General features: G+C 38.5%; 6 protein-coding genes across 9 annotated transcripts; 1 reads left to right on the top strand and 5 right to left on the bottom strand.

The window, feature by feature from the left end:
• Positions 1-1,981: 1,981 nt before the first annotated feature.
• On the bottom strand, positions 1,982-11,173 carry hhipl2 (HHIP-like 2). Of its 2 annotated transcripts, XM_066670030.1 has the most exons (10): positions 11,047-11,173; positions 9,125-9,313; positions 7,619-8,271; positions 7,375-7,518; positions 6,330-6,661; positions 5,638-5,764; positions 5,324-5,469; positions 5,119-5,200; positions 3,914-3,996; positions 1,982-3,290 (listed from the first exon to the last, which is right to left on the bottom strand). In XM_066670030.1, exons 1-10 carry the CDS (start codon positions 11,047-11,049, stop codon positions 2,689-2,691), a joined length of 2,361 nt encoding a protein of 786 aa, XP_066526127.1. In that variant the 5' UTR covers positions 11,050-11,173; the 3' UTR covers positions 1,982-2,688. The 2 variants fall into 2 exon arrangements, with proteins under 2 accessions (XP_066526127.1, XP_066526126.1); XM_066670029.1 differs by lacking the exon at positions 11,047-11,173 and having other exon boundaries at positions 9,125-9,528.
• An 881-nt stretch (positions 11,174-12,054) lies between these two features.
• susd4 (sushi domain containing 4) lies at positions 12,055-26,817 on the bottom strand. Of its 3 annotated transcripts, none has more exons than XM_066670032.1 (9): positions 26,362-26,817; positions 25,472-25,675; positions 22,481-22,654; positions 21,881-22,069; positions 21,184-21,375; positions 20,452-20,596; positions 18,317-18,699; positions 17,953-18,033; positions 12,055-12,261 (listed from the first exon to the last, which is right to left on the bottom strand). In XM_066670032.1, exons 1-8 carry the CDS (start codon positions 26,498-26,500, stop codon positions 17,996-17,998), a joined length of 1,464 nt encoding a protein of 487 aa, XP_066526129.1. In that variant the 5' UTR covers positions 26,501-26,817; the 3' UTR covers positions 12,055-12,261; positions 17,953-17,995. The 3 variants fall into 3 exon arrangements, with proteins under 3 accessions (XP_066526129.1, XP_066526130.1, XP_066526128.1); XM_066670033.1 differs by having other exon boundaries at positions 12,055-12,256; XM_066670031.1 differs by lacking the exon at positions 12,055-12,261 and having other exon boundaries at positions 17,463-18,033.
• A 1,620-nt stretch (positions 26,818-28,437) lies between these two features.
• LOC136709462 (thrombomodulin) lies at positions 28,438-31,823 on the bottom strand. The gene has a single exon (XM_066684718.1). The coding sequence runs from the start codon at positions 31,738-31,740 to the stop codon at positions 30,778-30,780; it is 963 nt and encodes a 320-aa protein (XP_066540815.1). The 5' UTR covers positions 31,741-31,823; the 3' UTR covers positions 28,438-30,777.
• Positions 31,824-33,737: 1,914 nt separating this feature from the next.
• LOC136710598 (complement component C1q receptor) lies at positions 33,738-37,175 on the bottom strand. Its single transcript, XM_066686262.1, has one exon. It carries the CDS (start codon positions 37,077-37,079, stop codon positions 35,586-35,588), a length of 1,494 nt encoding a protein of 497 aa, XP_066542359.1. The 5' UTR covers positions 37,080-37,175; the 3' UTR covers positions 33,738-35,585.
• A 17,236-nt stretch (positions 37,176-54,411) lies between these two features.
• Positions 54,412-70,134, top strand: LOC136695857 (calpain-1 catalytic subunit-like). The gene is made up of 22 exons (XM_066670028.1): positions 54,412-54,519; positions 55,314-55,567; positions 55,849-55,918; positions 56,324-56,442; positions 58,003-58,163; positions 59,573-59,747; positions 59,960-60,031; positions 60,844-60,929; positions 62,344-62,418; positions 62,675-62,835; positions 64,809-64,972; positions 65,069-65,080; positions 65,191-65,399; positions 66,313-66,346; positions 66,687-66,743; positions 66,888-66,945; positions 67,042-67,106; positions 67,268-67,336; positions 67,419-67,497; positions 68,146-68,262; positions 68,576-68,628; positions 70,001-70,134. Exons 2-22 carry the CDS (start codon positions 55,331-55,333, stop codon positions 70,025-70,027), a joined length of 2,100 nt encoding a protein of 699 aa, XP_066526125.1. The 5' UTR covers positions 54,412-54,519; positions 55,314-55,330; the 3' UTR covers positions 70,028-70,134.
• LOC136695841 (connector enhancer of kinase suppressor of ras 3-like) lies at positions 70,037-128,055 on the bottom strand. Its single transcript, XM_066670027.1, has 25 exons — positions 127,790-128,055; positions 112,839-113,002; positions 107,515-107,717; positions 106,247-106,334; positions 102,253-102,294; positions 99,683-99,802; positions 99,371-99,430; positions 97,354-97,422; positions 96,943-97,089; positions 94,199-94,323; positions 92,564-92,748; positions 92,074-92,160; positions 91,441-91,694; positions 87,963-88,000; positions 86,193-86,232; positions 79,540-79,593; positions 78,707-78,746; positions 78,460-78,629; positions 78,179-78,252; positions 77,913-77,984; positions 77,748-77,812; positions 77,519-77,640; positions 75,639-75,963; positions 72,545-72,735; positions 70,037-71,772 (listed from the first exon to the last, which is right to left on the bottom strand). Exons 1-25 carry the CDS (start codon positions 127,839-127,841, stop codon positions 71,575-71,577), a joined length of 2,985 nt encoding a protein of 994 aa, XP_066526124.1. The 5' UTR covers positions 127,842-128,055; the 3' UTR covers positions 70,037-71,574.
• Positions 128,056-128,482: the final 427 nt, after the last annotated feature.

The following is a 128,482-nucleotide window of genomic DNA, read 5'->3' as shown; positions in this document are numbered from 1 at the left end:
CCATATTTTGACATGTTATGGGACATTTCCCAGCCTTTTCAGTTTTGTGGGCGCTCTCTGATCCAAAGTTATTTTCTGTGAAACCTTGTAATGTTAACAGTTTGGAGATGCAAGTTTTTGTTATAACTGCAACCATATGACAAAAAAATACTAATTCAAGTAGTACAATTATTGGCGTATGTTTGGGTGTGTATGTGGGGTGGGGGGTCCCCTTCGAAGCTGGAGTGGTTGAAATATCTTCGCTCTAAAAATTCCTGTTAACAGCATTCGTTTTTGTTTTTTAACAAAGGGATGTGTTTTCTCATGGATGTTAGTCCTATGATTTATTGAACATAAAACACAACTCATATGGTAGACGTTTGTGTTTGTGTGTGTTTATATACACACGCGCGCATACACACACACATATAGCTGGCATATGACTGACATGATCCTTAAATCTGTATTTTACTGGCATTGTCAAACTGATGTTTCCATGTCTAAAGATTTACAGTGTGTATATACTCTATTCCAACTCATTAAATCTATTCAGTAGAGTTAAGTATGAATATAAAATATGTTCATGATGTTTAATTATTGTTATATAATTACAGTAAATCTTGCAGTATAAACCTATGTATAATTTTCACACTGGAGGACACTTGCTCAAATTGCTTACTCTAATCAACAGGAAACCTTGATAATGAGGCTCCTGCAAAGTTGCCAACAGATGAAAGGACTGAAAAAAGCTTCAGCCTGTTATTAGCAGTGGGATTTGGATAGGGTTTTTACACACAGTGCAATTAGGTGTTATGTTCTGAAGCACCTGAAACTGGTCATTACGTCTCAGGGGCAATGTTAGCACATTTATGCATCGGTGAATGCATTTTTTTTGAAGTTTTCAATGCTTTGCATTTTATAACCAAGCAATATATAACCCATTGCAGTGGTAATTCCAAATACCTATAAGGTGAGAAAGATTCACATATAGGATATATGGTCTTGCCTTTTAAAGGCCCATACATGCCACTAAAATTCCCCCCCTCTGGCCCAATCACTCAGCCCCTCACTGATGGCAATGTACTTTTTTCTTTCACACACATCATGTCCCAACGCTGTCGTAAATCCCTGTCATTAGGATCTTCCTACTGGCTGTAATCAGGTTGTAGCATGCTTGGAGAAATGTAAACATTCTTCTTCAGTCTGACTGGCCTAATTTATGAGAAAGGGTGAACAATAAATTTGTATGATAATACATTTTGTTATACCGTTGTAACATTTCCAGTCATTACTATGTTAAATGGAAATGTGATCACTTATAGGAGATACAAATGTGTCTCACACCTATGGTTTAGTCACACTAGGGGTACTTACAGAGCAGGCCAAGGGAGATTTAATCACATTTTGGTAGCTCATGGAGCAGGAATAAGGATAGAATAATTGCTTTAGTTCATTAAATTCAGAACCCAGGTCTCAACATAAGTTTAAGTTTTAGTCTTTATTTTTATTACAAGAGCACGCAACTCCTAATACTAAACTTTGGAATATTTTCTTTGAAGTTTTTCTAAATATCTACTGAAAATATATGTGTTTGTTTGTTGAGGCTTCTTTCTGTTAAAATGTTTATTAGAAACATTAGTTAATGTCTGTCTTGAATGTAAATTAGACCAAATGAAATGTCTCTGATCACGTTTTCAGCTACAGTCTGAATGTCCATAGGGTATAAACAGAGAATTACGTACTTCACAAATTTTAAACCACTTAAACACTCCAGATGTACTGAATGAATGTTTCCTAACAATCTATCCTGACTTTGAAGATATGGTAATGTGTATTCAAATTTAATAACATTTTCCTTAATCCTGTATTTTCACCCAAAAATACTTTCCTTTCACATTTTTTACAACACTGAAATTGGAGACGGTGTGTCTGAGATTTTAGAACTCAACAGAATACATCAACAAGTCTTTTTTTTATTTATTATTAGAAAGCATCAGTGGAAAACATGATTTAAATACAACAGCATAAATTACTTGGACTAACTGAAATACTTGATTAATTGAAAGTTTGACCCTTTTTCTTTTCTTTTTTACGCAAAAAGAGAAAGAAACAATGAGTCAGATACAATTTAAGTTGAAACTTTGAAATGTTTTTTTTCAAAAAGGACCTGAAATAATGTTTAAATAGAGTCTCTAAAACATAAAGTAGCACCTTATCATGTGTTCGGCATGTTGCTTTTTGATTCTCATTTCATTTGCTTTTATTTAAAGACACACCAATTCCACTGTGGTTTTACAAAACTTGAAACTCAAAAATGGCTCATTCTGTGCTGCATAAGTTGGTTGTAAAATTTGTACATTTTACTGCACTGCATATTTTAGTTTCAAAGAATCATGTTTCTCAAAAAAACATTCATAGGCATTCTTGCTTGTCTATATATATATAGTCACTCCGTTTTAGCTTTGTTCGATATGACATAAAACTTGTTGCTCTATACTAATTACGTTACCACATACCAAATTAAGATCAACATTTGAAGGACTCATATGGCATGCAGACGGCAATTATGTGGCAAAGAGTTGCTGTTTCCGCTTCTTACACAACATGTTCAACACAACATGGCAACTTCAGTGTTTGATTAGCCGTGTTACAGGTAAATTCCATTCAATATCTAGTCACGTTGAGTCACCAGCAACATTCAAGATATCTTCAGCTTTTTAGGAGAGAGCTCTCCTTCAGCTTTTTGTTCCTGGTCTGATTCTTGTTCTGACACATTTGATTAAGTTTAAAAGTCATACATTTCTTTTTTCCTTTCTCAGTCTTTTTCACTTTCTGGGACATAGCTGTTACCTTTTTTGGGGCTGTTACCTTTTTGGGGGCTTTTACCTTGGGTTTCAAAGTCACAGATTTCTTTGTTCCTTTATCTGTCTTCTTAGTTTTGTGTGGCCAGACGGCTGATTTGTTCTTTTTTGTTGGTTTTATTTTTTGTTCTTGTTTCGTTGGTTTAGTTTTTTGTTCTTTGATTTTTTCAAAATTGTCCTTCTGGGTTTCTGATGTTGTCTGCTGATGAGGAGTGGCTGTCTTTGATCCCTTTACACTGACATTTTTGCCTTTGGGCTTAATTTTATACAAAGATATCTTCTTTTCCTTGGTTTGTGGTCCTTTTATTGAAAAGGTTTTGTTTAAAGTCTTCTGTGTTGGCACAGCTGTGGTAGCCACCGTGGGTTTACTGGTGGGTGGTGGTTTAGTGGGACGTTTGATGGTTTTAAGTGGCGGTCTTGTAGGTATTTCATTGGTGTCCAGGACGGTCACTAAAAACAAAAACAACATTTTTTTTCTAAAATACAAATTTGACACATGCTCCTCCTCAGTGTCCCACAATCTTTCCCACCTATGTAAGCACTAAAACGGGCCTCAGCCTCAGGCCCTTCTTTAAACCTGAACATTATACTGTGTTCATCCAATACTTTTACAGGCATCTTAGTAAAGGCAGTACCATTTTACACAAAAGATAAATAATTGAACTTTACAAAGATAATGGCTTTTATGAAAACAATGGTTAATGCTTTATGCCCAGAGATGCACAGAGAGAATTAATTTGAAAATATATATATTTTTAATGGCAGTGACAAATATCTTTATAGCTAGTATCTTTCTAGGCCTATTTAAATAACATGAACCAAATTAATAAAAAAATGGACAATGAAAAGTATAAATTATGTATTTTTTACTATAAATAAAATAAAATTACAGATTGAACAAAATAAAAAAAGAAACACCAACAGATTGGTGATGAGTGTTTTGATTGTAAACTTTATGACTCTTTAAGATGGTCAATTCTGATTTGGCATCCATAACCAAAACTCTACTCTCTCATTCAAAATAACACAAAGGAAACTTCTCAGTGAAGAATAGCAAAGGTGCACTGACTTACATTCTCGAGGTACGAAGGGCAACTTCTTCCCTTTCACTTTCACGGGAAGTGACTTGACTTTGCATTTCCCTGGAGCTGCTCTCCTGTAAACAGATGGCAGTTTGTTTAAGCTTCATTTTGTCCACACAATATTTAAATTCCCCTAATATCCATGAAGCAATATATTATTATAGAATTTTAGAAATCTTTTACTCCAGCGTAAAGTGAAGGTATTAGTCAAACTGAGGTTTTTGGAAAAGCAAGTACAGCGAAGTTCATTTGATACTGCATCAAACTCTATAAAACTAACAATACATTTCTGGTGTCCTTAATGGCATCCAGTTCCTGATTTTTCCAACGGTCTGTGAAAGTGTGTGAAGAGAGATGGAGAGTGAGTTACAGCTGAGGTATGGTACAGTGATTACTGTGATTGATTTCAGATGTGCAGATGAGTCTGTGCAGAAATGTCAGTGGGCTGATAAGAGCAAATCAACAAGATGACTCTTTTATTTGATCACTTTACATTTTCATGGGGACAACTTTTTTTTGGTAAATTAGCAAGCAATATTCATATCCAAGTTTTACTTTTTCAATCAATCAATGATTCATTGAGAACCTATACATATATTATTATCTGAAGTGATTCCATAGCACAGTAACTTGTCACTTATATAATATAATAACTATTCTGTAAATGATCCTATGATGGACGGTATATATATGAAGTTAAGATATTTAAATAGTAAGCAGAGCTGTCTGCTGATGTGCGCACTCTAGAGTTGGCTTTCCAGACGATTGGCAATAGGCCAGCCCAAGCTGAAAACTCAAGAATCCTGGGGAAAGAATGTGAAAACACTTCTTCTGTAGTAAATGCTTTCTCTGCCAATGTGATGTCATACCGCAAAGCCAATACGAGCTGAGAGAATATTAATACTCTCATGCTGATTCAGCTTATACCAACAAAAATGTGTGAATAAGACCAGGAATTCACTCTACATTCCTAAAGGTCTGTAGTCAACATTTTAATACAACATTTAAAAACAGTTAATCTATTTTAATGGTAGATACTGAACACACAGGTTTCTAATCAGATAATCTGCATATTTTATCTGTGCTCTGATTGGAAAGGAAATGTTTATTATGCCAATTTCTTTATGTACATAATAACATTTTGCTTTTTCATCTACAGAAATGATCTAGGTGAAATATTCAGCTTATGTACGTACCTTGATGGGTCCATAAATTTGTAGACATTTCCAAAGGGAGACTCTGCGCTTGGGTATGAAGTAGCCAGAAAATAAAGCTCTCCTTCATAAAAGATAATACAAAGAAAATAAGCATAAACCAGTTGTGAATTAATGCCATCTGCAGCATTACAGCTTTAATGTCCAGTACTTCCAGGGGATTTGGAGTACTCTGGCAGGCACCCACCTGCTTCATCTTCTGCAAAGGAGATGATAAACTTGTGGTGGTGATTAATTAAACCAGGAAAGGAGCATGTCTTAGTATCACCCATACACACATTTCTCTCTTTCCAGCTCCCGCTTCCCCTGTCCTCCTCTAGAGCCATTAGGCGTCTGGACAAAGAAGAACAAAAGCACTTTTTTTTGGATCAACTGTAATATCAACCCAAAATTTCCATTGGGATTTGAGCACGTATATTTTCTGCACCTTAAAATGAAAGTCAATGAACATAGAGTAAGTCTTCCTATAAGACAAACACCCATAATGTCTCTGTTTCTTACCCACTCATAAAATCCCCAAAGATATAAAGGCCACTGAGGTTGGGCGACTCGCATCCTCTGTAAACGTAGCCTCCAGTCACTGACTTTCCAATATGGTGGCCGTAGGCATAAATGGGCAGGATGTCATCTGTAAAGATATATGTAAAGATGTTTGTGTATGAGAGAACTCCTCACAGAGGTCAGCCTGCACATTCCTTCAGGGTAAAAAACTTTTTAATATCTTTAGTGCAACGTGGAGATTGTCTTTTAAAGATGGAAACTTGATGTACTTTTTTTGGTGTTCGAGTATTGTGTGATTTCAGTGCTGGTGAACTACACTCTTAGAAATAAAGAGCCTACAGAGTTTACTTTGAGTGATGCCATAGGAGAACCACTTTTGGTTCTGCCAAGAACCTTGTTTGTTAGTGAGATGTGTGTATATGAAGAACCTTTTAAAGGTTTAAATAAACTTTCATTGATGTAAAGATTCTTTGCCAATTAATTTATCTAATATTTTTTTAAATATGTTGAATAAAGGGTATTAAATAACTGCATGCACATTAAAGAAGCTGTGAAATACATATTGCTCATGTCCTGTGCCCAAAGCACATTTAATGACTGCATTAACAACTGCATATATTTACATCTCAGACAAATTACTTTGGACTTTTTAAAGAAGGGACTGTACCATTAGACCCTGTAGCTTTGCTCACCTAATGAAGAGTTCTGACATAACCTAACATCAAAGCATTCAAAGCCCTCCTTTGCCCTCCAGCCATAGTTTCCTCCTTTCACAATAATGTCGATTTCTTCATATCGGTTCTGTCCGACATCACCACAGAAAATCCTCCCTCTGCCATACTGTGTCACTGGATCACCTCGGTCCACTGAGCAGCGCCACATGTTCCGAACGCCATAAGCATAGACCTCAGGCCTGGCATTCGGCTCGCGGGCGAAGGGGTTATCTGCCGGAATCTTGTAGGGCTTTCCATTATTACTGTTCCCATCTACATCAATGCGAAGGACTTTGCCCAGTAAGGCTGATCTGTGATCAGAAAACACATACACCATCAGCCCTAACATTACTACCATCTTATTTCCCCCATCATCGTCCATTTTATTATCTCCACAGACCATAGATTTGCACCTTGTAATTCTACAATTACAGATGGTAGCCCACTTGTTGCTCCATAAACTTTGTTAGCCTCCTTTTAACCTGTGCTTCAGTGACTAGGACCATCAGAGGACCACCAAAGAGCCGGTATGATCTGGGTAGTGGATCGCTGCTGTGATACTGACAGAGATGGTGGTGTGCTAGTGTGTGTTCTGGTGGTTAGACTGGATCAGACAGCACTATGTTGATGTATTGTTAAACCACTTAGGGTCTCTGCTGGACTGAGAGTTGTTCACCAAACAAAAATATCCACTAACCAAATAGCACCTGCTCTATTATGGCCCTGACCATGGAAAAACAGGGGGCAGAGCAACAGATGGACTACAGTCTGTAATTGTAGAACTTCAAATTGCAGGGATACAGTCAGTGGGCTAAGAATGTAGAAACAAAGATGTGGCAGTAATATTATGACTGATATGTGTATACGTAATATGAACATACAATATTTAAAGGCTACGAATTTAAGGGAAAAAGTGCTTTCATAATAAATCTGTCACATATCATGAGCTATCCTGTTCTTACGACAATATACATATATATGCTGATGAGCTTATGTTCTGCTGGAACCTTTTTTAGGAGCTCACTTGTTTTGGGAATTTCCAAACTCTCCAAATGGATCCCCTGCTTTTCCACCATCTCCAGTGAAGATGTAAAGATATCCATCCAGTCCAAACAAAAGCTGTCCGCCGTTATGGTTTGCAGCTGGCTCTTCAATTTCAAGGAGCACTCTGAAATAATGTAGCGACTGACGTGTTATTGAAAATTGATCCTGTAAAGAGACCAATTCTGAAGCAGATAAATGACCCCTTACTCTTTAATCCCATTTACCTCTCTGAGTAGGGGTCTGCCACATTCATGTCATGGGCTGAAACCTTCATCTCGCTGATGCGAATCTTCTCCAGCTTACTGCTGATGAGAATGGAGTAGTAGATGAAGAAGCGCCCATTCTTTCCATACTGTGGGTGGAAAGCCAGACCCAGGAAGCCCCTTTCGTCACCCAGCCAAGGTGTGGTCAACACGTCACCACTCATGTCCAAGAAAGGCTGCTCCAGTCTACTGCCATCCCTCAGGAAAACCCAAACAAAGCCGAGCTGCTCGGCCACAAACATGCGGTGTGTGCGGTCACCACTGTGGACCATCAGCACTGGATTTCTCAGCCCATTTGCTACCTCCTTCAGACACAGCTGCAGGCAGCCTTTAGGGTCCTCTACCACGTTACCCAAGTTACTGTACAGGTTGTTGTTGTGGAGCACGTCGGGGTAGCAGTAGTCCTGGTCAGGCAGGTTGATCAGATTACAGAAGCGGGAACGGTCTTTGTCACAAGATTCCCGCAAGGTTTTACTCTCTGTCAGATATTTGACAACAGAGTGGCAACTCGTATGGAAGTTGGAGCAGTAGCTAAAGCAAAGTCCTGGGAGGTCACGCACTGGAGTGTACGGGTCTTCAGCATCATACAGATGTGCTGCGTAAGGGGAACACTCCTGTAACACATTTATAGCAATAAAGCAAATAATGAGATACGTGAATAACAGTGCGTGATCACCTGCCTTGGCTGATGGAGATTTATTGTACAGATCATTTTGATGCATGTGCTACTGACACTTCAAATGCAGCAAATAATGGTGAATGGCAGGAAGTGATTAGAGTGCATTCATTTTTTTTATTCATACAGAGATCACTCTTCATTTTAATAATTTCCAGTCAAAACTGCCCTTTATTCTATTAGATAATATTTGTCCACCCTTCCATATTTAAGTCTTCCTAGATGGATGCATTTTTTTGCTTCTCGTGGGCCAACCCCCTAACACATTCCATTTAAGGATGGCCAGTGATTTTACAGGAACACCATCAGATTATTTGTTTAATTTTGCTATTTTATTTGTATCGCCTTCATTTTCTCAGTAATGGCTTTTTCACAGTTACACATCCAGTATAACACTCTTAGCATTGAGTTGCCTTCTCACAGTGGAAAGGACAGAGAGATCAATAATTCAGATCAAATTAAAGAGTGGAGCTCATTTTCTTCACCTTTCTCTTACAGATTAAAGCTTTATTGCTTCCTAACATTCAGGCTTCCTCCTATGCACTGCATGGTTGCTATAAGCCCCACTTTTTCTATATCTTTAAAAATATAATTCCAATTTTGCAAAGTCATTTTTTACATTATATACTTCACTTAATTTTTTTTTAATGAAGGTAGATCTTACACCTAATTCTCTCAGAAATATCTCCTGAAATATTAGTGTTTTACAAACACCAGGGCATTAAACACACAAAGAGTACCTCTGACTAAAAAAAGAAAGCTGACCCTATGCTGCAGTGATGTGCGAATACCTGACAGAAGATATCCTTCACGAAATCACCACACTTTTCATATCCTTCATCACCGAGCAGGTCCATCAGGTCCCAGTACCTCTCCGCAATCAGGTTATCCGTCTTTTGGTCACAGCAGCCGAACTTCTCGTAATGGTTGCAGAACTCGAGGTGAAAAGGGGGCTTAAAAGGGGGCTGGAAGTCCAAACACTGAGGATGTGACAGTGATAATCTTAAACACGCGAGGAAAATCGGGATAAATAAAGCGTGCAAATGAGCATGTGCAGTGGTCAGTCTGAGTCTCCACTGCCCTCCGCTCAACAAACACCGAGGACCCCTCTCACGCGGCATTTTTGCCGTATGCTTGAGAGAGTGTCTGACTTTTCACTCCGGTGTGTGTGTGTGCCTGTGTAAATGCATGCGGTGTGTGTGGTCGTGTGTCTACGTGCGTAAAGCACACATGTGTAATCGCGTCTCCACATTGCGCACGCGCTGCGTTCCCGTAGAAGCCTGGTTTACCTCAGAAAAGTGTAAACTATCCAAGTGTAAAAGACCCTAATATCACTTGGCTCATTTAGACTATTGTGGTATATAATGAATACCGAGAGAGAGGTGGCACACGGAGAACACTTAAGAAAATAGCAGTCTTTGAACGGAGTAACGGTCCGTTAAGATCTCGACTGTCATCTTTCCACGAAGAATTTAGACATCTGCAAAAGGTTTTTTTTAACAACGAATCTTCTTTGAAACGCGTGCACGTGATAATTATAATCACATAAATTCTTTCTAAGAGACACTACGAGATTTATTTGAGAACTGGCAAGTCTCCACATGAAATCAGTCAAACTCGACTCGTCTAATTTCTATTTAAAGCTGCATTTTTTTTATTGTGTGAAGTATGAAATCTGAATTCAAAATAATTGCTCCATCTATATTACACATATACATTTATATTTAGGATGGTATTTAAACATAAATAATTATAAATACGATCCTGTGGTTATTAGCTTTTCAGTTTTTTTGTAAGGAGACATTTCTAAGGAGATTTATTTTAAGATCGACTCACATAGGGAAAGAAAGGTCTTAAACTGGACTTATAAAAGATGTAGAGAAAAATGGGACCAATATAAAACTTGCAAGACCAAAACAATAATGTAATTATAGCTTTCCTCTTTGAATCATGAATGAATCGAGACCGAAATAACTAAATCTAAAATAAACTAAACGGAAATGAAATAAAATTAAAAAAAGAAATATAATAAAACCGTTCCATGCTTAGAATCAAACATCTTTTCATCTCAAACCAGTCTCTCTCTCTCTCACACACACACACACACACATATATATTGGTAGTTGCTAGTATAGTTGGTAAAAGAAAATTCTGGGAATGAGTTAACATACTGGACCCCTACTTGTTTAATACTTAAGCTTCAGTACCTTTGATGTACCTCCTGAAACTCTGGCTACTGTTCTGTTGTAGCGGCATGTACCTTCAACAGTGCGATGAGAAGACTGTTTACATGTGAAACCCACACGCGACATCACCTCTGCGATGTAGTGCCCCATTAAAGAAAGAGAACGTTATACACTAGGCTTAAAAAGTGAACTCCTTTATAATGAGTATCGAAATGTGGTTGTTGTCACAAACATTACTTCAGTTACACGTTGTTACTTCAGATGTTTGCTGTATAGGCTTCATGCAACGTTTAATTCTAGGTTGTTGTCGGAGATTCTTAATATTTCCGGTAGATGGCAGCAAAAACATGTTCAACACGAAAGTACAATGTTACATTTTACAAATAAATCGCTTTTGCTACTTGAGCAATTCTTATCATTGGAAGATACGCAAATGTTTTCCAGTTTAATCCACTGTGACCAAAGTGCCTTAAAGAACACCCCTCTTCTAAGAGCTTGAGAAGCAAGATCAACCAATCAATACGCACCATGAAATATGTGTCTATGCCACTTTCACGTTGGCATCCTCCTTGTACTTCACCACGTCCGGATATGACGTCATTTGTATAAATCCTATGGATATCAAAACTGGTTGCTGAATGTAGGATCAATGCCACACAGCTCAAGGGTTTCCGGGTCCTGCGTTCAGTCTTCTTCTGGGATCACTGTCCAAAACCACTCTCCAAACACACATTTTACATATTATGAAAAATAACCCAAGCATACGTCTTTGTGGATTTGTTAAAACAACAAGAGCACTTGTTGGGACATTGTTCTTTCCGGCTTGACATATCCCACCCCTGTCCCTCCCCAAAGTGCTCTTCTCCTATAGACCACTGTGAGCTCAGGACCTGAGAGCTGAACAGCAAACCATCCTCCCTCTGCCCTCCTTTTAGCTTCACAGCCCATAACCTACACAGATAGCAATGAGTGTTTGGCCCCAATGTGGCCCATCTGCAGATCCATTATAGTCCATGTTTATCCATGAATGATGGTGTTGATTCAGGGTGTGTCTGACTGCTTCAACTCAGCCACAGCTGCACATTTTATGTCACATATGCTGTAGACTAAATCTGTGCCAAATCAACATTTGGGCCCAAAACACTTGTCAGTGCTGTAAATGAGACATAAGTGCTAAAGGTAGCACAGATGAGGCCTAAATGAAATGTGTCTGCTATCCGGGTGGTAACACAATATGGACAAAATTTATAACCACCTGGTCCCCCTTAAGATTTCTTCTGAAATCAAGGGTATAAATCAGGAGTGTGAAAGACTATATAATAATACAATATAGTTACAATGTTCAGGGGTACATGGTTTGTACTTGACTTGGAGTATTGCTTTGTGGATCTGTTGGCCTTTTGCTATTAGATTTACATTTACAGCATTTAGCAGAAAAAGTGCTTAGAGTTCAGACAGAATGTGTATCTTGGCTAGTACAAATAAGTTAGAGTCCAAACTCCCTCTGAGCTCAGGCCATTGCCACAAGGGCCAGTGCTGATTCCTAGTATGAACAAAACACAGTAAGCACAATAAAAAAAGAAATTGCTGACACTTAGCTTTGGATAAAGTAACCTTAGGCTCACTGTGTTGTTCCAGTGTGACCCTTTCTGTTGGCTGTACATTCCTAAACACACTGGGTGCTTCAAGAAACTTTTGCTACTTCTCACTTCCTCCTCCCTTCCTACTGCTCCTCTGCTACCCTGGAAGAAGGCAGAGGAATAAATAAGAGGAAAGAAGGAATGAAGAGCCTATCACAATGTTTGCTTTCAGCACACCTCTGTAATACTCCCGAGCCTATCGCAGATGCTGCACAGAGCCTGCACGTACATGGCAGTTCCATCCATTTAATATTGTTGTGAATAACTAAACATCTGCTTATACTTGCTGCATATCTGTGACTATGGATTACATTTGTGTGTGACCTTTCAGTGGATATTTTAAGCACCTTCTTTCATTTCCTTTGGTGTTTGGACAGGAAGCAAGGATGGCAACACAAAACCTGTTTCCAGGTCAGGAAGGAGAGGAGGAGGATTGGTAGGAAAAAGCAGTTTAAAAGCACATTATGCACACTGCACTCAGCTGAACACCTATCAGCACGGAGTGCACCTTAAAATGTAGGAGGTCACTTACTAGAATCTGTCTACAAACATAAAATATGTCAAGTATCAAACATAATGACTCATAGGCCTTAAAAGCCTAATGCATTTTTAAAGTTCTGAATATTGTAGGTCATTCATTTTTAGTGGATTGAGGCATTTTCTTTATACTACTGCAAACCAGACAAAAGGCCAGTCTACTATATATTGGTGCCAAATGTGATTTAAAATCACTGAAATAACATTTAAAAATAAAAAAATAATTTATCTCATTATTTAGTTATTTTACAGATACTCAATATGTATCAAAACTACTCAATTTCCATTTCTCTTACTTTTCAGCTTGTTTCAGTCTAGCATTGATTGCCCTGTAATAACATGTTTCATGGGCTATATTCCCAAAAGCCCCAAGTGCATCTCTTTCTTGTGTATAGGGTTTAAATTGATTCACTGTGTCCTTTACCATCCTCCTAGAAATCTCAATCTCAGCAGTGTACTGTGTGAACTGCTTTAGTTCACGGTCAGCTGTTTGATCAGCACTCTCACTTCACTCTGCATTCCTGAAACACAAATAAACTTACTTTATGTTCCTCTAACTGTTCATATTTATGAGGAAACACATTTTAATCGGCCTGCCTGATATTGTTTAGGTTATCTAAGTTTCATTCACATTTCTGACCAAAGGGTATAACTGTTCCAGAAGCATTTCCATGTGGCCACAGTTCAGAACGAAACACATACAAAAGGCACTCAAACAAATACTTTGGCACAGTTAGCTAACGAATCATTCTGGTGAGTTGGCTCCATGACGTAGGGATTTGCTTATTGGTTCCACATGCACTTGATGTCGACATCACAGCAGTTTTCTTAGGAACTTCTAGATCAGCACAGCAGATGGAATCAGGGCAGTACAAATACATATCAGCATGGGACAGTATGACGCAGCTATGGTAACCGTTCGGTTCTGTAGTGGAGAAGAGGCCTATGTGTTCTTGTTCGCACTGTAACCTTTAACGTTCCTTATAGTACAGTGCTAAAATAACTTTTATCCTAATCCGAGGGACTGGAAACACATCGCTTGAGCTGCATTTCATGGCTCAATCTAATCTGGGAAGGCTTTACCCTAGATAGGCGTTTTAAAGATTGTGTCACTACTTTGAGTTCAGAAAGTAGGTCAGAAGGTTATTTTTAAGTTGAAATATGGATTAAATCTCATAACTGTCTCTTTCGTTATCATACCCGAGCACACCCATGTGCACAAACAGCTGCTGCGAGAGGTTTGGCACTTTATTTTTACATTCTTTCCCCTCTCTGCCTGGCTTCATCCACATGTTTATCTCTTATAAAGCTGTTGAAGCTAGAATAAGTAGATGTTTTGTTATCTGAGCTGTGAACTGCATGCTGCAATTTTCTCAATTAAAACTTGTACCAAGTCTAATTTTGTTTGATGTTAACTCTCTCCTTGAAACTTTAATTAGCAAATTAAGATATTTTAATTTAAATATAAAAACCACTCTCAAATGACACAATAAATAAAAAGAACATTTCCTCTAACAAGATTGTCATGCATAGCACTCTACAAATGTATTAGTTTTATCTGTTTTCCAAAACAAAAATACTGGCATTTTAACTAAATACTCACTGTGACAAATACAATTACATTTTTCAATTTTAATCAATTGACACCACTAATTCAGACACAAGTAAAGTACTGATGTTTTTTTTCTAGTGTTTTGGTCACTGTACCCACATCCCAGTGGTATTGTGTAGGGCTTAATTATTCAAGACAAGTTAGATCCACTGCTCAGAAACTCAAGCACTGTACTGACATTGAGCATGGTGTCCACTTTTTTATTTGATGCTTTCCTATATAGATTTGAAAGTATATTGAAACTTATATTTAAGGACTTTTAATTAATGGGCAGCTTACAAACTTGTTTATGATTGAACTTTTCCTTGATCACTTACTGATTTGTTACTAATACAGGAACATTCTTATTCTTTTATTTTATATTTCCTGTGTACACAAAAGGCCTTTTTCTCTCAAATATTGTCCACAAATTGGTCTACATCTGTTAGTGAGCATTTCTCATTTGCCGAGATAATCCATCCACCTCACAGGTGTAGCATATCAAGGTGTGCCTTAGGATGGACTCTTAAATGTGCTGTTTTATCACACAGCACAATGCCACAGATGTTGCACATTTTGAGGGAGCGTGCACAGACGCTGACGCCCCCAGTACAGTAAAAGTAAACTACACATTTTATTGTGACCAGCCTAAGGCTCACCTGTGCAATAATCATGCCGTCTAATCAGCATCTTGATATGCCACACCTGTTAGGTGGATGGATTATCTCGGCAAAGGAGAAATGCTCACTAACAGATTTAGACAAATTTGTGAACAATATTTGAGAGAAAAAGGCCTTTTGTGCACACAGGAAATTTCTTTGATCTTTGAGGCCAGCTCGTGAAAAATGGGAGCAGAAAGAAAGGACTGCGTTTTTATTTTTGTTCAGTATATATCTGCGCTGTGAACTAACAAGGGCCAAGGAACCCATTTGAGATGAAGCCCCATAAAAGTACCTATAAAGGCATTCTGTTTCAGGGAGATGTTCATTCAGAGTACAAACAGATACAGGTCTATTAGTTTGAGGATTGTGAGCTCTCAAGTCTGATCCAAGCAAGAAAAACAAAATCAGACTTGATTAATGAGGCTTGAAATGTGAATACAGCCTTACTGTAGAAACATTCAAAAGGTTTGAAGGACTGGTTGTTTCGCTGTAGATTCCTCCATTTGGTGCCACAGAGACAGTGGATGTGACAGAGATGGTATACATACCTTAAGATTCTATAAAATCTGCCCCCCTTTCCCACTCTCACTAGTTCCAGCGTGTTTTGTAATGACCATAACAGAGCCAGGATATACTAAATATAGAATGTTTCCTGAATGAAGATGTTCCACTTAATTTTGACATGTCCATAAAAGGACATGGTTTGTGAAGGCTGTTCTTTCCTTTTTCATGTGTGCCCCATATCCTCAGAGCACCGTAATATATTCCAGGTAATTTGAAATTCTGGTGAATTGTATCAGTTTGAAAAGGAAAGTAACAAACCAAAAGGTCATCCTGTTGTAGGCTGCAAACTGCAATATTTTTTTCTTAGAGACTCACTGAAATGTTTGATTTTCATGAATAACAAAAGGATAGTGTCGAGTGTTGAGGATAGTGCCAATGTATAGTTATATTTATGTAATTAATGTTTACTTATTAAAATATAACTAACAAAAGTGTTAATTTTCAAGATGATTAATAAAATCCCTCAGTGGATTTGGTTTGACACCCCTGCTTTAGAGGGATTAAATATTTTTAAGTCTGGTTCTTATGACCAATGCTGACTTTAACTACTCCCCTCTTATGTCATCCATGAAGGAGGATTTTCCATGAAGGTGGAGTAATCTCCCCCTTTCACCTGCCAGCAGAATTCAAAGTGTCAAAATGAACGTTCATTCCAAATTTTTATTTGTGTTTCAATGTCTTCCAGTATTCTTACCTAAATCTTTTTTTAAGACCTGTGATAAAGCCTTTATAAATTTGATCTGGAATGGTAACATCCTCAGGTTGGCAAGTCAACTCTTCAGAGGCCCAAAGACCAGGGTGGCCTTGCTCTCCCAAACATTTTATTTTATTACTTCATAGCCAATATACACAAAATTGGATTCTGCGTTAATGCACCAGAGAGTTAAATGTGTGTTCTAGAATCTCTATCATGCCATTCCTCTTCTCTGAAAGCGTTAATATTCTCCAGACACTCTTCTACCTCTTTAGAATAGCCACGCTCCATGTTTGATACAGTTTCGCTGACTGTTTTGTTTCTTATCTTAAGACTGACAGATAACAATCATTTATTCATTCCCTCTAAACTAGATCACACCTTTGGTACCTGGAACAGACTGGGAATTACTACATTTAGAGATTTGTAGAACGATTATACCTTTTGCAGCTTTACCTAATTGTGTTCCAATTATAAATTCACGCGCACCAATATCTTTCATATGCCCAGACACTTTTTGTTTCCAGGACGACCACCTGATATGCATTGGGAACTTTTTTTACAACTCCTGTCTATTCAAAGAGGTTGATATCACAGTTTAATGATATTCTTATGTCCTTCATGGATTTCCCCTCAACAGTTAGGTCCAAGTGGGAACGAGAGCTCGGGTTTGAGATTGACGAAGATTTCTGGAGCAAAGTATTAAAAAAGATATATTCTTCCTCGTGTCCTCGACTGAATTTCATTCAGTTCAGACTTGTCCATAGGGCATACGTATATAATTCCAGACTGGCCATTCCAGACAGGTAAATCCTTTATGCCTATGATATAGTAAAGAGCCTGCTACCATATTGCAGACATTTTGGACCTGCTCTAAGCTCAGAAACTATTGGAAAGAAGTCTTTAGCTCTTTAACTAAAGCCTTTGGTAGTGATGTCGACCCCTGCCCAATGTTTGTAGTGTTTGTAGTACAGGTGGGGTTCTCCCGCAGGCCTGGTGTGGCAGACGCAATGGCTTTTGCTCTCCTTATAGCTAAGAGAAGAATTCTTCTCGGGTGGAAATCTTCCACACCACCCTCGCACGCTCTGTGGTTAACAGATGTGATGTTCTTTCTTAACTTGGAGAAAATAAAATTTAGTTTAAGAGGTGTGTGGGAGGGAATGTATGCTACTGTAATATTGAAAATGATCAATAAAAAGAGTATTAGAAAAAAAATTAAACCAATTGCAATTTAATTTAAGAAAGGATGTTTTTAATTATGATCATTTCACGATAGCAAGAAACATATTGGTGACGTTTGATGTTTGGATTACACTTGTCAAATATTTTTACATGTGATTTAAAGATGTCTTGATAATCTCAATTATCTCTAACTCAGAATAAATACTGAATTTGATTGTGAATTAAAAGCAGTGAATATCATTGTGTGTTTTGTGTAGCGTTTCATGGCTATAGCCAGACAGTTGATTTCTTTTGATGATTCCTTTTTAATACCTAGAGGCTGTGTATGCTTTCCTTTTCCCTTTGGTAACTGCTGTATATTTGAGAGATGATGTAGGATTCATATTAAAAGTTTGTCAATGAATGCATAGTCTTTTTCCCATGATCAAAGCATGAGAAATTACAAGTATGATTCTTATTGCCTGTATTGCCCTGCTTGTTTGTTGTGTGCTTTATATTTAATAGCCATTATGTAAAAAAATGCCTAAGTTAAATTAAATTGTGAAATCATAGTGGGGAAATACCTAACTATAGCAGTGAGAAAATTCATGGTGGATATCTGCAGTATCAGCAGTCCTCTTCACCACCTTCCACAAGAGGAATTTCTAGAGAAAAGCAATCAGAGAAAGTATACATTAGACAGTATTAAATCACATCATATTTATTTGTATAGCACTCTTTACAACTGATGTTGTCACAAAGCACCTTCACAGAATTCCGCTAAGACAATGTTTTGACATGAAATGTAAAAATGTAAAGAATGTAAAGTGTAAAAATCCCCAGGTGAGCAAGCCAAGGGTGACAGTGGCAAGGAAAAACTCCCTCAGCTGAAGAAGAAAGTAGTATTTTACAATACATTTTTTGTCAAAATAATTGTACTCTGCTTACCATCTGCTATATCTATGCTTGGGCTTGTGGAGGCAGTCTCCTCCATGGAGGTCATGGCATTGGTCCTTTCAGATATGTTCAGTCCTACAGCATGTGAAGAAGAGGGATGTGTGTCCTGAAGACACTCTGATGTGTCTGAGATGCTGTCATATGTCTCTACTTCTCTAGTGTCCAGTGGAGCACCATTCTGAATTTCTGTGTGCCCTGGATATGAAGGGGGGTCTTGCTCCTCTGAAAACTGTGTACTTTCTGGGCCAGCAGGGGGCAGCATATGTGGTAGCTGGTAACTGGTACTACCAACTGCCTCTTTGTACGAAGGAAGATTTACAGCAACGCCATCCACTATTAAAACATTTGGACCTCTGTTGTTCTCTTGCTCATCACTGTAAAGGAAGATATATATTAATTAATTTTCACTATATCTTCCATTTTACCATGCAGAATATCGCCTACTATGTAATTAATACATATTATATTGCCTCTTACAACATTTGTTTGATATTAAGTGTGTAAATTCGAGGGGTAAATTAAAGGGTAGAAATTTTACCCCATCAGTGTAGTAACAGCCTCTTTTAGAAAGCATTTACAAGAGAAGTGGGGTGTGCGATATGATGATATTAAGTCGTTATTAAGTCGAATTTGTCCACGATACACCGTCAAAGGGAGATCATTGGGTCGTGCTCATGCACATACAGTCTGCTGCAGTTCTTATAAGTTGTTTACGTACTGTGTACATATTACACATCAGTGGGCAGACTCTCTGGACAGCGATTATGTAAGTCACTTATCTAGAACATATGACCACTGAATTAAAAACAAAATAATTTGTTATTCCATAACCTTGCAAAAAAAAACAAAAAAAAAACGGTGGCACCACAAAGCCTGAAGAGCCCACAAACACAAATGATACCAGCGCTTACGTAGGTCGTCCCCTTCAAAACAAGACCAAATTTGTGTCTATCCACTCATTGGTAATCCTCATGTTTGTGTAAAGATGACTTGCCAAAAGAAAGAAAACAACAGCTCAAAATAAAATACAATGAATAACAAAAACAGTTTAAATATGTTCCCCATGGATCTCCACTATGGCCGTGTAGCATGGGCTTTCAGCTTTAACGACACGTCCATCAAGTCTGTAGACCAATCAGGGTTGATGCTCAACCAAGGAGGCAGGGTAGCAACCAAACTTCCTAACGTACGTGCACCGTGAGAGATGATGCAGACAGTTTTATATGGCAACAGCAATCAAAATAAACAACAATCAAAACAATAAATAATTTTTCAAAGCTTAGATCCGTTTCACTGTCTGCCCTTTCCCTACTGAGACTATTTAAGCACAGGAAGGGAGTGAGGGAGGCGGCCTCACTCTAGAGCCAATCAGAGTTAGTACCCTCCTTCTAATGCATCTGGCCTTAAAGGGGAAGAGTACTGGATTAGAAACAAGACTAAATATCAAAATAAATCTAGGTGCGTCAGAACTTTTTTACTGTTTGGTGAGGGTAGTTTGTCAAGGAAGTTAAAATGTAAAATGTTGCCATTAAGCGTTGATAATAATGTTTTTTCTGCAGTAAAATTAATAATTTTTCTTATGGGGTCTTTGAAGATTCCAAATTAAATTTAGAAAAGTGCCTAAAATATTTTGTTGTTTTGATCATATTTTGACCACTAAAGGTTCATTTCAATATCTTTAAAAATTCTGAAGGCTTTCAAGTAACATTACTTCATAAAACTGCCTCTAATTTATTCACTGCCTCACTGCTATTTAAGTATGTAATTTCAGGGGGAAAATAAAAAAAATACCTGGAGTGTTAAGAGGTTAAAAACCAGCATGAAACAGAATCGTCATAAAATCAAGATCGTGACCCTGCAAAAAAAAATCGTGATGTATTTTTGCCATGTCGCCCACCCCTAGTCGTGCCCTCATTAGTATTTATTAGTAGAGTCTACAAACATTTGGATATAGAGTACGTAAATTATGGGGACCCTTGCCCTGCTCACTGAAACTGTTCAACATTTAAATCTGATTTAAATAAACACAAAATTAACAATTAACCCTTCCGAAAGGGTGTTTTTCAAATGTGCACTGAAGGGCCAGTCCACGATCAGAATGAGGAAACCTTTGTATTAGTGTGTACCTTGAGTTCTGGTGGATCCTGCATTTGAAATGGAACACCTTTGCCACAATCACTAAAAGCAGCGCTAGCAGCACACTGGATGTAGTGAATGCCACCACTTTCCATGTGGTCATTAATGAATCCTGAAAGCCTGGATAGGTGGTATCTGTAGGAATAAAACAAGGCTCCATTTAATTCTTCATTTAACTCTCACATTACTATCCCGGTTGTCACGAGCAGGATCTGACTTTCTATTTTAAAGTAGAGGCCACCCAAAACAAGATCCTCTCTACTCATGAAGTCACACCGATTCTTATTTTACTACAACCTTTTGTGACAAAAGGTCTTCTTGACAAAGTATTTGTTATACATTTTTACAATACCATGTATAAAAACAGATCTTAAACTTAACAAACAAAAGGCACATGTCAATTTAAAAAAAATTAATTTAGGTAACCAACAATGTTTTTGTACAGTTGGTTAAAAAATATGTTGGATGTTCATTTCTTAGTGAAGTTAAGTGGTTTTCATGCTCTAACGCATCGTATTCAACTCATTAGCTCCTAAAAGTTAATCAGATGTGTTAATACATTATGCCCTCCTTGATAAAAATGTTGCAGATATCAAGTGATTTTTCATGTTTTGCACATTTGAGCTTTTATTTGGTCAATTTATTACTACATTTTAAAGCTGAAGTATATGAATGCTTTAGCATTTATCAAATATTCACACAATGCTTTTTTCAGGACTTACCATTCTGAATGCAGTAGATCTGCATCTGAGGAAACCACTGTCCATATTGACATGTTATATATTTGTAATCATTCGCTAGATGATAGCCAGGGTCACAGTAATACTCCACCACAGTCCCATGGATGTAGCGGTTACAGGGGTGCGGATGGCATATGTAATCTCCATGATCTACCATTGGAGGTAACAGACATACTGGAAAGAGACCAAAGTTAGGGATAAATAAATGAATCTTATACAAAAACTCATTCACTCAAGATCATTTCTCTTTGATTATAAATGAAATGTTACAGATGATCCTAAAAATAAACTCAAGCAGTATATTCAAACACACCACAAAGGACTGTTACATCAATGACCAGTTATATGTCAAATATCCAATCAACAAACATTTTTTGGCCTGCTTCATTTTAGTCTATGTTTGATCTTTTGTTTACTTACAGAAGCATTATCTGTAGTTTGTAGTTAGTTGCAGCTAAATCTACCCTCAAAAGTACTCCAGTGGTCTTAGGGGGCAACGGATTACCAAAGATTGAAGCATGTTTGGTAACTTAAAAATAAAAATAATGGAATACAGTACAAATATGTTTTCTAACTAAAAGCAAGCACAGGGGCCTATGATTGAGCTCACTACCACTTGGTAATTTGGTGCTTCTTTGAATACCGTAGCAGGCTTTGCAGTAAATATATGATAAATCACCTTCAACATCAAGGCACCGGGGTGGTACATCTGACCAGATGAGGCTGTACATGCATTCCAGTAATTCTGCCCCCTCCAACTTGTAACCAGGGTAACACTGGTAGTGGACTACTGTTCCAACTGGCACCGAAAACTCAGTCTCCGAGATGTTCATGTAACTGTGAGGAGGAATCAAAGGTCGCAAACAGCCTAAGAAGAGAAAAAAAGACAAAAATGTTTTAGATAAGAGATTTTAAAAAATTTTCTTATTTGTAAATTATAACAGTAAATGAAAACACATCACATCTTTAATAAACACTGCTGCAACATGTTAAGCTCTGGTCTGCTTCTTGTTCCAGAATTGTTGTGGATGGCTTTTATTATATCATCGCTGTACAAAGAATTCCCTGTCTTCAATTTTCCTGTGCTTTAATTTTACTTGATATAAAGCTATAATTACTTACTTGTACATCCCTTGGTACTGTCTTGTTGAGTCTTGTTAAATCTGACCTTACTTCAGGCTTAACTTATCAACAACTTTTCAGCCTCTTGAACAGATTTTTGTTATATACATTTTATAGGACACATGTAGTGCATTACCACAGCCAAATTACATTATACCTTGACAGATGGGCTGGTTGTCCCAAGTTCCATCCTCTTGGCAAACTGATTCCATGTTTTCCATGTCAGGATATCTGATCTGAAATCCTTCATGACAGCTGATATCAAGGCTATCCCCCGGCCTATATGTCTTATTCCTAACAACAGCATCCTCAATGTAAGGAGGAAGACAATCTATGAAGAAAACAAACAGCTGCTTTATTAAATTAAAGTTGAAATATTTGAAAGGTTAAAGAAGTTTCACTTCAACTTCATTGCACATTGAGAAAAACAAATTCCTTTTAGACGTGACTATTAGGGTCACAAACAATAATAGCTCACGTATGGTTTCCCATTCGAATCTGTCAAGTTGGTAAATATAAAAGGAAAGATTCACTATCTGCAAAGGAAAATGGCAAAAAAAATCTGCAGACAAATTTTATTTAGTCTCAAGGATTCCACTGATGCCTTATTACTGTCAAAAGCCAAGCATTAAATATATATAACAGTCGGGACTGTTAACTTTGTGATTGTCACACAAAGCACAACATTCTTGAGGACCATAGGACTTTTGAAAATAACTATGAATAGTTTAACAGTTAACAGTCCACTGTAAGTGGTTCGGCTTAAAATGTTCTATCAGCTGCATCAAAATCTGCTCCCATAGTTAATTTTCAAACTACTGTCAACAGTTCATTATATATAGCTGTGACTATAAATATGAAGGTATCTAATACACTTTCCTTTAGCCAAGCATAATGACTGCATTCAGTTTGTTGTTTTATCACAGCACATAGAACACATAGTTAGAAAAACTCACGGTGGTGCTACCATATCCTGGTGTACCCTTAAGGGTACATTTCTGCCCCCTCAGTTAGAGAACCTAATGGAACCATATTTTATATTAACTGTAGATTTTAAAATTGTGTTGATGTAATTTACTCGGTTTCATCTCAAGGACGTATACAACCCCAATACCAGTGAAGTTGGGACATTGTGTAAAACATAAATAAAAACAGAATACAAATCTTTTCAATCTATATTAAGTTGAATACACTACAGAGACAAGATATTTAATGTTCAAACGGATAAACTTTTCTTTTTTTTTTTTTTCAAATATTCACTCATTTTGAATTTGAGGCCTGCAACACGTTCCAAAAAAGGAGGGACAGGGGCATGTTTACCACTGTGTTAAATCACCTTTCCTTTTAACACTAAATAAGCGTTGGGAACTGAGGACACTAGTTGTTGAAGCTTTGTAGGTGGAATTCTTTCCCATTTTTGCTTGATGTGCAACTTCAGTTGCTCAACAGTCCGGGGTCTCTGTTGTCGTATTTTGCGCTTCATAATGTGTCACACATTCTCAATGGGAGACAGATCTGGACTTTGTCTTGCTGAAATAAGTAGGGACGTCCCTGAAAAAGACGTCACTTGGATGGCAGCATATGTTGCTCCAAAACCTGTATACACTTTTCAGCATTAATGGTGCCTTCACTTTACCCATGGTATGGGCATTAACACACCCCTATACCATCAGGGATGCTGGCGTTTGAACGTTGCGCTGATAACAATCCGGACAGTCCTTTTTACTCTTTGACCCGGAAGACACAACGTGAATGATTTCCAAAAATGGTCTGAAATGTGGACTCATCAGACCACAGGACCCTTTTCCACTTTGTGTCAGTCCATCTCAGATGAGCGTGGACCCAGAGAAGCTGGCTGTGTTTCTGGGTGTTGTTGATATATGGCTTTCGCTTTGCATGATAGAGATTTAACTTGCACGTGCAGATGGAGTGGCAAACTGTGCTCACTGACGATGGTTTTCTGAAGTGTTCCTGAGCCCATGTGGTAACATCCGTTACAGAAATATAGTTAAATCGTTATGTCGGTTTTAATGCCGCAATGTGAGGGATTGAAGGTCACTGGTATTTAATGTTGGTTTTCGGCCTTGCCACTTACTTGCAGAGATTTCTCCAGATTCTCTGAATCTTTTGATGATATTATGGAATGTACATGATGAAATCCCTAAATTCCTTGCAATTGTATGGTGAGAAACGTTCTTAAACTGTTGAATGATTTTGAGCATTCCTCAACTTTCCCAGTCTTTTGTTGCACCTGTCCCAACTCTTTTGGGATGTGTTGCAGGCCTCAAATTCAAAATGAGTGAATATTTGCAAAAAAAAAAAACACACTAAGGTTTATTCGTTTGAACATTAAATATCTTGTCTTTGTGGTGTATTCAGTTGAATATAGGTTGAAAAAGTCATTCATCATTCATACATCATTGTATTCTGTTTTTATTTATGATCTACCCAACGTCCCAACTTCACTGGAATTGGAGTTATATTAAGTTCTTTTATTTTACACATTTATGTAATGAAATTTTATAAATACTACTTCAAATTCTACCTCGATGTTATTGTTGAGTTGTAACATTACCTCTCAAATAAGTTTCACCTAATATAAGCCCTGTAGAATGTCTTTCTTGCATGCTATATTTTTTTTTCTTCCTCAAATCCAGGAGGATGTAAGGACCGTTAAAAAACGTTATTTGCAGTTATGCAAATATTAGTGTGGAGTAACATGTTTAGTTCATATTAAATAAATATAAATTCATAACTTCTACTGGAAAAACATTTCTGTACATTTTAAAGCACCACTAATATTTATTTACAAAATTTAAGCTATTTGGGAAATATATAAAATATGACCTGTGCCAAAGTTATGTGACATTTTATATAACATTTTAATTGTTATATATTATAAATATTTTGCACTAAAAATTATACACTTATGTAAGGACAGTCATTTATCATTTTAAAATATCAACAATGTAATCTGACCAAGGATTTACAAACATTTACACTATAGATATTTAGTCTCTGTATAAGTAAACACCTAAATATACTGAACACACACACACACACACACACACACACACATATGTATTACACTTTGACTGCTGTATAAACATTCACTACCCTACATCCACTTTCAGATTTAAATACTCACCTTCTGGAAGGCACACTGGTTTAAGGCTTGGTCTCCATTCTACTGATCCATTTTGGAAGCGTATACATGTGATCTTTGCTGCACCCTTTAGTCTGTACCCCTCTATACAAGAAAATCTGGCTACAGAGTTCTCGAAGAATACACCGGTGCTTGGGGTTCTGCGTCCATGCTCTGGAACTCCTGGATCTCTGCAAAACTGCTCGACTGAAATTTGCACAAACACAAATGCTTCAAGGGTGAAACGACTAGTAAATGTTTTATATCTGCTTCATGATTATGAGCCAGTAACTTAGCTTTTAACTCTAGTAATAAATGCCAGGGCAGTAGCTGAAGGGACAGTGGCTGGGGAGATAGCAGAACTATAAAAACTTTAAGGAATGTTATGCTGAGAAAGAATAATATTAACATGAGCCTTCAATTTTAAGCCTTTCTGGAGACACATGGGAAATGCTTGAGATCTCTATTCACATATATGGTCCTGTCTTAATAAAATAATTTGTGGCCACAGACTATGGTGAAGAAGCAAAATTCTTAAAAATGCCATGACCTAGTTAAATTCAGAAGTAAGAAATTAGAGATAATTATGGCCACATATTTAAGATGAGATATTGAGATGTAAGATGTTTTATGTTGTGGCCACACCTTAGTGAGCAGTAGGAACAAGTAACTTAAGTCATTACCAAATCTTACCTAGTTGTACCTACACGTTGCTATAAAGAGGGAATGTCACCAGCAGAACTGACAATGTAATTATTATTATGACTTAGCTAAGAGTCCGACATTTAGTCCGACGATATTTAGCATGAAGGGATGTAAGACATAACATTAGGAGGAGATTTTTAGTGGCGAGTGTTTGCTGTAGGGTGTTTGAAATGTAATAAAGCCGTTACCTATTGTGGGGTCTGGGAAGGCGGAGACCAGCTGCTGAGGGGGGATGGTGGTTGTGGTGAGAAGGATGAGGAACGGGCCGTAGACGGGGACGCGTACAAACCAAGGTGTTTTAGTTTGTCTAGCAGCATGATGATGCATCTTGTCACCGAGTCCAACTCATCGGTCAGTGCTCTGAAACGACGAGGGTGGCAAGGAGAGAGCGTGAGAGGCTTTAATGTTGTCGCCGTGTTGTGGTGCGGCTCAGCGGACTGTTAGCATCTCCTCTCCATCGCGCAGGGTGTCGTGGGGAAAAAAACGCCATCGAGAACACACAAAGGTGTCTCATACAATCCTCCACACTGTTTTTCCAACAAGAGCGGTTTAAGCTCAATGCCAAAAGTAAACACAGCTGCTCCTCATCCTCTCCGTTTCTTTCTCTCAGAGAAGAGAACACTGCGTCACCTGCCCCGCTGTTACAGTACACATCCACCGAGGACGGGCGGAGTGATACATAATTTCGATACTACCAAAACCTGGCGGATTCTTTTGCATTTAGCGCTCAGCGGTCCGTGAGGAAAATAATGCCACATCTAGACATGTACATAAATAAAACATTTTAGGTCGAAACTGAAATTAAAAAACTGAAACTAAGGACCAGGAATAAAGACAGAAAATATATAAACACATAACTACATACCGGAATCTAAATTGCTAAGCACTGTGGTTGTTCCACCTTAGCTTTATCAGCAACAGGCCTATTTTAAATGGGGCGGTCACATTTTGGCGCCACTCGACCTCACGTAGAGCAGAAGTAACATTTTTCTAATATTCCATTCCATTCTAGTCACGACATAATTATTTAATAAATGTTTTATTTAATAAACCAGTAAAGTCAATACTGAAATGATTTAACAAAAAATGTAGCATTGGAACTACTTTTTTTCTGCTGCTCCTCATACACATACACAGTAAAAGGGAGTTATTGAAAGCTGTACCACCTCAGCGACAACGAATTTGAATATAATGGAGAAAAGCTAAAAAAAATAAAATAAAATAAAAACCCGGGAAAACCAGGACGTGTGGCAACACTACACCCAGGAGGGTGTACCATTCCACCGCAGGGCAACGGGCATTCACATATTCACACCTAGAGAAATAGTAGCCAATCCACATACCAACGTGAATTTTTGGACTGGGGGAGGAAACCGGCACAAACATTGGGAGACACACATCAGACTCCTCACTTGGATCGGGACTCAAACCCACATCCCCAGGACCTGGAGCTGTGACAGTGTTGCACCACCGTGGACAGAAAGCTCACTGCCACTGTGAAGCAATCAATTTTAGATTAGTCCAGATAACTCCTATTGTTTTGAATGTTTTTATGGATTTTTTGGCGTTAACTTTACTAAAATTTAGACTGTACTAGTCTTGAATGGGGTGTTGTGGAGTCGCAACTGGTAGTGTTGATGTCACATAGCTCCAGGGTCCTGGGGTTGTGAGTTTGAACCCCACTCCAGGTGAATGTCTGTGAGGAGTTTGGTGGGTTTCCTTCAGATGCTTCTCAGGTTTCATATTTTTCCATACTTACTGGGTTTTTACTGCAGACATCACCAAAAAATATCTATTACATGTTTAAGTAGTCTTTGAAATGTAGTAGTATGTTACTACGATAGCTTTGCTTGACTTGGTATTGGATCAGTAGGTAAATCAGTGGTGTTTGCCAGTCATCAAATGGTTTCCCTGAGGCACTAAAGAGACAAACAATGCATAACCTAACAGAGGTTTAACAAAATTAGTGTTAACACTTACCTTAAAGTGATACGCCCTGAAAATCAGTTGCACGCTCTTCTTCTATCTAAACTTTCAACATTAAAATAAATAGTTTGTTATTTTGAAGGATTTTTTGTTTCAGCCAAGCTGGAAACTGAAAACAAGCTGGGAGTTTCTCAGCTGATTTTAGCCGAGGCTTCCTCGTGACAAGGTCCTGGGTGCAGGTCAAAGTACTATTCAGTTTACTGTAAAGTAGTAAAGTCACATTACCACACATTTCACACTTTTTTAAGTCTGTTTTATTCAAATCTATATTTGTGATTACAGTTTGGGCTAAACACAAGTCATTTTAAAGCAAAATGTCCAATAAAGACATACATTGTCAGATGTTCCGGTATTACTATTATCATTACATTTAAAATACAAAAGGCACATTTTGATCCATGGGTAGATTAGATATGGCACACTAGATTGGACATGAATTAAAATATATTTTAAAATATATTTTCTGCACTACTGTAAACAAATGTCATTAATGTTCTCACCAATGTAGCACTTTATCACACTATTTGAAATTACTCTTTACATCAGTGACTGAGTTATGCATAAAAAAGTTGCAGGTGGCAAGTCTCTTAATATCTTACATGTGTCTAATATTACATGACCAATATGAATGAGGCAGTTGTGGATTTTATGATATAACATCATTGTCTAAAGTGCATCTCCAACAGAACAAAACAGTATAAACTATAATTTCTGTAGAGATTTTTATGGTATTGACATACTGCATCTTTCTTACTCCTCACATATTGCAAGTTGCATTTTGGTCCAGTTTTTTATGTTATGCTAAAAGAAATTGGGAAAATATATTACTTCATTATGACCTTATATTTTTGTCAATCTTAAAAAAATGCAGTTAATTCTAATAGGTTTTTAACAGAGCAGTGTAATTAACACTGCAATCATCTATTAAGTGTAAATTAAACATAAGACACTGAGAATGGCTAATGTTCCAGTAAAAACAGCTTTGTACTCCATTGTTAAGTACATTTCAGAGACAAAGGTTCATCATCATGCTCCATAATGTCCAAGTTGCCCAGTTACATTTTGACCAAATAAAAAAGATTAGAATATTTTATATTTGTATAAACTGTGTAAGAGTGGCACAACAGGTAGTGTTGCTGTTACACAGTTCCAGGGTCCTGGGGCTGTGGGTTCGAGCCATACTCTGGCCCAGTCTCTGGTTGACTGTGAGGAGATGTCCTCCCAGTGTCTTTGTGGGACCATGTGGTTGCTCCGGTTTCCATCCACAGTCCAAAAACTCAAGTGGCTAGGTGGATTAGCTACTCAAACAGTGTTTAAAGGTGAGTGAATGTGTGAGTGTGATGGAACCCCATCCAGAAGGTATTCCTGTCTTATGCCCAGTGAGTCCTGTACTCACTGTGAACCTGAACTTGATAAGTGGTTACTGACACTGAATGAATAAATTAATGAATAATCTGTATAAAACCAAGGTACTCAGAGACCACCAGGTAGTCTCAGAGGTTGGTTTATTTTTTTTTATGCTTCTTACAATTCAAGGAAATCCAAACACATTAAATATGGGCCTCTAATATTCTGAGAACCAGAAAATGGTTTGTTTGATGTCAAGATTTATTTTTTCTTTTTTTTTTTTCTTTGGTTTTCTTTTAAACCACAGTGTTTTCTTCTCACAAGGAAAGGAGGGGCAGAAACACACATGGAACTTATTATGTAATCTGCTGAGAAAATCTATAAATTTAATAAATTGAGTTTCAAGGCAGTTATCAAGCTCACTGCACAGATTTGTACAACAATACATAGTGTTATGAATCAATTGAGAACTGTAAGCTTTTAAGAACCCTTTAAGGACATTGCAAAAATGTTTTTCAGTGTGTATTTTCTGTAAATACAACAATGTAAACATCCAGTTTTTCAACATGTAAGAAAATAAAATGCAAAGTCATTTCCCAAACACAGACGTGTATAAAGCTTGGTATTCCCCTGATAAAATCATGTTAATTTCTTTCCCTTTCAAATGAAGCTCAGTTCAAGTTAGAAACTCATATCTGGATATAACTGTAAATATTTGCATAGCATAGGAACTATAACATTTTAAAACTCACTTAATAACATTTAAGGCACAATCATTAATGATGTCCAGTGTATGTACATTCAAACCAAAATGGGAAACATTCGAAATACATACAGAAAAATAAGATATAAGAAAATGAACTTGACATACATTCATAGCCCGGTGTAAAACATTTTTAGACGTTCATAAAGACCTTAGGTCAGAGCCACAGATTATTGCTATATGACTGTACTACAAGAGCTGAATATTGCTAAATATATTCATCTGATTACAGAACTACATCATAACTGTATATACAGTTGATCCCTGTATAACGTTAATGTATTAGTATACAATTGACGACTATCTCTATTTAATGGGATATGCCGTTGATCTAATTGTATACATTTGGTAACTGTATACAAAACGTTGCTAATTGTAATACTGGCCTACTGTATGACTGTTTTGTAACTGCATTTGTCTATAACTGTACAATAATGTTGTACAAATTTATTTACTGTTGATTACTAGAGCGGACATCTATGGTCATGACCTCAATGGCATCAAACATCTACACCTCCTGCTGAGTGTTGTCCAGTACCTCGCAGTCCTTTAACCCGTCCTCTCTTTTCCGTGTACGCAAGTAGCGTACGAGCAGCGCGAGAGCGAAGAGCGCGATTAAGAGAAATACTACGATCCCGACGTATTCTCCGGTACTGGCCTGTGCCTTGAGGGAGGGGTTGAAAAACAGGTCTACGGCCACGGTTGTAGTGAACACTCCAGGACTTTCATTAATATTGGTGTTTCGAATGCACGCGGAGCCGTTAACAAGAGTGTAGCCCTCCTTGCAGGCGCACGAGTAACTCCCGGCGGTGTTGATGCATGTGTGCGCACAGTTGTGGTTGGATGTACACTCGTCTATATCTGAGCAGTTTCCCTCGTTTTTGACGAAGCCGTCGGGACACCAGCACTCGCCGCTTTTCATACAAGAGGCCTTGCATTCGAAGGATGGACAGTAACGCTCGCAAAGTTGAGGGTCAGTTCTGCTCGGTTTGAAGTTCTTCAAGCACTGGCACGTGTATCCCATGGACAATCCATGGCAGAAGTGCTCGCAGGGACCCGATTCGCAGCCATCTTTCTTCAGTATTATGACGGGGTTCGTCATATTCACTGAGCATGTTGCCCAACCGACTTTGTCGCATAAAAATCCATTGAGTTTATCATTGCACGCGCTCTCCGTCGATTTCATGCTGTTTGAAATGGCAAAACACCTTTCTTTTGTGTCAAGTCCGGTCCAGAAGCGTCCCTTCGTGTTTACAAGCAGCATGGCAATAGTCTCGTTAAAGACTGAGGACCCTGCTGGCATGTCGCCCCCCATTCCCTTGCACTCATTCCGCGCGCTATGGAAGTCCACCCGCGTCTCGTGAATGCTTAAGCAATTTGTCAACTCTTCGTTGCACGCGCAGCGAAGCGCATGTCCCGCGCCGACAAATGTTACAAAGAGAAACACAAAAAGATTTCGGCACGACCACATCCTTGTACGTGTGGACCTTCGTTCACCTTCTCGCACAGTGCAAGGTGTTACTGTCCTGAGTCCCTGCCTGTCCCACTAATAAAGGCATCGCCGCTGAAAGATGGAAAGGGAAAGAGAGAGGAAGGAAGCCCCTCCTAGCCTCTCCTAAAAGACTCTTGTGGCATTTCTTTGCAGCCTTTCCTCAGAGGAATGTTACAGACACAGGAGGAACGCCCACATTTCAGTGGACACAGTCACAGCTCGATAGACACTATTTACCTTAAAACTTGTCACCCTCAACCTGGCTCCATTCACAATGAGTCACCTGAAAGTTTATTTATGGAAAGGACATTTTTAAAGACACTGACATTCAAGATTTTAACATGGTTGGTTTTCTGGTAGAATGAGTGAGTCATGAACGAAAAGATGAGTTAACTGCAGGGTTCCGTAAAGAGTCCCAAATGGGCGATTTCATTCCATCAACGTTTCTTATATCGCAAACCGAGAAACCAGTCCCATCAACTTGCAAGACTTAGCCCCCCTTTAGATGAAAATATATTAGAGCCCCTGGCACTTCAACACACAATTAATTTTACAAAACATCCCATTTCATTTTAGGCTTTACCACTGAATGCCTGTGTCTACTGGGAGCACCCAGTGAATTCTGAGTTTAGTAACTAAAAGGGGCATCTTTTGGATGTATAAAGCCTTCATACATTATAGAGTTCTTCATCTTCATCTACATCGATAGAGTTCCTTAGAGTTCATTTAAGTAACCTTGCAGTTCTAGTTCTGAAACCTTTTAGGGAACCAAACAGATTATAAGGAAGCATCACTCCAAAGAAAACGTTTTTGCACCTTTTTTCTTTTTCTAAAGAATGTAGGTACACTGAAACTTTCCAGGAAATGCTGCTGAGTCAGTGATGCCGGTACTTTATGAGCAGACATAATGAAATGGCTTAGGATATGATCATTTGAAGGGGAAGGGACAGGTATTTTCTTAACGAGTCTTAACATCCTGCGGTTAATGTAATTATGTAAAGGTTGTGTTAAATAGTGGATAACTGCTGCAAACCTTTATCCGACTGAGTTTTATTCACTGCGTCAGAGCAATATCAGTTTGGGCAAGACTTCTAAGACTACATTCACATTCTTTGTAACAGGAAAACTGTTGTCCTGGATAAGATAATCCGTCACATGTGTAAATGAGAAAAAAGAAAGGGGTTTTGACTACTTGTACTTCTTAGGACTACAAACATTCTTATCTTAGCCTGAGTAAATATTTATTTTGGAGTGCCCAGTCTGGTGAGTACATTTTATCCAAAATATAGATGAATAGAACAATATTGTGTGCTCTGATATTAAAGAGTACATAAATGATGGTTTGATTTAAACTCAACATTTAAGTACGTTATGAATTACTTTTTTATTTTTAACATTACTAACTTTTATTTAGAGTGACAAGGCTGTGCAACAGGTAGCATTGCTGTCATTAAGCTCCAAAAACTAAGTGGAATGGCAATACAATGTGTTAACAGTGTGTGATGCCCTGTTATTCCGGGTAGACTCCAGACCCACGGCCACTCTGAACCGAATGAAGTGGTTTCAGAGAATGAAAGAATGGATAAATAGCTCAGTTGGTTTGTGTTAATAAGGACTGTGGTGCACACGCTTAAAGGAACACTTCAGAATACTTCTTCAGGAAATACTGCTCCAGAGATCATGTTTTTAAACAAATTTGAGACTTTGACAAAGCACATTAATAGAATCTGTGCCTAAATATTACACACCTTGCTCTGGGTGTGGTCTTTGTTGGTTGATCATTCCTGAGAAGAAATCTCTGCCATTTACATTTCCAGAATCTTGTGTTGTGGAATTTGGTTAATTTGGTTTGTGTTCTCTTTCTACTTTAAAGGTGTTCTGTAAAAAATGTGTTGTTTGAGGAAAAGCAAAGGATTTTTATTAATGCCAAGACACATTAGTAAGGTAAACAGATTTATTTACATCAATAGACACAAACAATATCAATAACATTTCCAGTAACATTTTAGAATCTAAAACATCAGTAGAGTGTTGGGTCACGGGAACCACCATCATCAGCCTGCTTCACTTTTTAAAATAAGGAGGTTTAAAAGGTGGCTCTTTACAGTGATGCTAAATACGTTTCAATGAAATGTACATAGTGTAGAATTGCTCTGATTTGTATTTATTTATTGCATAATTCAATTGTTATGATATGAATAAAGTCACTTAAAAAATGGATGTGAATTGTTCCATTCAAGAACATTCTTGAAAAAAAAATCTGCATCAGCAAAAAACAAACAAACAAACAAAACTTTTACAGATTTCTGAGACATTAGCAGTGTTCAGAATGGCCCCCTACTCACCATTCCCTATTAATCACTATTGAGTGCACTATTACAATATAGGGAACTGAATTCAGGGGGGTAGACACTATAATGTGGGTTTGATCATTGCTGTGTGACGTCAGATTCTGTCACATAAACACTATAAACATCATGCCACCAGCCCACTATCACCACAGGGTATAACTGCACAAGAGAAGAACTTGCAAATGTTGTTTCACAAAGTACCTAATAAATATATTACATTATAAATATATCATTAAGGGGGTTAATGTGTGCTCTGAAAGCTTTTCTTTTACCCACCAGCGTTACTGTCACAAATTTACCTCAGAGCAGATGAATTCATCCTAAACCAGGTGCCTATGCTTATAGAAAGGGCTTTGAAAATTAAAGAGTTTAATTAATTATTAATTAATTCATCAGCTCTGCTGCTTACATTTGTAACACGTCTGTGGAGAGTTTGGCCTTATTGTTTCTATAGCCCTTCCTGAGATAACGGAACACTTCAAACCAAACAATGCGGTTTATCAAAGGTATCTGCTTTTGATTGTATACTACTTATTATGATGTGAAGGCTGTTTCTGAAACAATACCCAGTTTATCTTAGTTCAAAATCTGGATCACTATAGTGCACTATTTTAAGGCAAAACACGGCAGGTTTAATTATAGAGCACTTTTCTCACACAATGGCAATTGAAAAAGCTACTTATGAAGACAGTGAGACATTTTATTTGCTACATTTTAAGGCTTAGCTTGTGCAAAAGTCTATCAGAAAAGCAACCAGTTGTGTTTCAGAAGGTCAGAACTCCAAATTTAGCAGCACTGCGGTGGCGGATCCACTCAACACAAAACACTAAAATGCCTCTGCACGAGTGTCAGTGCTAAGAAATGCTTCATGCCACCCAAAATATACCTGCTCTGTGGTGGTCTTGAGTAGGTCCTGACCGTTGAAGAACAGTGTGAACGAGAACAAGCAAAGTATTCAGAGCAACAGATGGATTACAGTCTTTAACTGTAGAACTACAGGGTGGTTAGAGGATCTGAGAGAATGGTCAATGTTTGTAGAAACAACACTCAGAAAAAAAAGATACTGTACAGGTAGATAATTGTTCACTAAATTTACAAACAGTGGTTTCAAAGTCCAGTTGTGATGCCTGAAGGTACATTACATTACACACATTTGAAAGCTTTCAGACGAAATGGGTCATATGAAAAAAACCTAGATGGAAAATCTACAATTAATATCAAATATTGTATAAATATGATCCTCAATTAAAAGTACTGAGCATGTACACGTGAGGATACCACCACAGTGAAAACAAAAGGTACCACCAAAATGACGGTTATTCTGAGCGCGAGCGGGGTCATTTTAATGTTATGGCCGATCACTTCGGTTGCCAGGAGTGGCCTTATCCGCGATATGTGAGCTGTATTTGTGCTGTAGACGTTGTGACCCAATCGTTCCCACTGTAAAGTGTCCATTAGAGAGGCGTGAGCAGCTCAGCGCGCCTCAGTGTCTGGTTGGGTCTGGAGGCCGGAGGAGACCCAACAGTAACTGTCGGCGGAGGCGCTTTTCTTCTTTGCCGCTTTCCGCGAGCGATTCCAGCGAAGGACGGCGACAACAGACGTGAGAGCGACGAGAAGCAGCAGGGGAACCACGCAGCCCAGCACCCACACCAACACCCACATGCTGGCCAGGGGCTCCACGCGCTCTGCCTCCGTGTTACTGCTGCTGCTGCTCACGCTGGTGAAGAGAGGGGGCGCCGTGGTGGTCGCGCGTGTCTTCTGCCCCTCTCTGAACACTTCTTTCGTGGTCGGAATCGGTTCCTTTACTTGCACGCAGCTGATGCCATTGTCAGCCAAGCGGAAGTTCTCGCGGCAGGAGCACAGGTAGCTGCCCACGGTGTTGGTGCAGATGTCTTCACAAGGTTTGTTAATGCACTCATCCTCATCCACACAGTCCCAGTCTTTCCCTGAGGACCTCTCCCTGAAGCCCCCGGGGCAGTAGCACGAGAACGAGCCCAGCGAATTTAAACATTTGCCATATCTCCCGCACACGCTCTGCGTACACTCCTCGATATCCTCGCACACGCCGCGGGTGTTCATTTTGAAGCCTGGTTTGCACGTGCACTCGTAGCTGCCCGGCGTGTTGCGGCACTGAGCATTGCGGCAGATATCCCCCGCGCACTCATTTACGTCCACGCAGGCCAAGCCATCGCGCGCCAGCTGAAAGCCGTCTTTGCACGTGCACTCGAAGCTGGTGCCCACCATGGCGCAATAGTGTTCGCACGATGCGGTCTGGCACAAGTCCCTCGGCTTGCACGTGAACATGTCTTCGCCCAGATAGTAGCCGTCCTTACACGCGCACTGAACGGCGCCGCTCTCGTCCTCTGAGCACACGTGGCTGCATCCTCCGTTCTGGTGCGCGCACTTGCGCTTATCCAACGCGCAAAGAGGCCCCTGTAAGTTCCATGTGAAGACCTCGGCCTTCTCTGTGCAAAATGCAGTATATGAGTGGCCTGTGCTCGTGCAGCTGATTTCCGCCAACGTGCCGTGGGGCAGCACACGCGCTAGGCTGTCCGTATTTAGAAGCGCGGTCGAGAACGGTAGGGTGTACTTCACCTCCCCTGGTCCCGCGAGCTTCAGCGGCGGGCACATGCCTTTGAACTGGAAACGGCACGCGTAGAACCAGCGCTCCTTACACGAGCCGTCGCTCCACTCAGTTCTCGAGGATTCCGTGCCGGAGGCTCGCACCGACACACAGCGGTCCTCTATGCACGTGACTTGAGGCTCGTGGCCCCAGCTCGCGAACTCGCCCGTGTTCTCGGTGGTCACCCACTGGAAGCCGCGTAAGTGCTCTCCGCCCCGTACGCACTGACCCCTCTGCAGCTTTAGGCCGATCCACATCCTCTCCACGCCACTCGCGAGGAGCCCTGCCCCGCGAGCCAGGTCCAATAGCGCGCGCGCCTCCTCCGCCTCGTCCGTGTCCCTCATCGTGAGCAAACGGCCACCGTTTGTTACACAATCCTCGCTGGCATTCTGGAACGACACCCGCTGCGCGTGCAAGGTGAAGCAGGCGCGCCCTGAACACAAGGTGACTTCATTACTTGCCGTCGGCCACACAACCATGAGCGCCGAGAGCGCGAGGAGAAGCGTGTGCATCGCCCTCGCAAGACTATGTGTAAATAGATATAAATATAGGTATAAATTAGTGCGTTAGCCCTATAAAATACCTCCGTTCATGTCCCAGAGTCCACAACAGCAGAGAAAGATTTGTTCAAACAGTCTACGTCGCCTGGAACAAACAGCCGCATCCTGTTTGGCGGAGAAAAGAATCAGTAGCGGGCATTGTCTTTCCCCGCAGCGAGTTCCTGTCTGAAGGCTAAAACGGAAAAACAACCACCAATAAACTGTTGTTCTGAGCTCTGAGTTTAGACTCCTGACATCTCAATACATTCAGAGTCTAGTCTACACCCTGATGCTCTATAAACAGCTGTATGTTTTTGTCAGCACTTCTAATAGTGTGACTGTTGTGTATTGTACAGCCCTGTAAACACCCTTCGTTCATTACATAATCCTGTAAAGTCCAGTGTCACAATACTGATTACAAATGTTCATGTTTCAGACTCTAGATGTTTATAATTTATATTATACTTTATTTACCAGAGGGAAAGCTGATCATCTGTTCAATTAAACAGAATATTTTATTTATTTGTTTATTTTTTATTTAATTGATTTTATTATTAATTCATTCATTGTCTGTAACCACTTATTCAGTTCAGGGTCGCGGTGGATCTGGAGCCTACCCGGAATCACTGAGCAAGGCAGGAATACACCCTGGAGGGGGTGCCAATCCTTCACAGTGCAACACAGACACACACCCACATTGACTCACACCTCACCAATCCACCTACCAACATGTATTTTTGGACCGTGGGAGGAAACCGGAGCACCCAGAGGAAACCCATGCAGACACAGGGAGAACACACCGACTCCTCACAGACAGTCACCCGGAGCGGGACTCAAACCCACAACCTCTAGGTCCCTGGAGCTGTGTTACTGCGACACTACCTGCTGCACCACTGTGCCACCCCTTAATTTAATTAATTAATTTTAAAATTAATTTTAATAACCAAAACGTCTGGTGATGAAATGATTCATTTCATAAATTCAGCACACTAATGTAGAATAATATGCCAGAATGAAAGGTGCTAAGGTGGAGTGTCCCACCACAGTGACAATGAAAATGGTGAACACTGTGAATGTTTTTCTCAGAGTTTAAAAGAATGTACACAAACACCTGTGACATTTCTTCAGACGTGAACAAAATGATGCAGATATTTTCCTATTTCTTAAAAATTAATAGACAGTGGTACAAAATGTTGGTGGTATATATTTTTAAATAATTCCTTTAACCTTAGTAATTTCTTTTATTTTACCTGTTCTGATTTGGCTTTCCTCTTTCTTGTTTTAGAGCGTAACACCTTAAAAATACAATACAATACATTATACATCCATCAGCCAAAACATTAACATGTCAGTTTTATTAGTGCCACTTTCCATATAACTTTGTAGTTCTATGTATACATTCAACTGGTATCCATCACCTTGTTCTTCAATGGTCAGGACCTTCACAGCTCCGATTTAATAGGTGGTTAACTATTCTCTGCGCTGCAGTGACATTGACATTGCTGTTTGTGTGTGTGTGTGTGTGTGTTGCACTGGTACATGAAGTATGTAAACCCTGGCCAATATATCAACACTCCTACCTTGTTGATTCTAACTGTAGATGTAAAGTCAGTAACGGTTGCTGCAGTTTCTTTTATCCTCTAGTCCTTCATCAGTGGTGTCTGGAAGGGAACCCGGAGTAAAACTGCCAAATCAATAATGTGAATCAGCTGATCCATTGTGACGACCCCTGGCGGTAGCAGCCGAAGAGTTAATAAGAAGAAGTCCTTCATAAGTGGTCACTTACGCTGTTGCCTGCATATTTTTGGTGACAGTTCTTCAATTCAGCAGTGACACTTTTGGAGTTTTAAGCACTGCTGTGTCTGATCCTCTTACACAAGGCAACACAACACCTCACCCTCACGTCAGTGTCGGTACAGTCCTGAAAATACATATGAAACATATTACGAGAAATATTTTGAATACACTTTACAATCATAGAGCTACAAAACACACCTATATTGTAACTGGAGTGGATACAATGCAGTGTGGAAACTGTACCATTGTATTGTTATTGAGTGGTGTTTACAGTTTGTAATGTTGAGTTAGTAGTGTCATTCCGTCCCTCTCTGATTGCATAACATGAATGCATAACTTTTCATACAATATTCCTACATGTGACATGCATGTTTTGTCACAACTGGCTTCAGATTTGACCTTAGCATTGTTTGTACTGCCTGTTGGCTGCAGATAAATCTGGCTGGAGATCACATCCTGTGTTTGTAAAGTTAATCTTTTCAATGGCAGGAAACGGCCCGAGAGTCCCTCCGCTAAATACTCTAACCTCACTGCTGCGTTTCCTTACATTTTCACGATGGCAGTATTTCCTACTGTTTTTCATAGTATGAAAACATTTGATTCAATGTACAAATTAGTACATATGACTAGACTTGAGTAGTGTAGTGTGAAATGTCTGTTTTTATCTCTTTGTAGTGCTTTGGCTTGACTTGATAAACCAAGCAGCACATTTTATTTAATGACATTGCTGAGCATTAACAGTTCAGTGTATAGTTATGAACCCACGTAGAGTCCAAAAGCAAACATTGCTACTGTATACAATGTCATATCCTCCACCCTTCCTGTTCTACCTCCACCTTTTCCTCCAGGAGCTGCAGTTTTTCCATGTGATCCAGTGACTACAAAGGACCATGCTATAGCTGTGAGAAAAAGTGTTCCGTACAGGAAGATTTCATTGTACAAAAATTACAAATGATGTGGTATGTTACTGATTATTCAATGGCATCCTGTACATTTTAGAGGTGTCCCTCAAGTTTTTTTTAACTTATCATACACTCTGTGACCTCCAAACCGATGTATGTGATGAAGCAAGCAAGCTGTGAGGAGTGAGGTGACAGAGGCTTCGTGTTTAAGCATTATTCATCTACCTCATGCCTCATTCACATGCAATAAAAACACTGTGTTCAAAAAAAAACCATGTTCACACTTATGTTCACACATTTCCCTCTGGCTTCATCCAACCTCTTATTATTAGAAGTCATCTCTATCTCAGTATTTCTTTTCTGCACCCCCTCTCCCTCCAGCCAGTATGTGTGCAATGTCTGCTTATGCACGAGTATGCGGGAATCAGAGTGGCTCTGAGGGTGATGTAGGAGACAGGCAGGTAAGCCATCCAATCATTTCGTTAAGTCCAAATAAAATTACTGGATTTTTTTACAGCCCTAGTGCCTATTCCTAGTGTTTAGTAAAAAATCTGAGAGAGAGTTTACTTATGTTTAAGGAATATAAAAAATGTTTTAAGAAATATTAAAAAATGTTTAAAAATGACCTAAAAGTTATTTACCATAACAATTTAAAATAGAAAAATAAATAAAATGCCTGGGGTCAAGGAGGGGTGTATGACTCAAAGTGATGTAAAATATTTACCTAAAGTAGAATATGGTACAATAATACACCTTAAAATACATTCATTGATTCATTCTCTGTAACCGTTTATCCAGTCCAGGGTCGTGGTGGGTCTGGAGCCTACCCGGAATCACTGGGTGCAACACCCTGGAGGAGGCACCAGTCCTTCCTTAAAATACAGATGTTTATCTTGGACGAAACCACCCCAGTGACATAGTACCCTATTTATTTAGATGCAGATCACCTCATGAAAATTCATTATTGCTCACTCACTCATTATTATTAGTCATTATTAGTTGTCTTTTTTTTCTGAGAGTTTCTGAGAAAGAAAGGATAATGTCACTGTAACGTTATCTATATGAAAAACATAGTTACCAAAAAAAAAAATGTAAGGAGTCAAAGACAGGAGAAATAAATTAAATGGCCGTGTCACCCGGATTTTCAGGAAGGAAAGTGGGTGTAGCCTGTGAGTGGAGGTGGAATTAGTCCTGTTTAGCCAGCCTACTGTTACTCTAGTTTTTCATATCTCCACAGTACATCAGTGTTCATATTTCACTATTATTTTAGCCAACATTTAATCAATGCAGGCAAAGTTTTTAGCAGCCTTTCCTCCTCAGTCCCATGTAATACAGCCAGTCGTAGGAGGTGAGCATCACTTTGTTTAACCACCTGTCAGTTGTCATACATGCAGAGGCTCAGTGGCAACATATCTTATACATCTATTCATTCATTGTCTGTAAGCGCTTATCCAGTTCAGGGTCGCAGTGGGTCTGGAACCTACCCCGAATCACTGGGCACAAGGGAGGATCACACCCTGGAGGGGCGTCAGTCCTTCACAGGGTGACACACGCTCACACCTATCGACACTTTTGAGACGCAAATCCACCTACCAACGTGTTTTTTGAACTGTGGGAGGAAACCGGAGCACCCGAAGGAAACCCACGAAGACACAAAACACTTGCTGGTGTATATTGAGTTTTTGTTAGTCTGGTGCTTGTTTAGCTGGTCACCAATAGGATGCCAGTGCTGGCTGTCCAGCATAACACTTTTCAGAACATAAACATAGCAAATGCTGATTTTGCTAATGAGAAGCCACTCTGGTCTTTGCTGTTATCAATTAAAATAGCCAACTGTTTATTTGATTATCCTTTTCTATATATGATAATGTTTAAATATTACATTTTATATTAAAATTCTATTTATTTTTAAGTATTTATTCATATTATAAAATTTTTCATACAGAGCAGGGGTGGGCAATCTTATCCACAAAGGGCTGGTGTGGCTGCTGGATTTGTCTATTCAGGCCAGAGCACACCTGATTTCACTCCTTTAATTACTTGGTCTCAGTAAAACAACTGATCATGTGACCTCTTTTTTGGTTGGAACAAAAACCAGCGGCCAGCACCAGCCTTTTACGGATAACATTGCCTGCTTCTGATATACAGGGTACCCGTCTTTTTTAAAATCACATCCTGGGGTGGGGGGCGGCACGGTGGTGCAGCAGGTAGTGTCACACAGCTCCAGGGACCTGAAGGTTGTGGGTTCGATTCCCTCTCTGGGTGACTGTCTGAGAGGAGTTGGTGTGTTGTCCGCGTGGGTTTCCTTCGGGTGCTCCAGTTTCCTCCCACGTTGTAGGTGGATTGGCGACTCAAAAGTGTCCGTAGTTCTGAGTGTGTAAGTGAATGTGTGTGTGTTGCCCTGTGAAGGACTGGTGTCCCCTCCTGGGTGTTTTCCCGCCTTGCGCCCAATGATTCCAGGTAGGCACTGGACCCACCACGACCCTGAACTGGATAAGCGGTTACAGATAATGAATGAATGAATGAATCCTGGGTTGGTGGGGCCAAGAGTGATATCTTTTCATGGAGCCCCAAATCCTTAGTGGTGCCTATGATGAGTGCCAGGCCCTTTACTAGAGATTAATGATGAGGGGGGTTAAGCTTTAACCAGGGAGGTCTGGGTTAATTGCCTCAAATTTCTTTGATGAGGTATAGATTAAGCAAAGCCACAAGGAGCTGCTGCCTTTATAAAAAAACAAAAACAAATATCCATCTACAGGTAGAATAACAAAATTGTTAACTGATTACATACAGGTATCTGTTAAATATACAGTCATAATGTGAGGAAAGAACATAATCATCAATTCAGTCTGCCCTAAATACTGCAGTGTTTAATGCATGAACATTTTAACATTTCAGCATGCTTACTTTACTAATAATTTAATCAGGTTTCCTCTGCTAGCATAATGCTATTTTAACTAGTGCAACAATGGCTTTTCAGTTTGGTTAATTAAAGGTAGTAACGGGCATTCAAGTAACATTTTTTAATTATTATTGTCTTGAAATGACACTCGCAGTCAGGAAACTACTTTTTAACTCTTGTACATCAGATAAAAGATTTTTGTTGTCATACATTTATTAAGCCAACTGCCATCAGGAGGGTCAGTGTCTGTCAGTAGCTTTCTGAACAATGGCAAAGCAGAATCTGTCCTTGTATTTTGCAAATACTATATTACCAGTTTACATAACTATTGTTATAACTTGTTCATTAATGATAATAAGATCTGAAGTAAAAGAATCTTTTTTGGTCTAAGAGTCTAAAAGAGCTCTGGATGTTGTGTGGTTGACCTGGCTGACACATCTTTGAAACATCAGGGCAGTGCCTCTGGACTGGCAGACTGGGGTGCTGGTCCCCTTTTTTAAGAAAGGAGACTATAGAGGGATCACACTCCTCAGTCTCCCCGATAAGGTCTATGCGGGGGTACTGGAGAAGAGAGTCCAGCTGATAGTTGAACCTCAGATCCAGGCAATGCAGATTCCGCCCCGGTCGTGGAACACAGGACCAGTCCTTCCCTCGCTAGGATCCTGGAGGGTGCATGGGAGTTTGCTCAACCAGTTCACAAGTGCTTTATGCATCTGGAGAAGCCATTCAACCGTGTCCCTCTGGATATTCTGTCGGGGGTGCTCTGGGAGTATGGGATACTGGGCTCTTTGCTATGAGCTATCCAGTCCCTGTATAAACAGAGCAGGAGTCCAGTCAGAGTTGGACTCAGTCAGGGCTGCCTGTTGTCACCGTTTCTGTTCATAACTTTTATGGACAGAATTTCTCAGCGTAGTCAAGTTGCGGAAAGTGCCTGGTTCGGTGGTTTTAGGATCCCATGTCTGTGGATGATGTGGTCGTGTTGGCTTCATCGAGTCGGGACCTCCAGCTCTTGCTGCAGTAATGCAGACTCTGTACTGGTCCGTTGTGGTGAAGAGAGAGCTGAGCCAAAAGGCAAAGCTCTTGATTTACCATTCAATCTACATCCCAACCCTCACCTATAGTCACAAGCTTTGGGTAGTGACCGAAAGAATGAAATCGCGGGTACAAGCGGCGGAAATGAGTTGAGTTTTCTCCGCAGGGTGTCTGGACTCTCCCTTAGACACAGGGTTAGGAGCTTGGACATCTGGGAGAGACTCGGAGTGGAGCCGCTGATCCTCCATATCAAGAGGAGCCAGTTGAGGTGGTTAGCGTATCTGGTCTGGATGCCTGCTGGATGCCTTTCTGGTGATGTGTTTCAGGCATGTCCAACAGGGAGGAGGCCCCAGGGAAGACCCAGAACACGCAGGAGAGACTACATGTCTCAACTGGCCTGGAAACACCTCCCAGAAGTATCCCCCCAAAAGAGCTGGAAGAAGTGGCTAGGGAGAGGGAGGTCTGGGTTTCTTTACTTTGACTGCTCCCCCCCAACGTGGACCCGGATAAGCAGTGGACAATGGATGGATGGAGTCTAAAAGACAGTCTTATCCTCATTACATTATTATATCCAGTCAAAATGTCATAGAAAGAATGGCATATTTAAGACTCATTTGTCTTATACCCTAATAAGTTTGTTATTTTTTTGTTAAATAAGGATTTTTATGTATAAAGAATTACTTTGGTTCAAAAATTAATCTGATGTGATGTGTTGAGGGAAAATGAAATGTAGTTTCTCCAGGACACGGTGCTAACATTAGTTCTATCTGACAGCAGAACTGTAGTTCCCAGTGTTTCAGCACTGAACTGCAGGTGGGGTTAGATCTTTATGTGGCGGGTGTGAGGCAGAAATGAAGGTTGTAGAGGTTCCTCTCCTCACAGTTTTAGAGTGAGCTCATACATCAGCGGCAATGAGGTGGAGGTGGAGGTCCTTATCCTTACACATGGATGTCATTAGACCTGTTTTAGGGGTCAAATACGTAGCACTATGTCCTGGAGAAACTACAGTTCATTCTCCCTCAACAAATCACAGATGAATTTTTGAATCAGGGTAATTCTTTATACATAAAAATCATTAATTCATTCATTCATTATCTGTAAACCTTATCCAGTTCAGAGTCGAGGTGGGTCACCCTGGAGGGGGCGCCAGTCCTTCACAGGGCATCACACACACTCACACATACACTCACACACTCACGGACACTTTTGAGTCGCCAATCCACCTACCAATGTGTGTTTTTGGACTGTGGCAGGAAACCGGAGCACCCGGAGAGTGCCCGCAGACACAGGGAGAACACACCACACTCCTCACAGACAGTCACCCGGAGGAAACACACAGAGACAGGGCAAACACACTACACTCCTCACAGACAGTCACCAGGAGGAAACCCACACAGACACAGGCAGAACACACCACACTCCTCACAGACAGTCACCCGGAGGAAACCCACACAGACACAGGGAGAACACACCACACTCCTCACAGACAGTCACCTGGAGGAAACCCACAGACACAGGGAGAACACACCACACTCCTCACAGACACCTGGAGGAAACCCTCGTGGACACAGGGAGAACACACCACACTCCTCACAGACAGTCACCCGGAGCAGGACTCGAACCCACAACCTCCAGGTCCCTGGAGCTGCGTGACTGCGACACTACCTGCTGCACCTACATAAAAATCACATCAGAAAATTTAATATAGATTAATAATAACATTATAAACTATTATTAGAGTGTAAGACAAACGAGTCCTAAATAAGCAATTCATTCTATGACTATATTTTAATATTAATGAGCAATTTAAAATAATACTTATTTTAAACTGGTAATAGAGTATTTGCAAAATACACAGACAGATTCTGCTTTGCCTTTGCTCAAAAGGTTACTGACAGGCACGGACAGTCCTGGTGGCAGTTGTAGTACTTGTAGTGAGTTTCCAGACAGTGAGTGTGATTTCAAGACAATAATTAATAAAAAACGTCACTTGAATGCATGTTATAATCTTTAATTTAAAAAACTGAAAAGCCACTGATGCACTAGTTGAAATAGCATTATGCTAACAGAGGAAACCTGATTATTGATGAAAGTAAAGTAAGCCTGCTGAAATGTTAAAATGTTCATGCATTAAACACTGCAGTATTTAGAGCAGACTGAAATGGTGGTTATGTTCTTTCCTGAGGTTATGACTGTGTATTTTACAGTTGTTGAGGCAGCAGCTCCTTGGCTTTGCTTAATCTGTCCCTTGTCAAAGAAATTTGCTGCTATGAGGCACTTACCCCAGACCCCCCTGGATAAAGCTTAACTCTCGTAATCATTTATCTCTAGTAATAGGCCTGTCCTCACAGTTATAGAGTGAGCTTTAAAATGTGATGTTAAAATAATTCCTATCAACACCAAACTCTACTGGCACACTCAGAAACAGTCTCATGGGTTCCTGGACCACACATGAGATAGAAGTTTTGTTTATTTGGAAGAGATCTCAAACATCAGTATGCAGTGGTGGAACCCAAATCTTAGGATCTCTGTTTGATAAACTTTCTTTTGTAGTCTGTTTATATAATATGCCAAAAATATGTTTATTATCATATTATTTATTTGTAAAATAACATTACATTTAAAAGTACATTATTTTGTTTTTGCAAAAATGAGAAATACAGTTGTGAGTTTAAGTATTTTTATTCATTCTGAACAAAATCTTTCTCCTCTGTTTATTATATTATATTAAAAATATTTAGACACTTAAAAAACGTTGAATACGTTATAATAATATAGTACAAATGGGTCATAGGACACGATTCATAAGCGGACACAACAACATCCACCTCCCCCTCACTCCCTCTGATAGGGGACGATTCCGTATTTGACCCCTAAATAAAACGGGTCTAACGACGTCCCTGTGTGAGGAGAAGAACCTCCACAACAACCCCCACCTCTCTCCCGCTGTTCTGCGAGCTCACTTTAAAACTGTGAGGGGAGGAACCTCCACAGCGACCTCCATTTCCGCACTCACTCCCGCTGATGTGTGAGCTCACTCTAGGGGAGGAATCTCCACGACTTCTATTTCCGCCTCACACCCGCCAACGTAAACATCAAACCCAAGGGTCCTCAAACACTTTAATCAAAGGGTCAGCTCAGAGTTTTTCAGTCTTTCGGAGGGCCGGACTGCAGCCAGAGAGGAGAACACATTGAAAAAAAAAACACTATATACAATGTCGTACATAATTTCAAGTTAAAGTTGATATGTTGAGACTAAAGTAATACTATTTCTAAAATGTAAAATCACTGTGTAGTACGGCAGTCACTTCGTTCCGCTTGAGCGTCTAAATTAGGTTTTACGGTACACCTGTGAGAGCGCACCGGGAACATTTCTCGCTGACAAACGCAGATACTGAAACTCCAAAAGAGCTGGATTGAATCGCAGGTGGTGGCACTGTCCCTTAATCAATAGGAGACATGATGTGGAGAGCGTCTCCCACGCAGCCGCGTGTGTAAAACATAAAGGTGTCTTGTGTCTACCCAAATCTATGCCCTTGGCCAGGCCACATGTTTTGCTTCTGCAGTTAAAGGGGCCGGTCAAATGAAAGCAGCGGGCCGTAGTTTGAAGACCCCTATCTAACCCCTTCTTCTGACCTGAGCACCGCTTCAAAACAACCCCCAATGGACGTGAAGTAACAGCAGCAGCTCCCCGGGTCCTAGTGCGCCTCGGTTTTGTTGAACATGAAAGAATTTGGGGCGCGGAGTGCGCTTTACCTAAAATTTAGTTTCAGACAGTGGAATTTTACTCCCCTCTACTGGCAGTAAATGAAAATATTGTGAACACATTTCTGTATCTTGTCTGCACACATTTAAGAATCTCAGTGGCTATAGTGTGAGTAGTAATAAAGTTGGACACTTTCAGTAAAATTATTTCTCCAGTTCTTACGCTTATGTTTGACCAATATCATGTTTTATAACCTAACAAAATTACATTTAGAACCACCACAACTCAAACACATATTTAAATGTTTGGATGATTAATTGGTCAAATGGTTTTCTGTTGTAAATCTTTTTACATGTTATTGCTTAAAGGCTAAGCACCACTTAATGGACCTCCATGAATATTCCACATTATCTTAGTTACTGACAGATATAAGTATGAATTAAAATGAAAATAGCAGCTTAATTTGCTTTAAAACTGACAATTTTATTAAATTGACGGAAAATCCCGAGCTCGCTACGGAAATTCTTGAACGCAACCGTGACGTCACTGGTGGACAACAGCTGAACAACGCCGCGGTAAAACACCGTTATGACTGACTGTTATGACAGTATCTAGCTAAATAACCAACATTATTCATGACAATAGCCTAGCAATAAGCTACACTCAAATTTAGAGGTACCGTTATTCTTGTAAATGTGATCGAAGTTGAACTCGAATTCATCCGACACTATAAACCTCCGTAATGCAGCCTCGTATAATCTGAGCCAGCGAGTCAAGCTAACGTTAACTAACACCAACGAAAACAGGCGAAGTAAGTGTACTTACCCTGTTTACCTCCATGTATACAGAGGCTCTTGAACACCTTTCGTTGGTTTCCTTACATGCCCATATTGTTGGAAAAGCGCCAGTGAAATGAGCTACAGATAACGGAGTGAGCGGATGGTCCTTTCCAAAGTGCCCGTTTAAATTTGACAGATTTATTCCATTTTCTTTGGGCCATTTATACAGATTGTACATTAAATTATTGCAGCCAAAAACAACACACCTTTTCGTCATTTTGCATTACATTGCAACTTCTAGAGTTGTTGTCCATCATCTACGTCACAGGCAACGTTACGTAGAAGGGGGGGGGGGCAACGGTCTTTTAAACCTTATTCTTTGAATTAGTAAGAAATAACATGTTTTCTGACTATCAATAAACACAAGTTAGGAACTCGAATTCCACTGTATTTATTTGTTTGACACTTTCATATAGCTGGTGCTTAGCCTTTAAGAAAATGTTAAATTGTGCCACTGTGTACATAATTTAACTCCTTGCAGACACTTTTATTAAAGTAAAAGTGTGTGTATTATGTAGTTTATCTGGAATTCAAGCTTGAGTGTACGGTGGCCCCGAGTCACATCACAACATTTACAAAGCAAACAAAACATCAGAACACAACAACATTAAGGAGTACACAAATATATTTAAAAAGCGCTGCATTGAAAAACACTGCATTGGAGAATAGTCGGAAATGCCCCCGGCCGCAAGGGGCGCTGTATAAGTTGACTTGTGATTGCACCAAAAGCCTTAGCAAAGCAAGGAATGCAAAGTCAAAGATGAAGAGAAGCTGTGTTGTGATGTGATTCGGGGCCACCGTATTAATGGGATCTGAAACTAATTCTACCATGTGGAGAAAGCAGTGATACTCCGTATGCTATAAGAACCACACTTGTACTATAAAGGGTTTCACTGTAAAGTCAAATAATCTTACTTTAAATTCACATTATTAATCCATAAATATCACTAATTTTAGTGGTTGGTTATCCCATGGTAAATCATGAAAATCTCAGATTCATGAAGCAGTACAAAATTTCAAAACTGGAACAGGACTTTTCATGTGTGAATTAAATTATTCCTCTTTAAAATTCTATGAAATTCGGATGCTCTAGCGCAGTTACACATGATCCTGAGTTCATCATGTCCAGTTACAAATGTTGGTAAGAAGGGGTATAAATTCCCAACCCTTTACTGGTAGAGTGACGGAACAGTCTTCTCTGGAGTCTAATGTCTTTAGGATGAGTATGAGAGTGTTTCCAAAAGAAACCTGTGCACTGCCCCAAAATGTGTGGTCTCTTTGAAAGAGGATAACAAAAGCTTCTGCTGATGGCATTTTAAGACCTAGATTTTAAAAGTGTTCTTTTTGATGGCTGTGAGTTTTGGCACTGTGGTATCTTTGTGAGGCCAGCTAGAGGCAGTTCATCATAAGGAAGCACATTGTTTAAATGATGAAAACATTGGCTGAGATCCGCTCTGGAAACAGATGACAATGGTGACTTCTCTGTAAATTTGGTGGATCTTAAAGACCCAGTAGATTTATTTTGATAGGCAACAAGACAGGAGATTTGTAGGGCTCTTCCCTGACAGCTTCTGTGTATATGAAAGATTCACCAACATCAAATGATAGAAAAATCCACCTTCAAAAAAATGTACAGCAAACGTAACAAGAGTGTAACAGTTGGGGACAGTTCGGGTGTAACTTTCTGATACTAATTTCTCAGAATTTATGGTGAAACTACATTACATTTCCAACTACAATGTGTTGGAAAAGTGCAGCAGGTAGTGTCGCAGTCACACAGCTCCAGGGGCCTGGAGGTTGTGGGCTCGATTCCCGCTCCGGGTGACTGTCTGTGAGGAGTTGGTGTGTTCTCCCCGTATCCGCGTGGGTTTCCTCCGGGTGCTCCGGTTTCCTCCCACAGTCCAAAAACACACGTTGGAAGGTGGATTGGTGACTCCAAAGTGTCCGTAGGTGTGAGTGTGTGTGTTGCCCTGTGAAGGACTGGCGCCCCCTCCAGGGTGTATTCCTGCCTTGCGCCCAATGATTCCAGGTAGGCTCTGGACCCACTGTGACCCTGAATTGGATAAGCAGTTACAGATAATGAATGAATGAATGTGTTAAATTGCCAGTATGTCTTGTTACTTGTTACAATTATCCAGTCCACCACACACCAAACAAGTCAATGGGATAATAAGCTGTCTGGCATTGGTAGAGAGAATTTGGCAAAATTTTCATGGGCACAACTCACATACTCAGCTCTACTGCTCACAAATTACAAATGTGGCACCATTTAAAAGGGAAATGAGCAGGATTTCCAGTGGTATAAGATTTATTGCCAAAAAGCATTGCATTGTTACAACAAAGAAATAATCTTCCAAACACCAATTTCCTTACTTTTTGTGCTATGTTTAGATCCCTTACATTGGCACCTGACGATCCCCTTATGCACTATTCAGTTCAGGAAATGTGTTGAGAATTTCTTTAAACAAGCTATAAAATGTAATCAAAATGTAGTTCAGAGGAATATTAATCATCAGTCATCACTCCCTTTTAATGACATTGGAAATGCTAATGTTTGTCCAATGTTAAATATAAAACCGATTTTACGGCGCACGTTTGCCACAAACGAGATAATGCACTGTCGGCTGTTATCAGTTGTCTGGACAGGGTGCTATTGTTGGACCTGAGGGAGTTTGGCATGAAGCCTTTTTTCTGAAGGGAGTTTGGTCTGAGGTCGTTTGCTCTGAAGACGGTTGTTCAGTTACACAGGATTTAACGATGGTTCTCCGGAGACACAAAGTCCTCAAGTGAGGAACGATGCTGTTCTGCCCAATGCCTGAGTAACGCTGAGGTCTGAGGATGTCCTAAAATGTACATTTACTGCAGACGTGTCAAAAAGTCAGTTACCTACCCCCCAAAAAATATTCTTGTGCACAATCAGAAAGTCTTTGGATAACACCATGTTGCTGTGTGGACCTGTTATAGGCAGTTATAAGTGCTCTATTAGTAAATGCTGTAGTCAGTTTCCCATAAGGTGCATAGCTGCAGGTAAAAATTAAGTAGCACTTAACAAAAGTGATAGAATGTGCTGGCAAGTCCAAGCAGGTCATTTTGTGGATATGACTTTATTGATGGGGCGATATAAATGTCCTATCTATAGATATTAAGATTATCTAATCATAATAACAATTTAATAGTGCATCATGTGACCTTTTCTATTTGAGTAGCAATAATAATCAAATCTTTACTGGTGGAGTAAAAGTAATTTAATCACAAGAAGAATCTTGTCACTGAAATGTGTTTCTTTGATGGTATTCAAGCCAAATGTGGAATGTATACTGACTACAATGTGAATATGAGGCCTATAGAAGATTATAATCAGATGATGTGCCAAACCCACGAACATAAAGCTTGGAACATGTTTTTGCAGGTCTGATTTCTCAGTAATGAGGCCTTGACTTTCTATGTATTTGTAATTTGATGTAGCTATACCCGCTGGTTTGGAGTTGGGTTGGGCGTTCATGTTTTGTTTAGGGTTTAATTTCCAAGAAAATCCGGGAGCCAACATAAGAGAGCTGGCACACACGAAATTTGAATAAACATCCTGGAGCACACAAGCTCAATTTAATGTTCTCAGATTCTTTGCTCCTCAATTCACTGGCATATTTTTCCCCTTAAATACTTCACTACCAAATCCTACAACAGAGTGAAAACTACATGACTGCAGCTGTTAAAGTGACTATTCAAATAATGGCCTTATATAGTGGCTCCTCAAACGCTACACATACACTGTATGGCAGGAAGCATGTGGACACACTTTCATCGAATGCGTCGTCTGTCATTTTCTATTTTAGTTTGTTCCTGTAAGTTATGGGAACTTCTGCTCTTCTGAGAAGGCTTTACAAAACTGTTCTCTCATTTCTGTGACAATAAGACAGCATTCACTCACAAGAGCATTAGTGAGGTCATTGGCCATATACTGACCTTACACAATTCTGCTACGGGTGTTTAATATTTGTGGTGCAAGTCTTACTCAGCATTGCATAATTTGAACCAAGAGGCTGTGGCCAAGTGTTGGAATGAGAATTTCCCACTCAAAAGGGTCTAAATCTTCAACGTTGTTATAGCCATAATCTCGCGAATTCTCTACGTTTGAAAATCCGATGGTTACAGTCAGTGTGCCGTTCTTTGGTTTGGCCACCAGGTGTCAGAGTTGAGTTTCGTGGCATTTTTCTTCTATGTGGATGTTAGGATGAGGTATTTTTCTATGAGTTGTAGAGTGTACACAATTTTAATATAGCCATATAAAAGTTCTGTAATTTTGAAGATCCTTTACTTCTACGTGAATATTGAAATGACATGATTTCTCTATGCGCATATGACAATGACACACTCTTAATAGGAAGCGTACAAACGTTCTGTAGCCTCGTGTGGGGCGGAAATGTCACAGTACATAGATCTCCCAGTGGGCACTTTCGCTACACGGAGACCAGTTGAACTAAGTCAGTTTTCCCTGCTTAAATATTAAGTGTATGCAGCTGCTCCAGAGCTTCCATTTCATTGGTGGTTATACAAACGGTTTGTCCAGAGTGGGTGTACTTTAAAGGCAAAGCAAGGCAAGTCTTTTTATAGAGCACCATTCAAACACAATGGCATTTGAAAGTGCGTTACAAAACTGCACAGAAACATTACAGGAGAAGAATTAAAAATGTAAAAGATAAAATAAGAAAACAATGTAATAAAAGAAAAGACATGATTAAATAATTAAAGTAATAATTTAGAATATAAAACACAAGCTGCCTTTACAGAATAAATGAAGAGTATTTAGCACCTTTCCCAACTGATCATTTTGATATGTTTTCATTCATCTTCTATAACTGCTTTATGCTGACTGAAGTGAAAGTATACATCAGGGAATATTTTATATCTGCACTTATCAAGGCACATTTCTTGTATGTATATAACATACATAATTCTGATTCTAAAACAGTGCTGATACTAAGTCTAGGACTGGTGCGCCCCCTCCAGGATGTGTTCTGTTCCAATGATTCTGTGTAGGCTCCGGACCCATCGCGACCCTGAACTAGATAAGCGGTTACAGACAATGAATGAATGAATGAGGACTTGTACATAAAGGATGTGCACTTCAACGACAGTCGCTTACTTTGGCACTTGACGATCCCCTTATGCACTATTCAGTTCAGGAAATGTGTTGAGAATTTCTTTAAACAACCTATAAAAATGTAATGAAAATGTAGTTCTGAGGAATATAAGCAGTCATTGCTCAATTTAACGACATTATTGGAAATGCTAATGTGTGTCCAATGTTAAATATAAAACCAATTTTACGGCGCACGTTTGCCACAAACGAGGGATCTAAGGGAATTTGGTAAAATGCTCTTTTTTTCTAAAGGAGTTTGGTCTGAGGTCGTTTGCTCTGAAGACGGTTGTTCAGTTACACAGGATTTAACGATGGTTTTCCCGAGACACAAAGTTGTCTAGTGAGGAATGATGCTGTTCTGCCCAATGCCTGAGTAACGCTGAGGTCTGAGGATGTCCTAAAATGTACATTTACTGCAGACGTGTCAAAAAGTCAGTTACCTACCCCCCAAAAAGTATTATTGTGCACAATCAGAAAGTCTTTGGATAACACCATGTTGCTGTGCAGACCTGTTATAGGCGTGCTCTATTAGTAAATGCTGTAGTCAGTTTCCCATAAGGTGCATAGCTGCAGGTAAAAATGAAATAGCACTTAACCAAATTGATAGAATGTGCTGGCAAGTCCAAGCATGTCATTTTGTGGATATGACTTTATTGATGGGGCGATATAAATGTCCTATCTATGGATATATTGTGTATCTAGCCATAATCACAATTTAATAGTGCATCATGTGAACTTCTGGAGTTTGGACTAACACTTCCAGTGAACTTGGAGATGGGTGGAGCCTCTTCGGCCCGAGATGTTTTTGTCATTCAAATGCTGAATTACCCGAGGCAGTAAAAGAAAAGGCTGTAACAACAGGTTGAGACTGAGACTTTCACTCTTACACTGAGCTCTCGTTGCTGCCAGTCCTTCACATTCTACAAGGTAAAATTCTATATTTTTTTCTGTGCTACCAATTCTTAAAGTTACTGCTGCTGAATGTGTGACATTAAACTATCTATTGTCAACATATTTTAGAGGCAGATTAGAATAAGCCATAGACTCGCACTAATATATGTACATGAATAGATCTCTGATTAAAAGGTACCACTGTGCATGTTCAAATAGATATTTGCATAAAACGTTACTGCTGTTTCAATAACAGTTTCTGCACGGTACTCTTGAAAATAAAAGGTTTATGTCCTGTATGTATGATTTTTAGTTTGCCTATAACTTTCATATTATGGAAGTATGAGTATATGTTGGAATCTTTATAAATGGTTATCCACATTTCTAAGTCTCACTTACAAAATATGATCCTGAAAGGTTCTCTAAGGAAGCAGTTTTGGATCAACACGGACAGAATTAAGATCTATAGAGATGCCTAAAACATTTTGAGAACATCTGGGACCTTGTTTAAAAATGCTTAAATGCATTAGAAACAATCCTGTAAAAATGTAGTGTTGTAATATTTTGCCTGTCGCCACATGCAAACCTTTGAACACCTCTGGTCAAATTACATTTTGAGCTGTTAGTACACAAACACACCCTCAGCAGAGAATACACGTAATGTGGTATATTTTGGCAATGTTTGTGCATACTTTCTCTGACTTTCTATGTTAAGAATATATACTTTTTTTTGTCATTTTATCCCTAACAAGAAAAATCACCCAAACATTAAAAATTGATTTTGGTTAAATGGATGTATCTCTGTATCCTATTTTTATCTCTTCAAACAGAACATTTTGATCCAGAAATGCCTCCCCCTGGTGTGTGCATGAACATTATAAAGGGCCGTAAGGAAAGTGATGGCGTGGGAACTCTTAACAACCCGGAGAAGTTCCAGGATCAAGACTATGAGCTCTTGCACCAGTATTATTTGGTTAGAGGCTGGAGATATATTGATGACATGTTCCCTCCAGAAAACAGGTCTATTGGTGAAAAATTACTGTCTCCTGAGAAAATGGCTGCAGTGCAGTGGATAAGGCCAACGGTAGGTCTATATGAGCAGAAGGACAGAGTGTATCTTAAAATAGATCTGTTTTAATAATAACATAATTGCAGTGAATGTTTTTTAAGCATTTTAAGTTCTAAAAGATAATACAATGTTATACCACTGAAGTGGAAAGCATAGTATATCTGAATCTTCATATACTGATGTACAGTAGCTTTATCCTTTCAAATGTCTAAAAGGTTTAAACCTACTAAGTGTTTAATTTACTGTATAAATAACACCATTATAAGTTATTTAAGCCAGTGCTGTTTTTATTTCAGAAATTGGTTCAAAATCCTCAACTGGTGGTTGAAGGAGTGTCCAGATTTGACTTTGCCCAGGGAGACGTTGGTAAGTTCAGACAATGCACTGGTCAGGCACATGCCATTTCAGCTTTACCTTTTGCATTTTCATGTTCAGAAAAATGGGCGGCACGGTGGTGCAGCAGGTTAGTGTCACAGTCACACAGCTCCAGGGACCTGGAGGTCGTGGGTTCAAGTCCCGCTCCAGGTGACTGTCTGTGAGGTGTTTGGTGTGTTCTACCTTGCGTCTGCATGGGTTTCCTCCCACGGTTCAAAAAACACACGTTGGTAAATGGATTGGTGACTCAAAAGTGTGAATGTGTGTGTTGCCCTATGAAGGACTGGCGCCCCCTCCAGGGTCTGTTGCTGCCGTGCGCCCATTGATTCCAGGTAGAATGAATGAATGATCAGAAAAATGTGAATTATGTACAGTATATATGCTTTGGGTTTTTAGGAAACTGCTGGTTTCTAGCAGCACTTGGTGCACTGACATTTCAGATACCCATCATGAACAATGTCTTTCCCGGTGGACAATCTTTTCAGAAAGATTATGCTGGAATATTTCACTTCAAGGCAAGTATCGCAGCTTAGAGCACCATCCTTATTAACATATAGCATACAGAGCATAATGTGCACATTTAGTATGCTTAAATTAAAGGAGCAATCTGTAATTGTAATCTGAGTTTCACAAAAACTGAACAAGCAAGAGACGAGTTTAAGAAGTTTGGAGAGTAATAGATAAAAAGAATGTGACATAATCATCATATTTACACAGAAGAGTGTACATAATTTCACTAAAATAGCTACCTAAGCTAGAGAAAAGCAAAAAAATTAATGTGCAGCTTACCTACTGATTTTCCATTCCAAAATAAATGTCATTTTGGGAGGCAAATCTTTGCTTTATAGCCACAAATTTCATATTGAATATTTAGTTCCACTTTAAATGGGTCAGTTTATGAGTCTTATTGGCATTATTTGCTAGCTTCTTACTTACAGTTGTTTAAATTTAAATTTAAACAAACCAATTGTACATCATAGCATTATAAACATCTGCCTACTTAGAGGGGACATCTATGATTGTGGGGAAACGTTGTTCTCTGGTTTGTCTATATTCAGAATCTCCATATCTTTTAAGATGGAAATGTGTGTTTGTGGCTGAAGTTTAACTTGTCTGTAAGTTTTTATTCACGGTTTGAATTACCAAAGAAACTCATTTGTAACTCAGATTGTTTAGATTTGTATCACATTCTGTAATGCAATTTGCCATCTCCCAAATTTAGAGACACTCCACCTTAATTAATCATAAACATTGAAAATAAGTCAATATCACTCACCTATGGAGACCTATGGAGTGAGAATAGAACAATATCTCAGTTCATGACTTTTTTAAAGTTTGGAGGGCTCTCCTTTGTCTAAAAACTCTAGATGCCATTGCCATGATTTACTGTTACCTGTTCAGGAGAAAATTAGCCAACTCTGGATCTGTCTTGTAGTTTTACTCTTTCCAAGCTGCCTCCATTTTTCAAACACAAAGCCAGTATATATTCTCTCATTTTACTCAGTCTCTGGTCATGGGGATTTGTAGAAGTGCACTGGGGCTTTTTAAGTCTCATAACACGTAACATTACCTCTGTTCGCTTGGTAATTTAATGACTATGTTTGAGTCCACTTTTGTGTCTACTGATAACCTGGTGGGTTTGGTCTGTATGTGATTAGAAAGAGAGTAGAATCTCAGACCGAAACTCAAATGAAGCTCCACTCTGGAATGGGCACTTCTCAAAGAGAATATATTAGTTTCAGCACTGCTCACAGGGATGCCAGTGCTTCATTAATCTTTGATAACACACCCTATATTTATCACTGAGTAAACGCAATATATTACAAATTGCTCCTTTAAGTTAATGTTTCATTAAACCTGGATAAACAGACTATAATTTAAAAGTACTATTTGTTTGTTGTGTAGGAATTCGCTTTATAATTTTCAGATTCTGATGTTCAGTTTTTTGGAAAAAATTGGCTATCGATAAAGGCAATGCTCTAGCAGTAAAATCATTGCAGCCTTAAATTTCTCAATAACCATATTTGTTGTGCTTTTTCAATTTTGTTAGACTATAATTTCTTCCTGTTTTACAGTTCTGGAGGTTTGGAAAATGGGTTGATGTTGTGATTGATGACAAACTGCCCACCATCAATGGTCAACTAATTTTTGTGCATGCTCAAAGTCCAACAACTCCTCAGAGTCCAAGAGGACCCATTGAGTTTTGGCCTGCTTTGTTGGAGAAAGCATATGCCAAGTAAGTCTCAATCTGATATTGCTGTAACATGAATCTAAATATGCTGAGAATGCATACATGCACATGTATGGCCGTAGTGGCCACTTAAAGGATTAACTTAATGTATTTCACCTGTGCTGACACGAATGCAGAAAGCTCTTAAAGTTCTAGTTCTTATGTAGATGGTTATGTAGTCCAAACAATGTCTTTAGTGATGGTGAATCCAATTTAAAGCATATTTCAGTTTAAACATGTTTTGCCAGGATTGGCTATGATATCGTGTGTGACATTTGTTTTGATACAGTTTTGCAAACTGAACTGAAGCTATCAGGTAGAAAAACCGGGGAAATGCCAAATCATGTGCCACTTACACAGATCAGCCAAAGTATTATGACCAGTTCTTAGTTTCTGCCATCACTCTCTGTTCTCTTCACTGAACTGACACACAGGAGCACTTATTAAAACAGAATGAGAGAAATATTTCTGTTTTTAATGAGGTGCCACCTGAGGGCCCAAAGGCCACAGCGAGCCAATTTTAGATTTGGGCCTTGTATCTTGCATATAGAGATTGCTCTGGATTCTCTGAATTTTTTTAAATTATATTTTGTACTGGAAATGAAGAAATCCTAGCAATTAAATAGTTAAATACTACTTTATGTCGAGAAAATTATTCTTGAATTGTTGGATGATTTGCCAGCTGTCTTGGCCCCTGCCCAAGGCTCAGCCTGTCTAAGATACTCTTTTTTAAAGCCTGTCATGTCACTGACATGTTGCCAATCAACCTAATTAGTTTTTGTTACATTACATACGTTACCAGTCTTGTGTTAACCTTCTCATCTTTCTTGAAACATGTTGCTGGCATCAAATTCAGAATTAGCAAATATTTTTCAGAAAACATTAACATTTCTCTTTTTAAATGTTTTCTTTGTACTGATAATAATTAAATATAGTGTTTAAAATGATCTGCACATCATTGCATTCTCTTATGGTTTACGTTTCACACAGCATTCCAAAGTTTGGGAAATAGGTGAAGCAAAAAGTTGAGTTTGTCTAATAGAATAATGAATGGATGCAGAGCTTAAAATGTTAATTGAGCATCAAGGATTACCCACGTGAGGGATAAAAACAGGGTCAAAAAAGCAATGAAATTATGCAGAGCAATTGACTGATACAGTGTGTAACTGTAGAACTATTAAGTGCTCGTGATGAGAGGGTGAGAGATGAGATGAGAGAATGTAATGTGAGTGTAGAAACAAGGTAATGGTCATAATGTTATGGCTGATCAGTGTATAAATAGAGTGCATAATTTGCCCAGTTGGCATAGGTAGATCTGGTGGCACCCATAATTCCTTGAGATTCAGACAAGGCAGGTTTCTTCAGATGTCTGATCATATGGCAGAAGTATTTAAATATTTGCACATTTTATACAGAGTTTGTGGCTCCTATGAAGACATGAACAGTGGCAATGTGTCGGAAGCCCTGCTGGACTTCACTGGTGGTGTTCATATGAGAATCAAACCAAGTATATATCCACATGGCCTTTGGGGTCTGATCCACAGAGCAGCCAAAGCCAACTCTTTGATGGGTTGTGGTACTCCTGGACAGGTAAACACACTAACAATAGTTTTTAAATGCAATATCAGCTGGTAAAAACATGTTGTAACTGTATTTATTGTTAGTGTAAATGTGTGCTTTACAGTGAGTAATGCAATACTGTAATGTTTATGCTGTATTCATAAAAATGCCTACTGACATGAAACAATGTATCAACCCAAAAGACTTTATAAGTTCATACCATTTTAATGATTCATTTTCAGGCAGATCTTAACAGAAAGCTGGAGAATGGTCTTGTGGAGGGTCATGCCTATACTTTGACAGGGGTCACGTCGGTGGGTTTCACTGCAATAAATTGAATCTTTCCTAAGCAAACCTCTGTTTAGGGAGGAGGGGTGTGGTTTTGTCATGTATTTGTGATTGGTATTCCTTTAGCTATTTAGTGCGTTAGCTAGCAAACACAGCATAGCTACTAATGTGGCTTCCTAAAAATGTTAGATCTAAAGTTTTGAATATACTCTTCATGCTGTTTTGAACTCATAGGAGTGCAACTAAGCAAGCGAATCCTATTAATCGAATGTTTAAAACTTTACTCTGAGGAAACAGATTTTAAGTGAGATCAAAAAACATAAACACAAAACTTATTATATAGTCTTATTCCACTGTCAAGACAAAAACATTTCTCTGATTGATAAGTGCCTTAAACTAAAACATAACTGTCTAATACAAGTTCTCTTTAAATAATAGTAATACTGCCATCACAGCAATCATAATTCATTATAATTAAGATTCATGGTGATCAGAACCTTTTATTAGGTTTATACAGCAAAGTAAGCAACATAGTAAAAGACAGTAAAATACATGATGTCTTTATCAGCTTGAATGCAGTGCAGAATATTGCACTACAGTACAATAAACTGTAATACAATGCGGCATAATGTACAGTGTAATAGCAATACATTACAGTTTAGTGAAATAAAGTATAGACTTGTTTAAAATAGAGTTTAGTGTCATGCTGTATTGTAATGATAAAATACAATATGGTGTAATACAGGAGATTTTGGTATAATAATTTATAATAGTATCTAATGTGGTTTTGGATGTTGTTCATGTCTTTAATAGAGAATTGTCTGGATATGTATATTAGGTATTGAGCCAAATGAGGCAGGTTGAGCTGGTAAGGCTCTTCAACCCCTGGGGAGGTACAGAGTGGAAGGGAGACTGGAGTGACAAGTAAGAGGTCCTACTCTTTTAAAGCTCTCAGTACAATAATGATTTCAGTAGTACAGTATCAGATCAAAAGATTAGTTCATTTCTGAGTATCAGAAACTTGGTGCATACAGCATTTGAACTTTGTTGGGGCTTTTCTGCTGTAGGTATGAAATCTAGATAAATAAAGCTGAAAAGGCACTGAAATAACCAACATTTTTCCAAATAAATATGTTAATTTAGTCAAAAATATACATGAGTCTTAAGCAGCACAAATGTTATATTTATAGATGTCACAGTTTGTTTAAAAAATTGTTGTCTACAAAAACCAAAGGTAAATCTCAAACCAGCTCATATATATATCATAGCACACTGTCAGAGAAACCCTACAGGTGCATTTATTTTATTATTTTATTAAGGGATCAAAGTGTGTACTTTGAAAATATTTGCACAAGTGTCCCACAGAGTGTACAATAGGTTTCACTGTATTTACTTTTCCAGAAGGAACCTAGCCTTATTTGCATATTTTGGCTTATACTTTTCTTTAAATAGTAAATGAAATATAAGAGTTAATACAGACTGTATAAAATTGATTCAATTTAGAAAACTGTAGGGGAATATGGTACAAAATTTAGTATGGTCTAACGAAATGCACAGAAATAATACCTTGGTGGTTGATGTAGCAGAGTGGGAATACATTTCTTCTTCACATAAAACCATGGGTTGAATTCCTGCTTGTGTATATGTTCACCACTAAGGGTCCCAGGGTAAAATTAATGTATAATAATAATAAATATATTTGGCTTCACCTTGAACATGATTAGAATTTAAATTACTCTCCCAGATGACCTATATGTAAATTAATATTAATTTGGAGGTTATAATTTTAGTGACAGTTTGTTACTTTTAATTTAAACTTCCTTAAATCTCTTTAAAGGAACAAGCAGTCATTTTCTCCAAGATTCTTCTTCACCTTATGATACATTATAGTGACACTTAGTGTCCTGGAGGTTTTAGAGATATGAACCGTTCTATGAAGAATAGACTGGTTAATTCAGGCACCACAAAATCCTTCATTTTATATGGATTACAGTCATTACAAGTTATAGAAAAAACATAGATTTGTGGCGTGCCTGGTTGGTTTGGTTGGTTTTTGTATGTGTATCTTGTGAAGATAGTATTTTTTCTGACCATCACACTATGCATGTATTTAGATTAAAGCTAATTCCTAGACTTGTTTGTCTTTTCTTAAGGCAGGCCCATTCCTGTAGTGTGACCACTCCAATTCTTTCCAGTGAATTATTTGACTTGTAGATCCAGAGCAAGACCAAGACTGAACTAGAGTTTTGCAAGATGGCATGACTCAGCAGGCACATTGCCACCATGTTATTATTCTTTTCTTTTAAGTCAGTCTGATGCCTTTTTTTAATCCTTCCAGCTCTCCCCTGTGGAATACAGTAAGTTTAGAAGAGCGTAAATCCTACTTGAAGGCTGTTGAAGATGGCGAATTCTGGTAGGAGTAAAGCATGTACTCAAAATATATTTTCAGCTACTTTTCAAAATCATTGTTATGTTATGACACATGAAGATTAACTCTAAATGAACAGCTGATTAGGGCACGCCTGGTGTGAATTAATTAAAATATTAAGGCATGTATTATCATGTATGGTTCAAGTTCACCTATCACTCTAATGTTTTGTCTTTAGTCCTTTCTGGGAATTGTAATATAACAGTGACCGTATATAGGTCTTGATTGATTTTGCATTCAGGATGTCAGTTGAGGATTTCTGCAAATCTTTTGATGTGCTGGACATCTGCAGTCTTTGCCCTGATTTCTTGGACAGTTCCTCTAAATGCCATTGGACTACTACATTGCATGAAAGCCAGTGGCTTGCTGGATCCTCAGCTGGTGGCCGCATGCAGTGTAAAGGTAGACGCTCTGTTGTTCAGATGCTTTGTATTACAGACAGGGGCATTGTAGTGGGGTGAAAAGTGAGACTGAGTTATCAGGGCCCCATGTGAGTGGAGGGTTCTTGAGGAGTCTGGAATATTGTTTTCCTTTAAACATTAATATCATTTAAAGACCACAACATTTAATGTTTAGGGTAAATAAATCAGTTGATTGGTGGATTGAGTTGTGTGTACTAGCTTACATATAGTGTCTGAGGAAAGGCGCATCAATCCGTGCTATGGAAGATGATACACAAGAAAGCTAAATTCAATTTTTAGTTACATTTACTTACTCTAGTTCATTAATGTATGTGGTTTTAAATGGCAATACATTAAGGTTATCCCAAGGTTGTTAATGAGAAAAGGCATTTTACTTTTTACTCAACTTCATTTTAGCCATTTACAATAGTTCCTAATGATTTTTCTATATTTAACTCTTTTTGGTTGATGTCCTGCATTGTGATTGGTCACATCACTGACTCTTGAGGAGTATCATTTTATTTTAGACCAGGAATGCTTCAGAAATGTGTCATAAAAAATTAATCAACTTTGCTAATAGATGCTATATGTACTAATACTAACCCTGCATTTGTAGAAGTTACTGTTCAGTTGTTGTTCTGAAGTTGTTTGTTTGAGGCATAATTTTATACTAGGGGTCGGCAATTAATCAAAAATTAATCGAAATCAGCAATATATTCTTATCTATATCTTTTTATTCTGTTATGTCCCCACTGTGAGTTCATGTACTGTCCCTTTTTAAAACCATGTTACCAAGCTGTAGTCACGTGATTCTGCCCCTATCTGCCACATGGAAACAACCTAAACGCAGAGGCCAGCCAAGAGAATTAAGCAGCTAGAACCAAAGAAAAATAAAGAGTCTGTGGTTTGGACGTGCTGTGTTTTAACTGTAATTGAGACAACACTGAACAAAAAGAAGTCAAATGGAAATGCTGAGGAAAAAAAACACACCAGATATAAACAGTGCATATAAACATATAACATATAAACAGATATTTACAGTAAAAGCCTCGTCACTGAACTATGAGGGTCAAAAATACAAAAACTAAATAATCATTCATTAATCGTAATTGTGGTAAAATGTACAACTAATCGTGATATTGATTTGTGCTCATATCGCCCAGGACTAATTTATACCAATTATATTGGATTGTGCTTGGTACAGAGTGATAAAATGTCATACTATAACCATCTTTAGTAGAATTCCTGGTCTGTGTTTCCTCATTGTCTCTGTTTTGTTTTGTTCTTGTCTCGTCTCTTGTCTACAACTTTGTGCAAGTTATGCGTTCCCACCTGTGCCTCCTTTGTGGTCCTGCCCTCTCATTATGTGTCCCAGGTGTTCATTGTCTGTGCTCTGGTGCATATATACTCCCTTTGTATCAGCATTCATGTGTATGGTCTTGTGTGTGTGCATTTTTTTTGTGCCCCACACACACATACACACAAAAAACACACACACTTCATGTGTGTGTGTGTGTGTGTCAGCCAGTCCATCCATCTGTCAGCACATCAGTTCATAGTTGGATTCCGTTCGTTCATGTGGAGTCCTGTAACTTTGGTTGTAACCTATGTTTTCCGCAGTCTTTTGGAATTTGTTGCATGTCTTGTTTTGTCTTTTGATTAAGATGATTAATTACCTTTACTCCTACTGTGAGATTTTACAGCATACACCCCAAATCATTTTGCACTGGACCTGGTGCTCCACAGTCAAAGTAACCTCAAAGTAGCACATCAACAAAACACAACTGAAAACTGATATCTATTAGTGACTTAATATAAATGGCTAAAATTAACTGAGTAAAATGAAGATTTAATATAATAAGTTACCACTCAATTCTTATAATGATCCTATTGTTTAGGGACAATAATGTTTTATTTGTATTGCAGTAATGAGAAAAAGAGTCTTAGATGATAATGCTTTACAACTTGTTTCAGACACTTTCTGGACAAACCCTCAGTTTCGAGTGAAGATTGCTAAGATGTACAAAGCCTGTGATGACACGGAAGGTCCAAACATACTTGTGTCTCTCATGCAAAAACCAGATAAGAGGAATAGACGCCTCATCAGAAAACTTAATATTGGCTTCAGCATTTTTAAGGTCAGTTATGTTAACTTTCCATTAGATATAATTCCAAACGTTAATATGGCGTCTACTCCGTAGATGGTTGTAATAACTCTTGTGTTAATCTTTCAGGTGCCATCAGAGGTCAGTGCAGCTCAGTGATTTTGCTGGATGATTATATCATATATTCAGCCTATTTTAACAGCTACTGATCCTGTAAGTAAACCTCAGACCATTGCTCTTTATTAATGTAGATCAAAGCAGGTAGAGGGAAGTTCCCAGCCTCCTTCTTTGACACCAATCCCCCTGTGGCCTACACCAAGGAGATGTATGATTCACGTGAAATGATGGACTGTTTCACACTGGAAGCAGGAGATTACCTCATTGTGCCCTACACTTTCCAACCCAACGAATCAGCCTCCTTCGTTCTGGGAATCCTCTCAAAGATGGAGACTCATGCTGTGTATGAGCAATGCAAAATATTTTACCTGAAAGTTTAGCACTTTCCAATTACCTTTTGTTACTATGGTCTGGGGCGGCACTGTGGTGCAGCAGGTAGTGTCGCAGTCACATAGCTCCAGGGGCCTGGAGGTTGTGGGTTCGATTCCCGCTCCAGGTGACTGTCTGTGAGGAGTTGGGGTGTTCTCCCTGTGTCTGTGTGGGTTTCCTCTGGGTGCTCCGGTTTCCTCCCACAATCCAAAAACACACGTTGGTAGGTGGATTGGCGACGATGTGTGTGTGTGTGTGTGTGTGTGTGTGTGTGTGTGTGTGTGTGTGTGTGTGTGTGTGTGTGTGTGTGTGTGTGTGTTGCCCTGTGAAGGACTGGCGCCCCCTCCAGGGTGTATTCCTGCCTTGCGCCCAATGATTCCAGGTAGGCTCTGGACCCACCGCAACCCTGAACTGGATAAGCGGTTACAGATAATGAAATGAATGATGACTATGGTCTGAAAGAGCTGAACTCATTGAACATTAATGTTTACTGTTGAAAGGGTTTTCAGAGAGAACTGTTTAAGACTCATGTTAAACAAAAAATATTTTGTACAACTACTTCCACCACCATTGCCACTGCTACAAATACAACAACAACAACAACAAACTACTACTAATGTTATTGCTACTGCTTGTACTTGTACTACTACTGCTACAGACATTATTCAGGAAAAAACATAATCTAAATTTGCTTTAGCGGAACAATACACTTATAAAGATGAAGATTATTTTTGAGTGGTAAGATAAAAGAACAATTTTTGATTACCTAAAAAACCTTGATTTTGATCATTTAAAGCATTTATTCTGTTTTGTTGTATGTAACAGACACTCTTACATGCACAGATGAAATGATCTCCTAAAATAAATCTTTTTTTCTTATCTTTCAGTGAGACATCAAACTTCAGCACGGACTTCAGTAAGGTATTTCTACACTAATAGTCACTTGACAATAATAGTTTATCTCTCCTCTCATTACAATACAGTAAAACCCTATATAACATTAGAATTAATACAAAGAATCCAAGATGGAATTTAACAATTCCATCACCATGTTATTAACTTTAATGTATAGGGCTGAATGTATAAACGAGACACTGGAACACAACAGGAACTGTTAACACAAGGCGTCTTCAAGAAAAGGAGAGATCTACACACATCACATCACAGTGCCTAATAGATCTTTTCTACAGATAACTCAGACTTTTGCAGTGTCATTTAGAAAATTACCAGATCAAACTAAATGTTCTGTGTTTCAATGCAGATGAACATTAGTGACAGCAGCCAGAGGATTCCATTCAACCGGCAAGTTTCAGACCAGGTAAATGTTCTTTGTTATTTTGTAACAAAGATTTTCAATGGAATTCATAATTGACCTGAATAATCTTAGGTTTTTTAGATAGTGATTCATATTAAACTTTGACTTTGGAGCCAGTATCTAAAACTTAGTGTGTATCTGGTTTAGTACAGAGACATCAGTGCGGAGCAGCTTCAGAGAATTCTAAATGAGATGTTTGTGGGAGGTTAGTCCAGTTTTGTCCATTATATTTGGTTCCTCATAAACTGTAGAAAACAAACTGTAATTCAGGTTTTTGTTTCATCTGTTGCTGTAATTCCAGGTGATGAAAAAACCACAGGAGGCTTCAGCTTGGAAGCTTGCAGTAGTATAATTGCATTGATGGATGTATCCTTTCCTCCTCAACATTTATTACATTCAAAATCCTGAGTAAAATGTAGTGCTTATTCACATTCAGGACAAAGTCTTCTCACCTAAGCTGGATAAGACTCTGTTATTGCTGAAGAAAACCCATGAGATCAAGGTGCTTCTTAACAGTTATGTAAAAGCTCTCAGTTACTGGAACTCTTGATGCTGCCGAACTGTCTCTGCTGATACGTAAAGTTGGTCTGTACAAAGTAAGTTTGAGTTTGGGATGCAGGCCTTAAATCTGTGTCGAGGGTTTCTTTGACATGCCTTAACCTTCATTTGTTTGTACAGGAAATCTTCTTCCGCATGGACGAGAACAGAGATGGCATTATGTCTCTGATTGAACTGAAGCATGCAGTAGAAGGCACAGGTTAATTTCATTCATTCATTCATTCATTTATTCATTCACTATGAACATGTCCAGTCCACTCAGCATTACACAGAATACACCAAACTCCTCACAGTGACCTGTTGACCGTTGAACCCCCAGGCCTTTATATATAGACCCTAGAAGTGTTTACTACCTACTGTTTAAAAAATAGGTATAATCCACGTGTTATGCTTATGTGCTCAATATGTGAACCTTATGCAAAAATATTATACATATATGTGTAAAAATGTATACACATACATCGCGGTCGGTCCAGAGCCTACCTGGAATCATTGGGCACAAGGTGAACTACACCCTGGAGGGGGAACCAGTCCTTCACAGGGCAACACACACACACACACACAGAGAATTTTGAGTCACCAATCCACCTACCAACGTGTGTTTTTGGACTGTGGGAGGAAACCGGAGCACCCAGAGGAAACCCACACAGACAACACACCAACTCCTCACAGACAGTCACCCGGAGCGGGAATCGAACCCACAACCTCCAGGTCCCTGGAGCTGTGTGACTGCGCCACCGTGCCGCCCCGTATACACATACATTTCTTTTTAAATATATATCTAGTCCTTTGTAAGATGAGGGCCTATATTTCACCTGATAGAGGTCACTGCTCTGTGTTGATCCAGGTTTGCGGGTCAGTGATGGTTTGCTGAAACTTATGGCTTTTCGCTACGGGGACTCCACTGGACGAATCACCATGGAGCACTTCATTTGTCTGGCTCTCCGGATGAACTGCATGGCCAGTAAGTAGACTGATTTTTTAATTCCAAACACAAACGCGTTTTTTAAAAATACATATACTGTATGACAGAATGTTTGTGGACGACGTCTCATCCAACATATCCTCTGACTGGCAGTGCCTTTTATTTTTGGATATTATCACTGCGCTCTTGAATGCATGTGCCTACAATAGGTGCACCTTTAAAAAGCTGTATTCACAAATTATAAGCTGTCTACAAACATTGAGGTTTAGTACAACTTTCTACTGGACCTGTAGATTTAGTGGTTGTAATGTCCAGTTTTTACTTCATCAACGTTTGTTTCTGTTTTGACAAGAAATATTCAGAAAACTTGCTGATGGACCAGAGATGATCCTTAAAGAAGAAGAGGTACTTTTCTGCAGCTTTTTATACAGTGTATATGTTACCAATTTTCTGCATGATTCAGTGTTGGAAATGTAAAGTCATTCAGAGTGGTTTTACGTGAAATGGTTGTTGTAGAGACTTTACAGTGACAATAACCAAGGCAAGACACTCTAAAAATGCAATACATTTAAATCAGAAACCTATTTCTGTTTATTAAATATAAACAAATGTACAAATTGATGTACATTCGTATGGAGACAGAGCTATTTACCACTTGGTCACGTGACTTATTCTTTTAATTATACTTTTTAATTGTTTGTTCGGATGCAAACTGTTGCAATATTTCAAGTGGAATATTTGCCCATTCTTGATGAATACAAGGCTTGAGCTGCTCAACAGTCCGTGGTCCCCACTGTCTGATAAATTTTCAGTAGGAGATAGATCTGGACATCTGGCAGGCCAGTCAAGCACACACACTTCAAATTTATAAAGCCAGACTGCAGAAAATCATTCAGCAGTCACATCATAATTAAACATAAAGTTCCAGTGACAGCCATACATGACTGTGTCTTAGCACTGGCCCCACCATGCTTGACAGAGAAGTGTGGAAGCTTCATACATTATCCTTTCTGTTCCTTCTGCATTTTGTCTTCTCCCATCAATTTATCTAGGCTTCATCAGTTTAGTGAATCTTGTTCGAGTAATATGTGTGTTTTTCCAGATTTTCTTTCCTAGCGAAGTGTAATATCTAGGTATTCTGTGCTTAAGTGTTACCAGAGGTTTGCATCACTATTTGGAAATGACCACATTGGTGTTTTGGCCACTTCTAAAATATGTCCATGTTAGGTTTAGTTTGTACTTTCAACTTGCGATCCATAAATATGCCAGTGTAAGTGAAGAAGACCATAATTAGGATAAAAATACCAACAACAGGTCCCAAATGCAAATTTAGCACTTGGAATCAAGTCACCTTTTTGTCTCCTTTTATTTGTCAGGATATGATGAGGAAACAGGCCATACCTGGTTATAAAACTGCTTGTCAGTTGGTAACTATTCTGAGAATGGAGGGAATATGTAAAAATGCCTGTAATTCCTAAATGGTTACTGCAGTATTTTGGTTGAAACTGGAAAGTCTTCAGTCATATCTTCATTCATTGTTTGTAACCCTTATCCAGTTCAGGGTTATGTTGGGTCCGGAGCCCACCCGGAATCACTGGGCGCCAGTCCTTCATCTATCACATTTTTTGCAAATCCTTTGTGGTGGTGTACAGAGGCTAAATCGTTAAAATCGTGTAGCTGGACCAGTGTATATATTTACATATCTGTATTAAGATATTTTTAAATATCAGTATGATGTTCCTACATTTCATAAACTGTTTGTGCTTTCTTGTTGCAGTGGCTGCATCTCACCATGTATTCCTGAAGAAGAGATGGGAGGAGTTAATTCAGCATCGAAAAATTTGTTTAGACAGAATATCGGCTAAGAGGGGAATATTTCTGTTTTGAGTTGTTTATCTTGTAAAAGCAATACTGGTAATTAGATTACAGATTCTGGTCTTGTTTAATAGTCTGTTTCATAAAGTGATGGTATTGATTTGGTTTACAACTCTGAATTACTTTACCTACCTGAGTTTTCCACGCTTTAAACAATGAAGGGTTCCACCTTTGTAATTAAGATTCCTTCTAAACTTAAACTTCACTTTTAACACTACACTGAACAAAGGACACACACGTATCCTAACTATGCAATGTAGCACTCTACATAAATAATTGATTTTGAAGGAAAAGAGGAGAAAAACAAGCATTTGTAGCATATAAAATACATCATCTGAGAATTCATCTCGAGTCTGCCAACTAGTGGCAGTACTTAAAAAAACAAACAAAAAAAAAAACAAGCAAGCTTTCAATCCTTTGAAAAATTACATAACATCATCAGTCATCCAGATAAAATATAAAGATTAGAAAGTGGAGCGAGGAGCTAATATTTTTGTTATTACTAATATTGATTATGTGGCATAATTAAAAAATGGTAATTTTCAAATGTGTGTAAACATGTAGATTTTTTTCTGAAATATGCAGCAGTCTCAGCCCAGACTTTACTCTAGATGCTGGAAACATTGATTGCATTCAGTAATATTCATAAGTATCAACAAATTTGCATTATAACTGAGTTTAAATGTACAGAGAACCAAATCATAAAACCATGTGAATTTGAGCACAAATGTTTATTCTCTTCTTTCACTGAACCTGAAAGATGTGACAATCAAATCAGTGACATTTGTGAAGAGTAACAAAAAATTAAAAATGTAAAACTGTACATGGTTCAAAATCGGTTCAGTCATTAAAAAGACATCTATTTACAATCAAACACAAAAATAAACAATCTATACAAACAGGTCACAGGACTCTGTTACCCTTTTTGCTTAAATGTAAATACAGTAGGCAGGGTCTATGCAGTCAAGTTTCATACTTTGAAAGGTTCACATGGTGTGAATTAATGCAGTAAATTGATGCAGTGCTAGTCTACAACAAAGAGTAAAAACTTGAGCAGTGAACTGCTAACAGATTAATAACACACACTATGATTACGGCAGTATAAAAAAAATGACCATTGCTTAGTAAAGTCACATCATGCATTTTTATCCAGCGAAAGGAAATTGTTCAAAGAAATGATGACCCTTTAATGTAACGGTTGTAAATCAACTATAATATTAAACAATACACCAGCAGAGGCTAATGCAGTGTACTGTCGGATACTTGCACTACAGGCAGTTACAGACAAGAAATAAAGAAACAATAAATACACTAAAAATTTTGTCCTTCAGTTTTAAAAATGGTGGATATTAAAAAAAGAAATACCATAAAATGTTTAAGTATTGAACCTAAGCAATAAATAAAATTGTGTTAAAAATCCATTAGTCTGGCTGTGCCTACATGATTTAATTACTCTGTAAAATACATACTGCCCGTCTAAACACTGGTCTCTGTTAAAGGTGGAGCTGCTGCTGTTAAACCATTGGGCTCATGAGGCTCAGTCGAAGCTGGACGGCGAATATGCATTTCTTGCAGCAGCATGGTGTTGTTCTCCTTCCACCGCCTGAATTTACTGGCAGTCAGGGAAGAGTCAGCCAGTATCTGATTCAGAGTCAGTACATCTGCTTCTTTAGCCTAGAGCAGAGACAAAGAACGTCATTAAGAGATTCATGAAAGTGACATACAGCTCATTAGATCAATTAAACTTGTCTTAAAACAAAGCTGGTCAGGTCACAAAATACTTAAAATTGCACAGCAAAAATGGTAATGGAATAATGACACTGGAAATTAACCTTACATTTCTCTCGAGGGGATTGTTGTAGGAAAATTATTGTCCACCATTTGTAGATTATTGATTTTTTTTCAAAGTCATTTAAGTATTATTTTTAATGGCTGGTGACTTATTTAAAAAAAAGAATGTGCACATTTTTGCTTTTTTCAACAAAGGTCAAAACAAACAACATTATCCACCAATTGAACTGAACTACACACACACACACACACACACAGGCAATGTCATGGCTGAGTATTTCACTCTGAAACTGCAGTGTTCCAAAGACAGCTGCTAATGGATTCAGACAGTTAGCTTAACTTACATCCCAAATCTAAGGAACCAATCCTGTGAGTTCATGGGCTGAGGTTCCCAAATTGCAGGCCAGTGGCAGAGGGGTGGGTGGAGATAGATGTTATTTAATATTAATCAGTCTGAACATACTGAATGGAGGTGAAGTTATGTGTAAAGTACTTTTAATGTGTTAGGGAATTTTTCTTGAAAATGGATAAGAATAAATGTATTATAAAGTTATTACTCAAGCACAAGTTAAACGTAAACTGAACAGATCTAAGATGTTTTTGCTTAAGATGATATTTTGTAGTGCAGTTTAATGATTTGAAATAAAAGGCTAACCTTCAGGGTGCTATTGAGTGTTCTGATGAGGTGAAGCTTCTCGTTGACTGTATGGTTTTTGCTACGCTTTACGAAGGATGCTCTGAATTCCCGTTTAGACGATGGCCTACGCTCGCCAGTAGGAGACAGACTTGCTCTTTTCAAATTTTTGTACAATTTCTCCATCTCATCAGCAGCATTTTCCTCTGCGTCTAAACAGAACAAAAAAATTGATTCTTTGTCACACTACAACACACTGCACTACATGGACACATTATTTCTGGCTCAAAATGATAACCAATAATAAATACATAGACATGTAAGTCAATACCTATGCCATATTACCTCCCTTTTGTTTATAAAACTTCTAGTGCATATTGCTATAAAAGGCAATCATTATTTTTTTACTCAGAAAACAAACAAAACAAAAGCAGGAAACACAACATTATACAAAGCCTCTGACAATGATATTAATGTAATTAACACTTCCATTTTGTTTACCCTACTGACATTTCAGGACTCCTTTCCATCCTTTAATCTTCTCAATGAAAATAAAACTGTTCTAAGAAGCTTTGCTGACATTTAGTTCCTCTTCAAACAGACACCATCATTAACACAACCAACTACACAAACTCACCTCAGCTGCCTCACAAATATATTTCTCAAGTGTATCTACAAAACACATTTCCTGAAAAGAAGGACACTGTGCAAAATGTAAGTAAAAACAAAAGTGGTCAGGCAATATGCAAATCATTTAAACAATATGTAATTTAATAAGTACAAAACAAGGATTTATTATATTAATTGATGCCAGCAAAACATTCTGAAAACAGGTAACATTGTATAATGCTACAAAATAATAATAATAAGAGGCTCATCATCCCCAGTACATCTGTTTATATCTATGTATATATAATTATTATTTTTTTGTTGTAAGACAAGGCCAATTCACATTATGCATGGATTACAACAGCATGGTTCTTTATTTAAAAAAAAAAAAAAAAAAAAAAAAAACTGGGTCCAGACAGGTCCAGACCTTTCACCCACTGAAAACCACTGGTGAATTTTGAAATTTAAACCACAGCTAGAATTCAACAAGAACAAATGGGAAAACATTTTCATTTTCAAAATAACAGAAATTGTTCTTGTCAGTTCCCAAACGTATACAATGTGTTGTTAAAAGTAGGGGTGAAACAACAAAGCAGTAAATAAGAACCTGTCCCACCTTTTTGGAATGTGTTTCTGGCATCACATTTACAACGAGTCAGCAACAATATTTCAGTTTCAACTTTTAAAAATTGTCTGGACTATTTTTAAATACATATAAGGATTGAATGATTTGCATGAGTGCATTGTGCATTTATTTACAGTCTGCCTCATGTCCCAACATTTGTGCAAATGGGGTTTGTAGAATAACTAAAAGAGATATAAGATCCACATGCAAAAGGACAGGGAAAGTCAAAGAAAAAAAGTTAATAGTTTTCCAAAATTAATAAAATTCAAATAAAATATACAGGTGCTGGTCATAAAATCAGAATATCATGAAAAAATTTATTTATTTCAGTAATTCCAGACTGGACTGCTGCTGATTGGTCCAAAGTTATTTCTCTGATGAAAGTAAATTTTGGATTTCCTTTGGAAATCAAGGCCCCAGAGTCTGGGGGAAGAGAGGAGAGGAGAGGAACAGAATCCACGTTGCTTGAGGTCCAGTGTAAAGTTTCCACAGTCATTGATGGTTTGGGGTGCCATGTCATCTGCTGGTGTTGGTCCACTGTGTTTTCTGAGGTCCAAGGTCATCACAGCTGTCTACCAGGAAGTTTTATAGCACTCCATGCTTCCTGCTGCTGACCAACTTTATGGAGATGCAGATTTCATTTTCCAACAAGACTTGGCACCTGCACACTGTGCCAAAGCTACCAGTACCTGGTTTAAGGACCATGCTATCCCTGTTCTTAATTGGCCAGCAAACTCACCTGACCTTAACCCCATAGAAAATGGGTTATTGTGAAGAGGAAGATGCAATACACCAGACCCAACAATGCAGAAGAGCTGAAGGCCACTATCAGAGCAACCATCAGGGCTCTCATATAACACCTGAGCAGTGCCACAGACTGATCGACTCCATGCCACGCCGCATTGCTGCAGTAATTCAGGCAAAAGGAGCCCCAACTAAGTGCTGTACATGTTCATACTTTTCAGTTGGCCAGCATTTCTAAAAATTCTTTTTTTGTATTGGTCTTAAGTAATATTCTAATTTTCTGAGATACTGAATTTGGGGTTTTCATTATTTGTCAGTTATAATCATCAAATTAAAAGAAATAAACACTTGAAATATATCAGTCTGTGTGTAATCAATGAGTATAAAATACAATTACAATGTTCAAATAATTTCCCTGCACCTGTTTTTTGTAAAGTCTCCTGAAAACAATAGAAACTTTAATAAAAGCAAAGCATGTCTCAGTCTCCTGTTTTTATTTTATTTTTTTTACCTGTGTTTTGGTTGTATGTCTTCATGAGTAATCGTTAGCTAATTGTATGTACAGCACTTTGGTCAACGCAGGTTGTGTAAAGAGTGCTTTATAAATAAATTTACTTACATACTGTTATTAGTAATTAAGACTATATACAGATACTGCCTACATGGCATGATGTTTTAAGATGATTAATTAGTGATTAGTGATACTGAAAGTGTTTTGATGCATTTCTATCACTATCACTGTCCTTGTAAGAGTACGTGAATGATGCAATAGCTATTAGTGTCCCTCGTCTGAATATTTTCTGCAAACTGCAATTCTGTTGTCTTCTGCCAAAAGTGTGAAGAACATCTGCACTGCAGAGTATGACTAATACAGTCAGTGCTAGTGCAAGTAAAAATAGGATGGAAATCTGTAAACACTGATGATATTTCCAGTTTCCAGTAACTGCTCATTACAAAACACTGACATATAACTCTATACTGGCAACTGAAATATTGTCAACCCACAGCAGAGTTTTCCAATTAATATACCATGAGGTATATCAGTTTTCTCATACAGAGGAGTATAATATGCTTGCTTTGATTTTCAAATCAAATGTAATGGTGTTGGGGACACTTTAACAGACCATGCATACTTACTGCAGTCCTTTGTAGTCAAATTCTCCCTTGAGTGGGATATCGTCTGGTCTAGGGGTCCCATCCTGTCCCCTGTGGCCAGAGGGTCCTGAGATGGGGCGGGAGCATCACTGCACCGTGATGCTTCCTGTGACCTTGGAGTATGTACCTGAGCAGAACACACTATAGTCTCTGCAGTAGCAGGGCTGGCTTGAGAGACGAGGTCCAGCCAGGACTGCCGGTTCTTTGCCAGAGATGACATGGAGCTATGGGAGGTCATGGTGCTGACCGGAGAGGATGGTGTTGCCTCGCTGGGTACAGGAGATGAATAAGGAGGAGGCAGGCTTCCCTAGAAAATCAACAAACAGAGAAGGTCAAAAATATGTCAACAGCCTCACCACATACATAAAACAACAAATGGGTTACAGTTGTGGTGAAATTGCAGCACTTTCCACAATGAGGTAAGTTTTAGATTATGTTTTTATAAAGAAGCTGTTGAACAAGCTTACAGAATTGAAATCAAGTAAAGCATGATTTCACACAGACAATTTGGTTCTCATAAGTGGTAGCCAAAGCCAGGGCATAAGTGAACCTCAAAATGTTATTTAAATGTACAGGCGCTGGTCATAAAATAAGAATATCATGAAAAAGTTGATTTATTTCAGTATTTCCATTCAGAAAGTGAAACTTCTATATTATACTCATTCATTACACACAGACTGATCTATTTCAAGTGTTTATTTCTTTCAATTTGATGATTATAACTGACAACTAATGAAAACCCCAAATTCAGTATCTCAGAAAATTAGAATATTACTGAAGACCAATACAAAAATAATTTTTAGAAACGCTGGCCAACTGAAAGGTGTGAACACGAAAGGTATGAGCATGTACAGCAGACAGATGTACAGAACTAGACTGAGAGACCATCTAAAAGGCCTTTGCAAGTGTTCTGAGTTAATTCGCTGATTAGAGTGCAGCACCAGGTGTCTTCAATATTGAACCTTTTCACAATATTCTAATTTTCTGAGATTCTGAATTTGGAGTTTTTATTAGTTGTCAGTTATTACCATAAAATTAAATGAAAAAACACTTGAAATATATCAGTCATTGTGTAATGAATGAGTATAATATAGAAGTTTCACATTTTTTTGAATGGAATTACTGAAATAAATCAACTTTATCATGATATTCTAATTTTATGATCAGCACCTGTATATAGTGCTTAGTGTAAAACCCATATTTCTTTATAATCAAGCTTATAATAGCAGAATAAAATAAAATAGTAAGGAAAAAAGCAGGGGTAAATATAGGATAAAGACTTTTTAGATAAAGATTTTCAGTACTCCATAGCTAATCTGATTGTGAGGAATATCTGCGAATTGAAACTGGAAGCAACCAAGTTCCCGTAGGTTACAAAATAATTTTCCAGTTCTTGCCAGAATGAGTTTCATTCATTCATTTGACTGTAAGCGCTAATCCAGTTCAGGGCTGCGGTGGGTCATTAGCATACCTGGAATTATTGGGCGCAAGCCAGGAACACAATGGAAGAGGTGCCAGTCCTTCACAGGGCGAAACGCGCACATACACACACACACACACACACACACCCAACAACGGACACTTTTGAGTAGCCAATCCATCCGGAGGAAACTCACGCAGACACTTAGAGAACACACCAAACTCCACAGACAGTCACCCAGAGTGGGACTCGAACCCACAACCTCCAGGTTCCTTGAGCTGTGTGACTGCGACACTACCTGCTGCACCACTGCGTCGCCTGTCCAGAACATTGCCTTGTTATTTTTTAAACAGATATTCTTGATTTAAAGCGTGTCAAGAATATTTGAACTAATAAATTAATCAAGCATCCTGGAGAGTACTGAGCATAAAAGTGAACTTACTGATCCAGTGCCTGGTGGACTGTTCATAACCACTGAGCTGTTGGACATCTGCTCAGAGTAGGGCGGAGGGGGTGCCTCAGTTGATTCAGCCTCCTCATGATCACTTGCCTCACTGTAGCATTCTGCATCCCACATAAACACAAGTCACTTTACTACACAGTATGCTAATGTATTAATGTGTACCGTATAAACAACATTAAGAATTATATTAAATCTCATGAAAACTCACCAGTTGGTTGATGATTCTCTGCAGGTTCATACTGAATGGATGCAAGGCCAAGTTTATTCAACCATCTGATGTAGACACCACCAAAAATAAAAGATCACACTTAAATTAAAAAGTTCATACTTAGTTACACTGAATTACATTTATAGATAATGTAGTTAATCTTACATTTTCATGTCCTCATTAGTCTCAGCAGCAAAATAGAATATCCTAACCTTTGGGTGACATGCTTTAATGGCACTGGAAAAAAAATGCAGTAGGATTGCTCCTTGTTATACATTTTATTAAAAGTGATTATCCAAACTGTTTAAATTTTGCATTGATTTATAATTTAATACGTTTTCCAAAAATGATAAGTAGTGGTACATTACTTTTCATAAAACAAAATATTTAAGTATGACAAACACTTGTTAACAGATCCAAATGTTACTCACTATTTCTTCTTGCACTCCAATGCCCGGTCAATCAGAAAATCAGTCAGGTTAATGTAGCCCTCTGCTTTTTCAGCCTTAAGAGGAAGGACATATTTAGCTTTTTAATTTTTTTTTTTTTTAATTTGAATTTGCCAGTAGGTCACTATGAAAACCCTGACAAATGAACCTGTAATAGTTCAGGAAACATGACACAATCTTGGCCTTTCTCGGAGCTCATTCAGCAATTAAGGCAGAAATGCTGCACATAAGCTCAGAATGACTCATTCAATGAGTTCACTCACCATCTGATTGGTGTACCAGTAGAGTGACGTCTTCTTCAGAATAAACCAGTACTTTTTCCACTTAAAGCCCAGGAAACCTTTCCCTTCATTCTTTCTATACAGCCAACCCTGGTGGTCTGCAGGGACCAGCTCCTTCACTGAGACTCTCCTTCTACTCATAGCTGCATTACCTGTTTGAACAAATCATCCGTTTAGACACCTGTCATGTTTATCAAAAGGCAGCTTTCATGAGCTGTAACTGGCTTACCTCCTCGAGTCTTTCTCTTAGACTTATGCCTGAGGGACACCTACAGAGGTATGGGCAGAAAGAAAGCAGGGGCGTTAAGACACGGAATGTTTGGGACGTTCAATCATTCCAGATCACAGTACAAAGTAATGCGGGGGGAGGGGGGGGGGGTATTTGAAAATGCTTTGAAAAATGCTACGTACCACATTCACTTAAAATAGGTTTTTAGTTTTTCTTATTTTTGTAGGTATAATAAAAAGGACAAAACGCACGACAAAATCATTTGGACACATTTTAAAACCTGCCGAAATGCAACAATGACAACTATTGTTTACTTCAATATTTGCAAAAACCATGTTAAAACCAATTCGCAATGATACATTAATAAAAATAATAAATCAGATAATTCAGATACAATTATTCATGCTATTACTATATGCTGTGTTATGGTGTTGTTGCTAACAAGCTGTCCATGTTTTTCAGTGCTTTAGGAAACACTGAAGTTCATATGTGAATATGTATAAACCGTCAATAGGTCGATTTGGATTAACCATACAGGGTTACTAATGTAGTGAGATAAACTGATAAACTGCAGATGAAAATTTCATGCTCTTTGTGAGTACAACATGCATGCATCATCTGGTTAAAAACACTATCTAAAAATCTGTCTGATATCAATTTATATGCATATTTTTATTTACCGGTATAATTGTGCAAGCCCAAATAAGTGTTTCAAACGCAGTCAAAGTCATATTCACTGCCTCTTTTCAAACTCTCACAATCACTTAAGATTATAAGTGATAACAATGCTCAATATGACACATGAGAAACAGCACACACAGTGCTTTACTTACCGGGTTGTACTCATCTGCAGTCCTTCTAGGAGCTAATGAAATAGGGAAAGATGCCTAAAACAAAAGCAAACACGAAAACAATGTTAAGTAGTGCTCACTGAAACTGTCTGGCAAGGATGCCATCAAAACAATTCCAAAACCTCTGAGTTGCAGAAACAAATGTGTATGCATTAAACATGTGAAACTAAGCCGCAACCTCAAACATGCATCTCTGAGGGAAGTGGTGGGATATGACATCACAGGCTAGAAACTGTAAGAACAGCTAAAATGAGGGGGAAATAAACAATTCAAGCAAACAATGATTGCACTTAAACAACCCCAATATATAGGTAACTCACTCAAGTTTTGATGACTAGACTTGTTGAGCTGATGTTGTTACGCCATAATCAAAGTATCACGTGGTTCTATAATGATGATGATGATGAGTATATGTACTTCCTGGAATAATCTTATGACAAGGGCTTATGACAACAAATACATCATGAAAAGCTATTACATCTTTAAAGGCTAGTTGAAGGATAAGCAACAGTGCAGTGTGGGCATTTTAAAAATACACACTGAGTTGAACAAGCATAGTTGAAAGAAGTAGGCTATTGCTCAATTTCCTCAACTTGTTCATGTTCCCCTTTCTAAAGCAGCTCACACGTACACGGCAAGGGCATAGTATTCCTTCAAAACTAACCTAACATTTCTAATCAGAAACACAAACACAAGGTAATGCCCTAGCTGCATTGCTGGACATCAAGGTAAATTATACATTCTACTACAATTATATATAACTGAACATACAAATGAATAGAGTGTATATATCCCACTGTTGTCTAAAAAAACCCAACCAATCATACATCACTCTACATTAAAGCATAACCCCCAGCCCTATATTTTTCATGTGTCTAAGAGTAAAAACCCTGATCTGAGATTGTCTAGAAAAACTGAAAAAAGACAACCACTGCATCGACTGCTTTTCTTGTCTCTTCTTTTATTTAAATGATCATTTAAAAATAATGCTGCTATATAATGTTTGAAAGTATGAAAGGACTATAAGCTTATATATGAGGTAAATAATTCATTATTTCCTGTAACCATTTTATCCATTTCTGGGTCCGAATGCTACCCGGACTCACTGGGCACAAGGCAGAAACACACCTTGGACAGGATGCAAGACCATCATCAAAGTGCATCACATGAACACACCTATGCCAATCCACCAACCAGTGTGTATTTCTGAACTGTGGGTGGAAACCGAAGCTCCCAAAACAAACAAACACAGTCACACGCAGAACACACTAAACTCTTCACTGTCAGTGACCTGTACCCACGACCCCAAGACCATGGAGCTGTGTGACAGTAACCACCATGTTAGCGCCTGAGGCAGACAATAACTTTATAAATTACAGATCAGCAATTTTACAGTCTCTCTATTTCTCAAGGAAAGGACAATTACCAGTCTTTTGCTTTGAAATTAACCCATTCACCACACCAACGTGCAGACCGAAGGGCAGCCCAGTTGCATACTAGCATGTTTCTCCACTGGATAAACATTGGCCCCACATATAGATGCCCTCCAGGGTCAAGGACAGAACCAGGAGGGGGTTAAACATTGGGCCAATGTGGGCATCACAACTGAAAACACAAAATCTCTCTAAATTAAGAAAGGTACAATGGGCCCACATATTTACTGGGCTGCCCCATATCTCCTAAATATGCAGCAACCTTACGCCTCACTAATAACCCAGGAACCAATCCACCCATTTCTCATGCCCAACTAGAACCCAGCTAGCCCATGTTCAATCACTGTTGGACCCACTATGGTGTGCTGGTTAAGACATTTGAATTGTCCAGATCCAAAGACTTCTGAGTAGGGCACAGAGCCTTAAGAAGACTTTTTTTTTTAAAACTAAAACAAGTCGTATCGAACCCAAAAATGTGCCTATCATTATATCTCTGCTAGTCAAAAACAAAGATGAGTGAGATGCTGGTCGAAGTAAACTCAAAGCCCCTGAAACCCATTACTTTTCAGTGTGTACCCGTTCTTACCAGTCCTGTCAGCCCCTGTCAAGCAGGTGGAAAAAATATTAATCAAATTCCCAGGTTCAGGTTCACCTCCAAAGAATAGTCCTCTAACAGCTCAGCGTAGTGAAAAATAAAGGCGCGCGTCTCATTTCTCAAAACTTCTCCTTATGTGTTACGCAAAAACGCAGAGAGGCAGTGTCCACACAGACCTTCCGGGCCTTTATTTCCACACTATCGTCTCAATGGAAGAGTGTACACAAAACTTATAACCAGCGCTTGCGTCTCATGTAGTCGACAGATACAGGTGTAACTGTAATTCAAAGCTCGGTTACAAAGGAAACGGGAACTCATAACAGGCAGTTAAGCTTCGGTCGTGGCGTGTGGTTGAGACAAGCCACACCGCATTTCTAGTCACATATAAAAACAACTCAAACCGAGTTCATTCTCACATAATATTTCCGCCCGTCCCCTCAACACAGTCCTGCATTTCAACAACTTGTCCAGCCCACCTGAAGCCACCGTTTCAGCGAAGACAGCTTTGAATGTAAACCGTCTCTTTTGGCGCGACAAACATTCTGTACGTTCTTTAAACATTCAGACAGCATCATGACCGGGTCTGAGAGAGTAACACAGGCCTAGAGGAACACGTCGGGAACACACCGGTTAGAGGACTAACATTACTCCAAACCAGCACAGATATGATAATGCTACACTATGGCTGCTACTGAGTCGAAACGGGTTAAAGCAACACTGAAGTATTCACACTGTGGACAAAACATGGTTACATTGAAACTTATATATATTTATACTTTATTTATATATATATATATATATATATATATTTTTTTTTTACATAAATCAAAATAAACATCAGTGGCTGCCAAAGAGTAAAATCTCAAGAAGTTTTTTTTATGGAAAATCATAAACTGTATCAATTTTTTTATAGGCTTCAGCCACTTGGGGTCGCCATGATTCCTGTTTGAGTTCAATCTTTAGTGCTTTGGGAGATAAGTGTAAATATCTTTTTTTTTTTTCCTCAAAGGCGAGATAAATAAGGCATACACTACCAGCAGTTGGTGGGAGTTGTAGCCAAAACATTTTTTGCATGCCTAAGCCTACACACACACACATACACATGATACTGCCACTGATGGGGGGAATGCACCCATAGGATGTGGGCTCTTCTTTCTTGGCTAAATAGCATAGTGGTAAACCAGTCATATTTCCAGCACTGGGAAGGACAGCTATTATGGTGAGACATGATCTCCTCAGATTACCAGTTATGAACTTGCACAGGAGCCTTAGCACATACCAACAATATGCTAATGCTCTGGCTTTCTTTGCCTCCTCTAAACATCTTTGTTCACTCTCTAAACATGCAGAACAACACCTTGTAATCGTGTTCTTCATGTGGATTAAGCAAATTTTAGTTGCATGTTTTAGGGGGGGTGTCATACTCCTGAGAGCAACTCCCATTAACGTTTGTCTAGGATTTAATGTGAAGGTGATTGGTCACGCCATTGTGGGCTAAATCTCCCATCATGGTCCATGCAGAGGATTGTCACGCTACTTTTACTAAATATTACCCCAGGGGCCATCACAGCAGGGTGAGGCACAGAGAGGCCATTATTCTCTCTACTCTCTCTCTCTCCCACTGTGCTGGGACCTGAGCTTGAGATGCTATCAGGATGTGCTACTGTGCTCCACACTGTGAATACTACAGGAGACATGCACTACCTAAAGATGAGCCACTGCTTATATATACTGCCTTGAAACATCCCACTGCAATTTCTGAGAAGTTTCAAGTTTCTCATCAATATCATCGTTTTAACTCATATGTGATATATCTTTTTATTTGTTTCAGTTCAATTGGATTTTATTTGTATAGCACGTTTCACAGTAAATGTTGTCACAAAGCACATTTACAGAATTCTGGGTCCAGGCCTCCTTTGTGCAAGCTAATAGTGATAGTAAAAACTCCTTCAGAGCAAGAGGAACAAACCCATCCTCCTCTGGTCAACAATGGAGAGCAGAATAGATCTGAATAATGAAGAGCTTTGGTTAATATGAAAGCAAACATGAGCTGTTATAAGAGTGAGTTCAGCATACACATTCATTGTTATTTTGTGTGTGTGTGTGTGTGTGTGAGTTGTGGGATTTAACTCTAAAATTCATCCGGGTTAAACGATCCCTTGCAAGCAAAAGGCGTGAGGGGGGAAGCAAGTGGGTAATAATTTAGGCAGTTTGTGTGAAGCTAACTGGTTATTAAAACTTCCCTTAACTGATTTGATGTAGACTGCTACAAAATCAAGCACATACCAAATGCATGAGTAACTTTCATTAATGTAATTTGTAGTTACAGGTGCCATCAAGAACAATTTATTATTTTTTTGGAAATTAGATATAAGATCATCTGCAAAGCCCATTTCCAGAAAAGATGGGACCTTTTTTAATAATGAAATAAAACTGAAATCTGTAATTTGTTAATTCACTTGATCCTTTAACAGCTGGGACAGAGGCATGTTCAACACTGGGTAACAGTGTATACAATAAATTTAGCTGCATACAAGACTTGTGCTGCTCAACAGTCTGTGGTCACTGTTGTCTGGACAACAGACAGGCCAGTCAAACTCAAGAACTCTAGGGCAATGAAGACAAGACAAACTCATCAAGACGTTCCTGGGACACGAGTTAATCTTGATGGCAGCATATGTCCATCCAAAATACTACTACTAATACTAATAAGCCTCTGCATCAATGATACCTTCATATATTGCATATCATTCATGGCATCAGTGCCAGGCTCCTCAAAGCATGTGCAGATCAACTGTGTGGAATAGTTTAGCTCATGTTCAACATGAGTCTGAAGCTGGGCAAAGTACCACGGCTGTGGAAAACATCTTGTTTGTTACCGGTTCCGAAGACGCAGCACCTTAACGATCTCAGTAGATACAGGTCAGTGGCACTGACATCTCACCTTACGAAGAAACTGTAGAGGCTGGTCCTAGTCTCTATCTCTATCTAGTCTCTATCTATCTCTGCCCTATGGTGAGCTCAGCTATGGACCCGCTTCAGTTCTCAGAACAGCCTGGAATTGGAGTGGATGGTGCCATAATCTGCCTCCTTCACGGAGCTCTTTCTCACCTGGAGAAGCCTGGGAACGCTGTGTTCTTTGATTTCTCCTGTGCTTTCAACACCATAATGCCTGGGCTCTTGAAGGAAAAATTGGAACACACTGGAGTGGATTATTACCTGTCTAATTGGATCCTAGACTACCTCACAAATCGTCCACAATATGTGGTCATCACAATATTGCACTTTTCATTGTACTTGTCATTTTCCAAAGTACTCCCAAGCCCATGTGGCTATGTCCGTCACAGTAGTGTGACGGTTTCTAAAACAATACCACATGAGGGTTAGAAGGTCAGGCATATTTAGCAGCAGTTTCTAAACTACTCTTGGCCTTTATACACCAAGATTCCTCCTGACTCCCAAAATCCTTTCATGATATTATGAACATTAGAAGGTGAAAGATCTAAATTATTTGCAGTCTTACTCTGAGGAACACTTTCATTTAACTGACTGACAGTTTTCTCGTGAAGTTAGGCAAAAACAGCTCATTTTTGCTTGCAAAGACTAAGCTTTTAGTTGATGTCTTGAAAGTTATATTGGGTTTATAAAAAAAAACCTTAATGTAAACAAGACTTCTAACAACACTGGAAGACCATATAACTTTCACCCTCAGATAATACATAAATGTTTTCATTTTAAGTGTTTAGGAAAACCTTAAAAAATGTAGAAATCCTATAAAGCAGACTTGTGTCTTGTCCAACTACCTAATGCCTAAATAGCTCCAAAGAACTAAACAACATTTGTAAATACATTTAAAGCTTTGACAGTAACTCATTGTTTCTTTTGTGTAAGGAGAGGGGTCCGTGGGAAAGTGAGCCAAAGGGACTTGTACACTCATATACTCGCTCATGTCACACGCAGGTAATTTGAGACCAGCACCTGCCAGAGTTTTGTGGTGAAGGCCTCCACTTAAAAGGGACCGATTTTACAAATGTGAAATAAATAGCTTTGCTTAAAATACTGAGGTTGTCGATTTTGATGTAGACAAAATCATTCATCATATTTTAAAATACTCTAATGACATTGCTCCAGTGACATGTCAAGTCAGAATTGTTCACAGTGGTGGTTATAGCAGCCAGACACACGTATTATTAGTCTACATTATTTTTAAATATACCAGGCATGATAAAAAAGTTTAAAAGGTTCATCATGTGTTGCACACATTGCATCCTATCATCAGCAAGGTAAAGTATCTTCATACTATGTTTCCCATATGAACAGTTTCATGTTAAACCAGTTTGTTAACATTTAAAACATGAAACATGAGTGGAATTCCCTTTTTTCTGCCAAGAATAGCTATTCTTCACAGAACTGTTTTAGGAGAAGTACTCGTTCTTGAAAAAATTGCAACATTGTTTTTTAAACATATAGAAGTGCTCTTACTTCTGTAGACACTTTGTAAATGTGGTTCTAAATCATCACAGATAAGAATTCTTATCATAAATAGTTTAAAAATGATTGGCCTTGATCTGCCAGGGCACACAGAAAAGAATGGAAGTGTGTCTTACCGCTTGAGAAAATGACCAGGATCTCATTCCAGTGCTGTACCTAATGAAAACATGACAAATTCTGTAAAACATCTGTAAAATTTAAAACAAGCTGTTTACATATACACACAAGTGTCTGTTTACATTAGAATGTCAAACACACATAAGAGAGTTCATCTGAAGCATGTCTTCTGAGACATCTCTCTCTTGTGGGAAATAAAAACAGCGATTAGAAAACTCCTTAGATTTAATCTATTTAACTGTGGTTACCATGGTGTAGAGCATGTACATTCTAACTATGATTATCAACAGCATTAGGGTATAATTTCTCTCTAAATACTTACACTGCAACTTTGAATTTGAGGACTTGCACTGTCCTCCAACTTTAAGGTGTAGTTCCTATGCTTCTTTATGATTAATATATTGATAAATGAACTTGTTTTCATTAAAGATTTTTTCTTATGTTCAGACAGAGAGAGATGTGAAATTACTTTAACTAGCAGAAAGGACACTGACATAGTTATTGCTCTTTCCCACAAAGAGGAAAGTCACATCTTAGGCTTTGCTTGAGGTCAGATGACCTATAGGTTCCTCTATTTCCCTCTGGTCACATGCAGTCTCCTGCTATTTTTGCATGACCAAGACACAGGTCATTATTCCTCACAGTGACTATTGTTTAACCAGGTTATAGTTTACTGTGGCCAAAATGTTATATAAGATATTATTCAACTTGACTGATTCTTTAGGAATTGTTTCAGTGCAGCTTTAAATGTAGCAATTAGTATTCCTTTATTAGTATTATCTCATACATATGGTCAACTTTCACATCATTGTAAGATATTAAGTCATAATATAGTGTTTTATAGTTTAGATTAAATATGAGATAGTGAGACATCATAATGAAACATTAGGTCTTTAAAAATGCAATAACACAAAGTAATTAATAATGGGTGATCTATACACAAGTTTTCTCCTTATTCTAAGAAATTGGTGAGATTTCTAGGCTGGGCTGATGTGAGTTATGTTGTAAAGTGCTGCTAGGGAAGAGAACATGAGATCTCTGCACAGACCACTGATAGCTACAGTACCAGTCAAATGATTGGACATGCCCACTCAGGGAGGGTTTCCTTTGTTTTGGGTTATTTTCCACATTGTGAATGTACAGTACCAGTCAAAAGTTTGGACCTCTTCTCATTCAATGGTTTTCTTTGTTTTTTATTATTTTCTACATTGTAAATAAATATTGAATAGTGACATATGGAATTATGTAGTAAATAATGTAGCTATCTTTTGCTTTGATCAGGGATTTGCACACTCTTGGCGCTCTCTCAATCAGCTTCATGAGGTCGTCACCTGGAATGGTATTCAGTGAACAGCTGTGGCCTCGTCAAGAGTTCATTTGTAGAACTGCTCGCCTTCTTAATGTGTTTTAAAAAGACCATGACTTGGGTTGCGCAGAGGTAGGGCTTGTACACAGTTCTATACTGTGAATATTCCATCAATGACTAATGAGAAGGTATGTCCAAACTTTTGACTAGTACTGTATGTCTCTGATCAATGCCAGGCCTTTCTCTGTGTAATGTCAGCCCAATACAGCATGCTATAACTGTACATGAATGAAGAACAGAGCAGTCTGTCAGAACTTAAATGGAACATTCTTCAGAACTGACACCAGTAATTAAACCAGGCCTGGCCTGGAGGAACTCAGCGGAGCTACGGCTGATGTGGACGTGCAGACTGTCACTAAAGGGCTGGAGCCTTATACAGGTCTACTGTGCATTGGCCACTCACCTGTTGATGAACGCACTGTTGGAAGTCCAGTCAGGATCCTGTTTTGAACACAAAAACATTACAGCAATGCTAAGCCATAAAACTCATCTCAAGGGACCAATTAACCATTTTTCCACAAAAAGTAGCAGACAATTCTTATGAAGCTGATTGCATCCTATTTTTCATTTGTTTTTAATAAAGTACAACTGATAAAACTGTTTTGTATTTCCTAAATGCACCAGTTAGAAGTGGGAAGGTTGGGGATGACAATGTAATGGAATTTTTCAGAAAACTAAATAAATATCCTGTTAATTTTCTTCTCTATACTTGACCGTGACAGTGTTTTTGCACCCCATCCCTACTTTCTCTTTTTTCAAATCTTTCTGTCGATCATACTTCCATCCATCACAAAAGGGGGTGAGTCCTGATTTCTAGCATGAGCCCAGAACTCCATCCCCATTTCTCACAATCCTCTACCTTCTTCAATTCTTCTCTCTTACTGCCACCATTTTGAAACAAGAGGTTGGGGGTGGGGTGGGTGCATAGTATTCAATTTATACAATCTGAAGAGAAATGTTTTTTTTTAATGGAAGCATATCTTTATAAAATTATAACAAAATGTAACACATGCAAAAGCGATTCCAAACTTGTAAATGTTTGTGTGAACTTACTGTGCATCAATTTATTGTAACTCTTTAAACTGTCAAGCAGAATTTAACTGAGGGATTAAGTGCAAAAAACATTTACACCAACAGGAACTTTGAACATGTTGTTGCAAATAGGGAAAAAGAAGTGATTCTTGAAATCTAAGGGAGATTTTCAAAAATGAGTAAAATATATTTTCTTTTAAAGCCCATTGCACACATCAAAAAGGTCCACACAATGCAATTTTTCAGAAAAAGAAGTATTTTGCAAACAGAGCATTAACAGTTGAGCGGGGTTTAGTGTTATGTTAGAGAGGCTAAAGCAAGGCAGGAATTTAGAGGACACTTCAGAAGCATCAGTGGAGTTGCTAAAGAAATCCCAGACAAGCCAGGGCAGAGCAGAGGGGTAAAGAGGGGGATGTGAACTTGGAAGAGAAGGAGGACAGAGAAAACAGAGCCAGAGAATCAATCAACAGTCATAGCTTACAAGGCCCAGCACCACAACTTTGTGATCATTTCTGTTCACACTGAACCATTCTCATTACAATTGATAGTTCAAGACAAATAGCACATGCAGTGTTAGTTCCATTTTGCACAAAAGAAATGACAGTAATGTATAGTTGCAAATTTGTCTTCAGGTACACAAGGAGGGATCATTAGTCTTGATTAACAACTTGCCAAAGTAATTTTTACCTCTTCTCTCTGAAAAATCACTGTTTCAAAGCATACACTAATGTGAATATACAACATAAGTTTGACTTCTCTCCATATTCACTGTGCTGGTAAAACAAATGAGTATAGTAGTCATAACTGAAGTTACAAAAAAAATAAGTACAAATACACATTGTGTGTAAGAGTTTACAATTCATAATTGTGTTTGCTCTTAGAATGTGCAAAAATAGTCAAATACAGGGCAAGGAACAAAATATTCATGTTTAGGCTGTTTCATGTTGGTAAAAGGCCATATGATAACTAGTTCATCGTGTGCCTCTTCTGAAAACAAAAGTTCCCATTATACTGAACCCATAAAATACAATAAAAACTAACCCTATAGTGCTTTTCAAATAACAGTGAAATAAACCAGCTTCTGAAGAGTAATTAAATGAAGACAATACAAAAAGGATCTGGAATGGCTCCTTTAATGATAACACACCACTGACATAGTACAAAATCCAAGTACAAAGTGTCGAAATAGAATATAAATATCTTTGATTACTTTTGTTAATACTGTTCAACTCTTGCTCTTATCCATCTGAGCTAGTCGCAGTAGTGAACCAGGTGTAGACTGTGTATTCATTGACAAAAACACATAAGACCAACATTGTGAAAATTGAATCAGTGAACCTAAGATCATAACAGTGTTATTCAACCACGCAAACACGACTTACAGGATTTAAGGGCCACTTTTCTGGACTCTTTATAAGCCTAGTGCTAGACCTAAACAGCTTTCATGTTAATTCCAAATTACTCTTAAACTAGGCTTTAAACTCAGTCTAGAAAACTGGCCAAAATTTGTTCTTGTTTTTTCCTCTAAGTTTTAAATGTGTTTTCAAGAGTCAATCAGGATATTATGCATACTGCAAATATCTTGGCAAGGGAAACCCTAATATGTACTTTACACTTAATATTCAATATGTTAAAGGTGTAATAAGATCATGTAACCTATTTAAAAATAAGCTAAATAACCTTAGTAAAATTCAAAAGTGTCTGGATAAGCTTTAATATCAATAATTGTTTTTGTTTTGCAATGAGAGACATTACATATTTTTCACAAGATTTAAAATGGGTTCACTTGCCATGATGTCATTATTGCAGTTCAGGTTAAAACTCACAGCAGGTAATATTGTGACCTACACATTCTGCATGCATGTTTCCTCCATAAAAGTAGCTAATCAGTCGCTTTGTGAGGAAAAGAACAAACAGTATTGATGGGATGTGTTTTAGAGGTAACAGAAGTAACAGGCAACAGTGACTTAGTGATAAAGAAAAAAAGCCCCTATTTTGATACATAAGGAGAAGCATTTAAAAAAATGTAATTATATCTTGGGAGCAAACAATACAGAATAAAAAAAAACAAATACAAGAAAAACACTTTGGCAAGTGAAAATCAATAGCAAGAGGAGATCTACACACTTTATTATTCTATTAAAATTACAAAAAAGGCAAAATAACACAAAATTAAGCCAGATTATCTGACACTGAAAAGACTTGATAAGGAATCTGCCCACTGGTCCAAACATGTGCTGCAGACAATTCCTAGGGACAGTATTTGTATGATGTAGCCTCTCTTACTTCCCTTTGAAATGTTCTGTTTATAGGGTTAGAGGTTAGGGTCTGTTCAATAACTGTGATGGTGCAATTCATCCTGACTGTTTGGAAACATGGGTTTCAAAAGAGTGTTCTATAAGTGAGGGTTCTAGTTAAACTAGGACTTGAATACTCATACAATAAAATGCATGGCTATAACTGAGGTAGACATAGATTGAAAATGGTTTAATTTACAAACTGATTATTGATATTTTATGATGCATTATTAATATATCAAGCCCTTTCATTTATTGGATACATTAAAGGTCCTGCTATTCCTATGATCCCTGCAATGTTTCCAAACATTCGTAGTAATGTGTTTAAGCAAGTTTGGGCTTTTTTCTTTAGACCTATAAGGCAGCTTGGTCAGTGGAAAAAAGCAGGAGGAGGCACAGCAGTAAAATGAAAGGAGAGACAACACTGAGTTTAGGAGAGAAGTAAAAGAAGAAAGAGAGAGGCCACCACACAGAGCTGGGTTAAAGCAGGAATGGACAGAGGGGCAGACGATGTTAATGCGTCAGTAGCTTAAGCCTGGTGATCCAACTGACCAGTAGCGAGGATTCCGCAGGGGGCCGCTTTGGAGTGGAGGTCATGGGGGTCTTTTTGGTAAAGTCCTCCTGATAAGGGATGGTAGAACTGTTGTGGAGGTCTACGCTGACGAGAAATCGGCTGTTTCGTACATGGTCCACCCCACGTATGTAGCGCTCCCCTGTTGATTTGTATGATTGTCCAGTGGTAGGAATCTCCTCAGCTATAGTGGGGATGCGCTCATTACTCAGGTATCTGTATAAGAGGTCCTCACCTAGACAAAACCAAAGATGTGTGTTCATTTAAAATAAAAAAATTTAAAAATCAGGGTATTTGTAAGCAGATGGAGGTAAGTACTCATCTTAAGAACTTTAATTTAGACTGCTTGATTACAGGTCTGAGGCACTAATTACAGACCTTAATGATGTAATTGCAAAGTAAGAAAGTGTCTTATTTCATTTGCAGGATCAGAGTGACTATTTACAGAATATCATAACAGAATCAGCATGTGTTCACTGTGCAAACTGATGCTCTATTTGTGGTAGGTTGAAAAAGGAGGAGTATATCTTTAAATGCTGTACTCTGGTTTATGTGGTCTCACTTATGTTAATTTTTAATTTAATGGAGATGTTGGTGAGCAACATGTGGCATACCTTTCCGTCCTTGTGTCCAGGGCCTGGTGTAAGGGTCTGTCACATTGAGATATGTGTCTGCTGGCATTGAGAGAGGCCTTGGCTTGCCTGAAACAACACAAGCAGAAAACCGTTTAACAGAGATCTAGAAATAGCTATATAACATATTATTTACAGAAACAAATTGGTACATAAGTGGTTTCCTAAACATGTCCTTAAATGTTTAGTGATATCCTGCTTTAACACACACATTTCAGCTCAGAAAATGTTTACTACAAAGACACAAGGCTGATGCATGAATGCAGAGTGACTTACAATGAAATCATGGTACAGAGACAGGCTAATGTAGCATTAGGGGTCTTGTCTGAGGACTCTTATTTAGTATAACATGGTGGGTAATTAGCTGGATTAGGTGTGCAAGAGCACCATAATATGCAGAGCTTGAATTCTCCCAAAACAAATCTGGACACCACAAATATAAATAATGTTAAATGCTAACTGTATCTATTACCTCGTGAAGCGCTTCTCTCTCTCAGACGAGTCTGCACTACATTTGCTTCCACAGGGTACACGGCTAGCTTGTCATACTCTGCAATGGTGAAGCGCCGGCGGCTCTCCAGGTCCAGGAAGGAGTTGGGAGACTCAGAGCCTTTAGGTCTGTTGTTAACATTGCTGAAGGAACTAGTCCTCATTTCCCTGTGGTAGAAAGTACTTTTTTTTAGGAAAACACATTGGCTGTGTTTGAAAAAGAAGGTAGCAACCTCAGTAACGTTCGGCCTGTGTTGTCTCAGTGATTAGTGGCTTAAAAAGCAGCATTTTAACATGAAGATGGCAGTAACTGAAACGTGTTCCAAGGCAGTAATGCCTCACAACCTTGCAAGTATAGAGGTAGCTCACTGCCATCAGGTGAAATAACCAACACAACGTACATTACTGTTTCTCGCTGAGAAGAAAATTGTTAAGAATGAAAATGCTAAACTTTTAGACATATTAGTAAATTACCTTAAACAAAGAGGAGGCAAAACATCTTTAAAATCAATAAAAAAAATCTTGAAATAAAAATCATACAATTGGCATATTCACTGTAATTATTTCTAATTTAAGTTGAATTACCTTGAATACAGGCTAGTTTTACATCTTACTTCCATTTATACAGAAATTTGGCTGCCTCCACATTGCTAGTGAAGGCTAGTGTAGATAAAGATACTTCTGTGGTGCCTTCAAAATGGCATCATTATTTTAGCATTTTATACAAACACTTGATTCAGACACGACTCACATTCCTTCCTCAATATTGACCCAGTATTTATTACATTATAGACACCACCATTGCGATGGAAGTGTGCTAAGGTGCTGATTGAATAATTCCCTAAAAATGTTAGCTAAATGTTTGCAAAACCTTGCATAAAGAAAGTGAAGGAATCATATATTTTACAGCATGCTGATTCATTTCATGTTTAACAGGGAATATCTATGATTGTGGGGGGGGCAGTTCTCTCTGGTTGTTTACATTCACCTCTGTGTCTTTTAATGTGGAATGGTACATTTGAGGAGGAAAAAAAACAACTGTTGTTTGTACGTGGCTGAAGTTTAACTTGTCTGTAAGTTTGTATTCACTGTTTGAATAACCACAGAAATTCATTTGTAGCTTGAGGTGTTTAAATTCTGTAGCACTTTTCAATGTTAAATGTTCAATGTTGTCTAAATAACTCCAGATGCCTCTGCCATGAGCAGAGCGAGACCAAGACCATTTTTCATTTACAGACACCAGGGTTCCGTAAAGACATTAGACTGGTTTCAAGCAAGCAAAGTGACTGGAGATCTAGCAAATAGTGACACTATTTCGTCAGAATTTTATAAAAAAGTTTTATTACATTCATGAATGTTATCTTTAAGTAAAGAAAACAGAAAAGTAATTAAAATTTGCAGAAATATATGAAAAAGAATAAAGATGACAGGTGCATTTTTCACTAACTCAAAGAGCTTTATGAAATATGGAAGTTTTGTGGCTCTAGCAGAACTGAAAGGGAGTAGAGCAGAATGTGCAGTCAGGTTTAATGGGTTTGGGGCTGTGGGAGGCGACAATGGGACACCCTCATTAACCTACAGGAATGCTTTTAAATCTTTCTCTCTCTCTTTTTCTTACCGTGGTGTGTAAGGCACTGAAGGAGGAGGGGGGATGTACAGGTCCAGAATGGCTGGTTTCTCTTTCCTGCTGCTGGATTCAGTGCTGCTGCCTGGTGATTGGCTTTTACTGGGAGATGAGGAGCTCTGCAGGAATAGGTCAGTTAGCAAAAGGTCAGTTTTATGACGTTGAAGCCACATATAAACACAAAAATATTGACACTACTCAAAAGAGAACTATATAATTTTAGTCTTAAAAAAAGGTTCTGTCCAAGTGTAATTTAAATAGAGTTTTAGGTGCATTATATTCTGAATTTCACTGTTTTGCAAAAAAAATACACTATAGTGTGCCCAACCTATGGCAGTGACATTGAGAGTATATCACAAATGATGATATGAATTTGATCAAAAGACCACAGCAGTTACTGTATACTTTTACATTTACAGTGTAAACACAAGTGACCTATGCGTGATTTTTCTAGCATCCAGCATATAACAAACTAGTGGTTTAAAAGGTATGTGCTCTTCATTTATTATATTTCTGTATAAACTGCTGTGTTGGAAAAGAAAGTGTTCTTTGGCTCCTCCTGTGTGTCATTCTTTGTGGTCAATCAACCAAATAATTTGGTGTCTGAAGTTCTTTCATTTGTTGCAATAAAGCTATGTGGCAAATGCGTCAAACAAGTCATGGAAGTTTAAGCTGTCTAATTAGAGCAAGACAAAGGCCCATCATCCCACTCAAGGGTTTTCTTGGGTCATGTTAGAAGATTTCTGGCACTATATTCCATACTATTCCATAAATTTAAAGCTTAAAAAAACACTGAACTATCACTGGATTAGAAACACCTACTCATTGTCCATTTTATCATTATGTTCATACCATACTGCATACTTTCTTATCCCCAATTCACAGCCCTTCAATGTACAGGACCACCACATGACCACCACAGCGCAGGCATGATTTGGATGGTGGATCATTCTCAGCTGCAGTGACACGTAGATTGTTGTTGGTGGTGGTGTGTCAGTGTGTGTTGCGCAAGTATGATTGGATCAGACACAGCAGTGCTTCTCAACTTTTAAACACTGTTAGACACACCTACCTCATTGGTCCACCTTGTAGATGCAAAGACAGAGACAGTAGCTCATCTGTTGCTGCACAGTTTGTGTTGGTCATCCTCTAGTCCATCAGTGGACACAGGATGCTGTGGGCTGATTTTTTTTTTGTTGGTGGACTATTCTCAGTCCAGCAGTGACACTGAGTGAATCATGTCCCTATTGTGTGTGTACATGGTCACTTGTCTGAACCTAACACAAAGCGTTCTCTTCTTAGAGTTTTAATTGACCCTGCTTGAAGGCAGGTAGTCTCCAAAGAGCAGAGTGTGCAAACTTACAGCTATGACAGATCCACCACACAGGATTTGTTAAAAAAAAAAGTAGGAAAAATACAACAGCTCTGTGTCTATGGCACACACTATATTCTGTCTATTATAAAAAAGATCCAACCTGACTTGCCAAACCACATATAAAACAAGCCTATTCTGATTCATCTGAATCATCCTCTGTGATATGTTTGCACAAATTATATTACACTCAAATATGATATCTACCAGCTCAAATCTCAACATTTTCATCAAACAATGAGGCTAACTTGTCCAGAGAAGTATTTGTGAAATTGGATGCCCCTTTATTTGGTGTATGTTCTCCAACACCATGGTGGTTTGTTCTGATTGTGTCTGCGTAGGGTGTGGAGAGTCCTGAAGAGGTCTGTACCACTGCCAATCTGAGTGTTGAATTACAAGAGCCCTTTGTTCCCACTAGGTCCTATTAAAGAAATGGAATCAGACCCAAACTGTTCAGAATGCCTAAATATTCCTATAGGTGCAACTCCTGAATGGGATTATCATTACATAAATCTCAGAACACATGATTTGAGGTAGACCTCCAGACTGGGATATTGTTCAAGCCACAAAAGACGTGTAAGGCTGTTTGTGTCTCTGGAGGGCGAGTCCATACCATTCAGAATGCATGAATGGAATTACAAAACCCCATTCAATGGTCAAGGCATACTTTTCAAAAGGAAAAGGACTTAAGCCAAAGCAGCACTAAACATTGTAGAAAAAAAAGTGCATTCTCACCCCTATCTGAAGGTAATGTGCATCTCTACACAGTTGGCTTGTGGAATGTAAAGCCTGATGGTATCTAGGCTAAAGGTGGAGATATCTAGAGTATGCCTGTCACAACTACCACCATGCGCTCCAGTCTATATGACATCATGCGGTTTTTGTTCTGCTCAGCAACAAACACAAACCAAACAATCCAGAATTGTTCTCTTGTTCAATACAGTAATGCAAAATCCCACAAAGAGATGTTCAGTGGTGATGCAGTCCACTCCAGTACCTAATGACGTAATTATGCATCATTAGTTTAAAAAGAAGTGGAACAAATGGATCATGGAAGGCAGTTGTTGCAAGATGTCATATTGTCATATATACTAAGAAGGAAATGTATGGAAAAATAAATAGAATAGTTTTTAAAGGTAAGATGGAAATATATATATAATATATATATATATATATATATATATATATATATATATATATATATATATATATATATATATATATATATATATATATATATATATATATATATATATATAATATACGGAAATGGAAATTTATATATATAAATATAATAAAATATCAAAGAGAGAGAGCGAGAGCGAGAGAGAGAGAGACCTGCTCATATTCCTGGGAAGGGACTAACCTGTGCCTGAGGGGGTTTCCAGCGCATGTTTTTCAGGGGTGCAGGTGTAAAGCCTGATGTGCCAGCAGGCCTCTTCTTCAGCAGCAGAACCACTCCTTTAGGGTCCTCCCTAAGCTTAGCCACCAGGTTCTTCAACTGCCAACCCACCTGCAGCAAAGAACACCTATGCTCAGCTTTACTGCAATGACTGCAATCTAAGTTCCACCACAGATTTTTAGCATTATTTTGTTAATATTAAACCTAATGTGTTAAAGGGTTACTTTATAGTGTCATACCATCAGACTGTAGGAATTTGTCACATAGACTGATAGACTTGGTTATGTACCTACTAACTCTGTAATATGTACTTCTATATTTGAAAATTAGAAAACATATGCTGCACAGATTCAAACAGTAAAACAAAATGCTTACCACTGTCTGCTGGTTGACCTGGATCACCTCATCACCTGCATGGATCTTGTGGGACATATCTGCTGGTGACTGTAAGGAGATGATTTGTGAAGAAGATGATATCAGAACATACACCTAGCACATCTACAGAGTTGTCAAAAGTGAACCCAAAGTACATAAACACCAAACATAGGGATGTAGTATGTATCATCTTTTGGACCCTTCTCTCCTGAATTATCAGAACCACTGTAAGGTTGAAATAAAACAGAATAGGCAGAGATTGTCTCAACTCATAAATAAGGCTAAATTGTCAGATTATCACAGTGAACAAGTGGGTGGTTGAGCAATACCAGGCTAACAAATGTCACTATGATTCATTAACTGTAATTAGTCATAGATTCGGTAAAAGGTGGATGATTCATCTCTTGAGATGTGGGAATTTGTTTTTGGAGAGAAACCGCAAATTCTGACATAACACCTGGAGTTCTAGCAGAAGTTACTGTTTCTGTGACTCGGAAGCTGATAATGGAGGTTTTATATTCTCTAAATTAATTTTCCTCTCCCAGGTCTGTCAGTATTGTTATTATATCTTTGTGCTAGTACATTTCTCATAAAGAAAAATGGTCTTTACCACCTACAGAGAAGGGGAGACTTTCTCACACCCCGCCATTATCTGCCCCTCCTTCTCTTGTTTGGTCCATGCCAACAAGTGTTTATGTATAACATGGATGTTGCCATACCGACAGGATTTGGAGTAATAACTTATCAGTGTCATTGTAAACAACAATCTAATGTTTTATCATGGCAAATGAAATAAGCAATCGGGACACAGCATTTTCACACAATCTGTGGAGGAGAGCTGTGTGAAAGCTAGTTGTATGTAAAGTTTTATAGTTTAATGTTTGCAATGCAAATAGGGGGCCAACTGAATTTTTCAGCTTTAGTTTTCCATTGGCTATTAGGGCCACAGTGTTAGACCAACGCATGCAGTAGTAGGAAGAGAGAAAACATTTATAATATAAATGTTAATAATATTTATAATATATAATATTATTAATAATATTATATAATATTATAATAATTATAATAATATAAATATTATAATATAATAAATATAATATATAATTAATATAATAATATTTAACTACATGCTTATCTTACTGCATTTGCCCAAGATTATCCTGATTACAGCACTACATAAATATTAAAACCATTAAGAGTGGTTGAGATATATTTTATTGATCAGAAATAACCAGTAAATGTATGTTTGTCTTCTATCTTTTATGACATTTACACCAATCAACCATAACATTATGAGCACCTCTTTGTTTCTACACTCACTGTTCATCCTCTCAGCTTCATTATTTTCAGGAGCACTTCTATACTTAAAGACTGGAGTCCATCTGTTGCTCTGTAAGCATTGTTTGCCCCTTTTCATCCTGTTCTTCAAATGGTCAGGACCCCCACAAACCACCCAGGGCAAGTATGATCCAATGATGGACTAGAGGCCGAGGACAACAAAAACTGTGCAGCAACAGATGAGCTACTGTCTCTGAATTTACACCTACAAGGTGGACCAAAAGGTTAGGTGTGTCTAACAGAGTGGAGAGTGAGTGGACACAGTGTTTAAGAACTCCAGCAGCACTGACTGATCCCCTCACCAGCACAACAAACCGTAACACATCCCCACCACGTCAGTGTCACTGCAGCGATTAAACAGCGATTATATGATCATTTACCTGCTTATTTCAATTTAAGGGAAATATAGTTAGTGCAAATGTATGCCTTGGTTTTTGCTGTTGATGGCTGTAATGCCTATTTTTTAAACCATTCACTGCCCCATGTGCGTTTTGAATTTAGATGAACTTTTCTGACTAATAGAACTGCCCTCACAGACATGCTCAAAACTGCAAAGCAGAAGCAGCTCTGTCTGCTTTTAGTGTGTTCATGCTGACGGAATACGATGTGTCCGGATAGGCTAAATATATCTCAGCCCCTGGCATCAGACAGCAGCTCAGAGCTGAATCAAAAGTCTTACATGCTCAGTGGTGCCGGTGATGACGTGAAGCCCATCGTAGGTGGATTTTATGTACATCCCCTGAAGAAACAGATAGGGAAAGAGAGAGAAAAAAACAGAAGGCTGACATGAGGAACTATGTGAATTGATTAAAAAGCTAAAAAAATAAACAGCAGGCTTGGTGTTTTCTTGTTATTATTTACTCACAAGCAACCATGAAAACTTAATGACTAACTGGATTATAGCTGCTAAGGCTTTAAATGGTTTCAACAGAGCATAACAGCAATTTTCTTGTTTGTCTAACAGAAAGTCAGGCGGGTGGATAATCCTCACCAGTCCTTCTCCAGGCTTGATGTCGGTCAGCTGCACTTCCTCCAGGCATGTCGACTGGCTCATTAGAGGATCTGAGGTGGTTCTCACGGTCTGGTCACAGATATTGTTCAGCACTTTAGACTGTAATCAAAATGAGCATTTAGAATGAATTAGTGTGACAGGAAAGCCCAGACATATCACAGGCTCATTATGTTATAATTTTATCTATCAGCCATGCTGGTAATTCTTAACCTATGCTCTTAAAATAGATCTTGACTTGAATGTGGGTTTAGCAAAGCATATTCCTATGATTACTAAGTGCAAGACAGGAACAAACCCTGAATGGGGCACCAGGGCATCGCACAGTCAAGCTTGAGAACACGTCTGAATAGTCAGTTCCTGGAGCTGTGTGACAGAGGGACTACCTGTTGCGCAACTGCACTGACTTATCTGTAATTGTCACTTTATTTATTTTTTTCGGATTTTAATCACAAAATATATTTGAGAGGTAAATATTCATATTCATAATTTAAGTGTTACCTTATGCTATGTATTATATTCACTTTTTCCCAAAAGGTTTACCAATCACTTTAGAACATTTCCAGCCAATTACCATGACTCACATATGTGTCATCTTAAAATGTCGCAGTGTTGACATCCGTAATATTGAATTTAACAACAACCGTAACACACATTACTGACTGAGTGATACACTGACTGGCTCTGACGTCACATTTCGCAAGTTCTACAAATAAATTAATAGAGAACTAAAGTGACATGTGTTTTGTGGCCCTTAATGAAGGATGAAGGATTCATCAGCAATTAAATGTTTCAGGTTTTAAACCAAGGTTTTGCAGCAAAAGATTTTTAATTTTTCAATACTTAGGAAACGAATATGAGGAAGACATTTTGATGACCATGAAGTGAAAAAAATTCATTTCATGTTTTATTGTATTAACAAGACCTCATACTTAACTGATAAATAACACTGAAACATTATAAAATCCAAAAAATGATATATGTATTATATATATATTTTGTATATATACTGTATTCTATCAGAATCTGGTAGAGCAGCTATTTCCTCTGTGTACCCAGGGCAACAAAAAACAGATTACTAACATGCCATTAACTGATCCCTCTTTTTCTGCCTGCGTGCTGAGTACTGCAGGAAAAGATCCCCCTGTTCCTCCCCCTTCATTAAGCCCAATCACAGCACTTTGGCATCATTAGCAAGGGCAGTTTGGTGATGCACAAAAGAGCCTTTCTTCTCAGACATACTTGTTAAATTCTTCCATTACTTTTTTGCACATTGTTATGCAAACTGGGTTCAACTTCAGACTTACACAACAATTTCAAGCAGTTCCAACATGATGAGCACACGCATGCACACAAATGCACATTTATTTAATCTAATATTCGTTAGTACGATAAATGAGTGAATGTGGCAAATATTGTTTCTCTGCAGACTACTTTCAGGCACTGTCACTCTGCAAAATTCTTCACAGAGGAGCACAGCTCGGAGATCCATCTAATTCATGTCTGCATAACTGCTGTGAGCATGTCATCACATGTGTGTGTATGAGGGAGCAAAGGGGCAGCCATAAGAGGGGCTGGCTGGAGTTCAGTGGGGCGACTAAGAGGGAGGAAGTCTAACATCAGGGGCTGGGGGTCTGCACAGTGTCATTAACAGGAAGCACTGATGGATGGCCAGTGCCATATTCAGCACTCTCTTTCAGCAGCAGCAGTCTCTGACCCTGACACCAAATGCCAATAAATGCAGTGAAATTGTTATTTACACATGAATGAAATAAAATGCCAAATATATCAGCACAAGTTCTCTATTTTTTACCTAACCTTTGGCTGCATAATGATTTTTATTTTATTTATTTATTTATTTGTTTGTTTGTTTTCCACAGCAATTAAAAAATTATACAACAGATTATACAATAGATTTCAAAGGAATACTGAGCATTTTTCAACCTGATCTCTGCTGGCTGTCTCTGTAATATTTCATGGATTGCTATGGGCAATTATCTTGATGCATCTGTTATTCATTTATTATCTGTAAGATGGGTGAGGAGCCTACCTGTAATCACTGGACACAAGGCGGGAATACACCCTGGAAGGGGCACCAGTCCTTCACAGGGTGACACACACACTCACACACATGGACATTTTTGAGCAGCCAATCCACCTACCAAGCTGTGTTTTTGGACTGTGGGAGGAAACCGGAGCACCCAGAGGAAACCCACGCAGACACGGGGAGAACACACCAACTCCTCACAGACAGTCACCCGGAGCGGGAATCGAACCCGCAACTCCAGGTCCCTGGAGCTGTGTGATTGCAACACTACCTGATTTGCCACCCGATGCATCTGTCAGTGTTTAGTAAAATAACAAAAACCTATTGGTTTAAAGCCCCTTTAGAGACTGGAGGGTCACTGGTGGACTCCATTTGTAGCGTTAAAACCACAGCTGCCCCCTAGTCAACTGGTTTTAGTTTCTTATAGGTACAGAGGAAGGATTGTGATTGTAATTGTAACATATAATATAGATGAAATAGAGATTAAGTTGAATCAGATACTCACCACTTCCAGAATTTTCTCTTCCATGTCGTAAACTGTGCAATCCTAGGGAGAAAAAGATGACAATGTCAAAGTCTGAGAAGCAATAAGAGGCCTCTAAATCAAGTAATAAAACCAAAATCAGGATCAGGGCAGAGTTTATGTAATTAGCGATACAGATATAGGCAGCAGAAGATGAGTTTTTACCACAAATAAACAGCTTTGACTCTTGAATTACATATCCATGTTAGTGCTAAGACAACATAATTACATAAGACATAGCAGAGGGAAACCAAACTATAGGAGAAGATAAACAAGAGGCAGCAGTGTCTAGTTAAAACACACTTGCAGAAAGAAGGACACTGATCTGAGCTCATCTCGACCTTTAAGGTTTAATATGTATTATAAATACTTCCTTGCTAATCTGCTGCCAATTAGCACGATACACTTATAATGTTAATGAGGGGTTAATTGCTTTCATATTTATTTATTTATTCAGTGTATCTGCACATGAAATTGCATACCTGGAGTCCCTAACAACCCACAAATTGAAATAAGACAGCCCTGTCAGTTTTGGTTTGGCTACCCGATTCAACAAGCTGTTCTGGTTTAGGTCCCGTTCTTACATCAACTGGGGAGACTTACTACCACCTTGTCTAGGTATCTCCAATCACATTGCTGGACCTGTGTTTATGTGAGAATCAATGTTCAAGAACCAATCAATGTTAAATTGTGTTAAACAAACAAAATGTTGCAAATGACACTGGAAAAAAGGGGAGAACTGGGCAAAAGTGGCAAAGATTTTGAGCTAAGGTGCCTCATGTCTGCATGCTGCATGCCTGAGCTGTGAGCTGTGGCTCATTATTCCAAACTGGCTGTTCTGAACAGAGCTGTTAAGACAGTAAAGATGGTGCGTCTTGCTTGATCCGTGTGGTAGTTTGAACAAAGCATGTCACAGACATTTCATTAGGACTGCAAAGAGCTCCAGTTAACTTGTGGAAAATGCTGTGTAATGTCATCTTTAGCTGTCTGCAATGTTAGCATTTTAACTGCTCCTTTTAGGGACAGTTTCCTGTATCCTATATTTTGATATTTATTTTTATATTTGTGCAGTTATACATACCAAAAACAGTGATGGTTTATTTTCACATTTTCACATTATTTTCAAGTTTATAAATGACCTTCACTCTCACTTGCTGTCCTGAGTTGTGTGCTTCTATGCTAACACTACCCTTATATGAGGCTGGTATTTGTGAAGATAGAAAAAATATCATTTTATAGAGCTTAGTTTGATGTATGGTCTTTGTGCACTGCTTAAACCATCAAAATCGTTTTATTTCAAAATATGAAAGAAATTTTCATGTCTGATATATGATTTCAAAGACATCTCAGTGCTGGATGCTCACAGCTGAGGCAGCACTTAATTGGAAGAAGTGAGGTACAAATCAGTGGGGGGCTGTGAAAGCAACACCCCTACTGACAGTCAGACCTCCTCTCTCTAGCTGGAGCATGCCAGTTGTCCAGACAGCACCTGTCTTTCAGCTGGGTTTTGCCACAGCCTTGACCAGTGCTGATGTTCATGTGAACACTCCACTGACCTCATTTAGTGCTTAGTGATAATGAACAGAGATTTGGAGGAAGTGTGCCAGTGCTGGCCTCCTTTATGAGCAGCACATTTGTATGTGACCTAAAACATAGACTGCAGTTTTGAGTATTAAATTACTAACATGTCTGTCTATATGCAGGGGCAGCTCATTTAGGGTCATTATTTTTGTGCAGAATAATAAAGTCTTGGGCAAAGAATATAGGGAAGAAACAGGAGAAATATGGTTATGTAATAGATAAACAGGTAGGGAAGGAAATATTGCAAATTTTAATTGCTCCAAATGTTCCTCAGCATGCACTTAAATTTGTTTTTCCTTTGTGCACTAAATCTGAGGGTTACCATAAATCCATTTCCAAGAGTATGAAGAGGTTTAGGAAACTATGCCATGAAATGCATAGTTGCAAGAAGTCATCATAACAGTAAAATGAAAGAGAATTCATATTCACTAGAGAAATTCATTACCCACTACTGCCTGGAAATTAAATAAATGAAGGGTGCTGACTGATTTTGCACAGTAAAGAATATTAATAATCCTAAAAAATGTTGAAACCACATTTGTGCCTGATTTCTCATACAAAAAAAATTAAATACATTGCTACGATAAAGCAATATCTAGATTTTGATTCCCATTTGTAGACACTGGCCTGAAGATCAGACAGACACAGGCGAAAGAACTTGATCCCTGATTCATGGATGTCATTAGACAACAGCTGATAGAGATCAGATGGCTCTGTGGGTCAGCTATTATATGTGAAACTAGAGAGCCTTTGTGTATAAAAGTAGTAAAGAGGCAGATAGAGAAATCAAACTGCGCTGGCACAACAACTGAACACTACCATTTATACAGCTGCCCAGTGAGCTTTAGTATGTTTTGAGATTCTACATCCTCCCATCATTATTTAAAGTGCCATACTTCTTGGTACTACAGCTGTTTTTTTTTTCTTTGAAGATATAAGGTGTCTTTCTTTGACAGAGGTGTAAAAGATAAGGTAGGCTACTGTGTGGATGTGTGCCTCACTGTTTTAAGACACATTAGATATGCTTGCTGTCCTTTAAGAAACCATGCAGCATAATGAATTCTTCCCACACCCTTAAACTCTGGACTCTCAGCAGGGGTTAGTTTAACACTGTAATCCTAACCCTACAGAACACCCAGCTAAAAATTAGGCCTCCAAAACTGTCCTACTCATACAATTCTGAAAATCATGTGCTCTACAGAGTTGCATGATTGTCAGAAGTTCAATATTGTTTTAATACTTTAACCTTCTACGTTTTTCAAATTGTATTCTTCCAACAACAACAAAAAAATATCAAAGAGCACCTGCTAGTTTGACATAGATGTTAACAGATATTAACACATGTATATGACCTCTGATCTGATAGGCCACCATGTATTGCATTGTGCTTTATTCTAAAAAGCAAACACACCTTAAAATTTTGAAAAGGCTTGGTAAATATGTGACTGTATATAAAGGTACAAGTTTTTTTCTTACGGCAGCAATGAACTAATTCAATTCCAAGATATTAGCAGCAGTGCATTTATATTCATTAAAATGTTTCCAAATATACTGCCCTTGAGAGTTTTTGCTCTGTAAACTCAGCAGAAAGCTGCACTCCACACCCGCTACTGCCACGAAATTCACAACCACCATGCATTAAAGCCATTCAGTGCCAGAAAACACAAATCCAGGCCTCAAAAGACATTCTGAAAATCATGCATAAAAACGTTCAGCAGGCAACATACTGCTGGAGGGAAAATAACTAAAAGGAGATTAAAGTGAGCTGGCTCAACCTATTCATAAAAAAATCTGATGATTCATATGCATGAAATAAAGTTTAATTTTATGAAATGTCCGTGACATTATATGACCCTATACTATTTAATTTGGAAAGGCATTCACCCATTGTGCTGAATAATGCTACAGTACATATTAGTGGTGTTCATCATAATATAAAGCACCTCCTGTAGCTATGATTATCGCCGCAATAAAAGCTCACAGAGAGAGGCCTCCTGCTGAGAACATCTTGCAGAAGCCGAGGTTCAGCCACATGGCATGAAAAATAATGCTGAGGAATGTTGGCCACCAGTTTTAAAAGAGCATCCAAAATTTTTTTTTTTTTTTTTTGAGAAACAGTAAACTCTGTATCTGGTGTGTCATGGGGGTCTGCCTATTAGCTTATGAGGAAAAATCCCAAAGTAAACAACAGCTTATACCATTTGCTGAGGCCTCCAGCTACAGGCTTGGACTAGGCCCATATTTCCATCTCTCAGGTCCCTATCACATATGAAACTCCTACAGAAAACCTCAGGTACAAAGGAAAGTATATAACAGATGTTTTCACACAGGTCTGGTAGGATGTTCAGGATATCTGTTTTAGAGACATGTAATGGACTGGAAAGAGAAAACAGACCTGCTGGACTGTTGTGGTCAGCTCCAGGCACAGCTGAATGATCTTGTTCTTGGTTGTAGTGAAGTCACTGATGCCAGTGAGGGGGGTTCTGCAAAGAAGTAATGGTAAAGAAACAAATTGGCACAAATCCTAATTTTCTTTCACTCAGTGTGACATAAATTTGATTTTTCAAGAAAGCAAATATACCATGACCACCAAACCAACAGAAATAATAATAAAAAAAACTGGTACAATTAACAAATATTATATATAAAATCATAGGAGTCTGGGGCAATCAGGGACGAGGGTCTCAAATCCCCTTGCTCCCCCAGCTATTCCACTACACCAGGGCACAGGACTATTGACACAAATGACACACAAGGAACTCTTAAAAACAGTTATGACAGATAAATGTAATATGAAGTGGAAACGGAGGAAATGAATTGAATTGCGCTACAAGGCTCTTCTTGTGACCATTTCCTTAGGAACTTTACTAAGGTGCCTTGGTAAACATTCCTGGTAGCATGTATATACAGACACAAAACCACCCACACTGTTTATCACTGTGTAGAAAAGGACATTCATCTCCCAGACAGACAGCAGTGTGACAAGAGACTGCTTCAATGAGGCCATTACGGTGAAGCCACAATAGCACAGGAGAACTCTGACTTCCACTGCCGCGTGGCTGGACTTTTACAGCCCATGGTCATAAAACACATGGGGCTGAACACGTTGCTATGTCAACCCATTACAAAATCCTATCCTATGTCAAAGGGTTCCCATTCCTCTCCTAGGCAGACCACAACTATCCTGCCACGTAATGAAAGAGCCTACCACATCACTAGTTTTTAGCTAGGGCTAGTTCAAGAATGGTGGGAAAAATGATCCTATTGTGACAATAGGACTGTTAAAGTTATCAGATTGTTCATTTTAGATTTTAAAAAATTATACTATTATACTGTTATACTATTATATTAATTAATAGACATGGTTTCATACACAGCATGAGAGAGATCTGAGACTTTCAAGAAAGATGGAATAGCAGAAAAAGTAGTGTGTATGGTTTTCAGTGGAAACATCTCTTAAGTTCAAGAATGACCCCCACTGTGTTTGTCTGTGATCACTTAAAGGCAATGCTGGCCTTTGCTCTGCACTGCACTCAAATGTGATGGGAAAACTTATGGAGAAATCTCTTCTTAGATTTAATCACATTATAGCTAAAATACTCTTGTTCTATGAAGATTACAGTAGTATTTTTACTGATGGTATATTTATTTTAAATCTCATACCTGTCCAGCCATGCCAGAAGGCTTTTTGCTGCACCAATGAGCTCCACCACAGATGTAAGGAACTCGTTGGGGGGTTTGCGGGAACTGCTCCCATCGTAGCTTGGACCCTTCCTGCGCTCTGAGGTACCTATGTGAAGATTGTTGGATGCCGCTCTCATTCTCGCCACCAAGTTCTTCAAGTTATCTGTCTCCACACCATAGTTCTGAAAGAAAAGTTACAGACAATTTCAAACAAACTACTTTAAATATACAATAATGAGTCTGTCAAATTAAGTTTGCACAGCTTCTGTTTATACTGAATTACAACTATGTATGGCAAATATACATCTAAAGAAATGTACATTCAAAATGGTATACAGCAGTTAGTTTTTGTAGATACAAAATTTTATCAGTGACGATGCATTAGACATATCTGAAGATCCAGAATCAACACGAGAAATTCTGACAAACTATTAAACAATTTAAGGATGCAGTTGGCCAAGATAGTTGGCCTGAAGTCTCCAGAGAGACAGCAGTAGTTTGGGGTTAGTTTGTAGCAGAGGAAATGTTGAGGAGTAGTGGAGGAGTAAATGAATGCCCATGGCTGACAAAACAGGCTGATCTGAAGAGTGCAATCTCTTTATACTCTGAACTCATCTGAAGTATGGAACATTTACTTTTCTTCTGTAGGCTTCATATTACACTTTTTCATACATTATGCCACACAGGAACTTAAATACAAGACTACTTAATATCTCTATTGGTCTGGAGGCAAATAAAATGATATGCACTATGCTAACAGGTGGCTAAAAACATAATGTACTTGTTAGCAGCATTAGCTATGTAGCTCCACTGCAAAACTGAAGTATCACATTTCAAACACCAAACATGTCATATATCTGAGGTTAGCAGAAAATTGTAAATTAGATTTGTGTCACGTGCTTTAAAGACTGAATGATTTATTTTTAAGAGTCAATGAGGGAATAAAAAACACCTCAGTTGTCTGTCTGATGGTCACAGCAGTGAGATATAATTGCCAAGATTCTCCTTTGCACTTCACGTTCAGCATCTGCAGCTGATGTGTTTGGTAATGTAAGCCACTTGCTCTGTTTAGAACAGCACTGCCCTATTTAGACTCCTAATACTGTCTGGCAAAACGTGCGTTACTTAATTTAGATGCTAAACCTGGCAACCCGTGCTCCACTTTGAAAAGGCTTCGGAAAGAATGAGCGCTCAACATCTGAACCACAGCACTAAGAGAGTCAAGGGGGTGCTCACAAAAATTCAGCTCACAAATGTGCTGCACTGTGGCCAGACCCTGAGAGCCTATTACAGATTTCAGACAGAAGAGCCTGTACTTGGCCCACTGATTTCATTTTTTTTTAATGCAAATTGCCAGAAGAGCAGTTAATCACAATCAATAATAAAAAAACTATAAAACAAGTGACCTATCATTTATCCCTGTAACGCATGCTGAAAAATAGCTCCTGGCTGTTCCACTCAAAGTTAACTTGAAGCATATTGATCTGATTTATTTAACAGTATCTGTGTTCTTTATAAAATTTAGTGAGGTTTTTAGATTTTAATATTCTGGATTTCCAACCTCATCAAGGCATTTTGTTTGTGAAAATGTATGAAACACTCACACATGCCAGCACACATTGTCTGAACTCGATTGCTTTTAACTGCTGGTAGTGGGAGCTGTAGAACTATGTTTTGGCAGGAGATACAGACCCCACAGCTCCCACTCTCATTAGTGGACTAGTTATAACCAGACCCAGGGTGACTGACAGTCTCACATAAGTTCTTAATTAATTAAAACTGTACTGCCTCCAGATGACAAAGCAGGCTGTCTACATGACTTCATCTCATTCACTTCATAAATTTACCTTCCAGTGTTTCAAGATTTGATTTCCATTACCAGTATGGAACCTAGATAACGTCAGTTGGGTAATGAGATCTGTAACGTACAGATCACATCTCTAAAAAGCAGCAATCTCCCAGATATAGCCTTTTATCCTAGTTGCGAGTGAGATTCATATGAATTTCATTCTAAACCTTCTCTGCTGTTTGCCACTACAGAATGTATAAAATAAAGCTTGTTGAGGGGCATGAATATTAGTTTGTAATTTAAGGACCTGCAGACTCTGGGCTTGGCTCTGGGACATCAGCGAGGTTCTGGTTAAAAGCCTGGGTGAGATACTGTTCTAAATCTTTCTCCACAAATCAGGCAAAATGCCCCAGCACACTTACTGTGAGGACTAGCATGTGTTTCCTGCTCTATGGGAGATTCTGGTATGATCTGCCAGGGGAAAAATTTGGAGTGCTGGTAACACTATCCATAGTTCTTTCCACCTCACATGCTTGGCCTAAACATCTTTAATATCTATTGCAGAGTTCAGAGACAATAGAAAGCGCTTTCCATTAAGAAAGCAGCCACGGCTTAAAGGAAAAATACAGGCGTAAGGTTTCAGAGCACATTCTGCAAAAGCCATCTCTGGGTCTCTTTCATTAACAGGCAGCTCCTCTGCGGGAAGAGAGCATTCTGGTTTAATGTATGTTGAAACCTAAAACCTGAACAAAGCAACCAACCTCTAAAATGTCATTCACAGATATAAGGACCCTTTACCGTGATACTACATGGATATTGCGAAAGGCTCCAATACGCAGATACATCCTCTAATCAATTATAATATTTGTACTGCAGGCTCTGAGCTTCCAGACCTATCATGGTTCCACGTTGTTGTGATCTATAAAAAGGAAATGTCAAGACTATCAATCATGTCAAATATTTGTTCCCTTAAGGATTTTTATGTACTGCAAGGCACATTACATTTGCTAATACACAGCAATATTTTATCAGCACTACACACAGTGCAGTGTGTTGACACACAATCACACAAAATTACATATACTTATGCTGATCATGGAAAACACACCTGTCTCTTGAATCAATAACCTTGACAATCCACAGGCAATCCCAGACCAATGTAAAAGAAAACCCCTTACGCTGAACATGGAGGGAAAAAAAAGCAGAGCAACTACACTTCCTCTGAAAGGTGTTGACCTTAACCCAAGTAAAAAGTTCAATGAAACATTTTAGCTAACTCACTCCCAAGGGTTCCTGAGCAACCTTGAACTTTTGAGGAAGGCCTCCAACAAATGGTTTACTCCTTGATTAACTTTTCCCATGGCACCAGTGGCCTTCTGAGCCTTTCCTCAAGTCTACATGTGGGAAAAAGAACATTCAAAGCTTGTTTCCTCACGTGTAACTTATGCATCTTCACTTCCCATCACAAAAATAAAGTTCCAAGGTTTGCGGAAGATTTATCCAGGATAAAAACTCTTGCTGAGAAGCAAGAATCAATGTAAGCCAAATTTATGAAGGGGATCAAAAGAAAACAATTTGAGGCCTCATGGAAACTGGTGGCCTTGGATGCGCAAGGTCTGGGCCCAATTACAGCATCTATAAAGTGAGGGGTGCTGGACACTGGGATCTACCGTATGGTTCATACACTGTGACATGACCATCAATCAAGGCCTTCATCTTCAGTATTGTAAGCGTTTCCATGTGTCTATAGCACTTTTCTATATGGCCTCCACTATCTTCTCCACAGGAGATCTGCCGGATGAACCTTCTAACCAGAATCTAGTCATTCTGAGCAAAAATTATGATCTTCTTTTGCCTTGACAACTATCATTTCTATTCATTAAAAGTAATGAGGTCAGTTGCAGAGTCCATGATTTCCTACAGGGAACATTTATGCTCTTGCTTCTGTTTTAAAAGGAGGTTGTTCATTTATAACTTCAGTTAACAACAAAATCATGAATCGCTCTTTTTTAAATTGGAGGACAAACAGAGGCCAGGGATGTGAAGCACAAACACTGATTCTTTGTTGTGAGCCTAGAGCAAATGGAAGAAAATGAGTAATAGGTGATCCCTCAAAAGCATAAGAATCTTACTAAAACTTGTGACTTGTTCAAGAACTGGGATAAAATGTGTTTTTTATGATGCAGGAAGTGATAAAATGTAAACCAATTCCATCTGCCCAAACAGTGGGTTGACAAAAAAAAACAAAAAACAAAACAAAACAAAAAACAGCTTGGAGCTATTTAGCTAATCCATTCCTCCTTTTCTTGCACACTTTTTCTCATTTAAGACAGGGCTGTTAGGTGTAAATCCTGCTTTGATAGTTACAGTGTGATGATAGAGGACCGTCTGAGGTAAAAGAGCAGGCTAAAAAAAAAAAAAAGAGAGAACTTGAGTCTGTGGGTGAGACAAAGGCTAAGGGATACATTCAGTAGAAAAATACAATCTTCTAAATTGAATTCTGAATTATTGTGTGATACAATAATGTGTCTGTACACAGAAGAATGTTCATATGTTATTTGTCTTTTTACAAACAATATTTTTTAAGATTTACAATTAAGCATTAATGAACAAAGCAGGAGAGAAAGCAAACCACAATGAATGAAAAATAAGGCCTCAAGACTGGCTTTTCCTCTCCATTTAGCTTCTTTTTGTCCTTTCTCTGGTATAATATGTCAGTGTTCCAAAGGCCTTAATTCAAAGCAATAAGCCATGCTGAACTTTCCAACTAATTCAGATTGGTAACAGTGTAGGGAGCCTGGTGGGTCAAGTCCAGCTGGTGACATGCTTAACAAGAGTGTTTACATGCCTGGGGCAACGCTCCCTTGTGTTTGGCTACAAACTGCAAACCACCCAAAACTTCCTGGCTGGGCTGCTCAGGCTACTGGTTTACAGACTTTGTTTTCCAAAGGAAATAAGGATATGTTTTCACTGTTAGAGTGTGATGAATAGCAATTCCCAAATCTGGGATTTATGTCCTATATTATCAGATTTGGCATGTTTAGTGACTATGGCATATCCGTTTACATTGCTTTCATTAGATATTTATAAAAGCTTATATTGAGGATGAGAGCTAGGTAGAATATTATGACATTACATTTGTCATGGGTCAGCAATATAATAGTATTTGTGCATTAAATTTCTAATATAAATAAATACAAAACATCATATAGAAAAAATATTTAAAAAAATGCAAAATTATACATTGTTAAATGTGTATTTCTTTATGGCACCAAAGAATCTGCTTTAATAATAATATACATTAATTCACCAGGTTCTCCACTTCTTAATGCTCAAACTGGTACATGCACTGCTGCAAACTGTGTTCAGAAGCAACAGGTTTTTTCACTTGAACTAAGACATATAAGAATGCTAATTGTAAAGTTTATTTTTAAATAACTACAATTTCTCAACTGTACGGATCTGAACGTTTTAGCAGTGTTTAAGCTTAGTGTATTTCTGTAAAATTACTGACCAGAGCACACAGCAGATCCACAGCCTCCAGCACAAGCTCCTGGTGGCCAATGCGGGTCACCCCCAGCTCCTCCAAGTCCTGGTGAGAGATCTTCAGCAGCTGCTCTCCACTGATCTTCTCCCTCTCAAAGTTTGGCACATATTGCTGGAGACTGTCATCAAGACCTTGACAAAGAAGCATGAAGAAATTTTGTATATGAAGAAAGTTGGTATATGGTACTTTACTGTGGGTAAAAGTGAAATACACAAAAACTAAAATAGGTCCAATTATATTGCTTACTTTAATGAATAATTAATGTTAATTATATGATCTTGATGATAACATATATTACCAATGAGACCTTTAAAAGGTCCAGCTGAGAATTCAAAGGAAATTTAAGTTAAATCCTGTCATTGTATGCAAACTAGTAGCTGACTATTGTTTTGTCAGGGAAGCATGATTCCCCATGTTTGTATTGTGGTCACTCAGGGAGAACAGGTGTGTAAGATAGACCTCCCAGATAAAGTCATCATAAAACCCATGCCTGTTACACCTGCTTGTATTTACACGTGTGTGGGTGACTAGTTAAACAATAATAGCTTTTTTATTTGACAGGGCAGGGTCATCTCTAACTGTAATTATAACAATACAAACGTAACACTTAGTAGTTCTAACAGACCTAACCTCAAAAATAAATAAATATCTACATACTGGATCAGATTTCTAAATTATCTCCAACGTCCGGGTTAGTTTCCTGTTAAATATTGTTTTTAAACACACAACATCCAATAACCTTGGCGAAGACCGTTGCTGAAACTCAAATCTGAAGCCACTGCAGCAGTCTTACTCCGGTACCTGAAACTGTTACAACATGGGCGAGGACAATCTTTTCATCAAATGTAAATGAACGCGCTCAACAGAATGAAAAGGAGCTGTTCAGCTTGCACGGGAACTTGCATTTGATTCTGAACCAACAAGCCGCCTCTGCAACAACACACTCCTACACCAACCCACATGCACAATGCAGCCCACTCATCTAGCCCCTCCACCAGTGTGTCAGTAAAGGATGGCTCTATGGAGCGCTGGGGGGATGGGTGTCCACCCAGTCAAAGGCAGTACAGAGAGGGGCAGCTGCAGAAGACTGGCCGAGTGCCCTGCTGCTCAATGGCCTGTCAGCCCAGACACAGCCACAGAGCTGACCATTCAGCACCACATCCATCTCAATCCATCTTTGGAAGGGCAGCACTAAGCACTTTCCTAGCACCGCCATATTAGGTAAAGTAAACATAGCACAAAAAGTAAGGAAATTTGTGTTTGGTAGATTATTTTTCCTTTTAACAATGTTTCTTAGCAACAAATCTTATACCAGAAAGCCTGTTAATTTCCCTTTAAATTGTGCCACATTTGTAAGGAACATTTTTTTATATTTGTGGGATGAGCAGCAGGGCTGAGTATGTGGGTAGTGCCCATGAAAATTTTGCCAAATCCTCTCTGCCAATGACAGACAGCTTATTCTGCCACTGAATCGTTTGGTGTGTGGTGGACTAGATGATTGAAGTTTGAAGAAACAAGACATATTGTCAATTTAACAATTTATTTATTTAACAAATAGGAGCCTCAGTAGCATGTGGAAGAACCATACACAGCCACAACAGCCTGGCATCTCCTCCTCATGCTGGTCACACACTGCTGTGGGATGGCATCCCATTCTTCAACCAGCATTTGCCGCAATTCAGCTAACGTGGTTGTGTTGGTCACTCTGGTATGAACAGCACGTCCAACCTGATCCCACAAGTGTTCTATGAGGTTGAGGTCAGGAGCTGGCAGGCCATTCCATCCTCTCCACTCCCAAATTCTGGAGGTAGTTTCTGATAAACCTTGCTCTGTGGGGGCGAGCGTTGTCATCTTGGAGGATAGATTTCGGTCCCAGACTGTGGAGATATGGGACTGCCACTGGTTGCAGAATTTCATCTCGATATCTCTCTGCATTGAGATTGCCTCCAATGACGAGAAGCCTTGTTTTTCCAGTGAGCGAGATGCAGCCCCACACCATCACAAAGAATAAGCTGTTTGGAATTGGCAGAGAGAATTTGGCAAATTTTCATGGGTGCAACCCACATACTCAGCTCTAGTGCTCATCCCACAAATGCATGTTCCTTACAAATGTGGCACCATTTAAAAGGGAAATTAACAGACTTTCCAACAGTATAGATTGACTGGCAAGAAGCATTGTTACAACAAAAAATAATCTACCAAACACAAATTTAATTACATTTTGTGCTATGTTTATTTTTATTTTGGTTTTATAAATGAATATGTATGAAAATACACATGATCTGAAAGTGAGGCTTTATTAAAAATGTACTAATTATTTAGTGAAGAAAACAACGACCACTTAAAACTAAGCTGTTGGTCCTGGGATAACAAATTCATTTTCAAATTTCTTTCCATTTTTTCATTTTCAGGAATCATCAAAGTGTCGATCATGTATACAGTAGTACTGCAAAGCGTTTAAAATATAATCAAACTATAATCAAATATAATCAAACTCGAATTTAGCTTTTTGACCACATCTCAACAATATCCTATTCCTGCATTATTATCAATTTTTCAGAGAAAACATGCAGGTTATGTATACACAAAGGTTTGGATGCTAATTCACTCACAAAATTGTAAGCCTAAGAGTTAAATTAGAACACAAGAGTTAAGTTTTTCATGCATGCTTCAGTCTCGGTAGCATGCAAGAGTTATTCACTTCAAAGCTGAACCACAAGCACGAGAGTGTGAATCAGGTTGAGTGAACATAGACCAACACAAACAGTACGTCTAACTGACTGGGGCAAGCTGTGCTAATTCCAACAGGATCCAACAGAAGAGGGAAAAGAATTAGCCTGCTCATGCTAAGAAGGTATTTCCTGGAGAGTTATGCCATTCTTCTGCAGATCTTTTCAGAGCTTGCTGATGAGTGAAAGAGGAGAGAAGCGCTGGAATGCGTCGAAGTGATTACAGGGCTTCATCCAGCACTTTCCGTGTGGTTTTCCTTCATTACAGTGAGATGTCGGTCCACCACACTGAAATTAGCAGCTCTTCACAAGGCTCACTAATGAAAGCCCTTCACACCGACTGCTGCTGAAGTGGCTCTGCGTTATTTGACGTGGAATTGGGAAAATAGCGTACCTTCAATGCACAGCACTGAGATTTAAGCCTCTTTTGAGAACTTTCAAAAAATTTCTAAATCTAATATGAGTTCTCGTAAAGAATCTAGGATTCAAGACCAGGAGAATGATACATCAGATATACATGGGATATATTCAACTCAGGCATACCAAATAGCCAAATATGGATGGACTATTCCCATCTGCCATAATCACCCATCAGTGGAAACCTGCTGGTGGGAAGCACTGTTGCTCAATTCACTGCACTTATGAAACTGAAGCATGAAGCTCCCATCATAAACACACATTGTGTGTGTGTCTGTGTGTGAGATTGTGTGTGTGTGTGTGTTTACAATTCAAGGGTGAACACAATAAAGGAAGATAGAGTGTCAGTGTAGTGTGACTTTAACAAAAGGGATAAGTGAAACTTCTTCAAAGAAAAAAGTAGCCAGAAGCATTTCATTGCAGTAATGAAACAGCAGTTAACAAGACTATGTAAATGCCACTGTGGCCACCCCTAGATGCATATTAAAACTGCTGCCATTCTACTTGCATTGGACCTACCTGGACACAGTAAATGTACTTAAATATAACAGCCATTTGATATTGGTTTAAGATGAAAATTTGCTTCTGCAAACAATTTCGTGAATCTCACCAACAATGTGCCATTACTCACTGTATACTCAACACATTCAAAGTACACACAAACCTGGAAGGATCAAGCAGAGAAAAAGTAGAAACTGATGTGTCTTTATTCCGAAGAGTTTAGGTTTGCTACAGTGTCATATTTCAGAGTAAATTGGGTAACGAAACAATTAGATCATCCATGTCATGTTTTCACTATTGCTTTCCATCTCTGAGAAGGACTTTGATGTGATCAGTTGTAAACCCTACACCCTTTAGCGTAATGCTCTAAAGCTTTTGGGTGACCTTAGCATCTGGTCCAACAGGAAGCAGCACCAACCCCCACAACCACAATCCCCACCCGACCCATGTTCAATCTGGAATGAACACCATCTACCCCACTCCTTCTACCATAAGCATCTTCTTACAGCTAAGCTCTCAACCGTAGACAGACCCCTATAGAAAAGGAAGAGCAGGGGTTTGATTGCATGAGAGAGAAAGCCCTAGCACCTTTCAGAGATTGAACACCCTCCCAGCGGGAGTCTGAGCCTATCTGACCTCCCTCTACACACACAGACAGAGCCCCCTCCTGTGCTGGCCATGGGTGGAGAGTGGGAAACTGTGTGTACAATAGCCACTGCCACTGTAACACTCTCTCACTCCTTTTTCATTTAGACTTTTGGACAAACCTTTTGGAATAGCAAGAATGTCCATTGTTCTCCAGAGGCGTCCTATTGTGGGAATTCCAGCATTCCACAATAGCGCTCCCTGGGTAGATAACCATCCTTGTGTAGGCTATAATTAAAACAAAAAAACAAAAAAACAAAACAACGAAAAAAAGAAAACCTTTGAATATGCAAAACCATTTCACCCTAATGCATGATTTCACAGAGCAAAAACAAAGCCGGTTTAGGGGCCAGTAGGATGGGGTACAGTTACATAAATACAGGGCACTGATGATGGGTAAGATGTTTATTCCTTTCAAACCTTCAAACCCTAAGTGTATTATATATCAGATAAAGTAGCTTGAGTACCTTTATATTTCAACTTTGGCTTGAATGTAATGTTGTAATTGTCATTTTAGTAAATTCAAACTTCTCAAACGTGACCAGCATCCGTCTTTCCGACCAGTATTCTGTACAAACCTACTCAAAAGCAATCAGAATCATCTTAAGTAGAAGATAAGTAGACACAAGTATGTCCCCCCTGTGGGGCATGCTCTGAGCCAGAGGACTAATGGCCAAAACCTGCTCTTTCAGGCCTGCATGATGACTTGAGGTGACAGATGTTAAGGAGTAGGTGGTGGAGAGCAAAAATTCCCAGAAGGAAAAGAAACTGATCTGACAGGTTTACCGTGGCTCATGTGCAACTCTTTGCATCCGGCATTTTAGACAATCAGCTGAGAGAAAGGAGGCCAGGTCAAGGGTCAGTGTTTTAGGACTATAACATCAGCAAGGTATTTAACTATGTGTTTTTTTTTTTTTTTTTTTTTGTTTTTTTCCAGTTAGCCAGATAATATTATCAAGATTAAAACATTTCAACCTGATGTTTATCTGTCACACCTGAAGCACAGATACATACTAAAGACAAGAAGTTTAATGCATTTTTCTCTCCTTAGAATACAAAAAAGAAACATGGTGAACAAACTAACAAAGAAAACTCAGTCTCAAAAAAACACAAAATAGTGTCTCTAAATGTTCTATCTAGGCTAGTAAAGTCACCTATTGCAAGTGAATGCTTGCACGGCGTTTGAATCAGAATAATAAAAAAGCAAACGAGTAATGCTACAGATTTTGCACATTGAACTCGCCTGCAAATAAACAATCATCCCTCACCACAAAGCAATCCTCCCTGCCCATTACTCACTCATAAAAACAACTCAAGAAGCCAAGTAGCTAGAACCTCATGGTTTTACATATTTTACCATTGACAAACAAAATATTTTAGAATCTTCAGAAGTATATTGAGACTGAACATTGTAGCAACCAGGAGAAGAACGTCGTTACAGAGGTGGTTTGGAAATCAGACACTCCCCAACTAACCACTCATGAGAGAGTCTGTACCTCAGCCCCCAAGGCCAAACCACAATTCTGGCAAAACCTCTCACGCTGAGGCTCAGATGCAGGGACACCTACCTTGATCCACCCTAGTTGCAACATGACATTTACATATAACTGACATCAAAAGAATTCTTTTCTCATGCTAAAACTTTTTCCAGCAATCATCAAAGCCTAACATAGCAACCCGAAAACATCCTCCCAACATATGACAAATCCTCTAAACTGATATGAAAGGATTCTTCAGAAAGCAACCAGAAAAAAAAATCTTTATTTTTATCATTTTCTAATTTAAAATATTATAATTATATCTCATCAGTGTTCTTTCAAAGAGCTGATGTCTAATAACAAATACCACATGTGACCAATCTTAAAAAAAAATGAATGCCAAGATGGCAGAACTGTTTTCTTATGTTTTACACTAAATTACTGGCAGTAAACATAATTTATAATACAATATTGCTGGTGTGAATAATCATGGGAGATCAGATAGTGTATTGAACTCGATCAAACTAATTAGTAGACTGTAAATAACCATTTAGTTCTTTGAAGAAAAATACTGAGGAATTCAAATTAGTTTTTGAAGTCTATAGACCTTAAAATTAAACTAGATTAAAATTTCCGCTCGTTCCTTACATTGAAAGCCATCATCCCCATCCTTAAATTGGTATTCCATCAGCTGTAGCATGGTACTTGATTCTGTATTGTCGGTGAGGTGATGAATGCTGTGTTTCCATGCCTTTGACTTCATAACCCCTTAATTTACATTTACAGCAATTAGCAGACGCTCTTATCCAGATCGACTCACAAAAGTGCTTAGTGTTCAAACAGAATGTTTATCCTACCTAGTACAAATAGGTTAGTGTCCAATCTCCACTTGAGCTCAGACACTGCCAGAACAAGGGCCAGTGCTGATACCTAGAAATGGGACTTGGCCCCCGTCCCCCAGTTGGCCGTACACTAATTCATTATGGCAGCCTCATTGCACAAGTAATGAGTGTTGCTGGAAGCCACAACACAGCCCTCATGTAGAACAGAAAAAACACACACATCCGCATGCCCCATGGGAACCTACTTTTTCAAATCCTAATATGCAGCAACTTTGGACCAGCTACTGACAAAACAATAAAATGTTTTAATAGTAATGCAAGACATCAGGAATCACATAGAATGAGGGATATTAATTAGCAAAACCATAAGTACCAACGTCTGAGAAATGCATACTGAAATTCTAAGCGTTATAAACAACTGGTGTTTTAAAAATATGGGATATCATCAGACTGCCACAAGCTCTAAGCTTGACTTGCATTATCATGCCAAGAAGCTCATAAAACATTTTCCCAGGAGAGATTAGTCTTATCAAATATGTGGAGCACCAGCGATTAATGGGGGTAGGCTAAAGTGATGTCAGCAGCTGAAGAGAAGATGCAGTTGGCATAGTGTAGCTGGAAGCCCTCCATCTGAATATATAAATGGAGCCAACAGCCACATAGATGGCTCATAAGCTAGCATTAAAGAGTTTTTCAGCTGTTCTGTGTGTACTCCTGCACTAAATATTTTTTCATGCTCAACTCTATACCAGCTGGGGCAATTGCCATACTTTTGGCCACATTCTGGGTATGACTAAACAAAAAGCACTAAACAAAAGTTTACTCACCACACAGTTCACTTGAGCAGTGCTTTATTCTTCAAGTGTCATACATCAGTTATTCATGCCATTTAAAACGTGATTTTCTTGGTCCCAAATGTTTTTTTTTTTTTTTTTTTTTTTAAGGTGGAGGGTGGACTGACGTGGTTCTCTTCAACTTGTGAAAGTGACTTATGCTTATGAGTCACTACCTACCAGCCGGTATTGTGAGTGGCAACATGACAAACGCCTCTGACATCTACACAGAACTGAGTCACCCCCATGAGACTACAGAACTTGCACACACAAACAAAAACACACTCACAGGCATAATGCCTCCAGGGGACTTCCTCCAAGCACATAAGGCCTTAATATTTTAATTACAATATGATGAATGTTTGTATAGTATATGGTGACCACAGTACATTTTCTCAGTACAGTAACTTTTTAGTATCTACATTAATGCCAATATCTTAAATATTACATCTGCCCAGTGTAAGATCAAATGACTGTTAATAGTTGGATAACTGAATCACATTGGTATCTCAACTTGTATGCTAGATGCTTATTGGCAATAAAACCCTGTTTTCCTACATTGTTGTTGTTTGAAGCAAAGGATCATGGGAGTTCACAGCAACTGAAATAAACCTGGACAGCTGGATCCCTACGTATAATCAGACTCAGATTCACTTTTGGCAGTTATACACACACTGTAGTACAGTGGGTTCATCGCCTTGTAACCATAAACACTGATAACACTAAATAAATAAATAAATAAATAAATAAATAAATAAAAACCCACACAAACACATTCATATTGTTCTTTAAAATATAAACGCCACAGAAATATATTCAGAACAATGCACAGCTTTTATTTGCTGGAACAAGATTGTGCTGCCACCACAATGTAGCATTATTAGGCAGAATAATATACAGGGTTGTAAACTTTGCCTTGCAGTCTTTAGTGATAAAATACAAAACGAATACATTCTCAGAGAGTAACAGTGCAGTTAATGTGTATATTGATATATGTAAAGTGCAGTTTCAAGTGTGCCCATTCTTGGCTGCATCGCTGCGCTGTTTTTATAAGTGATACAAGCGTATGGGCAAACTCATTATGTGTAATTTCCATATCTCAAAAACTGACTGCCAAAACCGTCAACAGTTACACTTTTTTTACTGAAATAAAGAGCTGCAAACATCCCCTGAAGGAAAGACCCAGGCAACTAGCAATAAAGCATGCAGCATTTCTATTTAAGGAACTGAGGACAATATGCAACTTTCCATCACCATTAGCATAATAAAACAAAACAGCTGACAGACAGCCTGTCGGCATATCGTCATGCTGCATGGTAAATCATTTAGTGAATTATTCATTTGGAAAGAAAGTAGTGTGAGATAATAGTTTACTGCAGGTTTTGAAAAATTCCCTTAATTCCCAACAGGTGTTTTCTACATTACCTCCAACAGCTTTGTTCTTTTGTCATTCATAATGTATTATATATTATTGCTGTCATATCAAATCCTCATAAATACATGTTTACGTGTTGTCTCAGTGCAGAACATAATGAAATAAAGTCTTGGACATCACAAAAACATTAAAACATGTTTGTTTATTTGAGCTGAGGCTGTGTTTGTTGTGTATACAGTATAGCTAGGAAACAGGATATCTAAGATATCAATTAGGCCAATTTAGATAACTACTTTATTAGTTGTATACAATGGCCAAAAATATAATTAAACTCTTAATCACTAATTATTTATATGAAAACTTGTGATCAGTTCAAATTGTAACAGGCCTTGCTATATGAAATATGTTCATCAGGTTAAGCTTGACTGACTGATCTGACTCAGACAGGCATTGGAAAAACATTGGGACAAGTCTCTACATGTTCCAGACATGAATTTACAATTTATACTCCAGTAAAGACCATGAAGACAGAATTAGTACACGCTTTGGTTAAGAAGCATTTTCCTGACAAAACTGCTGCCAAAACATAAAAGACAGATAATCACTGTGGAATGAAATAATTTATGGGTGAGAAGAATTATATATAGACATATTTAGCAACATCGTTATTCACTTGACTTTAGGTTTCAAATAGGGTTTAAATGCCACAAGTGTCACAAGAGAAAGAACATGTGTATGAAATGATTTTTCTAAGGACGATTGATTCATTGGAGGTTTTGCATGGAAGCGACACACATTCCACTCCTACTCAGTGATTATTTAAACATAGCTGAGTATATTTGGCACAATCAACAATCAACAAAGCTTAACTTTATCCCCTGAGTGATAATCACTCAGTCCTTTAACAGATGAAGCTGCATTGACACGTGAGCATGCCCAGCACATTAAAGAAATTATAAAAGCTCTACATTTTAAACAACAAGTCAAAGACCGAATGATAATGATGCAGGATCAGGCCTTTCTATATGGTATGAGACAATGCAGAACTGCTGAAAAAAGTGCTTACTATGATAATCCTGACAAGCTGTGTTTTATGAGATCCAGGGTATCAGGTTGCGCTTTCATTACTTGTAATACCCACAGTGATTTAAGCTGTCTACAGCTATGATCATATGACCGGGTACTGCACTCGTGTATTATGTAAACACAGACAGAGACTGAGACAAAAGAGCATGAAGTTGTGTTTGCATGAAAAAGCCTGTCTAATGAAGAACAACTTTTCACTCTAAATAACCTCCCAGGCTCCAAGTACAGCATTTACTCATGAGCCGCATTTACTTTTTTGTATTATTGATATTAACAATTTTAAGATTCAATGCGTTTTTTGTTATATGCCGAATAAACAGTTACACTGAAAAATTAAGTTCTTATTCTGCATTCTTTCAGTTCTGTGAAAAAAAAAAAGTAAAAGTAAAACAAAATATAAACGACCCAGTGGTAGTCTGTATTATGCCTGGGCAATAAAACACACTAAAGAATGTAGCCTATATTTAAATGTAAAGTACACATTTATAATTAATAATTATTAAGCTAATGCTTCAGCCTATACATTGTCCATTTGTATTTGTTTTTTGTTTTGACTGTCAGGTCTATTGATTTTATATTTGTTATCATTATCATTCTTTTATTTTTAGGTATTTTTTATCCGTATGCATTTTGAAAACCGATAAACACTAAATACTAATTACTTATAATAACAGACCCTAGTTAGGTTTGCACCTTTAATACAGTAACTTTGACCTTATGCCTTTCTGCTTCTTAAAATATTCTATAAATAAAACACGAACAAACATAAATGTTTCAAATGGATAATGCTAATTCCCCAAGAAAATATGAGATATACACTGATCAAAGATAACATTAAAATGACATCCTTGTTTCTCAGCTCCACTGACCATACAGGTGCAGTTTGTACATCTACACTGACACTGTCATGGTTATCCACTTGTTCACTTTGCACTTCAATGGTCAGAACCCCCAGAGGACCACCACATAGGTACTAGTATTATTTAGTGCTCTGCACTTGCTACACTGACACTGACATGGTTAACAGTGTTTTAGTTTGTATTGCACTGATACAAGTGGATCAGACACAGCAGTGTTCCTGGAGTTTTGAAAAACTTTGTTAATTCACTGGCTGGTGTTGGTCCACTCTGTAAATACAAATTCAGAGACAGCAGCTCATTGTTGCTGCCCAGTTTGTGTCAGTCATTTGCTAGGTTTTCATCAGTGGTCAGAGGTTGCTTCCTACAGAAGGCCATTGGCTGAATAATTTTGGTCGGTTGACAATTCTCAGTCCAGCAATGCCACCGATATAATATACTGCAGTTCTATGAGGCCTCTTAATCTCTAACATTGTTGGGAGTTTAACAGACATTCCATTTATTCCAATGGATTAGCTCTCAGAGGCTGCAGTGTCCCGTCCACCTTTCTGCCTGGCTGGGCAGCCATGGAGAAGCACTGACCCGTGCCCAATCTTCTACCTGAGGTTGCATTTTTTCCCATTGCATTTAACTGGGTGTTTTTAGAAGCCAATGCTCTTAGGGTGAGCCAGGGGTCCAGTGCTGCTGTCACTAAGCTTTGGCAGATTTTTTGCTGGGATGTTCATATTTGAATACAAAGCCAGCAGGCTCGCTTTAGCCTGGCACACACACAAGGTGACACCTTATCACCTTTCTGCTCTGCTGGAAACGGAGCATGGATTGACGCAAATGTCAATAGATTGTGTGTTTCACTGGAAAGGTCCTCTTTGCACAAGCTGCAAAAGCTATGAAACAGAGGTCAGAACGCATGACAACTGAAATAACCGCTTAGATTTAAGCGATAATCCAAGTTTGGATGTAAATGGAGGGTACTTTATGGGTTGTCTCAGATATTTGCCATTAATTCTATAAGCCAGACATTCTAACTCAAGAGACCACAATGGAAAAATATATATATTTTATGCAATAAACATGAGGAAAACCCATTTATGAGAAATTGAAATACTTTTTGCTACATTGCAAAGGCTTGAGATAACAAAGCCAGATACACAATGGAAAAGCCTGACATCTATCCAATTTCAACAACCAAAGGAAGTCCATTAAATATGTAAGAGTCTCTGAAACAGAAGCCATATGGTGATTTCATAGATCTAAACTCCAGCATATGGTGTCATGATCTGTCACCAAACAGGAGCAATGACACTACCAACACACACAAAACATTACAGTTAACCCCAATAGGGGTTTAAGGAAGAAGTCATTTTTTTATATACACAGGGATAATAACCCTAACACAAGGACTGTGCCAATAACTCCAAGCATTCCAAAGTTATTCAAAGTCAGAGGGACTTCCTTAATATGCTTTAAATTGTTAAACATTGACGTCTCAGATGGGCCGTTGAAAAATGTGTCATGCCTTTGGAATTCACCTTTCTTTTTTAACATTAGATCATCAGGTACTTTTGACTCAATGAGATGGCATTCTTCAGGCATGGATACATGCACTGAAATGAAGATCCTTGCACATACAATATAAAGTGCTGTTCCATTCACTGGGAGTTCTAATTTGGATTAGAAATTGCAAGCAGAGATTTGAAGGGAGGGTAAGGCCTAAGAGGAAATGTTTGGTAAAGCACATTCACAATGTTGCACATTTCTGGTGGGGTATGGTGGCAGTATAGAAAGAATGGGGTTATAATATTTAAAGATTGAGATTAAGATTATTAAAATAAGATTATAAGAGCAGTTAGCAGCCCAAGTACAGCTTGAATGCAGCACTATTTCTCCACAGGCTGAAAACACACCTGCTCACTCACGTTTCTGTCGTAACACGGAAGTTTAAAATTATGTCACCTGAAACCACTAGGTGATGAAAGCTTGCTGGCTCATGAGAGTCACCCTGAAACTGTATTTGCCCCCTGTTATCCTGGAGTGGGACTTCCAGATGTGGTTCACTGGACCAGCTGCCTTTTAATCAAGGGTCTAGCTCTCAAAATAAACCAACGACATTTCCCACGCTCCAGCACTACTAGGACAGGGGCTTAAAGTAGCTCAAGCTTTTACCTGTTCATAGTATTGGGGGGGGGGGGTCCACACTAAATGTTTCATTGAATGTAAACCATTTTAAAACAAAAGCTCATCTACTGTAATCTGACTGAACATATGGGTCATGGGGATATTCCATGAAGATACTGACATGACTGAGAATAGTTTCTGTTGTAAATTCCAACTTGATTTTCTGCTATAACACACTCAGCAGGACTTATTACAGTAGCTGTACAACTCTGGATGTTTGAAATGCCTTTGCAGACATAGAAAAGAATGAACGGCACTCAGCCGTCTCACTGCAGGAGTAGGAGTTGAACAAGTAATGGAAAAAAACAAAGTTGTAATTCGTAAGTGTTAAAGTATTTGGTTGAGTTTGCAGTGGAACATTCCCTGAATAGCATCCACAGTCAGCAGCAAAAATATTACAGTATAGAAGCCGTGGTGTGTGAGAGGACGAAACCTTAAATAATAGGCTAATAATAACAATCATTATAACACCACGTCTTTGGTCATATCCAAATCCCAAGAGATTGTTTTGATGAAAACTTGCTGCCATGAATGAAAAAATTTAATAAAATAATCATCAGTGGAAAAAAGGGTGCTCCTGTGAAAACAGAATATCCTAAAGCCTCTAAGCAGTTTCATTCAACTGTGTAAACATGCGTGCTAACTTTAGAATCAACAGAACTTCAATAGGTTTCCAGCAGTGGGACAGGTAGGCTACATCCTTTTTGGTGGGTGCTGTTTGTTTTTGGGGTGAGGTAATTACTGGAGCAAAAGCTCTGCTTTAGTCATTTGGTTTGTTCATGGTGGAATTCATGTTGAAAAATAAAGAACTTTTAACACAGAGATAAGCAACAATTGCAGCTGCTTAGGATCCATTCAGTCCTATTGAAGGTACTGAATGATACAAGAGATGTCAACAGAGAGTGTGCCGCCAAATGCCAATTAAAGGGCACATATCATACAACACTCAATTCTCAGTGCTCTTTTCAAATAGGAGAGATATCTGTAGCTCATTTTGACTCAATGTTGACCCTGTTGCTGCAGTATCACCATAAGGAAAACACACCTTTAAATACAGTTGTATTTTCAGCCTGGAACAATTTAGACCGGCCAGGTTGAACTTACAGTGTTTCATTCAGGACAACACTATCTCTAAGAGATGATTTAGGGCTGTTTTGGTACATAGTGCACAAACACCATAAGCTGATTTTAGGGAAATAAATGGCAAAAAAATGGAATGAATTGTATAAAACCTATATGGAATATTCTAGAAAACCGGGGCAAACAAATTCCCAATCTGGTCATCATTAGTTAATATCCAAAAAGTAAAATCTTCTAGTGACTAGTGGTGTAACTACACAGTACATGTGAATATGCAAATAGTCTGTACTTCTATCAGCAGTTTAAAAGCATCACAGCAAAAGATAATGGGATTGGCTCCTTAGATTTATGACCTAAGAAATCCAGATCAATCTGATTTTGCTCAGTTGAGAATGTGTTTTAAATACTACAGGTTCAAAGCAAAGTGCTTAAACATAGCTCACGTCAAAAACTGAGAATTTATACATTATACACTCATAGTTCATCTTCTAGCATAAAACCACAGGGTCATGTTAATCAGGTTTAAAAGACTTGATTTCCACTGAAGACAATCCCATACAATCCATAAAGAAAACTTTCCATAAAGAAAAAAATGACAATGGTCTCATAAAACATTTTTTTTCATGGCTGTGAAACATCTGGATATTTTGGCAAAGCTCTCAATAATGATTTTCCCTTTAGCATCAAGACCAAGGATTCAGCAAACGAACTTGATAGACTGAGCACAGGGCTCCAGAGAGGCAGCTTGGTTTCTATGAAACTCCGAAACTACAGGTAAACACTGAGAATGTGTACACACACACACACACATAGACACACACGAGGGTGGCACTGAAGGCTTGGTTACTGTCAAAACAAAATCAATGTTCAGTCTAAACGAGCAATCGCCGATAAACTCACCTCTCATCCACTCCACCACTTGTTTAGGAGTCCACTTGGTTATCGGCTCCATTGCCGGAGCCTATCACACGGAAAGAACCGTTTAAGTCTCAAAAGCCGGAGTTTAAAAGAGCCCAGGCTGTCGCCAAAATACACAGTCTAACGGACTACAGAGTGTGATCATACTTCCACTCTTTCATTGTCCCTGTCCTCTGAGAAGCGGTCTAAGCTCAGCTCGGGTGGTCTTCCCTTACTCTCTCACCCACTCAAACTCACGAGCTTCAAAAACACAGCCGAGACTTGCCGTGTCACAGGAGTCTCGAGGGAGGCAACGGGTCAAATTACACCCAGGCTCGACCAATCCGGAGCGAGGAGGTCCCGCCCACATGGATCGGGGGAGGAGCCAGGGCAAGCACGCCGGAGCCTCAGGCGCAGAGCAGCAATAATAAACAGAGTGGACTTCACTGTGTGGACTGAGCTGAAAGACGTGGAAACACTAAACATGTCCTTCTACGAATTCTGTCAGTTCTGTTAATATTCTGAAAAATGTTTTCTCTTTACACATTACAGAAATTTCTCGTGCAGGAGTATACTTTAATGTGTCAACACAATATATATATATTTGTATACCATGGTGCAGCAGGTACTGTCACAGTCACACATCTCCGCCTCCGGCTGACTGTCTGTTTGGTGTGTTCTCCCCATGTCAACATG

The sequence above is a fragment of the Hoplias malabaricus genome, chromosome 1 (genome assembly GCF_029633855.1).
Source record: "Hoplias malabaricus isolate fHopMal1 chromosome 1, fHopMal1.hap1, whole genome shotgun sequence".
NCBI lineage: Eukaryota > Metazoa > Chordata > Actinopteri > Characiformes > Erythrinidae > Hoplias > Hoplias malabaricus.
The sequence above is the reverse complement of the archived record's forward strand: the minus strand, read 5'-3'. Positions and strand labels throughout refer to the sequence as shown.

Bases quoted from the DNA above. Each gene is read 5' to 3' on its own strand.
- LOC136695841 (XM_066670027.1), bottom strand. From the start codon at position 127,841: ATGGAGCCGATAACCAAGTGGACTCCTAAACAAGTGGTGGAGTGGATG. The intron at 78,253-78,459 runs GTGAGTGAACTC...CTTCCTCTTAAG, and splicing joins ACTGGTACACCAATCAGATG to GCTGAAAAAGCAGAGGGCTA. The intron at 72,736-75,638 runs GTAAGTATGCAT...TGTTCTGTTTAG, and splicing joins TTTGACTACAAAGGACTGCA to ACGCAGAGGAAAATGCTGCT.
- hhipl2 (XM_066670029.1), bottom strand. From the start codon at position 9,454: ATGCCGCGTGAGAGGGGTCCTCGGTGTTTGTTGAGCGGAGGGCAGTGG. The intron at 5,765-6,329 runs GTGAGCAAAGCT...ATATCTTTACAG, and splicing joins ATGTCAGAACTCTTCATTAG to ATGACATCCTGCCCATTTAT. The intron at 3,291-3,913 runs GTAAGTCAGTGC...TTTTGTTTTTAG, and splicing joins GCCCTTCGTACCTCGAGAAT to TGACCGTCCTGGACACCAAT.
- susd4 (XM_066670032.1), bottom strand. From the start codon at position 26,500: ATGCATCATCATGCTGCTAGACAAACTAAAACACCTTGGTTTGTACGC. The intron at 22,070-22,480 runs GTATAATGTAAT...TTCTCTTCTTAG, and splicing joins CAACCAGCCCATCTGTCAAG to GCTGTTTGCGACCTTTGATT. The intron at 20,597-21,183 runs GTAAGTCCTGAA...TTATTCCTACAG, and splicing joins GATCTACTGCATTCAGAATG to ATACCACCTATCCAGGCTTT.
- LOC136710598 (XM_066686262.1), bottom strand. From the start codon at position 37,079: ATGAGGGACACGGACGAGGCGGAGGAGGCGCGCGCGCTATTGGACCTG.
- LOC136695857 (XM_066670028.1), top strand. From the start codon at position 55,331: ATGCCTCCCCCTGGTGTGTGCATGAACATTATAAAGGGCCGTAAGGAA. The intron at 67,498-68,145 runs GTTAATTTCATT...GTGTTGATCCAG, and splicing joins GCATGCAGTAGAAGGCACAG to GTTTGCGGGTCAGTGATGGT. The intron at 68,263-68,575 runs GTAAGTAGACTG...TGTTTTGACAAG, and splicing joins CCGGATGAACTGCATGGCCA to AAATATTCAGAAAACTTGCT.
- LOC136709462 (XM_066684718.1), bottom strand. From the start codon at position 31,740: ATGTGGTCGTGCCGAAATCTTTTTGTGTTTCTCTTTGTAACATTTGTC.